At 42.4% G+C, this 137,447-nt stretch overlaps 4 protein-coding genes and 1 long non-coding RNA gene across 12 annotated transcripts in view; 4 read left to right on the top strand and 1 right to left on the bottom strand.

The window, feature by feature from the left end:
• Positions 1-17,736: 17,736 nt before the first annotated feature.
• Positions 17,737-84,973, bottom strand: kdm6a (lysine (K)-specific demethylase 6A). 5 transcript variants are annotated; one of them, XM_036004083.1, is made up of 30 exons: positions 84,469-84,973; positions 84,245-84,308; positions 81,584-81,692; positions 81,132-81,181; positions 76,239-76,297; positions 62,217-62,337; positions 54,831-54,885; positions 53,908-53,942; positions 49,946-50,039; positions 45,651-45,777; positions 42,103-42,201; positions 41,092-41,311; positions 39,430-39,570; positions 37,341-37,433; positions 37,177-37,254; positions 35,600-35,713; positions 34,651-35,037; positions 32,907-33,772; positions 28,986-29,115; positions 28,692-28,797; positions 26,696-26,901; positions 25,738-25,790; positions 25,150-25,224; positions 24,866-25,014; positions 23,237-23,351; positions 21,801-21,988; positions 20,779-20,920; positions 20,517-20,643; positions 18,850-19,020; positions 17,737-18,599 (listed from the first exon to the last, which is right to left on the bottom strand). In XM_036004083.1, exons 1-30 carry the CDS (start codon positions 84,639-84,641, stop codon positions 18,561-18,563), a joined length of 4,386 nt encoding a protein of 1,461 aa, XP_035859976.1. In that variant the 5' UTR covers positions 84,642-84,973; the 3' UTR covers positions 17,737-18,560. The 5 variants fall into 5 exon arrangements, with proteins under 5 accessions (XP_035859976.1, XP_031151450.1, XP_035859975.1 ...); XM_031295590.2 differs by having other exon boundaries at positions 17,737-18,734; positions 84,469-84,972; XM_036004082.1 differs by having other exon boundaries at positions 17,737-19,020.
• LOC116050822 lies at positions 22,089-63,568 on the top strand. The gene is made up of 3 exons (XR_004105177.1): positions 22,089-22,369; positions 48,028-48,030; positions 63,499-63,568. It is a non-coding gene; the product is annotated as an uncharacterized LOC116050822 (long non-coding RNA).
• Positions 84,974-87,379: 2,406 nt separating the features above from the next.
• fundc1 (FUN14 domain containing 1) lies at positions 87,380-95,339 on the top strand. The gene is made up of 5 exons (XM_031301014.2): positions 87,380-87,442; positions 89,925-90,081; positions 92,420-92,495; positions 94,114-94,242; positions 95,198-95,339. Exons 1-5 carry the CDS (start codon positions 87,424-87,426, stop codon positions 95,273-95,275), a joined length of 459 nt encoding a protein of 152 aa, XP_031156874.2. The 5' UTR covers positions 87,380-87,423; the 3' UTR covers positions 95,276-95,339.
• A 3,788-nt stretch (positions 95,340-99,127) lies between these two features.
• efhc2 (EF-hand domain (C-terminal) containing 2) lies at positions 99,128-121,385 on the top strand. Its single transcript, XM_031300825.2, has 15 exons — positions 99,128-99,295; positions 100,001-100,189; positions 101,583-101,733; positions 103,025-103,248; positions 105,451-105,702; positions 107,061-107,165; positions 108,539-108,677; positions 110,535-110,700; positions 111,397-111,524; positions 112,828-113,024; positions 113,217-113,350; positions 114,094-114,288; positions 117,415-117,507; positions 118,253-118,352; positions 121,011-121,385. The coding sequence occupies exons 1-15, from the start codon at positions 99,254-99,256 to the stop codon at positions 121,131-121,133; spliced, it is 2,238 nt and encodes a 745-aa protein (XP_031156685.1). The 5' UTR covers positions 99,128-99,253; the 3' UTR covers positions 121,134-121,385.
• A 6,861-nt stretch (positions 121,386-128,246) lies between these two features.
• The window catches only part of LOC116050743 (norrin cystine knot growth factor NDP), a 30,057-nt gene continuing 20,856 nt past the window's right edge, over positions 128,247-137,447 (top strand). Inside the window, exons 1-3 of one of the 4 annotated variants that reach the window (XM_031300977.2) lie at positions 128,247-128,821; positions 129,526-129,597; positions 129,891-129,948. The gene's annotated coding sequence lies outside the window, so the exon portion shown is untranslated. Of the gene's footprint in view, positions 128,856-129,525; positions 129,598-129,890; positions 129,949-130,283; positions 130,656-137,447 lie in introns of those variants that run through there. The other 3 variants (XM_031300966.2, XM_031300985.2, XM_031300996.2) reach the window with 3 other exon arrangements.

The raw sequence follows: 137,447 nt of genomic DNA on the forward strand, positions 1-137,447 counted from the left end.
GATTATCTATGGCGTCCCATATTATTCATGGCATTAAAATGTGACAAGAATGACTAAACGGCACCAATGTGGGCCGATTTGACCACTGTTTCAAATTAGCAACGTGAGCCATCACATGGGCGTTAGATTGACCTCTCTTCTGCTGATTGATGATTGTCGGAAGAGTCATGGTGACTCAAGCATAACACGGGAAAGAATTTAAAGATTTTGGACTTTTGCCCAGAGTGCCAGTTGGGTTGCTATCTGCATTTTGCATAGGCCTTCATTCAAAGTCTGCCTATGTGAGAGTCATTTCACAGCTCTCAGAAACATATTATTTGGTTGCCTTCAAGGAAGGGGTTGTTGTTTTCATGTGGACGTCAAAATCGAGCTGACAGTATTTGTGGACACTGCCACCATGTGGCTCCCCTCCAACCTGAGAGCTTTTTTACAACCAGCAATGAGCGGAGCAGGGTGGTCCCTGCTTCATTATTTCACTGTCAGCAAAGGACAAAGCTGAATAGCAATGGCCCATGAATAAATAAATCTTTCTATTACATTTTTGTGTATGTGTAGGAGCCAAAATCGTGATCGAAATTCAATTAAATGCACAGACCTATGGGATCTTGCAAAGAAAAAGCAAATACTGTAAATGTGAATATGTTCAAACTGAAATCAGACAGGCAGTGTGCAGCTTTGTCGTTCAGTTTCAATAATACATGCACACACAAAGTTACTTTTATTAAATATACATGTCTTACAGGATGGGCGCTGCAGAGCTGTAATGGAGAACAGGGACTGTACATATGCTGGTAATCCTTTTTCACAGAGAGTTTATATATTCATGGAAATGGATGCTCATTTATCTATGGAAAGTGTTTAGGAGCAGCGAATGTCACGGAGTCACATAGCTGTAACAAAAAAAGTAATCAGGTTTTTCATGTCATGCATCAAAATAATCTTGACCATTTACTGGCATCAATCTTTAGTCTAATTGCTGAATTATTATTCGATATTTCTTTGCTCTCAATTTCAGTTCTGTGAGAGTAAAATCAATTATCTTCATGTTGAGATAGTGTAACTAATATGTGGTATTAAGAAAAGTAGTCTGACTGGGAAAAACCACGACGACAACAAAATGAGTGACTAAATAATTCCCCCTGTACATATTTAAAGTATGAGTCAGCCTCATGTTTTAAAAGTTCATTTTAACAGGAAACCACATTTGCCAGCAGCATGATAAGGGACAATGGTAACGTCATGTCTGCCACAAACAAGTCCTCCAAACTCTCTAATACGACCCACACGATGCATCTTTAAACACGCCGTTAATGTTGTGAAACAGTTGCAAAATCTACTTGGTTAAAGAAAAAATCCAACGCAAAATGAACCTAGGGGTTAATTACACACGTGTACCGAGTCGACCGTTCTCTGGGATATGTTTTCATGCTAATCGAATGTGACCAGTTTGACTGCAAACCGCTAATTAGCTTATAACGCTAGTCGTCGGGGCACTGTAAAGTAAAAAGAAATCGCTATTTCTACACCACTAACAAGGCTCAAAATAGCACCACACTTTCACGGTAGCATAATGAGGGTCCCTTCATGTAAACCGAAGCATTGAGAACTTTGTAAGTGTACAGACAGTTTATTAAAAAGATAGATTATAAAGACAGTACCGTTCACGTATACAGGCAGGCGCCATCTTGGGAAAACAGTCGCGACCAGTCGAACGACGAACGCCATGCAACGTGAGTTGAACTGTCGCTTGAAATCTCCCATGGTCCGTGGTTTCCCAATGGGTCGATAGGAATTACGTTTGTGAAAGGTAATTACATGGAAATGTATGAATTATATCTGTTTATTAAACTATATGGGTGACGTTGCACGGTGTTCGTCATTCGACTGGTCGGACCGTTTTGTGACAGGTTCACAGTGTTTCAAGTCGGTCTTAAACAGTTTTTCTTGCTGTAATAATTCCTCCTGTTCATACTGATCATCAAGAGATCCCTTTATGTTGCATTTAAATGGAAGAGATGGTGGACAACATTACATGCACACAACGTAAAAGTCCAAAAACTGATGCCTTGTTACACCAAACTACCAAAGTAGACTCTGAACCACCTGGGCCGACAAGTCTGCTCTCACATCAAAACACTCTAAAAGAAGGTGATCCTTTATCAGGAGTACTTTAACTTTACTTTGTGTGTGTGTGTGTGTGTGTGTGTGTGTGTGTGTGTGTGAAATGCAGTGATGGAAGGAGTATTCAGATCCTTTACTTGAGTAAAAGTACTGTTAAAATACTCTGTTACAAGTACAAGCATATATTAAAAGTAAAATATATAAAAACATCTTAGAAAATTAATAAAATATAATAAAATAAAACATTGTATTTCATAAACTACACGTGTTTTGTGTGCAGTAATCTTAATGTGTAAAGTAACTACTAACTAAAGCTGTCACATGAATGTAGTGGAGTAAAAAGTACAATATTTCCCTCTGAAATGTAGCGGAGTAGAAGTAGAAAGTGGCATGAAAAAGAAAAGACTCAAGTAAAGTACAAGTACCTCGACATTTGTGCTAAAGTACAGTACTGGAGTAAATTACTACTTTCTTACTTAGTTGCATTCCACCACTGGTAAAAATCACAAAACGCTCATCAAGTTAACTCAATGCTTCCTGTGACTCACAGCTCCAAAACCCCAGGACTCATCCGAGAGGAATCCAGGGGACTTCTACCACATGATGGATTATTGTTGTCTGGTAGATGTTTGCGATTGGTCATGCTGTGCATCGCTGGATTGGGAAACCCTGGGTTGCTTGAACTAGTTGTTAACCACTGTTGTGACACAGCTTATGCGGGACCGCGGTTGTTAGGGTTAGGTGAAGCCAGGTAACTGAGAGAAATCCAGGGCATGTTGATCTTGAGTCGTAGTACAGGCCTCTGGTGAAAATGTGGATGCTTTCTGAAAACATATCGGGGAGCTAACTGCACGCTAATCTCGCTTTGCCAGACCCTCCTCCACACCGCTGCGGAGGAGGGTCTGGCTAATCCACACAGCATTCTGGGAAAGGAGAAAAACGTGCTCTGGTTTATTGGCATTTCTTTAACCCTCGTGTTGTCTTGTGTTGACCATCCAGGTCAAAAGTGAACTTGATTTTTTTGTGCTTTTTCCAGCGTTTTTGTCTCTTTTTTAAGCTTTTGACACTTTTTAAAACATTTTTGTCACTTTTTTTCAACATTTTATTTTTAAATTCATGGTCAATAACCCTAATTTATATGACATTATACCTAATTTTTTTGTTAAAAGAAGCAGAAATTATGAATTATTTTGACTAATAGTTCAAAGGATGTTGAGTGAATCACAGACTGGTTTGTGTCAAAGTTTAGTCACGATACTGTTTTAAAACCATTTAAACATGTTTATAAAATGGAATAAAACACCCAAAATACAATAAAAGTAACCATTCATTTTACGTGCAAAGATCGTTGTATGGAACCCATACAACGTACATCCATGCATCCATGTATTTTTGGCCATTTTGGTTAAAAAAAAAACATATTTCTGATATAAAAACTTTGAAAACGGGTCAAATTTGACTCGAGGAAAACACAAGGATTAAACCAATCACAATCGTCTTGGGCGGTGCTAAGTGCCGGACGAAGCCACGGTGCCTCTGCTAAATAGTCTCGGGAAGGAACTTGTTTTGGTGGAACATGTCTACGTTCAAAAGTAGTTTTAGTCGTGCAACAGAAAACTCAGATTGGACAGATAGTCTAGCTAGCTGTCTGGATTTATCCTGTCCTCTTGGACAATTTAGAAATCTGGTTTTAAACCTGCAAACTTCTACTTGTAACTGCTTTACATACTTGTATTTTCCTTTGCATCCCTGTTATCCTTATGTTTTATTGTCCTTCTATATTTCTTATGATTGTACTTACTCTGTTGTTGTTCTGTATTTGTGTTTGTAATCTGACTCGATCACAATGTAAATGAGGGTCGCCATCAATGATCTCTCGAGGATAAATAAAGGTTGAATGAATATATGAGGGTGCAGCAATCATCAAACAGGAAGCACTTGTGTGAAGACCACCCAATGGCAAGTGACATAGTTTTGACAAACTTGATATTAAGGACTATACATTCATTTTTTTAACAAAACAATCCTGCTATTTGTTAGCCTAATGTGCTTATGAAATGTTTGTCCATCAAAAATAGTATAACTTTGTATGTACAAACTATATATATTTGCTTGAGTATTTCCATTTTCTACATTCTTTTTGTCTCAGAGGGAAACCCTTTTTGCCCACTACAGTTATTTGATTGATTGAAATTGTTTTCGAACAGAACCGAAAAGGGTCATAGAGAAAATATGATATTACACTAAGGCAAGGAAATGCATTTATACACATACAAAGCAAATACAACATTGAATTCAACAATCAGAAAAACAAAATTTAAAAGACATAAAAAACATAGAGGTGTAGAAGTGAAAAACAAGGTCAAACAGAAGACTTTTACGTCTTGATTTAAAAATAAAAAGATACATAAATGACACGACATGGGTCACATGTCTGAAAAAGGAGTGGGTAGCAGTACGCACTTAAATGATTACAAATGAAGATTTTGAAACTCAAACGATATGAGCAGCCTATAACCTATTTGACGTGTTAGATTAAACTACACAGGAGCTTAGAATTAGCTCCACGTCAACAACCTGCAACATCAAAATACTGCTTACACACTGACGCATGATTACTAATAACCCAATGATATGATATATAACAGATAATTATAAAAAAAGATCATCAAAATAGATCATTCTTCTTTTACCTTTGATACTGTACTTGAATACATTTGTAAATGCAGGACTTTTAGCAGAGTGTGTGTGTGTGTGTGTGTGTGTGTGTGTGTGTGTGTGTGTGTGTGTGTGTGTGTGACACTGAAAGAGAGAGAGAGAGAGAGCGAGCGAGAGAGAGAGAGAGAGTGTGTGTGTGTTTGAGAGGTTGTGTGAATCAGTGCTTGCGGTTCTGGGTTACATGTGTTTGTCTAAAGGGGAGTTAGTCACAAGCCGAATAGTGGTGTGTGTTTGTGTGTGTTTGTGTGTCTATGTGTGTATGTGTGTGTGTGTGTGTGTGTGTGTGTGTGTGTGTGTGTGTGTGTGTGTGTGTGTGTGTGTGTGTGTGTGTGTGTGTGTGTGTGTGTGTGTGTGTGTTTGTGTGTGTGTATGTAGAGGTGTGTGTGTGTGTGTGTGTGTGTGTCTCACATAGACATCAGTTAGCATCCATCTCCTTCATAACTTCAGTGACATCTGCTGGCTCTTGTTTCTGTTTCTGTTGTCAGACTTCCTATCTTTTATAAGATCAATTTACTGCTTTTAAGGCACACACACACACACACACACACACACACACACACACACACATATATATATATATATATATATATATATATAGATAGATAGATAGATAAGTAAATCTGCAATTAGAAACAAATATGCAACGTCAGATAAATCTGGGGCGAAGAATATCTTCCAAACCTCCGTGCTTTTTGAAACCTTTTCCAGGCTTTTTAATGCCTAGAAATAGAGAGATGTCACGATACACTCAACTCACTATTTGATTCTCAATTTTAAGGTCACGACACGATTTTCTCACAATTTGATTAACAGGATGAGCTGCAGACAAATGCCTGAGAAATATTCCTTTATGTATTTAAACTGTGCAAAACAACACGTCTCCTCTTATCAAAAGTGCAACTGAAATTATATTTTATCTTAAATGACAAAAAAATTATAATTAGATTTTTAAGACAAATCCCACATCAAAATAACTAAATAAATAGAAAAAGCTGTAGGACATCTGAAGTCAAACAAGTTGAAATCTAATGTAGTTTAAAAATTCCATCGCGATTTAATGTTTTATCTCAACCGGTTGTAATTTTCACACATTTATATACATTTTTATCCGATTCATACATACATAACTTACATACCTAACTTTAAGTCCCAACGTTGAGTTTTAGCTGCTTAAAAACTCTCTGTATATATATACTCTCTTGTATATATATATATATATATATATATATATATATATATATATATATATATATAGGAGTACATCAACATAGGGCTGCATGATATGACCTAAAATCAAAATCACGATTAATTTACATTTTACCTCAATAACGATAAATGAACGATAATTAATCACGTTGTTCTAAATCGTCTTTTCTGTTCAGAGTTTTTTTGGGGAACAAGTTGCTCAGTTGACTCAGACTCGGTGTTTGAGTTATCCTCCGTTATGCTTTCCATGTGGCTGACTAGTCTGGGCGAAGTCACGTGACTACACACGCGGTACAATGTTTTTAAGGAGAAAGTAGGCCTAGCAACAGGAATAAATTATTAGAATGCTCGTCATGGGAATAATACGTCGATAACGGCTTCAGAATTTCGATGTTGATACATTTCCGATGAATCGTCCAGCCTTAGTCAGAGTCATTCTAAAATTCTGTGTTTCTGCTATAAATTACAGTTAACCAGTTACAGTACATGTCCAGTTACATTATACATTATATAGGAGTACATCAACACATTCTTGTGGCAAACTTAACCTCATAAAAACATCCATATGCATAAGGAAAAAGATTAATAGTCAGAATCAGCAAAGATGTATTGCCAGGTTGGCACTTACTGAGAATTTGCTTTGGTTGCAACATGACATCATGACTTTGCATAAACATACACGCCACTTATCTGTACGCATTTTGAGCTATCCGCGTGGATGTCTAAGCTGTATACAGCGGACGTAAACATACCGCGAGAAGAAAGCGACGGTTGAGTTTAGAAAACGTCACGCGCGGGTCTCCTGGGTGAAAGTCCTGTGTTTGACCCATCGACCACCCCAACCCCAACCCCAACCCCAACCAACCTCCCTACGTGGATTTTCATCCTTTTCATACTACTCACTACGGCATCAATTCACACGCAATGGCAAGGTAAAGTAAGTCAACGGAGGCCAAATGGCTTTGATAAACACGCTAAAAAGCGAGTATGCATCTTGATAACACGCCACAAATGGCATACAAATTGGCGTGTCATGCATACGTCATTTCATGAGATCAGTCTGTTGGTTTGGTGCATATATATATATATATATAAACATATTTAAACATTAATATGAAATAAACAAACAATACATACAGAAACAAATAACACATACTGTACATATAACTAAATAACATTAAGAAAGAGTCCAGCTGCATCCTACTTTTAGGAAATGTAAGCAGCGTCTCGTATGAAACACAGAAAGGCCTCAGCTTGCACCTTTATGTCTCCTCCTCCCTCTTTTCACTTTTGAAGGTAAAAAACACAGCCTGCCAAGTTCCTTTTTCTAAACCCTGAGCATTCAAAAGGGATCATGAATAAATGAAAGCTGTGTTTGGTTGGAGTGGTTGTCAATGCAGCCTCCTGCGGTTGTGATAATGAAATAACTGTCAAGCACAAAGCCTACAGGACCCGGTACAGATGAATGATCCCATACTTAGGACTCATTTTGCACAATGGATGTCATCCAGCGAGCACAATGAAACTCCATTATATATTTTCAGAAGTCTTTTAGAGAAAAGGTTCAGGTGATGGATTATTGTAAAATGAATCTGGCACCATGTATGACCAGAACGTCTCACTTTAGTGTTATTTTGAGCGTATTATTCATGCATTTCACAGCCGGTGACCAAGTGTTCATGTAAAAGGTTTTCACACCAACTCATTAGCCAAATTGTTTTGGTGCTTCTGCAGCTTTTTCCAGCAGAACAAACTTTTGATTGTTGTCAGTTAAAATGAAAACTGACTGACTGACTGACTTAACCCTTGTGCTGTCTGCCTGTCAACCATGCAACTTTTTAGTGTGTTTGGTCGTCTTTTTAGACACTTGTGGGCTTTTTCCCCGATGTTTTTGTAATTCTTTTTAAAACTTTTTTGTTGACGTTTTTTTCGACGTTCTTCCAATTTTGTTTGGGCCTTTTTCCAATGTTTTTTTTTTTTTTTTTTTTTTTTTTTGTAACTTTTCCTGACAGGTTTGAAGCTTTTTTCCAATTTTGTTGTCCCTTTTTTCAATGTTCTTTTATTTTAAAAAAAAAAAGGCCAAATGCTATAAAATTGACACCCAAATTCAATGAAAGTAGTGAACTGAGCATTTATTTTGCTTGTGAAGGAGCCATCCACGTTACTTTTGTTTTTTTTGCAAGAAAACCAAATTTCTGACATAGAAACTTTTTGAAAATGGGTCAAATTTGACCCAAGGACAACCGGAGGGTTAAAGGGCTGTCTCCGTTATGGCATTTAATTGTCATACAAACAATCGCGATTAACTATTGAATTGTCTTTTTCTGGGACATTTATCCCTTGTGTTGTCTTCCCTTCAACCTTGAAAAAAACACATTTCTTTCTGACATTTGTGACGCCTTTTTTCACAATTTGTTTTTGCTTTTTCCAACGTTTTAAATTTTTAAATTTTTCTTCTGCACATTTTCAGCACTTATTTCTACATCCAATATTTTCTGATATTAAACGGGCCAATGTGACCCGAAGTCAACACAAGGGTTAAGCCACACATTGGTGTAGTTGTGTTTGGCTTTGCTACTAGTCCTGAATCCATGTTGTTCATGTTAAATGGCTGCTCGTTGGCAAAGTAGTGTCAGTTAATCTCTGAATGGTTTGCACAGATTTAAACAGCTTGTTCTAGATTGTGTAGAATATTAGCTGTTAAAGTTATATTTGTGCACGTTGCAAAATAAGCTGTGTGCAGTCATTGAGGAAGTGGCTCAAGGAAATATCTCTGACCATAGAAGGTTAAGCTTGAGCCTTTAACAATAGTTTAAGCCTTTATGGCATAAGAGTCCATTGTGTACCAAACAGATAAGCAGAAAACACAGGAAAGGTAGTTAAAGTTACAGAACAGATGAGGAAGTTGCACCACAAGGTCCTGACCTTGGTGTGTGTGTGTGTGTGTGTGTGTGTGTGTGTGTGTGTGTGTGTGTGTGTGTGTGTGTGTGTGTGTGAAGATAACAGCAGTTTCTGTCTAGAAACTAGAGGACCCCCCCCAGTGAGGATAGGATAAAAGTTTGAGGGAGAGAATAGAGGAGCGTTCATAACTCGGAGGACAACTTGGTGGACCAGCTCTGACTTGATGTCTGATTGCGAAGGAAGCTTAGTCTCTCTTTTGTGAACCCACAATTGTTGTGTTGTACTCTTAAACTGAACTCTTCGTCTCAGATTGAGCCTTGCGTTTTGGGTAAACTTAAGTCCAATCAAAGAAGGCGTGGGAATTAATAAATTGGAGTCAGATTTGACAGGCCTTAGGGCTTCATTTTAGACAAAAATCCCTCTACAATTGACAATTGAATTACCGCCTTGCAGTTAATTTCCTCCGCTAAGCAGTCATGTTGCAGTTTACATCCATGTCTGTCCAGATTCATATACAGTTCTTGCCGATTGTTTACACACTGAAATCAAAGGTATTACACAATTGTCAAAACCTTACACTCAAGGAGCAAAACATTGGCCCAGATGTGCACAATGTCAGCCTCACACTTTTTTTTGCAAAACACGTAACACACTTGTATACATTAGACCCAGAAGTATATCATGATGTCACTTCCTTGCAACTCCAAAGCACTGACTCTCAAATTACCAGGGTTGTATTCAAGTCCACCTTTGTCAAGTCCAAGACCAGGACTAGTCGAGACCGAGTCCAAATGAGAGACCATCAACACCGAGACAGAAAAAAAAGAATCCTCTTCAAGACCACTCACTTACCTGTTCATAATGTATGATGGGAGAGACAGTATATCTCCTACTTTAAGATGATTATTTTGCTTTATTATTTGTAATAATCAAAAAGCAAGTGCAGAGTAACACATAGTATCACATTAGGCCAGATTATTTACTTTAAATATAACATGGAAATGTTCCCGTTCTTGAACGTATGACTTGTCCTGAAGAATCCAGAGTACAGAGAGCTCTCTGACATTGTGTCTGTGGCCTGAGTGAACCTGACTGATACCTGATGATTGAGGTATGTGATGCAGCCAGGTGTATACCAGGCGGCCAATCACAACGCCCGTTCTAGATGGAGTTTGAAGTAAACTAATACCTGTTGTCTGAACGAGCGCGCTTCATCAATGGTTTTGTTTTAAAGGAGGAAGTTACTTTAGAACAAAAGTACAAAGTGCAGGACTCAGTCGAGACCAGCTGGAATATTTGGCGAGTCCAGCGGCCGAGTCCGAGACAAGTCTGAGTCCAAATACCAACGAGTCCAACGGCCGAGTCAGAGACAAGTCTGAGTCCAAATACCAACGAGTCCAACGGCCGAGTCAGAGACAAGTCTGAGTCCAAATACCAGCGAGTCCAAGACGAGCCTGAGACAACAGAAAAGCACTACAGCCCTGCAAATTACCACACCTTTGAGCCAATCTGTGAAATTAAATGCAGCAGGTAAGTCTAGTATTTTCTGTACTGTATTTTCAGTTTTTGTTTTATAGATACTGGATACAGTATTTTATGCCTGACTGAGAACCAGGGGACGGCGCTGTAGTAACGACTTGTCAATCACAAGGTAGCCCCGCCCCTAAAGCATCCCCTGCTTCATCGTCTATTTTAAAATAAATGGGACCATAATTTACAAAATGAACATCATGCTGTATTGAAGAAGACTTGAAGCGATTGAGATCATAAACTCATTATGAAAATGTTTACTGAGCTAATAAATCAAGTGAGAAGTAGGCTCATTATGGGGCGCCAGTGTAGCCCAACTGGTAGAGCGTGCGCCCCACGTACAGAGGTTCAGTCCTTGCTGAGGCCCTTTGCTGCATGTCATTCCCCCCCCCCTCTCTCTCTCTCCTTTCACATCTTCAGCTGTTCTATATAACGAAGGCCTATAATGCCCTCACCCCCTGAGCATGCGCCCCATGTACAAAGGCTCACCGCGGCCCTTTGCTGCATGTCATTCCCTCTCTCTCTCCCCTTTGTCAAGTATTAAGCTGTCCTATCAAATAAAGGCCTAAAATGCCCCCCAAAAAGAAGTAGGCTCATTTTCTCATGGACTTCTATAAAAACCAGTGGAGACAGCGGAGTCGCCCCCTGCTGGATATTAGAGAGAATGCAGTTTTTCGGAGCTTCGGCATTGGCTTCACTTTTCAGACCCGGAAGTTGCCGCTTGGTCACAAACATAGACTGTATGAAAGAAAAACAGATATATATATATATATATACTCTTTAAAAAACACTTCCTAAAAGTATTTACAACTACAGAGGTCTGTGGCACAGAGGAATAAGACAGATGAGGGTTTGTTAGGAGGATTATTTCTTTGTTGGATTTGATCAAATACAGCTTAACGAATTCAAATATTAAAACAAAATGTAACAGCTTTGTGGAATAACTACAAATTTACAGTGTAATTAAGAGTTTTCTGCTTCATGTGAATACAAAGACACATTGTCATGTTTCCATCAACGTATTTTTATGCGCATTTTGAAGTATCGCATTAGAAAAACGGCAAAATTCGAAAAAAAAAACGTCCTCCAATTCGCAAAAAAAAACGTTTTTACGCTCGCTTGAGGTGGTTTTCGCCTTTTCCGAAAAAGAGTTAATGCGCCAAATGGGAGATGGAAACAGCTTTGCCGAATAAGTTGTAACTCACATGACTATAGTCCCGGTATCCATCGGACGGGGGAAGGATCCTGGGGAGGTACTGGTCCCATCCAGTGTGCTGTACACTTGTAGCACAAGGTGCGTAGTGGAGTTGCGGTGCGCTGTAGCCTGAGCCTCGGCCACGTCGGGTAAATTGACAAATTGGTTCAACAGCTTGAATCGTATGGCCGTACACACAGCGGTGAACGGTTGTCTTGCCGACACCAAATGTCTCTGCCACAACCCTGTATTCCGCACAGGTGGCCAACTGGTACAATGCTACCTCTCTCCGTTTAGCCGAAGAACTTCGCTTCTAGAGTCTTTGATTTAGGAAGCCGGTTTGCGATCTACAACCATGCGTAACGTCAACTTGTGACGAAACTACGCTTTGCGTAGTCTAGTTTATTCGCTCTAAACCAGTTGATGGAAACGCTTCGACTTTCGCATTTTCAACATTTTAAAAGTTCGTTTAAAATTCGCTTGACAATTAGATGGAAACATGACAAGTTGGATACTGAACAGACAGAAACCTGCTGACAGGTGTTTTGATGTGAACCAGCAATTTGGGACTGAGCACTTTCCTCCTGCTGGGTTGAGTGAGGGGCGAGATGCAGTAATAGCTTTAATGGAAAGCTCTCTTCACACATGCAGAGATAAATAAATCATAGTCATTTAAATACTTTTCTCTCAGCACAGCTTTTTTGTAGCACTTTTTAAAAAACAGTCACAAAGAGCTGTATGAGTAAGAAAGTAAAACGGCACCGACAAAGTAGCAAATGGCTTGAAGAATATTATGATGAAGTAATAGACTGATTAGTTAACAGAAAGGACTTCAGATATGTATTGAGTTTGAGCAGAGCTGTAAAAGAGGAAATTGATTTTCTGCGTCTGTTCTACAGTTGAAAGGCCTCAAAAGCGAATCCATGTCTGCAGACGAAATGCAGAAACAGTTTAGAAAAAAAGGGGAGGATAGTGTGTGTTAAGTTGTATGTTAAGAGGCAGCTTTATTTGAACAGCATTTTAGCAACAAGCAGGGGCGACTCCAGGAATGTTTTAAGCAGGGTGGCACGGGGGGGGGGGGGGGACCAATAATCAGTTAGGGGGGGCCAGGGGGGTTTGGGGGGGGATGTTTGTTTTCTTCCGGTTTTGTGGCAGCTGCCTGATAGAAACGTCATCAACACGTCCAATCGCCCTCTGTGAATTCTCCGGACAATGGGCACAAATCGGACGTTTAGGGGCGATGCCAGGATTTTTTTAAGGCATTTTTATCAGAATACAGCAACAGAACTGCTCAGAAATATAGGAAATATTGGATAGAATAGAACAACATAATGTAATTATGCTAAATAAAACATAACATTGCCACATGCCACAGACCTCTGTAGTTGTAAATATAACTAAGTATAATACTAAATTTAGTAAATAAAAGTCGCCACGTTGCGTGTTATCGCGAGAACGTGACGTACTATCGCGAGAACAACGTCACGCATGTAAAAAAAAAAAAAAAAAAGAAAAAGGTTGGGTTTAGGAAAAGAACATTGGGAAAGGCTTTAGTAACACAAAAAAGTGACAAAAACACGGAAAATAACGACAAAAACACGGAAGATAACGACAAAAACATGCTTAGGAAAACAATAAATGGTTGGGTTTAGGAAAGAAACATTGGGGAAGGCTTAAAAAAAAAAAAAAAAAAAAAAAGGCTGAAAATCACCACACGTGAGACGCAAACCCGGCTCTCCTGGGTGAAAGTCCAGTGTTTTACCCATCCACCACTCCAACCAACCTTATGTGGACCAACGTCCCTTTATACAACTCGCTATGTCGAAAATTCACTCGTAATGTAGATCAATGGCGGGCGAATTGCGTTGATAAACACACTAAAAAGCGATTATGCATCTTGATAACACGCCTAAATGGAATACGAATTGGCGTGTCATACATACGCCACTTCATGAGAACAGTCTGCACTGCCGCTGGGTCTAACGTTAGCGGACCCCCTGAAAAAGTCAAGAAATCACCAAAGTCATCAGGATACTATCCTCTGGGAAACAGAAATGTCTGTGCAAAGTTTCGTAGCAATCCATCCAACAGTTGTTGAAATTAATTCCTCCAGTTTTACATCAGAACATGGGGATGGTGTCAGACTGATTTGAGCATGGCAGAAGACTGTTACACACGGGCCACACAAAGTCATAATGTGCAAACAATCTGAGGAAGTCAGTAAAATCATTTGATTATCCATTGTTCAATGGGGCTCGTTGCATTTATTTTTATCCACTTATCTGTGGAGGAAGAAAACGCTTTCTGTTCCTCTTTTACAAACCGACATTTGGCAAAAGTTCCTCTTTTTCATCTCCCGTAAACCGTGGCATCATCGGGGCTTTTTTTTAGGGGGGCTGTAAAGAGAAAATGTGCAGCCTGCAGCATATCCATAACACTGTTTAATAACCACATCACATAACCTACAGTACTGATTACAGACAGAAACATCAGAACACTTTTGGATTCCTGGCAGCTACTTTGTTCTGAATCATTATTCCCCCCCCTCTATGCTAGCGGACTTCATTCAGATTAGAAAAGTTCCCCGCCAGAGACAGTCAACTGGATGCACCATATGGGCCTTTAATGAGGCAGTATGTCTTTGTTGACTGTGGCATGTTTGCAGTGGACTGTATATGGTGAAAATTTGCGGCACAATTTGCAGGATAACAGGCTACCGAGAAAGATGAGCCCAAAAAACGGCGAGCACCTAATGAGACTTCAGCTGTGCAGAAAAGACAAAGCTCCCATGAAAAAGCAGAAGGAATCAGATTGTTGCTCTTTGAATCTCACAGCGGCTGTCTGAATGCGAAACTATGTTCTTTTCCCAACAGTTTAACACTCACGGACGTCCAATTTAACACACTGAATCACTGTGTTACAGCTATTATTAACTCCTTCATACACTAACAGCGTGCTCAATCCCCCCAAGTGGCTGGAACATGTTTGGATAACGTATCTTTCATCTGCGGTCTGCCATCTGCATTGTTCTCACTTGCTCAGTAGCCCAGAACTGTTCTTCCATTTGCTCTTGGTTCAGATCCAAAAGAAGTACTTTGATTTTCTACGTTTTTGGGCCACATTCAAATACAAACTTGTATAGTTTGGTGTTAGTTTCAGTGTGTTTCTGCTTACCAATTGTACATTTAAAGCTATACTCTTGCCGATACGGTACCACGTTATCTCCATAACCAAGTGAAATAATTTAAGACTGAAGTACTCTATGTGAGAAACCGTTTGAATGGCGATCCTGGTGATCCGTTTGGCAAAGTTTGTTTTTTTTGGCAGCGCGTTGCAGACGAGAAGACCAACTGAGACGGACAAATGGCAGCCATGAACATGCCAATGCCTCTCTGTGTTCTTCACGCAGACGGAGAGTCGTACATGTGATAATGCAGATTCAACAATAAGAGTTGGCCCGATGGCACGGGGCAAGTAAGGGCGCTGACACACAGAGCCGATTATCGGCAGTCGGACAGTCTGGCGAGGTCAGTGACTCGAGTCTGTTCGGTGTGTTCGGTGTCGTCCGTCCGAGGAGCCGTCGGCCTTCATTTGGGCCGACCCAACATGCTCCGTCGGAGACAGGGCAGTCAGGACTCACCCGGAAATGGCGAGCGGATGAGCCTCTCAAAATCTGACGAAAATCTTTTAAACTGACCTTTGTTGATCTGAAATGAAGACAGATTCAGCAACTGCACGGCCTATTTCTCTCTTAAAATGTTTTCAGAAACACGTTTCGGTGAACTATTTTAGTACAATATGAGATCGTATTCTGAATGAGTCGCCATGACTCATTCAGAATACGAATGAGTCGTAAACATCGGCAAGTAAACATAACAACGCCCGTTGGGGCATCACTGTATCATTTTTTTTTTTAATGAGATGGTGATGGCGCAGTGGATATGACACATGCCTTTGGTGTGAGAGACCCTGGTTTGATTCCCACTGTGATACATCAACCAATGTGTCCGTGAGCAAGACACTTAACCCCTAGCTAGTTGCTCCAGAGGTGTGTGACCTCTGACATATATAGTAATTGTAAGTCGCTTTGGATAAAAGCGTCAGCTAAATGACATGTAAAGATTATTTTTGGGGGCTTTTCCCCTTTATTAGATAGTGACAGTGGATAGACAGGAAAGGTGGGGAGAGAGAGAGGGGATGACACGCAGCAAAAGGCCGCAGGTCGGACTCGAACCCGGGCTGCTGTAAAGGACTCAGCCTACATGGGGCGCGCATGCTCTACTGGGTGAGCTAAAGGCCGCCCCGCATCATCGTATAATCATTTGATTTAAATGTGCCGTTGGCCAATCAAGAATTGAGTTGGCGATAGATGCGTTTATATTTTTGAAGCTTTTTGACAGGTTTTTTTAAAAATGTTTTTTCAGGCTTTGACATTTTTTTTCTCCGAGGTTTGACTTTTTAAATTTTTGTATTATTTTTTGGGGTTTTTTTCCACCTTTATTTGACAAGACAGATAAGTGAGAAAGGGAAGAGAGAGAGAGAGAGAGAGAGAGAGAGAGAGAGAGAGAGGGGGGATGCATGTAGGAAATCGTCACAGGTCGGATTTGAACCCTGAACCTCTGCATCGAGGCATAAGCCTCTCAGTATATGTGCGCCTGCTCTACCCACTGAACCAACCTGGCCACGGTTTGACTTTTTAAAAAAAGTAATTCGGGCAAGTCGTTTTTTTATTTTCCCGACTCTGAGTGTTGAACTCTGTAATGGTACTCATCATCATTGTAAAGACAACCCCAACTGTAAAATGGCTAAAAAGTAAAGTCAAAGGTTTTTTTTTTGATCCAGTTGTGTTTCAAAAATCATCCGGGAAGCTCAAATGTCTGTGCCAAATGTGACTGACTCCTTCCTAAAAGGTTTCTAATCAGCCAACTTTAGTTTTGTAAAGCTTATTAATTATTGCTGCATCAGTTCGGCCCCAGGGTAAATCTCTTCTTTAAGGGGAGCTCACAGATTATCAGAAATATGTTCCTGACATTTCTGTCCCCTTTAAGGTATAATCTACACTTTTTGACGGCCAGAAATAAACCTATCCAAGGAGTAAAAGGTACATATATGTAGCTTCTTCTAAATGTTAAGGTGCAATATTGGGAGACAGTGTGTGTTAGGACAAATCCAAAAAGAAAAGTTAGGTCAAACATTCATTTTACTCTCAGATTTGAAGGTTTTACTGTTCCGTACTTATTTAAGGTAAAAGGAGGACGGCTTCACAACCCCTGGCTGTTCTGGGAGAGGATGTTGACGTGGTGGAGGACTACAAGTTGTTGATGAGGACTACAAGTACCCGGCATCCACGTCAACAACAGACCAAACTGGAAGACCAACACCGAGGCTGTAGTATATCTCTTCCAGTGTTGATATGTATTCACTGTTCCTGTGTAATAACTGGACAACCTGCTGCTGCACACAAGAGTTTTTTTTTAATTTGGGATGAATAAAGTATTCAGTATTCATCTATCTACAGTATCTTAGAAGATGAATGAAATACCTAACAGTTTAAGTCTCATCTTATACCAATATTCTATTTCCTGTTCACTTATCGTGTGCTGAGACTATTTTACCTGATCAACAAACTTGAGTCTATGCAAATCTACTCAGACAGAGCTGTAAAGTGAATGTTGTTTACTCGGTTGGTTCCTGTAAACTTGTAGAAAAGGTTGGACTTGGTGCAGTTATCCAGCGGCGTAAGCACCCATCACCTGGCTTTTATATAAATAAGAAGAAGCACAACAGAGCTGCAGATAGAAATAAACAGTTCTTGTTTATCGACTCATTAAAACATCCTTCAAACAATAAAACCCATTTCAAAAGGTCATGACGTTTGTAATTAGTTACTTTAGCCGCCCTTATGTGGGAGATAGATTTAGGATGTGGAGTGCAGGATTGTGGGGTTTTTTTTATGTTGAACGTCTGTTTGTCTTCTTTGTCTTCCAACATCTCGGGACCATGTTTGGATGTTTGTTTCTGTATATCTGATCAACCATGGAGGGAAAATCAACCAATCAAAAAGGTCTCTGTACAATGCTTACTGAGCAGTTTATTTATATAGAAAACGTATGAGGGGCCGTGCTTTAAAAATCACAAGGCTCCTTCAAATTTATTGGCAGGTACTCTGGAAAAAAAAAAAAAATTACAGCATTCCATCAACAAATATCTTCAAGCAATAAATATGCATTTTATAAATAGTGTAAATTTACATCAAAATAAAAAAAAAAAAAACCAAACAAATTAAACTTCACTCTTTTGTCTATGTGCAACCCTTTTCTTCTGTGACTTTCTTGGCTGTTTGTCGACAAATTATTTCCTCGCCAACAAAAAGTCATCAAATACTCCTCATAGTTCCAGCAAAATTAAATTAACTGATAAAAAAAAAGGGGGTGGGAGGGGGGAGAGATGTTGCAAAGAATGTGTCACTCAACTTTTCACATTACAAAACTGTACTTTTTTTTTTTATATATCTGGCTTTCCTGACCTAACATACAAAAAGATCGGCTATGCTAAAGACTTGTCTCGTGGGGGGAAGGGGGAGGGGGGGGCCCTCTCGTGTTCACAAACTCACAAACAGAATACAAAAAAAGAAAACTATCAAGTCAGTAGTCTTTGTGTGACCATGTTGCCAGTTTAAACATAATATGTACAAAACTTGAACTCATCATTTTTTTTATGTGGGATTTTTGTGTTATTTTCTAGTGAAGTCCAGCTGGGCCAGCAGTAGAACAGTCTGGTCATGATGACAGGCGGAGCTGCCCCCCCCCCTCTTACAGTCCACTGGGGCACACCACTCGGGGCAGGTTGCATAGACACACAGCTTTCACGCAGCTGCCTTATGGGATAGCTACAGAGTGCCGTTTTTGAGGGACTGCCGGCTTACTTCCTGAATATCAGAAAAGAACAAAAAAAGGTTTCCGGAGAGTCGCCCCCCCCCCCCCGATTTAAGTCCGTTGTGGTTTTTCTAACTGTCCTCGGTACAACAGAGTTACCGTCAAGAGGAGGAAGGCAGCGGACTGGCCTGCAGACAAGATACAGGGAAGAACACACTGAGCTCTCTGACATCATCACAGGTCTCCTCTGTGTTTAAACGGATCCGCTCGGGTCTGAACGGGACCGGTGCAGCCGTTACTTACGAGTGTGAACTGGTCATAAACGTGCATGAGGTCCTCGATCTTGTACTGCTCCAGCACCACAAAGTTGTCCAGGTTGGCGCTCCCGCGACGGGCGCAGTCCTGGCAGTGCACCACGTACGTCTTCCTGCTGTTGCTCTCCGTGGTTACAAACAGCAGGTCGAACACCTCCACCTGGACCAGAGGGCGGACGGGAAAAGGGTTCACGTGGCATTCACGCAACACAAACGAATGAATCAGCTTTATTTATAGAGCACCTCCCCGTGGTTATTTTGAACAGGGACAGATGCTACGACAGACAATTTGTGCAAAACATCTCCAATGTACGGCATCGCAGCATTTATAGCGACTGCTAATTTCCGATGCCAGTCCCTAGAAGGGCTTTTCAACGGTCATGAAAACAAACATTAAACATTGCCACATTAAAATACATACCGCACATAAAGATACAGGACATATCCATCTCTACCTTTCATCAGAGATGCTCAGTCTCTGAGCTAGAGTCCACATATTTTGCATTCAGTGCTCTTCTTTTGTTTGGGCCTTGCTGTCTGAAGTTTTTTTAAAGCCAAAGTTTCTGATAAACGGCACACGTGTCGACACGTTTGTTGTCTTCTCTCACGCGTGGCCGCGCACAGCAGATACGCGACGTGTTACGTGGGTAGGTTAAAGGTTACGCAGGGAGGGGAATAACATCATCAGACGTATACCCCACGTTTTAGGGTTCATGGAGAGTCATAAACCGATAGGGAGTCTGTGATATAAAAGGGGGCGAGGCCATTAATGGCGCTTACCTACTGCTAGTACCAGCTCTGCTCGGCTCTACTCGACCACGGTGCCCCGTCCTCCATTTTCCATTGTGGATTTAGTACCACTTCATATGTGAGGCGAGCGTGGCTGGTCGCCATAGCGACACCGCAGGAAACTGTTGTGGCCTAACGCGACACACACACAGAACGTCGAAGGTATCTTGTTTTTGATTCTCGGCATGTGGCAGCCAGAAGACAATTTTTTGTCGACCTCCTTAGAAATCCTTTCCATATTAATCTGAGTCTGTCAGCGGCAAAACGAGCACTTTTGTGAAGGTAAATACAAGCTGGACAATTGTCCTATTAACTTACATTGTAGCTTGTTTTGCCGCTGCCGACTGCAGTGATCTCGCTTAATACTGGACCAATGTCAAAGATTGTTGTTCCCATCAGTCACTTAGACACAAACACATAGGAACATAGGGTCCAGGTTGAAAAAAAACAGTGGTTACCCTTTAAGGGAAAGACTTTAAATCATTCTAAAAGAAACAGAGAGCCAAGGTTGCGTGAAACACGAGTTATATCATCTCTTGTCGTTTTGTTTGAAACCCTTGAGCAGCATTCTGAATGCGCTGTAGTTTCTCAATGGCTGCTTTTAGTAGGCCAGAATGAGGAGTGTAACAGGAGTCAACACGGCGAGAAACAAGAGCTTTTCAGCATCTTGCTGGCTCAGGAAAGGTCTCACCTTCGATATATCGCCCCAACTGATAAAGGGACGTTTTGGTCAACAAATTAAAACAGATCTTAAAACTGAGGACAGAATCTGAAAATTACACCAAGGTCTCTTGTTGTGGTCGTGTCTCGAGTGTCTACAAATGCAACAGAAAGGATGCAGGAGAGGTTTAGGATACGCGTGCTCACCTCACAGATGCTGCAGTAATGTGCCGGCTCGCTCTGGGTCCTCCCGTGCCACACCAGGTCTTTCCCAGCAGCCAGCAGCAGCTCCCGCTGCATCTGACACTGCTTCAGAGTCCGTAACAAACAGTACCTGACACACACAAACACACACAGGCTGGGTGAGTTCACAAAGTTATTAGCTGTTATGATTAGACAGATAGAGAGAGAGAGAGAGAGAGGGAGGCAGACAGACAGACAGAGACAGACAGACAGACAGAGTCCTCACTTGATCATCTCAAAGAGCCTGTGGTCCGACACTTTGATGTTCCTGGCCATGTTCCAGGAGAGGTGGATCATGGGAACGATGGATTTGACGCTCTGCAGTTTGTTCCACTCGTAGCGCTCCACCGCCAGCTTGTACTGATGTGCTGAGGACAGAAAACCCAGAGGTACTCTCCATTTACAGTGTACAGCGCTGTGTGTTTATCAGCAGCGGTGGAACAAGTATCCGGATCCTTTACTTCAGTAAAAGTACTAATACCACACTGTAAAAGTACTCGGTTACAAGTAAAGGTCCTGCATTGAAAAGATTACTTAAGTAAACTTATGGAAGTATCATCACAAAAATGTACTTAAAGTATTAAAAGTAAGAAGCTGCAAAGGATCCAAACAGTTGTGTGTTTAATGGTCTAATCATTTCAGCTGGACTTGTAGGCCCTTATATTGTTGGATAGTTTACTTTATAATAAAACATCAGATTTTATAAACTACATGTGTTTTGTGTGTAGAAATCTGAATGTGTAAAGTAACTAAAGCTGTCAGATGAATGTAATGGAGTAAAAAGTACAACATTTCTCTCTGAAATGTAGCGGAGTAGAAGTAGAAAATGGCATGAAAAAGAAAAAATTCAAGTGAAGTACAAGTACCTCGACATTTGGACTTAAGTAAAGTACTGGAGTAAATGTACTTAGTTACATTCCACCACTGGTGTTTGTCCAGCTGAGGTTTACAAAGCCTGCAGGCTCTTTGTCACATTCACACAGCCTCTTCTTCCTTATACAACCGTTATTTTGTATGTCTATATTTGCGTCTGCATTTAGTGTTTATTTCATATTAATGTTTAATATGTTTGTTCATGTATGCACCATTCACCAAGGTGAATTCCACATAAGTTGAACTTATTGTGGCAATAAACCCTTTTCTGATCCTGTACTGGCCTGCGCTGAAAAGCCATATCTGCTTCATCTCAGCATGAGCATCAGCATCCCTGAGCACAATCATAATGTCTAAATAATTGCCTTTTCTCACCTGTGAGGGGCCCGACATTCCACGCAATGTTGTTGCACCAGCCGATGGCCTGCACCCAGTGGATGGTGCCTGTGTTGAGCCACACCAGGTCCCCGGGACGCTGGATGAACCGGTAAACGGGCACGTTGGTCTCGTACAGGTCCTCCAGGTTGGGCCACCAGGAGCCCATCAGGAAATTGATGTTGTTCCTGTGAGAGGAGGCAAATAAATACAAATAAAAACAACTATCAACACCACACATAACAGGAAGGTATAGTTCTTCAGCAACAAGTTGCTGCTGGAGGAATTGTGGAGAAACCGACTCAAACGTTGTCCACACCTTTTGGTCCTGATATCTACTCAGCATTGGTCGATATTTTTAAGATAGAGATCCCTAAGGATCCATTGTTTGCTTTGTTGGGAGTCACCCCTGATGGTTTTGAACGAAGGGATGATATATACCTTCTGCAAATCCTTCTTGCTGCAGCCATTAAAGTGATGGTTCAGAGTAATTTCACCCTAGGCTGCTTTGCACTAGCCTCGTGAGACCGTCCTGATCTGGCGAGCTCCAGTTCTCCACTTGCAGATCAGTCTGGCATCTTGAGACAGAGAAAATTTGGAGCCGTTCGCCAAACGACTGACCAATCAGCGTTTGAAAGAAGAGAAAAAAAAAAAACGGCACTGGAGGCTTTACTCGGAGGAAAAGATGTTTTTGCTCTTCCCCAGACTGGTTTTGGCAAGAGTTTGATATATCGTTGATCTGATTGGTTGATTTGGCCCGTCTATCACCAACATAGGTGGTGATAGACAGATGGTTTATCCAATCAGCTAACCAGCATTTTCGCCCCTTCCCAAAAGTTCTCCAACGGAAAGTTCCCAGATGGATATGCCGAACAAATCCATCTGGCGGAGTCAGGTTATCCACCCCCCCCTTTTTCTTTTTGTTGGTCCGGTCAGATACTTAATTATCTTATCATGTATGTCTGTGCTGACTGTCTACGATAAATAAAAAATAAGTAAAAAAAAAAAAAAAGATATATATCAGTGGTAACAACAATGTTAATAGGGCTGCAGCTGACGAATATTTTCTCGATTAATCGATTAGTTGTTTGGTCTATAAAGTGTCAGAAAATGGTTTTAAAAAAAAAAAAAAAAATGTGGATGAGTGTTTCCCAAAACCCGAGGTGATAAGATATTCAGTTTCCTGTCACAGAGCAGAGAAGAAACTAAAATATATTTACATTTAACAAGCCGACAGAGAATTTGTACTTTTTTTTTCCCGTAAAGAATGACTCAAACCGATTTATCGGTTATCAAAATAGTTGGTATTTAGTTAATCAAATAATCTTTGCAGCTCTAGTATGGATTTTTTTCTGACCGATGGCCTACCCCTGCTAACCGATCATTAACCGTTAACCGGAATTATTATTAGCATTTTCACATCCCTAGTGACGTACGTTTCACAGAAGTCGTTGATGACGCCCCAGTATGTTTCCGGCACGGCGAACCACTCGCAGTCCCCGGGACCGATGTTGATGTTGACTGAACAGAAATTGTTGTTCTCTTGGTGACCTACAAAAAGGAAAAAAGGATGCGATTACTAACAGAGTGAGAGAAATAGCAGTCATCAGCAGTAGTCTCGCATTGCCAGACCTTCCTCCACAGCGCTGCGGAGGAGGGTCTGGCTAGTCCATACAACATTCCTGGATGGGAGAAAAACATGCTCTGGTTAAATTGGCATTTCTTTAAACCAGCTGGCGCGGTATTACACTCACACACTTACAACTCACCGTTGTGAAAAAAACAGAGCTGAGCCAGAAGGCAAAGCTCTTGATCTACCGGTCAGTTTTGGTTCCTACCCTCACCTATGGTCATGAAGGCTGGGTCATTCCCGAAAGAACAAGATCCAGGGTACAAGAGGCCAAAATGGGTTTCCTCAGGAGGGTGGCTGGCGTCTCCCTTAGAGATAGGGTGAGAAGCTCAGTCATCCGTGAGGAGCTCGGAGTAGAGCTGCTGCTCCTTTGCGTCAAAAGGAGCCAGTTGAGGTGGTTTGGGCATCTGGTAAGGATGCCCCCTGGACACCTCCCTAGAGAGGAGGCCTTGGGGAAGACCCAACTAGGTGGAGGGACGTCCAGCTGGGAGGAGGCCTCGGGGAAGACCCAGGACTAGGTGGAGGGATTATATCTCCACCCTGGCTAGGATTGGGCATCGAGAACCGATTCCTACTTGGAATCGTTCCAAAAATTTCGATTCCATTGAAATTGTTTCTTTATTGGAATCGTTTGGAGGATTTGGTTTCAAATCCCATCATCGGTTCCAAATTTAACATGTGCAAGTTTTGGTTTCCGTAGCAGCCCGGCGCTTGTTGTGTTGCAGCCTTGGAGCACAGTAAGCGGCGCTCTAGTCTGGCTTTGTTTTGCGCCCCTGAAAAAAACAGCAAACCACCACTGAATCAAAATAAAACTCTCCTCTTATTTGTGAAAATAAGCATGTGACCCGTTTCAACTCCACCCCTCAAAGAACCGGAATCGATAAGAACCGGAATCGAAAAGGAAGAATCGGAATTGGAATCAGAATTGTTAAAATCCAAACGATGCCCGATAACCCTGGCCTGGGAACGCCTTGGGATCCCCCAGTCGGAGCTGGTTAATGTGGCTCGGGAAAGAGAAGTTTAAAAAGGTCGCCTTCTGGAGCTGCTGCCCCCCCGCGACCCGACCCCAGATAAGCGGACAACGATGGGTGGATGCAACAACAAAAAAACTCAGATTGGACAGATAGTCTAGCTAGCTGTCTGGATTTACCCTGCAGAGATCTGAGGAGCAGTTAACCATAGTCCTCACAAATCCACCGGAGGTTAGAACGCCAACACAAAGAAAGAGGAAGGGGACGGACATCCGGCTGAAAATGAGGGACATCCGGCGGAATTTCCGGCGGCAACGGAGCAACCCCTGAAGTGAAACGTCGTTGATATATACTACAAAAGTAGCAACTAAGTGATTGTGGTCTGTCGCTGCGTCGATGCAGAATCGTCCAGGGACGCATCTCGGTGCATCGATGCAATGATTCGTTTTAAAAACCCCCCTAACCTGGTGTCCGGCTGCCTGGCACCTTCATGTAGAGCTGGACCGTGTTCATGCCCAGGATGGTGTGTCCTACGTGGCTGAGCAGGTTACCGGCCGACACCACGCGGGCAAACGCCGGCAGTTTGGCCAACTCCTGAAGCTGCTGTTTCCACCTGGAAAAAGGGGCAACGTTTACAGGTCAGTATGCGACAGATATCTCCCTTCCCTAAAACTAAAAAACAGCACCACGTAAAAGGAGAAGATGTGTGAAGGGAAATGTGGTCTAATACATTCCACAGTTTACTCACTTCTTTTCATCAGAGAGGTCGATGTTTGTGCCAAACTTGAGGTGTTTGAAAGACCCTTTCCTTCGCCGCATCGCACTAATAGAACATGAGTTTAATAAAGTTAGTAACAGAAAAAAAAACAGAATTTAAAGAGGGAGACAGTGTCACTACCAGATGTGAGTTGAGTGCAGATGTGAGTTGCGCATGCAAACAGTTCTAGATTAGGGGCTGAAGTAGCCTTAACGAGAGACTTCTGTAACGTCAATACAATAAAAATGGACCTACGTAACAGAGTTGGTTCACTGCTGGCTACAAGTTAGCAATCAAACACAACAAAGGCTGTCACTTGAATGGCGTTTTGAACCAACTTTAACAATCAAACAATCAGAGAGCTACAACGTTTTTGAAATATTGTCCATCTTCTGTTATTGTTTGTAATGAGAAAAGTTTATTATTTTATGGATTTCACAAATTTCAGCATGACACAACTTGCTTGCAGTCGGATCCGGATCCCTTGGCGTTACGCCGTTTCAATCTGAGCATGCGCAACTCACATCTGCACTCGACTCACATCGGGTAGTGACTGACAGAAAGGAAAAGAAAACTCACCTGTCTGAGGAACCTGCTTCTGCTTCCACCTCCTTCTTCTTCTCATTCTCCTCCTATTACAAATAAAAAAGCATTGAACGCATTAAGTGATCTAAACGTCCAGTCAGTACAGTTTTATTTTAATATTCACAACCATGATGGCTGGTCATATATTGATCAATGTTAACTGGTATATAAATGGATTGATGGATGAGAGTTTAAGGAAATTCATGCTGTCTCCTTTTTTCAGTGAAGATATATTATAGCTAAAAACCTGAAATGATGAATTGATTTTTATTTATGCTATACTTGTGGAAATGTAGTTTCAGTTTTCTTGAAGTTTTTATTAAGGTTCAGTTTACTTAAAATATTTTTCACTGCTTATTTTGTTTTAGTTTACTATAATAACCCTGGAGTTCAATCTTACAGCACCCAGTGTGTGTGTGTTTCTGTAGAGTGTGTGTGTGTGTGTGTGTGTGTGTCTGTGTGCGTGTGACGGTGAGTGTGTGTGTTTCTGTAGAGTGTGTGTATGTGTGTGTGTGTACGTGCGCATCTGTATGAATGTGTGCTCGTGTGAGTGTGTGTGTAGTGTGTGTGTGTGTCTGTGTGACGGTGTGTATGTGTGTGCGCGCGTGTGTGTGTGTGTGTGTGTGAGACAATGTGTGTGTGTATGAGAGCGTGTGTGTGTGTGTGTGACAGCGCGCACGTGTTTGTGTGTATGAGAGCATGCATGTGTGTGACAGCGTGCGTGTGTGTATGAGAGCATGCGTGTGTGTGTTTGTGTGTATGTAGGTGTGTGTGTGCCTGTGTGACAGTGTGTGTGTGTGTGTGTGTGTGTGTGTGTGTGTGTGTGTGTGTATGTATGAGAGCATGCATGTGTGTGACAGCGTGCGTGCGTGCGACAGCGTGCATGCATGTGTGCGTGTGACAGCGTGTGTGTGTGTTTGTGCGTGTGTGCCTGCGTTTCTCTCCCACTGACCCGCAGAGACTCCTGGAAGGACGAGGCCTGGTACTGGGCGTATTTGATGACGGTGGTGTGGGAGCGACTGCTCTCGCAGCGCCACATCTTCCTGCTGCCGCTGGGGTCCCAGTTCTCATCGGTGGGCTGAGCCAGCTGGGTCCGCACCTCCACCAGATGGTCCGGGTTGGCCTCCACCAACGTCTTCGTGGAGAACAGGCCCAGATCTGAGCGCCGACGAGCGGAAGACAGAGACGAGACCAAGGAGGAGGAGAGCGGTTAGAGGCAAGTTGAGTGTTACTTTCACACACAGAAAATACCTTCAGGAGGAAAAAAGAGATTTCATTTTTAATCATTTCCTTTCAATCCTTTCAAACAATCACAACAACGATGGAATCGAGACAAAACGATTAATTTTGCAGGTAAACTCTGATTTTGTCTTGTGTTTTGAAGGGGAATTCAAACGTTCAAACAGGAAAAGTATTAGGGGAAATGTCACTGTTGATTTGTTTAACTGTTTGTTTTTTAACTTCAATAAATGCAACATCTTTCCAAAAAGTAAGTAAGAGTAATTGGGTTAAATAATCGTGATTTCAACAATGACCAAAATAAATCGCGATGAGGATTATTTTCCCATAATCGAGCAGCCCTATCATGTATACAATATGTTCGCTTAGGCCTTTATTTGATAGGACAGCTGAAATAAATCCATCCATCCGTCCGTCCGTCCGTCCGTCGCAAAAAAACAAACGCCCTCTCTTTCAACTCTGCTTCTTGAGCCGTGTGTCGTCAATGCCACACATCAGTTTGAATTATGTTTTTATATATTTTTTTTTTTGTTTGCTTTCACGATCGCTTCCCACTGACACTGACAGGTTGTAACTGAAACAACAGGCTAAAGCAACGACAGTTTATGGAAAGCACAAGTGTAATTATGGTCAGATCTTGGTCCTGACTGATGGGGAAGTGATATTGATAAGTGTTGTGATTTACGCATCTACAGCATCGGCTATTGTTGCCAGCTTTCCTTCCTGCGTTTTGCCTGTAAAACTGTGTCTCTTCTCTTCTAATTATGTAGAATTATAGTTTGCTCTTCTTATGTAAAATATGCGGCTCTGGTAGAGGTTTGCGATTGGTCGTGCTGCGCAAACCCTGCCTCTTTTATGTGAACACGCGCGTCGCTGGATTGGGAAACCCTGGGTTGATTGAACTAGTTGTTAACCACTGTTGGGACACAGCTTATGCGGGACCACGGTTGTTAGGTTAGGTGAAGCTGGGTAACTGAAAGAAATCCAGGACATGTTGATCTTGAGTCGTAGTACAGGCCTCTGGTGAGCCACCCAGGCGCCCATGTTTTGTACAATTCTGACTGAGGGAGACTAAGATTAGAAACTACGACTAAGAGGGTTGTTTGTAGGCTGTGTGGTTCTGTGTTCATTTTTGTCTTATTGTATCTTTGGCTACATAACTTCTTAATCTGCCAGATGACAGAGTTACATAATAGGGCAGCGAGTCATGGTAACAGCAGAGCAGATGTTTGTAAATTGTTGGCAAAGCCAAACTAGTTTTCTCTTCAGCAGACACGTGCAGTAACCCTTTCCACGTGCAGGTGGTGCTGTTGTCATACGTGTCACACACACACACACACACACACACACACACACACACACGATGACAGAGACACACCCACAGAGCCACGTGAGACCGGAGAAGACAGAAAACATCCAGCGGCACATAACCACAGCTGCTGTCACCATCACATGTAACACTGAGTAACAATTGAATCAAACAGATTTAACAGATCCAATACGCATCTTGCACACTACTTTCTAATTTCTCTAGTGGATTAATCATTTTTTTAAATTCTTTTTCATGCTGAATGACACATCGACGAAATTGAAGATTTTTTTTTTTTTTTTTTTTTAACAGATATATCGACTCTTCAGTCGAGGACAGCCCTACTGTGATGCACTTCAGCTGAAGTGCATGTTGTTTTGCGTCAGTCAAAGCCTCGTACCTAGTTTGAGCGCGCCAGCCAGCCCTCGGATGACGGTGACCGGGTTGGAAGGGTTGGTGCAGAACTGGTGGAGGGGAGGGAAGAAGGCGTCCCTCTTGTTCTCTAGCTGCATGTCAGAGAGGAGACACGGGAGCAGTCAGGGAACGTGGACCGACCACACTTATCGGGAGAATCAACACATTAAGTACTGAAGTGTTTGTGTGTTGCTGTCGTAGCCAAGACACTGTTACTCTTAACATTGCACACAACAACATCATGAATACTTGTCCTTCTATGGCGTGTGGCTGCACTCACATAAATACTGGGTGTTGGGGGATTGAGTTTGTCCTTTGGCAGCGGAGGAGAGGGCGGGCGCGGGGGCCGTGGCGGGGGACACTTGTCCAGGAGGATGCTGCTCGTCGACAGGCCGTTCTTCCCCAGGTTCCTGCAGCCAGAGTGAAAGGGAAGAGATATCAGACAGTTAGACAGCTTAATGTCTGCAGCCAAAGAATCCGCAGTAGCTGTCAAAAGTATACTAGTATCGGAGGCTTTTCCGATGATGCTGGTATTGGAAAGTACTGGAGTCTATGCACCGATCCGATACCAAGTAATTAGGCCCCAAAGAAACTCTACTTGAAATATTTTTTTAATTTATTTTTCCGTTATGACTGACTCTGTAGCGTTCATTGTTTGCGTTTGTTGATGTTTCACAAAAAGTTTAACCTGAGCAACAACAAAGATAGAAATCATATCACATCCATACAGGGATAGTAGTATACAGCTGTTAATTTTTTTATATTTTTTATATATATAAAAACTAGGGCCGGGGCTTTAACGCGTTAATTAAGATTAATTAATTACGGGACTTTAACGCGTTAATTAAGATTAATTACGCAAAAAATAAATAACATAATTTTAACCACACTTATTTTTGCACCGCGGAACGTTTTTCAATGAATGAGTTTCGACGGACCGATTTTACTGGAGCACCAACTAGCGTTCTTGACTTCCGACAACAACAAACCACAGTGAACGTGAACGAAGAAGCTGACGAGACCGCTTTGCTTGGCCCCGTGGATGGGAAATTTTGTTTTAAAAAACGAAAGGATGGAAGCGTCGACAAGAGCATGGTTGTGTGCAAGCTATGCAACAAGGAATTTGCGTATCACCGCAGCACATCGAGCCTCAAATATCACCTCAACGCAAAACACATAGGAGTTAGCGTGGACGTTAGCCCGACTCCGAGTAAAGTTACAAGGACCCACACTCCACCAGATGACTGGTTTCAGGACCAGGGTAACTAATATTTATATGCAATTAAAATGCGATTAATTAATTACAAAGCCTCTAATTAATTAGATTAATTTTTTAAGGAGTAGTCGTGTTAAATAATCGCGATTTAAATTGTCGACCAAAATAATCGGGATGATTTTTTTTTTCCATAATCCAGCCACCCTACATTGAGATTGAGTGTGCCCACCGAAACGGCTCCTTCAAGAAGGATTCACCTTCAGTCAGTTTATCAGCTCAGGTCACTGACAATAAACAACTAGACATGTGCGACACAATGTGGTATGCAGAACAGGCCACTAAACAACGCAGAGCATCTGCAAGCAAAAAACTACAGTGCACAGTTGGGCCCATGAAACCTCACAACACTGATGGCCAGATGTACTAACGCTTTTGCAACGTGCGCGTAAAAGCACAGCGAGATATGTACAAACAGGCCGCACTGAGGTAAAAGCGCAGACTGCCTGTCGCGGGAACTGAAAATGGCAAATTGCGCTTTTCCGTGTGATGCATATGCATTCATGGGAGGGTGAAGGGGAAAGTGGGAGTTTCCCATAAAGAGATGGGAGGGGAAGCGTAAAGTGCGCCTAATTATGTATTCCGTGGTATGTACAAAAAACGGCCCGTGAAAGCGCGCCTCTATTTTGGGGTGAAAATTCTCCACCTCTTAAAAGCAGGTGTAAACCAGGACGCGGGTCTCCTCTCATATGCCTCCTGGTGAAATGGCAGCAGTAATCCGAGCAAGACGAAGACATAGGTCAAGGAGACGAGCTGAAAGGATTTTTGCCACAAGGATCACACTTTTTCAGTTGAGTGAACACAAAATCATTAAGTGTTACAGATTAAGCAGCCATGCAATATTACAGTTACTGGAAGAAATCAAAGATGACATTGAATCTGCGACTCAGCGTTCAAATTCCATTCCAGCAGTTGTTAAACTCCTCGCTACATTACAAATGTTGGCATCAGGATCATTTCAAACAGTCATAGCATCAGCAGTGGGAATATCGCAGTCTGCACTCAGCCGTATCATAGCACCAGTACTTAACGCTTTGCTACAGCGCAATTTACGGTATAGTGGTCGGAGAAAGGCGCCGATTACCCGATGAACTGCAGGTTTGGTAAATACGACGTAAGCTGAAGTATCACCACGTGCGCTTTCTGCGGGTTGGCCATGGCGCTGATAACGCTACGTTCGCAAACGTACGTACATCCGGCCCTGAATCCTGTGACGTCATTTCACTTCAACAGTGAGCATCAACACACCTAACAAAACACTTGCAATCAACTTTATAACTGCACGCCATTTGGACATTTGGTTCACAGAACTTGGAGAACCACTTTGAGACTGAGGTTAGCCTTTCCAGTTCCTCCAGCAGTTTGTCGACACTGTTGTGACAGTTTGTCGACAGTTACAACTAGGAGGCTGATGTGAACGGTTTTTTTCCTGACTTGGCTGCTCGTAATGATGGTCTGAATGATATGATGAGAGGGTCCTGCATGAGGACTGGCCTAAAACTACAGAGAAAGAGGCAAAAGTGACAAGAGCAAGTTTAGAGAATCTTACATATTTTAAATTAAATTACATGTCATTTAGCTGACGCTTTTATCCAAAGCGAGTTACAATTGATATATATGTTAGGGCTGCACAATATATCGTTTTTTTATCGTCACTGCAATATCAACAATCCACATCGCGAAAGGCTGCGACACAACGCGATAGACACAAAACTGATTTTTTGTTTTAGTTGAAAGAAAATATCAGTAGAAAACTGCACATTCAAATGTAATCTCATTCTTTTTTAGTGCTGCCTTTTATATTCAATTCAATGTTCAATTTGTTCAATAAAAGAATGTTAGAAATGATTTCCTTTCATTCGTTTTAAATTCAACAAGCAATGTGTTGTATTTTAGCAGAATACTGAAAGCAGCAGAACGGAGTATACTTTGATATCTGTTTATTTATATATAATATCGCAAGTAATATCGTTATCGCAATATTCAATAACGTTATCACGTATTTTCCTCACATCGCGCATCCCTAATATATGTCAGAGGCCGCACGCCTCTGGAGTAACTATGAGTTAGGTGTCTTGCTCAGGGACACATTGGTTGATGTATCGCAGTGGGAATCGAACCCAGGTCTCCCACACCAAAGACATGGGTCATATCCACTGCACCATCACCATCATGCCATCATCTCCCTATTGGATTCAAAATCCAGCAGCCGCACCCATACACATCTTCTGTACCAAACAAAGATTTTTTCTTTGTCTGTAGGATACGATGTGTAGGCCAGGACGTCTCTGCAACACCACAATACTTCATTCAGAATGGTTTGACACATATTTTATATTATATTATTAACCAATACTGCGCCCCCCTGCAATTTGCATATTGCACTAGTCCATATTGTGATTAATTGTGCAGCCCTAACTCGCACACGCACAAAAGAGTTGTTTAATACGATATGTGGTCGTAGTTTGTTGAGGGATAGTCTCGCATCGCCAGACCTTCCTCCACAGCGCTGCGGAGGAGGGTCTGGCTAGTCCTCACAGCAACCGGGATGGGAGAAAAACGTGCTCTGGTTTATTGGCATTTCTTTAAAACAATCACAATCATCTTGGGCGGTGCTAAGCTCCGGACGGAGCAACGGCGCCGCTGCAAAATAGTCTCATGAAGGAACTTGTTTTGGTGGAACATGTGTACGTTAAAAAGTAGTTTTAGTCGTGCGAGAGTAAACTCAGATTGGACAGATAGTCTAGCTAGCTGTCTGGATTTACCCTGCAGAGATCTGAGGAGCAGTTAACCATAGTCCTCAGAAATCCACCGGAGGTTAGAACGCCAACACAAAGATAGAGGAAGGTCACAGAAATCCGGCGGAATTTCCGTCGGCACCTGAACAATCACGGAAATGAATAGACTAGCTGAGGGGTGACTTCCTACCTGCATGCTTTGAGCACCTCACTGGAGCTGGGGTAGATGGAGACCGAGGACCAGGGTGCCAGACCAGCGGGGACGCCGTGTCTCTGAGCTCCTCCAGAAGGCTCCACCTTCAGTGGGCTCTGGGAGTCCTCGGGCCCCTTCCCGTTGACTGTGGGTCCCTGGCTGTTGGTGGTGGACGGGCTGTTAAGGCAGGAGAGGCTGTTGGCGGTGTGAGGGTGTGCTGAGCGCGGCGAGGGAGTAGCAGCGGCTAAAAGCGGCGAGGAGACCACCGGCTGCTCCGACGTTGGCTTGGCGGCACCGTGGAGACCCGGGTGGACGTTGTTGATTTTCTCCGAGGAAGGCCCTCCGTGGTTACTGGAGTTATTGTTATCGTCGTTACTGGTGGTACTGGCTTTTCCCTTTAGCAAGGCTGAGAGCTGAGGATTGTCCGAACTGAGCACGCCAGGGGCGGAAGAGCCGTCCGTCACCCGCGGCTGGACGTGATTAGTCAGTCCCTGCGCGGGGGCGGTGCTGGGACTTAGGGGCGTCCCTGCGGAATGCCTGACAGCGGCCTCCGGACCTGATGGAAAAGTGGCGGCGGCGCCGTTGCTGCCGGTGTTGCCCCCTGAAGGCGTGGCGTCTTTGGTGTGGACCCCTGAGGTAGTAGCGGCGTGGGGGGGCGAGGACAAGTGGTTGGGCGTGGTCTGGGGGGAGGTGGGGGACAGAGAGGAGGCTGAGGAGGAGACAGTGCAGGGCCCAGAGGAATGTCCGACCTGATTCAGAAGGCCAGAGGAAGAGAACGAGGTCTGAGGGGAGGAGGACGAGGAAGAGCAAGGGGGTTCTCCATTGGGACCTGCCAAATGTGAACCTGGACCTTTTTGAAGCCCCTGGACAGAGAGGAAGAGCAAAAATACACTATGAAAAAATACCGACAATAATAAAAGCAACTATATTACATTTCAACATCAAAAACAAATCACAAAGCAGCAACTTTAATAAGACATTTAGAAAAAAAGACACACGCACAAACAATGCTCACAAGAAATACATTAACCAAACAAGAAATACAGAAAACAAGAAAATACAAAGCACTAGGGGTGTCACCATTTCAGTTTTAAAACGAAAATCGATCGAAATAAGTTTGATTTCTACTATTGAAATCAAGAGCATGATCGGCGATTCCCCCAGTACTTTTTTCCCCTCTTCACCCGCCTACTTGCGCACGTCCAAAGAAAAAAACGACAGACACAGCTTAGCTTACCGGCTGGTAGCATGCAGCTAAAGACACAGGGTAACGTTTTAGATTAGCAGTAACCTGCAGCCTGACTATTTCAGACAACGTGGGAGATGACGGAAAAAAAAAAAATAGAACTAGAAAATCCTCCTGCTTCACTGAAGTCACCGTGTGGCAACATTTTGCCTTCCCCCGTGAGGGAGCTTTGGCAACAAACAACGAAGGTAAAGTATGTGGGCTCCGACGGGACTCCATGGTGCATTCATGTGCACCTTGTTAAACTAATAGTACATTCCGTTGTACCTCGTAAACTTGGAGAAACTCAAATTGTTGCAGAGTACTCTTCTGCTATCTAGTGGCTCTTACTGTGGCATTGCCGTTGTAAAAACAAAAATGGAATCGAATCGTGACCGTAAAATCCAAAGTCAAATCGAATCGTGGACTTGGAGAATCGTGACACACCTACAAAACCTCAATATATGAGACAGACAGAGAAAACCCTGGAAGACATTCAAGGAACCAGTGGGATACCTGAGTGGTAGTGTTGCGTTGCTGGCTCCTCCATGTCTCGTCTGCATGACTGGGACTACTAGTAGTGCTGCTGGTGCTTGGGTGATTGGCGGCTGTGCAGTTGTGAGGTAGAGAGTTCTGCTGCGTGTAAGGCACGTTTCCGTTGCTCGCGCCGCCACCTCCCAGTCCCAGCGTGTGATTTTTGTCCAGGTGTCCCAGCAGCCCGGCTGAAGGACTTGAAGAACAGGATCCGTTGGCTGTGGGCCGGGGGACACACGGGGCCCGGATGGCTGTGTGATTGAGGGGGGAGGCGCGGGAGAGGCCTGCATGGTGGTGAGAGGACTCAGCCAAAGGACCGTTGGGAAGGCTGGGCCGCGGCTGGCCACTCGCTGCTGCCTGCTGCCTCATCTGACACACAAACCAAACAGTAATGCTGACGCTGTGCAGTAGCAGGAGCTTTACAGACCAGATACAACATTCTGTGTAGTCATATATAGACTCAACAGTGACTGCCCACTTTTTGAACGGCTCTGGTTCCGGAAGTGATTTATCCTGTTCAATATCTCCATTGAGGTTTCAGAAAATGCTTATATAAAAAAGGGTTTTAAGCCTGGAACCAATCCAACCAGCTACGAGATGAATTGTGACCATAAAACATTGGATTGGGCGCAAGGTACAATAAATGTGTACGTAAACGATCACAGACTTCAATGCTAGCAGCTCAAAAGCCATCCGTGGGTGCGGTAAACATTTCCATGGTAACAGTGTGGTCCACCAATCAGAGACGTCGCTTTTATTGTGGCTTCTACAGGAGCATAAACCTTTTCACAACCGCACAGCTCGTCGTCAGTCTACCTCTGATGGTTTAGACATTATAGCTGATAATCAAAATCCTTATGGAGAAAATGAATGGGATTTCACTTTCGGAACCACACTGTTGAGCTCTATAATCCAAGTTGCATGTGTGTACCTGCTGCTGCTGTTGATGTTGCTGCATGAGGGAGAACTGGTTCTCCAGCTGCTCCAGCATCTGCACCTGGGGGGGCTTGAGGTTTGCTCGGTTGGTCCGCAAGTGATCCAGATGCTGCACATTGAACAGCAGGGTTGTATTCAGTTATTTAGGGGGTTAAGATGGATAAAAAGTGGTCTACTTTGATTCGGCTACAGCTCTGTGTCCGTCTATCTGCTCCGGTTTCACTCACCACTGAGTCTGACTTCATGTCCTGCCCCCAACACTATCTGACTCTCTGTTAATGGGTATTATGTTTAAAGATTCTCATTTATTACATAATTACTTAAAGCATTTAAACAAAGTTTTGTGTTGGAGTTTGTAACATTCCAAAAATCTTAATGTTGACTTAAAGATTTCCATTTTCACTGTAAATGCATATCGGTTCCAAATATCTGTTATCGGATTCATTAACTACTAATAAACGGCATCGGTCTTGAAAAAACTGTAACGTCGATCCCTAAGAGTTTCTGTGCAAAATTAGTTTCATCGCCACTGATTTCCTGAATCGATTCGATTCCGATTCACAAGGTCCCGATTCGATTTCTCATTTGATGGATTCAATATCTATTTAATAAGGGATATCTCAGTTACAATAGCCATTTTGCTTGAATATTTAGTTCTTTAGTGCAGAAGGTGTGATGCAGAGACTGTGTACCTAAAGCCATACATCTGTGAAAATGGCCACAACAGTTTATTTCCTCGCCAAAACTGAGCCTAACTTTGGAGCGTTATTTACCATGACATGGATTGCTTAGATCATGGTTTCATAGGACACCAATATCTTCAGTCTAGCTTAAAGACGGAGGCGCTTACCCCCAACCCATTCAAAAGGGGTGGAGAGTGTCATGGCACATCTAAAGCTGGAGAAACGTAAGTACGCTACAAGAGGCTGCCTTAACAAGTATTTTAAAGTGTGGTGGCCATTTGTACCCAAGCAGCAGTAGGTCTCTCTGACCGCCACCCCTTCCCTGTTTTATTTATGCATTTGTATTTCGTGTAATTGCTTTGATTACACTTGCTTTTTAGTATGACCTTTATACAATGTTGTGTATGTATGTTTCTATTCTGTGGTGTGTGCGAGATTCTGTTCTTTGGGAAGACACCACCGTGTTTGGATTTCTCTTTTTTGAAAATCTCAATAAAAATACTTGAATAATAATAATAATAATAATAAAGATGGAGCTTCTAAAAGATCAATGTCGGGATTTTATGAATCAATCGTTTTGAATCGGAAAGTCTATATTTTTAAACCCAGCCCTTAAAGCTATAGTGCGTAGTTTCTGTCGCCCCCATGAGGAATTCTAAGTAATGACAACAACACTGTCGGCGTGTCCACATGATACAAGCCTTCTGTGACCATGCATGTAACGGACGTTCATTGACATAAAAAAGTATCGCACTTAAAGGCATACTATGTAACTTTTCCCTCTTCGGTCCCCCTACAGGTTGTCTCATTGGAACTACAGTCGCACGAGCTGCCTTTAAGCTTCAACCAGTAATGTTACACATACTGTAAAAATATGACATTTTCCTACCTGAAGCTTCTGGGGCGTTAGGTACCAGCTGGGGATCTGCTGTTGATTGGAGCTGTTTGCCAACGTGTCTGCAACACCCTGGAAGTGAGACAAAACAATGTGGACCATGGCTCGAGCTCTTACTTGTCCCGCAGAGTAGTAAATGTCAATGTTCTAAGCTGTACCTTAGCTGGGCTGGCAGTGCGTTTCCTCTTGGCAGGACTGGCCTGTGGGTCTGTGTGATTGCTGGCCGACTGGCCTCCCTCCCCCTTACAGGCCTAGAAAGCCCGACACAGAGACACAACTTGTGAGGACACGCTGGACACACAATAAAAGCAAAGCTTCTTCCAAGTTCTCGTGTTCAAATAAACTACGGTTCCCAATGAGCCCTGATGTAGTGTTTCAAAAAGGAGACAAACAGCCATAAATCCAAACTTTTTTGCACAATGATACCAGCGGATCAACTTAATACAACAATTACATGCACAACAATTTGCGCATTTGAATATTGCATGCATGACAATACTCTGATTAAGAAATAGGGTTTGTTTGTTTATATCGCCTTAATACAATTGAAAGAGATTGATTAAGGCCATAATCAGAGTACTCATGCTGTGATTAAGATGGGAGATAATGCAATATTAGTTGCATTAGTGGAGGGTTGTTTGGACATGCAGAGTTGCAGACCACATGTTCTGGTCTCTCACGCGTTCGTTTACACATTCTCAAAACTCAGCGATGGGTTGCTACATCAAAAATGTTTACAGATCACATTAACTCAATCACAGCTGGAGCAATTAAATGAGCTAAAACGTGATTTTATTAAAAGCTACAGTTCCGCTACTCCCGTTTCTCTGTTTGGGTGATTGAGTGCAAATCAAGCAGGTGCTAATGATGGACATGATATTATTCGTAGCCAAAAGAGGATGATGCCAATGGTAGGATAAGAGGACTAAATAAAACGGATGTGTTGGTGGTGGGGGTCAGCCTTCAGATCTAATGTGCACGACAAGTTTTGCCTCGATTCCAAAGAACTTAAAACTATTTACGCCAGTTTCAATCAATTTTAAAAAGGAAAAGGTGAGATACGAGTGTCAAATACATGACACAAAATACATGCATTCATACTACTAAATAGCATTAAGCATGCATGTTGAGCTCTGCAGTTTGCCAAGTGCATTTGTAATGACTGCACAAGATTTGTGCATCTTGGCATTAAGGATACGAGCTGTGGGACGTAACGAGCTCCTTGTAGCGTTGCTTAATAATTTCACGTGACACAGAGAGGCACAAGGAAGGTCAACTACACTCTGGTAATTAGATTATTGTAATACGGGCCTCGCTCCAATTCCTTCAGACTGAATCCCCTTTTATCTCTCGGCCCAGAAGTCCACACTGGCCACGGATGCAAACCAGGATTTTGGAATCTAGGGATGCTAATTTAGAGGGTTTTTTTCTGACCGATAGCGGGCCCTCGTTAACTGATCATTAACCGTTAACCGACAAGCATGCAACTGAGTCCCAGTACACCCTTCGGCGAGGCTCGGACAAACTTTTCATGCTCCGGAGACAGCTGCGGACTTGTACCGCTCGCGCAGCCGCAATGTTCCGTGCAGTGCACGACCGACACAAGCCCACAGCGGCCCGTCCGGGGCGTACGTCTGAGCCGTTCTCCAACGCATCCACCTGCGAGGTTTGTCAGCCGAGCATCTGCCTGGTATACTCTGTGTGTAGGACGGCCGATTTAACCCGCCGGGCCTCATCGACGCAGCGGCACGCATCGTGTAGCTCTCCGCTGTGAGCGCCGTCAAGCAGAGCGCCACGAGCAGAAATTGGCTATAGTGAATGTTCAAATTTTTACCAGCCACTCAATAGATAGAGAACCATTGTTTTTTAGGCTGGTGAGTGAAGCAAATCTACCAGCCACTTGCATATTTTACCAGCATTTGGGTAGTAGATGGTGCTAATTTTGGACCCCGAATGCAATTGTGCAAAGTTAGCACAAGCAAGTTAACTAGGAGTAAAGAAATACATTGTTTAGCCTATTTTTTTCTTTTATCATGCAAAAACTTTCAACTTATTGTGTTAAAATCGGTCAAAATTGTCATTGTCGGTTTACGGCTAATCGGTTCATCATTGACATCCCAATTTGAAATATCAATATTGTCGCTCAAACGTCTGAAAGTATCAGAGCAAGGCCTTCAGCTTCAATAGTCCTCATAACTTTATTGTTCAAGTAAGAGACCACAGCCTCTTGGATAAAGTGGATCTCACCTGCTGTGCCTGTGCAGTGTTCAAGGCCCCCTGCCTGGATGTGAGCTCAGCAGGAATGGGGAGGCTCCACGCCTCCTCAATACTAGGAAGCATTTTACTCTTATTCTGCAGACTATCTGGCTGTAGGTTACACAACTGAGCCTAGGAGAAATTGTGTAAGACACAAACTTTAGTGCTGGACTTGGGTGTAACAAGAAAAGGCACTACAAAGACTACTGCTTACTTATAGGCGGTGTTTTGAGGTAAGCGTATACAGAAATAGAGCCGAAATGTTCAATGCCATGGAGGTATGCTTTACAATTACGAGTGAGAAAAAAATGTGTTTAACACACGAATATGAATCACTATTCATATCTCGGTGGTCGAAAATCAAAATGACAAAAGCACAATCTGCAATTTTTCTTTTTAAAAGCTGATTGCTTTGGCAATAGAGAGGCGAAGTCCCTCCCCTTCCAGTGGACCCCGTGGGACCTTATTTTGGAAAAAAATATGTATGAAAGTGAACAAATAGATTTTTGATCCTGTTTGAATTGAGCCATGGATTACACATATGATAACTGTCAATTTAGAAGATAATTTTGCAAGTGAAGAAAGCCTCAGTTTGGCGTAGTTTTGTGTGAAACCGCTCAGTGGACTACATCCCTCGGCTCACACAATTTAAGTCACCGTGCTTGCTGCTCAGCTTGCTCGCTAGCTGGCTACCAACTTAGCTGTGTTCCACTGTTGTTTTATCCAGCGTCTTTTTATCAGCCGGGAAGAGAGAGAACGATCAAGACGTCCGCTGCTCACGTGACTAACGTTACATCCAGGTACAAAATACACAGACATCGTAGCTTCAGAGAGACGTCGCCCAAGTTTTATGACAACCTGTGACTTTTTTCACTTGCTAAATGATATTTTAAATTGAAAAACATCGTATGTCTGTCCTTCCAGAAAAATGCTTTTTTTGTGATTGTTGCGGGCAAAAATCCTTGATTATGCGGCACGTTTTCTTAAAAAATGCGATGGAATATGCGGGATATTTATGCAATTTTATGCGATGAAATTGCGGGAACTTGCAAAAACTGCGGTTTCATCATGGCTTCATCGCGGGGTATGCAGCTTTTCGATGATGTTCACGTCGCGTAATTACGTCACTTCACAACATTCCCATGGCAACAGGGGAAAATGGCTGCTCTTGTGTGAAGTAAACGCAACATTTTTCAACTTTCTGCTAAGATATATGTGACTTTTTTGCAATGAAAATGCGGGGATTATGAAATCATGCAAGCCGCAATTTATGCGGTGAAAGTGCGGCGTATTTGAAAAACTGTGGCATAAATATGCAGACTTTGGATGATTATGCATTGAATTATGCGATCGCATAATCACGTTTTTCTGGAGGGACTGGTATGTGCAATTCATGGCTCAATTTAAAACGGGATAAAAGAAATATTTGTCTCTCCCCGATCACTACCGTACACATTTTCCATGAAATAAAGTCCCATGGCGGTCCACCGGATAGGGGAGGGACTTCGCCTCTCTATGCCTGCCAATAAACACAGCACTTCAATACACACACACACACACACACCAAAATATTGCCCAATGTTTAAAAAAAAAAGAAAAAAAAGGGGGGGGCTGGCTGATGGGTATTCCCAATCTGAATGCCAGAACGCCTACCTGCAGCAGCTTAATGCGTTGCGTGAGTGCAGCAGTGTTGAGGCAAGCCTTGCTGCGCGTAGCATTGATGTAGCACTTGATAGCGTCATGCGGCTGGCCGCAGGATTCGTAGAGGGTGCCCAGGTCCATCCAGGCGGCTGCGTGGCTGTGGTCCAGTTGAACAGCGCAGATGTAGGCCTGCAGTGCATCCATAGGCTGGTTCTGCTGCTGGTAGAGCACCCTGGAGGCAGAGGGGGGGGGGAATGAGTCTCTTGCAGGGATTTAACGATGCACTCAACTCGCGATTCGATACACAATAGAATTTTCTCAGGATAAAAAAAAGAAAAAAAAAAGAAAAAAAGATCTGCAGACAATTATTAATATAAACTGTGCAAAACAACAGATGTGTCCTCTTTTTAAAAGTGCAACTGAAATTGTATTTTATATTAAATAAAAAACAGAAATAATTTTTTTTTTAAACAAATCCCTCATCAAAATAACTAAATAAATAGAAAATAAATAAAATAAACTAAGAAGACATAGTGGCGCCAAGTCAAACAAGTGACATTTAAAGTAGATTATGTCCTAGGCTGTTTAAAAATTGCATTAAGATTAATTTTTTTGTCTCAACCAGTTGTCATCTTCACACCTTTATATTGATTTTTAACAGATTCAAGATGCATCGTGACATCCCTTGTCTCTCGCCATCTTCCAGGATTCATCTTTTTGAGCCATCCCAACTCTCAGAGGACATACCCCACCCTTCATACATCTATCTATAGATCCTTTCTCAATCTTCTACTGCTCGGTTATCCACCCGCTGCCTATGTCCTCCGTCGCTCGGCAGCTGCTGAATCTCCCCGAGGCGTTTTTAGAGCCACCGACGCCCTGAGCTCAAAGCAGCAACTGTTATAAACCAGCTATTTCTCCGTCTCTCCGAAACTTACAGATGATAACAGAAGTCAAGATCCTTGTAACCTTTTCGGTGCATCTCAGCATACTAATACTGTTCAGGACAAGTTCTATTCTTACCCTATGGAGCACCAGGTGTCAGCACTGGCCTCCGACTTATCAATGGACTGACGGTAAGAGATGAAGGCATCCTGCACCTTCCCAATACTGGAGTAGCACCTGGAGGGGAGCAGATGGACAAAGGAAAAGAAAAAGAAAAGGCATGAGAAATGAGACAAAAAGAGAAGTAAAACATCTGCCTACAAGTAAAGCACATAAACTATAAAACTACCTACATTTCGAAAAATGTCAGTCATCTATCAGGCTTTCATCTATAACCCCTCTTACACCCAATGACGGGCAGTACCCCATGTCAAGCTACTTGCATAAAACACTTGTGCCACATTATTGCGCAACACACCAGGCTGTTACAGCTACATTATTAAAGTGCTCACATTATGCTTTTTGGCTTTTTCCCTTTCCTTTATTGTGTTATATATCTTTTTTGTGCATGTTATAGGTTTAGAAAGTGAAAAAGCCCAAAGTCCACCCCAAAGGGACTTACCATCTCCAACAGAAAACACTGTTCACAAACTGCTCCAAACAGCTCTATTGTAGTCCAGCCTTTACTTCAGAGACAAACGTGGTCACTTTGGAACACATGTTATAATGCTCACCTAGCTGCTAGCATGGCACGCCCTCATGCTCTGCTTCTGACTGGCTAGTAGTCCTTACCTAGGTACTGTCAGGGCACGCCCTCATACTCTGCTTCTGACTGGTTAGTAGTCCTTACCTAGGTACTGTCAGGGCACGCCCTCATACTCTGCTTCTGACTGGCTAGTAGTCCTTACCTAGGTACTGTCAGGGCACGCCCTCATACTCTGCTTCTGACTGGTTAGTAGTCCTTACCTAGCTACTGAGCATGTGCGACTCCCAACAAAGATAGAACAGAAGTGAGAGGTCTCACTCTGTAGCTAAAACAGAGAGCTCAACACACAGGGTGAAAAGAGGAGCTGCAGCAATGTGCAGTACAACAAAAATCTGGTGTTTTTTTTTATATTAAACCATGTAAACTAACTAATGTATTCTGATATAACCTCTAAATACAATTATGAACCTGGAAATGAGCATAATATGAGCACTTTAAAGCTTTGTAAGCTGATTTTGTACGCCCACTCAAGCACTCAAATTTGCTGCAGAAATTGCTGCCCCACATTGCCAGATAATGCCACCAAAAATAATAGTGTGAAGGTTTGGAAGGCTATGACAAATTAGGAAGATTACAATTGTTGCAGGCCTGCTACATGAAAGCATGCATCTCTCGCAAGACAGCAACGTTATATTGCAGTTTATAAAAAAAAAAAACTTAAAATCACAATTAATTTAAATCACCATTACTCGTTGACTTTTGGAAAGATGTTGCATTTATTGAACTTAAAAAACAGTTAAACATTTCAACAAGTCAACAGGGAAAACACCTTGGACTGTCAAATTCCCCTACATAGATTTCCTGTTTTGAATTTCCCTTGTATAACACAAGACAAAATAAAGAGTTTACCTGCAAAACTTAATGTGCAAAATAATCGTTTTCTTGATTACTCTCATTTTACTGATCGTTAGGAGCTGAAATCAAAATTCGATTAATTGCACAGCCAGCCCTAGAATGTTTTTTTTAAATAATGTATTACCGCTTCAGCTGCTGTGCAAGGAATCAGGTGAGTTACAGGTTTAAGACTACAGCTTATTGACTACATCCCACAGTGAAGTGATGCAACGGTAAATTGGGTTTAATGAGCGGGAATGATGAGGAAAGGTGGACGTCTACGCAGATTAAAAGGGTGATTCTTGTACATCAATACATCTTGAAGGTCTTGTGCAGACTGCTTCTTGTAAAAATGGAATAACAGAATCACGCTGACATGGTTCCACGCAGACCACTGGGTTCACCATTTCTAACAAAAACAAATTCACCAAAATGACCAGCTCCCCTACACCCAACATCTCAGACCTGAACGATTAGTAGTAGCTGTGTTTCTCCTTCTTATCGGGTCTGCAGCCCTGCAAACTGTTGCCTGGTTGGTTTGTGTACAGCAACCATAGCAACGCCAAGAGCTGACCGTAAGCCGTAAAATGGCAAGAGGCCGTAAACTGCGGTAAAAACCCAGTTGGGACACATATTCCGAATCCGCTGTATACATGTCCAAAGAATGCCTCTAAAAACCGGATATTACCAGAATATCCCACGTCTTAATTGGAAAACGCTATATTCGGAAAAAGGCCTTATTCAGAATATCCAAACGGAATATGCTGTTCACATAACCTGTATCCAATTTGGAATATTATCATATCAGTGTGCATGTAAACATAGTCACCGACACCAATCCCCCTCTATATCCACACTTTATACTGCTGCCATCTGGCTGCAGAAACAGGACTCTGAGGTGTAGAAGGACTCGCTTTGTCACAAGTGTTGTTGCTTCTGCCAACAAACCATCTCGCTGACTTCGAATAGATCCGGTGTCGTTGTCATAAATGGTTGCTTCTGTGTCTATATACTAGGGCTGTGTATTGGCAAGAATCTGGCGATACGATACGTATCACGATACATGGGTCACGATTCAATATATGACAATATATTTCGATACTGTGCGTAAGGCGATATATTGGGATTGTTTTAAAGTATAATTTCAGAAAAACTTAAGACATGATGTGCACAAAAGTCAAAGAAGTTTACTTTAGGTAACCAGTTCAGTACACAGAAAATCAAACTGCCAGTTTGGGATTGTGGTTCACAGGTTCTTAGTGAGCTAATGTTTATATGCTAAAGTAGGCCAAAGTTCAGCCATAGCTACGTTGTTAGCTTCTAGCAAAAAGTCAGGCACTGCTAGGCACTGCTAGGCACTGCTAGGCACTGCTAGGCACTGCTAGGCAAGGACACTAGTGGTGCATCTCAGCATCGCCATCTAGCGGTAGGGGGTTTAAACACAACATAAACGTGAACCACTGTCTTACATCAATATTTTTGCACGTAAACTAAAAAAAAACTAAAAACTAAAAAAAACGTTATTGCGTTTTTGAAAATCAATATAGCATAGCTAAATAAAATATCGCGATACTCAATTGTATCGATTTTTTCTTACACCCCTACTATATACCTGTCTTTATGTTATCTGTAAATGTATTTGTCCGCGTATATTGCCATGTGCATGAAACAGACTGTGAATGGGACAATAAATATCTATCTGGACAGCGTTTCAACAGCCAGGATGTAGCCAAGCCTTGCTAACACATAAAAGCGACAGCATGGACCTCGAGGGGGGTTGTATGTTTGTCCGCTCCAACGCCTGTGTGCATTCAGCCTGCTTATCTGTCCCCAGGAGAAACCCAATTCCATAGCACAGAAACAAGAGAATTTGGTGAGAGACGCGGTTTGCCTCCATTGGGCCAACGGGGCATTAAACGTGACCAACAAAAAGCTCATGAAGCAGAGATTGTTATCATGGCGCGCTGGCAGATGGCTTCTAGGTAGAACAAACAGTCTAATCTTGACTCAGAAACAGCCCAGGCCCTGGCAGGTTAGAGGCTAGCCCTGCAAAACACACAACCACTCACACCCTTGTTTGTCTTACCTGCCGAGAAAGTACCAGGACTGGCCAGAGTTTGGGTCTGCTTCTAAAGACTTCTGCAGACACTGGATGGCATAGCTGTCCTTGGTGCCTTTATCCCCCAGCTGCTCCACCGTGTGATGCATCCAGCCTGGAAGAGCAGAGCAAAAGATCACGGGTGAGACTTCAACATTCAAACACCTCTAAACTAGAACAGCTGCCGTTGCTCTTGCTCCTAAGGTAGCACCGGGGTACTGAGTAGAAGCTAGTATGTGCAACAGCAGAATTAGAGCAGTGTGGAGTTGAATTATATAAAAACAGGTCGAGTCAAAAAGGCTAAGACCACCGTCTGATGTGCAAATGGAATGCTCTTACTTTTCACCATTGTTATTCTTTCTCCAAAGTATTTTCAACTTCTACATCCATGATTAACAGGAGTAACGTCAGACAATCTGCTTCCTGTTTACACCGGCACGCACATGCCCAGTGTGTGTGAAGATATGTGTAGTCTGACGTGTTAATATGGACAGAGATTAGTTCTGCTGCTGGAGCTAAAACTTGTGTGTGGACGGAGATTGTTTCTCTCTCAAAACGCCGCTTAAAAATGAAAAATTTGTAGTGTGGATGTAGCCTTATAAACCAAACAAATGGTGTGTCTTTCATCAGCTCTCTAACCAAAGAGGAAGGGAGGAAAGAGGCAGACAAAGAGGGGGAGGGGGTGTTCAAACACACACACTTCAAAAGCTCTCATATGAACCAACCTTTACAGACAGACAGACAGACAGACAGACACACACACACAGGAAGACCGACTTAAGCATTCACGCACCTCCCCTTTACACCTGTGGCAGGCTCCACAGGTCCCCATGACAACGTCAGCAGGCTAGACTGGGAATGGTTTTTACAACTGGGTGAGCAGGGGGGGGGGATATTTTCCCCACCATATTCGGAAACAGGTACCATAAGGCAAAACAGGTACTCTTTCAATAAAAAGACAATCGATCATCATCACCATCTCATGACAATAAACACAAAACTGTAGATTTACATCATTCCATTTTTTTATTTTATGTGAATACATAAAGCTCCAATTTTTGTCAACCAAGAACACTTAACTGTTGGTCTAAATGTCAGTCTTCTCTGGCACTTCTTCTGCAATATACATCATATAATCATACTTCCATGTATGCTGTGGAGGAAAATCAAGGCAGCTGAAAGTATTCCTTATAAAATAGTCCTCAAAAAAGATCAAGTCTTTTTATGACAGAGACAAAAGAGTCCCCTACAGTAAGTGAAGAGAGAAGAATTGCTGCATCACTGCCGTCCATAGTCTTAGGACACGTCCCTTAAACCCAAATGTACATATCCAACTCCACATGGGTAGCGCTAACATAAACTTATAGTGTGATTGTTACAGCAACACGAGGTCTGTGTCTCTATCGGACTTTGCTTTCAATTCATTTCATGTTTTAAAGAGAAATCTATGCCAGTACAGATATAACGCATAATGTTGCCGTTGCAAGCTGCCTCTGGAAACAGCTTTCGAGGTGATGTGGAGACAGATGAGCTAAACATACAGCCCTGTAGCTATGAAGGTAAATATGGTGCAAAATGGGAGAGCTTGTAGAATACAATGTGAGAACTTGCAGAACAAAAAATCTTAACTTGTATGTTAAAATTTGCACTTGTAAAAATTTAATTTGCACTTGTAAAAATAAAATTTGCACTTGTAAAAAATATTCACACACATGTGACGTGAATTTGAAGTCATACAAAGAAAAAAAACATGAGAGCTTGTAAAAAAAATCTGAACTTGTAAATTGAAATTTGCACTTGTAGAAAATGTTCACACACCTGTATTCTGAATGTGAAGTTACAGAAAAAATATTCACAAATGTGTATATTGATATTTACATGAACACAATGACAGCTGCAAACTTATAATGCAACATTTACTCGTATACTTTTTTTTTTTACTCTGGTTCATTTTCCATCACAACCACAACTCAGTGATTACAACCTCTCGAATCTGTCACTGCAACTTCACATATGTGCTCTCTCGCATCACAAAGTGGCGAATCTGCGCACCTCGACTTTCACAACACTCTTGACGATACATTTGGTGCAAAACTAATTTGTACCTGTGGACTTAGGCTGTGGAGCTCTGAGCTAACACAACGGGAAAAGCAGGGTTTCTATCGCCAGATGAGGGACAACTCTGTCTGGCTTATTTATGTAGCATGGAAACTTGGTGGAATAGCATGCTAGCGTTAGCTAACTAGCAGCCAGCCCGCTTCTAAATAAATACCTTTTAATTTAATTGTCTAAACATTTTTAACAGTCAAACTAAAACACTGGCGGTGAGCTCCACGGCCTGCAGCCACAGACGGACCGTCATCAGTGGGTAACAGGTGCCAAGTTTCGCATCCCTGCCGAGAATAATAATACATAAAATAAAATAATTAAAAGGTATTTATTTAGAAGCGGACTGGCTGCTAGTTAGCTAACGCTAGCATGCTATTCCACCAAGTTTCCATGCTACATAAATAAGCCAGACAGAGTTGTCCCTCATCTGGCGATAGAAACCCTGCTTTTCCCGTTGTGTTAGCTCAGAGCTCCACAGCCTAAGTCCACAGGTACAAATTAGTTTTGCACCAAATGTATCGTCAAGAGTGTTGTGAAAGTCGAGGTGCGCAGATTGGCCACTTTGTGATGCGAGAGAGCACATATGTGAAGTTGCAGTGACAGATTCGAGAGGTTGTAATCACTGAGTTGTGGTGGAAAATGAACCAGAGTAAAAAAAAAAAGTATACGAGTAAATGTTGCATTATAAGTTTGCAGCTGTCATTGTGTTCATGTAAATATCAATCTACACATTTGTGAATATTTTTTCTGTAACTTCACATTCAGAATACAGGTGTGTGAACATTTTCTACAAGTGCAAATTTCAATTTACAAGTTCAGATTTTTTTTACAAGCTCTCATGTTTTTTTCTTTGTATGACTTCAAATTCAGATCACATGTGTGTGAATATTTTTTACAAGTGCAAATTTTATTTTTACAAGTGCAAATTAAATTTTTACAAGTGCAAATTTTAACATACAAGTTCAGATTTTTTGTTCTGCAAGTTCTCACATTGTATTCTACAAGCTCTCCCTTTTTGCACCATATTTACCTTCATATGTAGCTCTCAGGGGACTTCGTGAACCAAGACGTAACCATTCTGTTTTTAGTTGCATTGTTTAATTCAAAATATCCCATCGTAGACGGATAACATGGACAAAGCTGATCGCATGATGTGTTGTGTTGTCTTCCTGTCGACCGTTGTCCTTCCAGGTCAAAATTCAGTTTTTGTCGCTTTTATTTGGTGCTTTTGACACTTTTTAAAAACATTTTTGTCATTTATTTTAACATTGTTTTTATGTCAAAGTTTAGTCAGGACACTGTTAAATGATACCATTTAAAAAAAAAAATTTCAAATGCTACTTAATTGAATATAACATCCAAAATGCAATGAAAGTAATGATTAATTTTATCTGCGAAGAACAGCCGTGCATCCATGTTATTTTTGGGCAATTTGGTTGAAATGAACCCATATTTCCGATATAAAAAACATTGAAAACGGGTCAAATTTGACCCAAGGACAACACAAGAGTTAATGTGTCTTTCCTGCCTACTGATCCATAACCAGATTCCTAGTGAACACGTCACACACTACCACTTTTGTCAAGCAAAGAAATCAATATATCATTTCACCTTGGCAAGTTAGTTTTTTCCGTAACACTGCAGTAAAACTTAATCAACTTGGAAGTGTGTAAAGAAAATGCTCTCCAATCATTCCAGTGTGACTACAGAGTGAAATTGATGTTTCTCTAGCATGACATTTATTAGCAAAATACATTTCCAAATCTAATCTTTCTAATCCTCACAAACACATCATTTTGTGTGCACGTGCCGTGCGTGTCTACACCCTGCGTGGGGGGAAGGGAAGAAGAGAAAACAATGCTCCGTTGCAGCGCACACACACACACACACACACACACACACACACACACACACACACACCACTTTGAAAAACAGGTAGAAAGTAGCAGAAAACTAATGCGTGTGATGTGGAAATAAATCTCATTCAACGTGAAGGCCAAAACGCACACAGCATGATGCAATCCCACTCCAAACAGCACCGAAGTAGCACGCATGATCACATCATTGCCGTACAAAGTAGTTCCCGATACAGCATGCCAAAACGGCACAGCAGATTTCTAGAGCCCACGTGAGGAGACGAGGGCGTTAGCCAATATGAGCAAAGGGACACTCACCAAGTTGTTGCAGTGTGGTCGCCTTCACCTGTGCAGGAAGATTTTCCGTCTGCAACAGACTTTCATACGCTTCTTTCGCCGCTCTGTGCTTCTTCTGCAGGCAGAGGGAGAGGGGGAGGAAGAGGGATGAAGAGAAAGAATGAGACAGAGAGGTTGTTGAAGCCAGACAGGAGGGTCAGTGTGTTTTTATGGTTCTATCTGGACAGACACAAAGAGTCTTAAGACCTCCTCACACTCGTAATGACTAGACACACACACGGGGGAGGGTCAGCGTGAAGAGGACAGGCCAGACTCAACACGTCTGGCATGTTTAAGTGTGTGTGTGTGTGTGTGTGTGTCTGCACTTAGGTGTATGCGTGTGTCCACTGCAGCGCACGCTTTGTGTTTTGGGGAAACCTGAGCCGGCTGGAAGGTGAGCGCACTGTTTGTTTTAACTCGACGACCTTTTTGACCCTGGGTCTGAACCCATACGTTGAGGTGCGCGTCTGCTCTCTTATCAGCTCACACAAACACACAGTCTTCCCGCCCCCATCTCCACAGACCCTGAAGCTCCAAATGTCCCTGAGTGTGTGTGAGGGTACACACACACACACACACACACACAGAGTCTGGTCCTGGACTCTTCCTGTCTGCACACAATAAAGACACCTCGGGGTAAACACTGACGCATGAGGCACATAAACGAGAGAGGTTCTTAGCGGTTGCTTCCTGCTTGGACTAATGATTGTCATCAAGCCAGGCCTGGGCCAGACGACAAACACTAGTCATGTTTCCATCTAATTGTCAAGCAAACTTTTAAAATGTCGCGAAAAAGAAAATGCGAAAGTCAAAGCGTTTCCATCAACTGGTTTAGAGCAAATAAACTAGTTTCGTCACAAGTTGACGTTACGCATGGTTGTAGATCGCAAACCGGCTTCCTAAATCAAAGACTCTAGAAGCGAAGTTCTTCGGCTAAACGGAGAGAGGTAGCATTGTACAAGTTGGCCACCTGTGCGGAATACAGGGTTGTGGCAGAGACATTTGGTGTCGGCAAGACAACCGTTCACCGCTGTGTGTACGCGGTGTGCACGGCCGTACGATTCAAGCTGTTGAACCAATTCGTCAATTTACCCGACGTGGCTGAGGCTCAGGCTACAGCGCACCGCAACTCCACTACGCACCTTAAGCCACAAGTGTATGGCGCGCTGGATGGGACCCGTATCCCGATCCTTCCCCCGTCCGATGGATACCGGGACTATAGTCATGTGAGTTACATGTTCGCTACGTCACAACTTATTCGGCAAAGCTGTTTCCATCTCCCACTTGGCGCGTTAACTCTTTGGTTACACTTTACTTGAAGGTATCTACATAAGAGTGACATGACACTGTCATGAACGTGCCATAAACATTACAAACAAGTCATAAACGTTTATGACATAACGCTTCTGTCAGTAAGTGTATTCATGCATTCATAGGGTTAGAGTTAGGGTTCATGTGTCGTGACTGTGTCATGACAGTGTCATGTCACATATGTAGATACCTTCAAGTAAAGTGTTACCAACTCTTTTTCGGAAAAAGGCAAAAACCACTTCAAGCGAGCGTAAAAACTTTGAGAATTTGAGGACGTCTTTTATTTTTTTTTATTTTGCCGTTTCCATCAACATTTCCTAATGTGAGAGTTCATAATGCGCATAAAAATGCGTTGATGGAAACATGACTACGTTTACATGAATAGAATATCTCGGTTTTTGCCCGTATTCCGAAAAAGACAATATTCCGAATAAGCTGATGACATGGCTAATGAAAGTGAATATTCCACTAATATTCCCGTTTACATGTAGCTGTGCAAAATAGGATATTTTTCAAAGTTTTCCACCAGTGGCGGACTTGTTTGACCGCGTGAACACGGCGTCCCGCTTTCATTCCTTCAACCAGCTTCTTGAAAAGTTCGAAAATGTGATGTTTGCTCATCTCCAAAAACCTGTTGATGTCCAAGTCTTCTTATAATGTTTAAAAGTAGCTGGATTTCTCCTTCTTTTCTTTCCGGCCATGCATCTCTACCGCAGCCCTGCAAGCTGTCGGCTGGTTGGTTTGTGTAACCAGCAACCATAGCAACGCACAGAGTGACCGGAAGCCGTAAACAGGCAAGAGGCTGTAAACTGCCACAAACGGTCATATTCAGTGGAATATTAGTGTGCATGTAAACATACTCAGTGATATGACTGAATATCTGTGTGACTCCTGTGATCAATTCAAGGCACTCATCATGAGTAAAGATTGACTGAAATAAAGACTCAGGTAAAGAGTTCAGCCTATAATTGTTTGTGAAATGCTGCTGCTGTTGCAGACTGACACTTTGCTGGATGTCACATTTTTACATATACAGAAGTAATGGGGAAGACTGTTTGCTGTGAGGCATTTTTTCATTTTGGGCCACTTTGGAGTGCATTATTCCCTTCAAATCATGGTCACACCAATGAGAATGGGAGGCTTTGTGTGAATAGTAGAGATGGGAGATATGGTCAAAATCTTCCATCCAGATACACTGTAGGTCATTTTGTATCTCGATAACGATATGTCACAATATAGCATGTTTTCTGGTAACTTAATAAATAAATAAATAAAATAAATAGTCTATACGAAATACCCACATGGCAAAGCCTATTTTACACTTTTTTGTACACTTTTTTTTCCCCCTGCGATATGTCGCAGCCTTCCGCGATATGTTGCAGCCTTCCGCGATCGCGTTATGCCGCAGCCTTCCGCAATCGCGTTATGCCGCAGCCTTCCGCAATCGCGTTATGCCGCAGCCTTCCGCAATCGCGTTATGCCGCAGCCTTCCGCAATCGCGTTATGCCGCAGCCTTCCGCAATCGCGTTATGCCGCAGCCTTCCGCAATCGCGTTATGCCGCAGCCTTCCGCAATCGCGTTATGCTGCAGCCTTCCACGATGTCATAGCCTTCCGCGTTATGCCGCAGCCTTCCACGATGTCATAGCCTTCCGCGTTATGCCGCAGCCTTCCGCGATATGTCATAGCCTTCCGCAATATGTCATAGCCTTCCGCGATATGCCGCCGCAGCCTTCCGCGATATGCCGCCGCAGCCTTCCGCGATATGCCGCCGCAGCCTTCCGCGATATGCCATAGCCTTCCGCGATATGCCATAGCCTTCCGCGATATGCCATAGCCTTCCGCGATATGCCATAGCCTTCCGCGATATGCCATAGCCTTCCGCGATATGTCATAGCCTTCCGCGATATGTCATAGCCTTCCGCGAACGCGATATGCTGCAGCCTTCCGCGATCGGGATTTGTCGCAGCCTTCCGCGATTTGTCGCAGCCTTCCGCGATCACCATATGTTGCGATATGTCTTCCGAGATATGTTTATTGCGCCAGTTGATATTACGATAACATTGAAAAAAACGATATATTGTGCAGCCCTTCTAAACAACATTTGTGTTCCAAGTGGACCTTTACACATTATTCTCCACCATTATTATGCAGGGAGCAGCCAGTCCTGTGCTGCATGTGCTATTGTATTCTGGGCTAATGGAGCTAAAAGGCTGGAGAAGCTTGTGACTGGAAGGTTGTCAGTTGGAGTCCAGTTTTGTTAATCACATTCAACTGAGCGGTAATGTGAAGTGTGATGTAAAAACAAAACAGCAATCTTCAAATGATATACAGATTTCCTGAGATATTTCAACGCCAACATTTAACCACAGGACTTTGATGTGTTTTAAAGATAGCATGAGGGAGCTAACAGAATAACACACTATTGCTCACTCAAAAGCAATAACAGCAAAACAGATTTTTTAAGCCTGGTCAGACTCAGAGAGCAGAAAAGGAATCAGGACCTTCAAGAGAAAATGGGAACAATGCTTGTTTTAACCTCCAGAGCCGTCTCTACACCAGCTTCTACAGCAACGTGTGTTACAACATCAAACTGCCCTACATTTTAAAACAGAAATGGTAATAGATTGCTTACCTGGATCTCATACAAATGAGCAATGTGGAACTGAACTGTGGGAACAAGCAGAGAAAATAGGAATGAGGATTTAATTTAGGTCAATCAATCTGTCGATTATTTTCTCGATTAATCAAGTGAAAAATGAAAAAGTGAAAAATGTCAAATGTGGATCAGTGTTTCCCAAAGGCCAAGATGACCTCCTCAAATGTCTGGTTTTGTCCACAACTCAAAGATATCCAGTTGTAAAACTAGAACATATTCACATTAAACAAGTTGGAATCAGAGATTTTTCATTAAAAAAATGACTCACACCAACTAATTGAATAGTTGGCGTCAAATGTAATAGTTGATTAAAGCATTGCAGCTCTAGTTTAATTTGTCATATAATCTGGGATATTACACACACACAGTCGCGTAGAGCAGTAGTGTGCACATCCCCACCGGTGAGGTGCAGGGCAAAAGGGGCTGGATACAAGTTAAAAGAATAAGGTGCCTGCACTCTGCTAATTCTCCCATACGTTTATTGTGCTGCAACGTTTCGACCCTGCTGGGTCTTCCTCAGGCAAAATCTTTGCAAAATTTTGCAGTCGCCCCCTGGACCTCAGTGGGCACAGATTGCAAGCAGTATGGGGCACAGATGGGAGGGGGGAGTAGGACAGTTTCCCCAGAGAGTACATGTAATCTGAAATCACAGCGTGTATGTGCAATGGGCTCACAAGCACTTCCAGTTCTCTCAATGTGCTGTCTCCTAGGCAACCCCAGTCTTGGGCAGAGTCAGCAGGGAAACGTTAGCAGAGGGGGAAAAATGGCTCTGTAGAAATATTCCTGTGCCTTTTCAATGCGTGCTGTCTACCACTGACAAGCTGGTCCATCAAATATAATATTGCATTACACCGCAGCGTAAGGCTGGTTTCCATGGTGATTATAACGACAGTACTTACTTTCAGCTTTGGACAAAGTGCAGAGATTGGAGTCGATCAAAGCCAGCTGAAAATGCTGCAGAGAAGAGGGGGGAAAAAGGCAATTTATTATGAACAGAAATACCTAAACTTTTACACAATCAACTGTCTGCATGTTCGTGTTGCTAAAGTGATGGCAGGGTAAAAAAAAACATCACCACCTAATCCCTACTGGTAATGATTGTCCGTAACGTTAAGCACTGCAAGCTTGTGGGAGAAATTCGTATTACTGAAAGATAGGGTGGGTTTAAAAAAAAAAAAAAAAGGATTTTCCGATTCAAATCGATCTTAATTTGAATGATCCAATATCGTTTCATAAAATCCTGAGATTAATCTTTTAGGTTCCTTTTTAAAGCCCCTGACACAGCAAACCGACGGCCGACCGTCGGCAGAAAAGGCAGTCGGACTGATCAGTCGGCTCCCCGAGGTCCAAAAAGTGCCTCAGAACACACTGAAGCGACGCCGACTTGAGCGTGTAATATGTCTCCATAACAGCAGGCGGCGCTAATCTGTATTGTTGCCCAAAAAAATGAAAACCGGCAGCTGATTGGACGAACGCGTCACGTGGGTCTGGTTTCTCCAGAAATTCAAAGCCAGAGTGTGTTGGCGGCTTGTTCAGAATACGATCTCATATTTTACTAACATAGTTCACCGAAACGTGTTTCTGAAAACATTTTAAGAGAGAAATAGACCATGCAGTTGACAATCGACAAAAGGTCAGTTTAATAGATTTTCGTCAGATTTTGAGCGGCTTAGTCACGCTCATCCCACTCGTCACTTCCGGGTTAGCACTCCGCCAATCAGATTGGTCATGGAGTCCGACTGCCCGCTCCTCCGACGCAACATGTTAGGTCGGCCAAAATGAAGGCCGACGGCTCCTCGGACGGACGACGGCAGGAAACACACCGAACAGACTTGAGTCACTGACCTCGCCAGACTGTCCAACGGCCGATTATGGGCTCTGTGTGTCACTGCCTTAAAGCTAGAGTGAAGATATTGGTATGACGTGATCCATGTCATAATAAATAACTCTCCAAAGTTAGGCAGAATTCTGGCAAACTGCCATGGCCATTTTCACAGTTGTATGGCTTTAAGTATATTGTCTCTACATCACAGCCTCAGCACTAAAGAAAGCACTTTTTTTTGGTCTCTAAGTAATTGCTTTGGGGTGAATTCTTAACAACATTAATACTTTTAATAATGCACCAGATTAGAGGGTCCCTTGTCTAATTTACAGCCATACTTCTGAAAATCTCTTTCATACCCATGCAAAATTGGTATGGTAACTGAAATATCCCTGATCGAATCAATATTGAATCGATTGATATCAGAAATCAAATCAGGACGTTGTGAATCGAAATAAAATCGATTCAGGAACTCGGTGGTGATACCCAGCCCTGCTGGAAGATCCACAGCACACCATGAACGCAACATGTGAGGACACCGATAGCTGAATGGGGCTGAACCCTCTTGTCTGTTGATCACTCCTCTTGCTCCAATCATCCCTCCTTCCTCAAGTTCAATCAGACGACACTGTGCTCAAAACGAGACTCTGATATCCAGCAGTTTTAATGGCACCCAATCCCTTCATGTGAACTAAAGACAGTTGCCGGGTAAGACAGATGTCTGCAGAGGCTTAGCCTCACTGCCAAGGCGTGGCACGCTACTAGCCACTATCTCGATCCTGGGTCATTGAACATATCAGCATATCAGAGTACTTCACACAGCTACAGATACACTCTCTGGGGCTCTTTCTTCTGGCCTTCTCTTGACTCCCTTAGGGCTGCCATACAACTCTATTACTTCCCTCTAAGCATGTGTTCACATGGTTGCAGTGGTATACATTTAGACTAGCATCAAAGTCTACTGGTGTATTTTGCATGTTTGTCGTAAGATACAGAGAAACAAGGGAAAGGGTTTTTTTGGGAAGTCAAGAGAAGGGCAGTTCTGCATTATATACCTGAGTTAGGTCGTGTGTGCCACTGACTTTAAAAAAATGTAGTTTTTATCTTCTGTTATTTGAAGTATTTAAGCACTATGTCACTTTACTGCTATGTGTCTTGATAAAGGTCTTTGTGACCATAACGTCGGCCGAACAAATAAACCAATGCAGAGGTGACAAGCGTGTGCAGGAGTTTTCTTTTTCTTTTTGAAGATTAATCTTCGGCGGGAATTAATGCCCTGCACCACAACGGAGACAAAGCAAGTGGTGTGCGTGTTGCTTGCTACTCATGTTGGTAAGCCACCATAAGTCTGACCGTAGGTTTCACTGGGTACCAGAAAGATACAGAGCAGATTTAGACACTCCCACCAGCAGCTGAAAGGCACCCGAGTGGATAGAGGGAATAACACTAAAATTCCAAGCTTGGTGCCATATCATGTTAAGCGCTGAAGGCACCCATAGGTGGCTTCAAGGTGACAGGTTATGTTGCACTTACTCAATGAAAAGCTGCACCGTGAACCAATGCAGTCACATGCGGCTTCATGCATTTAAAAGAGGCACCGGCAGTGTCCCTTATCTGGGTCAGTAAAAAAAGCTCACAGCTCTTGAACATTAGCACCTCCTGAAAACAGGAACTGCACACAAGCATCTAGCATGTGGTTAGAGAACAGACTATACGGCTGGTGCTGCCCTACTCCACCGGTCAACTGTGGTGGATTTCTTAGAAAAAGGAAGAAAGAAAGAAAGAAAAAAAATAGAAATGCTGGAACCGCAAAGCCAAATACCAGCATCTGCCATTTAGACTGGGGCGCAAGAGCTTCACACACTGACACGTGCACACACACACACACACAGAGACACCTTGCTTAGAATAAACTCCTTTTAACGCAGAGCTATGAGCCACAAAACATCAAGACGTCATCATCACAGCCAGATGCCTAAATGTCAGAGACTGCACTCAAACACACACAAATTTGTTACCTAGATCCCTGGCACATCACTCTCCTCCTGGAACCCCACTGCATTCTCCTGCAGATCTCTCCCTCCGTCTCTGCTATCCTTCCCTTTCCTTCTCTTTCACACTTGCTCTGCCACCGGGCAGATAATGCAGCAGGATTGTCAGCTTGGTATTCTCTCTCTCTCTCTCTCTCTCTCTCTCTCTCTCTCTCTCTCTCTCTCTCTCTCTCTCTCTCTCTCTCTCTCTCTCTCTCTCTCTCTCTCTCTCTCTCTCTCTCTCTCTCTCTCTCTCTCTCTCTCTCTCTCTCTCTCTCTCTCTCTCTCTCTCTCTCTCTCTCTCTCTCTCTCTCTCCTGGTGTCACTGATTACTATTCAGCAGACGGCTGCAGTGGAGAGTGCAAAGAGATGACACACAATACCTCAAAGCTGGAACAGGCAGTACCCCCCCCCCCCCCCCCCAGCTCCCTCCCTCCATCTCACCTCCTTTCTCAGCTCAAAGCTCTTCTCTATGGCTACACGGCAGCCAACTCATCACTTTAACCATGTACAGCGCACAAAACACACTCTCGCAATCTCGTTTCCCTCTCTCTCATTGGCTAAATCAGCAGCCACTGATGGAATGTGATTATCGTGGGTAAAGGAGAGAAGTTAGGTGTGATTATAGGGCTCGGCACTATATGGATATTATATCGACATTACAATATCGCCTCAATATCGACATTGATGCGTTTGGACAAAAATATTGTGATATTTGATTTCCTACATACACCTACGTGTGATTATATGTAAAACTGCAGTTACTGGCGCCTAATGAGGTTACAATGCATTCTCAGAAACTCTCTTGGTGCTACGGCTGCAACCAACAGTTATTTTCGTTATCGATTTAATCGGTCGATTATTTTCTCGATTAATTGATTAAGTGTTTGGTCTATAAAAAGACGGAAAACGGTGAAAAATGTGGATCAGTGTTTCCCAAAAAGCCCCAGATGACCTCCTCAAATGTCTTGTTTACAACTCAAAGATATTCAGTTTACTGTCACAGAGGAGAGAAGACACTAGAAAATATTCACATTTAACAAGCTGTAAAAAAAAAAAAAAAAAAATACTCAAACCAATTATCCGATCAAGAAAATAGTTGGCGATTATCTAAATGTTGACAACTAACCGATCAGTCGATTCATTTTTGCAGCTCTACTTGCTCCCTCTCAATCTCTTCCTCTATCCAATGTGCACCGAGGGAAAGGGGGATGAAAGAAGAGGAAGCCCCGTGAAACACGCGCCCTTCATAAAAACATGTCTCTTTATTCCCTTCCTCCGGACACTCATCTGCTGCAGCAAACTGCCTTTTCTAACAAATTTCCTGTTTTCCCCTTTCTACTTCCCTCCTCTCATTTCTCCCTCTGCTACCTTTATTCAATCTCTGCTCCTGTAAGCGCACACCCACCCCTCCCTGTGGATAACTGGGGCAGGCATGTGTGTGCTGATTCTGCCTATGTATGCGTGGTGTCTGTCTGTGCTGATTGTGTGTGTGTGTGTGTGTGTGTGTGTGTGTGTGTGTGTGGACTCTGCCTGTATGTGTGTGCAATTCTGCCTGTGTGTTTGTGTTGTGTCTGTCTGTGCTGATTGTGTGTGTGTGTGTGTGTGTGTGTGTGTTGATGAAATGAGCCAGGACTTAGAGGGAGAGGCAGAGAGTGCGGACGTGCAGCACGTGCAGCCCCTTTCAGCTCAATGCTGGACCACCACAAGCATCACCACACACAGACTTACACACAGTGCATCGTCTCCTAGACACTACACACTCTTTGAATTTTAATTGTGAAAGGGTAGACAAACTATCACGAAAGCGTGCGATCCACTATAACAGCTTTGCAATAAACACTACCTTTGAGAATCTTAATGTTCAGTTTGCCTGTTGTCAAACTGTGTCAGAGGTGGCGATTCAATCGCGAATATTACATTATAATAACATATGTCTCTTAATCAGAAAAGGGATAATCCCATTGACCACACAGCCACGAAGATTAAAAACGCAAAACAATGCTCTGCAAGGCTCAACATTATGCATTTAAATGCTTTGATAAAACCAAGGCTGCACAATATATCGTCTTTCTATCGTCTTTGTGATATCAACTTTCGCAATAACCACATCGCGAAAGACACTCCGAGGTTAGTTGAAAGAAAACAGCAGTAGAAAACTGCACTTTATAATGCAACTAACAATGTCCAATTTGTTCAATATAAGAAAGTTGGGAATGATTTGCTTTCATTGGTTTTAAATTCAACAAACAGTTGGTTGCATTTTAGCAGAATACGGAAAGCAGCAGAACCGAGTTCACTTTAATATCCGTTTATGTATCGCAAGTGATGTCGTTATTGTGACATTCAACAACCTCGTCGCTAGGGCTGAACGATACATTGAATTTTCATCGTCATCGCGATATGAACTAGCGCGATGAACACATCGCAACAGACAGCCTGACACGATGAATAAGGGACAACAGGTTACACACTGAGACGACGCAAAGCGTAATACGTCTCCATACCAGCAGGCGGCGCTGCTCTGTATTGTGTCCATTAACAGTCTGATTATTTCACAGAAAATGAAAACCGGCAGCTGATTGGACGAACGCGCCACGTGGTTCTTTTTTCTCCGGAAATTCACAGCCAGACTGTCATGGCGTCTCGTTCAGAATACGATCTCATATTTTACTAAAATAGTTCACCGAAACGTGTTTCTGAAAACATTTTAAGCGAGAAATAGGCCGTGCAGTTGCTGAATCTGTCTTCATTTCAGATCAACAAAGGTCAGTTTAAAAGATTTTCGTCGAACGTTAATTTCTTATAGTTATAATGCCTCATTTATGTGTAATTTGTTCAATAAAAGCATGTCAAAAATTATCTATTTGATTTCTTTATTCAGTGGGAATAGGCTATTCAATGTTTAGGTTCGCAAAGAACCTATTAAAGCACTAAGACATGGGAACAGTATAGCTAACATTCACATTTGAATATTTATCGCAAGTCATATCGTCATCGCAATATTAAACAATGTTATCGCACATCGCAGCTTTTCCTCACATCGTGCAGCCCTACTCGTCGCGTATTTTCCTAATATCTTGCATCCCTAGTCAAAAAGGTGGCGATTCAATCGCGAATATTGAATTATAATAACATATTTCCCTAAATCACAAAAGGGATTATTCCATTCACCACACAGCTTTGAAGTCTGAACGCAAACCAATGCCCTGCAAGGTTCAACAGTGTGCGTTCAAATGTTGTTTTTTTAAAAACTCCTGTGACAGAATGTCTGCAGTAGGACAAAGCCCAGGATCAGATGGCAGTCTGTCCCGAAAGGGAACCAGGACTCTCAGACAACAATAGATCCATAGGCTCCGTTCAGAAAGCCCTTCGTTACTGCCGGGACGTCAATGGTGACATGCACAGGTGTCGGCAGAGAGTAGACAGGGTTTAGCTCAGACAGACGGGACGGATCACATGACCCGCCCGCCTTTGTTAATCTGAGGACTAGGGAGGTCAAGTCTGTTTCGGCAGGAAGGAGGCTTCTATGACTACACATCAGGTGTACAATACAGACCGGAATGGATGGAACATGAGTCCACTGTGCCGGGTTCAACGCTAAGGTTTTTTTTCACCTGTCCAGTCAGACAAGAAAGAAAAAAAGAACAAAAAGAAAAAAATTCTAGCTGCCCGGAAAAAAAGTTTGAAAAATAACCCCGTCCGTTTGGTACAGAGCCTCGCAAAAATCCCACTATAAATCATTTTAATTCCTTTAAATTTTAATATTTTTCAATGAAAATGACAATAATGATACAAAAATGATCATTCCCTCCAAAATCGTGGATCATTTCCAGGGTTGTCCCCCGCCGTTATAAGGTTTAGGTGCAGCACCCGAGACGTTTTGGGCAGCACCGAAGCCGAATGAACGCAACGGAAAGACTTTCCTCAGATCCAATGACTGTAGTTGGACTTCTTTAGCGTTAAGTTTTGTCGTTGAGCTTGCTATGTATGATCTGCTCCAGCTTTTCCAACGTTTTAGACACAGATATGGTGATAATAACGGGCCAAAACGTGAAAAAGAAATGCAAAACTACCACAAAGTGCCACAAACCGACTACAAAGAGACGCCAAATGACCACAGAGACCCAAAACAGCCCCAAAGGAAACAAAATGACCAAAAAGAGACACAACAAGGCTACAAAGAGATACAAAATGTACGGGGAAATTGCATGTTTTTTTTTTTTAAATTGAAAAACTTAACATTTTCTTGAGGATGGATGCCTAAAACGACAAATACGCGCACCTAAGTCTTCCCTAAACCGTGAATCATATCGCATTGACAATATCAGCCAAAATAATCACCATTAGATATTTTTTTTTGTCATATGGTGCAGCCATACGACTACCGGTATTACACAATTTGAGAAAAACTTCAGTCGTTTTCGATTTACCTTTAGGCTTGACTCGTAGTCTGTGTTGGCTTTAAACATGAGTCCCAGTCTCAGGTGAATCTCTTTACTTCTCGAGAAGCCGGGGTCGATGTAAAGCACCTCCTGGAACGCCTTGATTGCCCTGGGAAAAAAAGCCACAGAAACAGAGTAGGTTTAGTAAAACATTTGAAATGTGGACAAATATTTAGGCCCACGCTAATGGCAAGACAAATAAAATAATAATAATAGAAAATAGAAAATAATCCGGCTGCTTAAGCCCAGTTCAGACCAAAGATTCACGACTAGACGAAACCGTTTTAGAACGTCGAGGGGAAAAGTTGCAGCGGTCTGAACCGGCCCGTCTCAGCTCGACTCAAACCAGCTGATGGTGTCGCTGTGACTCAGCTGGTCGAGTCTCCAGAAGCTGGTTTTACAACGTAAGAGACGTCTCCTGTTTCAACAGCCAATAGAGAAGTCAGCTGGTGGAGTCGGCTATAAACTATAGAAATAAAATTATCCATAATCCATTTTATTTTGTGTTACAAACAGCTGGTTGAAATGGCAGAGATTTAGACGGAGCCTCAACGGGAGAGAGAGAGACTGAAGAGAGAGAGCGCCCAGCGGCGTTAGAACAAAGCCGTGAATCAGAGATAAAACATGTTTTCGCCGATTCATCACTAGAAATGCAACTGTAGCAAGCATCTCAATATCACTAACGTTATCCACATTCATATTTACACGAAACAAATGATATATCCAGCTACAAAAAGCCTAAAAGTCGGAAGTTAGGACGGAAGTACAAAGAGTTGTTGCTATGGAGATGATACGCCGTCTCGTCTCATTGGCGTGAACTGGCAGCTTTCAGAACGCTGCAGACCGGCTCGATGCAGGTTTCATCTCGTCTCGTCGCCAATCTTTGGTCTGAACTGGGCTTTACGGTCAGATCATGGCCAGTCGCCACATTCTTCTAGCACCAGATAAGCTGACTTTTAATCAGCTGGAATCAGTGGTTGTTCCACAAACATTCTTCAGAGCTGGGCAATGACAAACTCAAACATTACAATATGACTCAATACTTCAACAATGATAATGTGGTGATAATTTAGGTATGACTGTGACTAGCTTCTTTTTTTAAGATATATAAAAATAAAACATACAAAATGCAACCAAAAAGCATTAGAGACAGAGGGAAATCTCATTTTGAAACCATGATGGGACGTGGTTTGAGATAGCCTCGTGAGACCGTCCTGATCTGGCGAGCTCCAGTTCTCCACTCCCAGATCAGTCTGGCATCTTGAGACAGAGAAAATTTGGAGCCGTTCGCCAAAAGACCGACCAATCAACGTTGGTTTTGAGGCGGGTTTAGGTGTGACGCTGACGCAACGAGAAGCGACTGTTCAGTCTCAACAGCATGGCGGCTTTCACGGATGAGATGAGCGTAGCTATCGCGCAAGTTTTATCCGAATTAGAAAAGTATTCCTACATTGAAAGAAGAGCAAAAAAACGGCACTGGAGGCTTTTCTCAGAGGAAAAGAGGTTTTTGCTCTTCTCCCGACTGGTTTCGGCAAGAGTTTGATATATCAACTGGCTCCGCTAGTCGTGAAGAAAATTAGCCTCGTGAGACCGTCCTGATCTCGCGAGCTATCTGGCGGAGTCAGGTTGGTGATAGACAGATGGTTTATCCAATCAGCTAACCAGTATTTTCGCCCCTTCCCAAAACTTCTCCAACGGAAAGTTCCCAGATGGATATGCCGAGCAAATGCGAAGCAATCCATCTGGCGGAGTCAGGTTAGGTTTGAGATGCGTTCTAGCCAGATGTTAACAAGGTGCAAATGCATCCATCTCCCAAAGCTGCAGCTGAAGTGACGCAGAAATTACACTTAATTGGCTGTCTCCAGGCTGTCACATTACAGCGACAGGAAGCAGCTTCTTCAGAAGTTTTGTTAGTTCATGGATATCTACCTAAACTGTTGGTTCTAACTTCTAAGTCTTGCATTGCCAAACCACAGTGCCGAGTCTGCGCTGGAGAATGGTCCGACTGCCCAAGTTTTCCCAACAACATTTAGGGCAAAAAAAGCACTCTGGGTTGTTCTTATCGTCTGGGGCGGCACTAAGCCCCAGATGCACCAACGGTACTTTTGCAAAAGAGTGGGGCTGCCCCCTCTTAATGTCGATTTATGCTTCTGCATTAAATCGATGGGGTGGGTACGCAAGTAGGTACGCGGAGAAACGGACCCTACGCCGGACCCTGACACAGGGACGTACATCGCTCGGCCGTGGCTTGGTAGCGTTGCATTTCCCCTTACTAATTTCCTGGTTCTCCTTCTCCATAAACATGAAATCAAGGAGAGAGTTAACTTTTCCTGCTACAGATTTCCGACAGTGGTCAGAAAACACAGGGGAGACACTTTGTTCCTCTCACTATGACTCTAGAGTCATTACTCGCTCTGAAACTAATCACTGTCACTCTCACTCGCTCTACCACACACTCCCGCCAACGCACGCACACACACACACACACACACACACACACACACACGCCGGCCCTGCTATTCTCTTAAAGAGATCCACACACACACACACAAACACACACACACACTCTCTCTTCAGGCCACTTACGTAGGCTACGGGAAAGCTCTGCATAGAGCTTCCGCAGAACCATAAATCACGCTTTAGTCGATTAGTCGACTAATCGGTCCTTTTGGTCTTAGTCGCCTGAGATGTCTTTAGTCGATTAGTAATTTTTTTTTAAATGTTTTTTTCATACTGAATGACTTACTTCCAAGAAATGATGAGCACATCTCTGGTAAACACAATATTTAAAGTGGTTCCTTTGTACAATTCTTTGTGTTTCTTCAATCCACTGATTAGTCTATCAAAGTCATTTGAGTGTTAGTCGACTAAGAATTTCTTTAGTCGAGGACAGATGGCGGAGAAAGCAGAACGGGAGAAGAATGCCTGACATCAGACACACTGTACATCCAATAAGGCAGACTAGTTGTAAATTAACTGCTAAACCTCACAAGCAATTCTTATTCTGGTGTTGTTTGCCATTACCAGACAGCTTCAAGTGCATTACCAACAACCTCTGAGCTGGTGTAGGGCCAACCCAGATTAGTACGCAACACAGACCCAATCTGATTCAAGATAGATGTGGTTAAATGCATGCAAAAGTATATTATATCACAAGTTAAATCGGGCCTATAGATGCTTGCATCCAGAAATGAATCATCATTTCGGTAGAACAACCAAATACGTTTAGAAAAATGTATCAGAGAAGTGTACTGCAGCCTTTATGATCAGGGCAGCTGCCTACATCTCGTGAAAACTTTGGATTGTAGTTTACTTTTCTTAGACTGTTAATATCTAACACTACCACATACTTTTAATTGGGAAGTGTAAGAATTTGCACTAGGGAGCCTTTGACCTCACACCTGGTATGGTGTGATCTGTATCTGTATTTGGATAATGACATGTGATCACGGGCCTTTGCATTTAGACCTGGTATTAAACAGTGTTGCCGGTATCATAATTCTGCTTGCGTTACAGTTTAATTTCAATATGCAAATTAGGTAGGCAGAGCCGGCTGACGTGCCAACAACCATGGTCCCAGGTAGAAGGGAAATGACGCTGCTGTATAGGCACTACAGCTGTAACTGGACATGTACTGTAACTGGTTAACTGTAACTTATAGCGGAAACACTGAATTTTCGAATGACTGACTAGGGCTGGACGATTCCTCGGAAATGTATCGACATCAAAATTCTGAAGCCGTTATCGATGTATTATTCCCATGACGAGCATTCCGATAATTTATTCCTGTTGATAGGCCTACTTTCTCCTTAAAAACATTGTAACACGTGTGTAGTCACGTGACTTCGCCCGGACCAGTCAGCCGCATGGAAAGCATAACGGAGTTAGAGTTGGGCGATATGGAAAGAAAAAAATAAAAAATAAAATAAAAAATAAAAAATATTGCGCCGATATTGTTGGGTTGACTGTTGGTGCTTACAAAAAATATATTTACACAATGTGATTTTTGATAAATAATCATCATTAATGTGGATATAATGAATAAGTGGGTAATCACGACATTACGATATCCAAAATCTAAGACAATATCCAGTCTCATATCACAATATCGATATAATATCGATATATTGCCCAGCCTTAGTCTGAGTCAACTGAGCAACTTGTTCCCTAAAAAAAAAAACTGAACAGAAAAGACGATTTAGAACAACGTGATTAATTATCGTTCATTTATCGTTATCGAGGTAAAATGTGCAATTAATCGTGATTTTGAGTTTAGGTCATAATGTGCAGCCCTAAATTCGACAACCAAAGAAAAAACGCTGAAAGCTTCTGTGTTTTTGGTTCCGTCTCATTTTGCCACGCTTTTGTCTGAGCTGCCCATAAGTCCACTGCTCGCCTGAAATGTTTATAATTGATCCACGGACAAAAAAAAAGTGAAGACGAATGTCCAAACCTGGATTTAAAGCAAACTGAATTTCAAGTAGATTTCCAGACTCTGCGCTTTCGCTGCTAGCTTACCAGTCAGAATGGACAATTTCACAGTTCTGAATCCATGAGGTCTTAAATCCGGGCTTTCCAGACACTAAGCTTATAACCTCATAAGTGCTATGAGGTGCTTAAAAGTTTAACTGGAAGATTCAACGTCCTGTTCCCTAACGACCAGCTGTCAGTTATTTACACTCTGCGACGGAAGAGATAGATGTTAACTACACAATGCGAAGTTTTCAGCTAGACTGCTTAGAAATTGATTCGCTTCTGTACAGAAACACAACAAAGCACAAATCTTTTTTTCAAACATCATAATCATGCAACAGGGTTTCTTTTTCAAAACCACCGTATGGCCCATCATAAATACTACAGTCACCAGCAAACAAAGAGCTGCAAAGATGAATTGATTGTCAGCTATTACATCAACCTATCGATTGGTTTGTGTCATTTTTTATGAAAAAGAAAAGAAAGAAATTCTCTGATTCCAGCTTCTTAAATGTGAGTATTTTCTAGTTTCTTCTAGGTCTGCACGATATTTTGTTTCATCGTCTACATCGCAATGTGCGCATGCGAGATAGTCAAATCGCAGGACGTTGCGATGTTGACGCTACAACTTCTTTGCTGCTTGATAAAAAAAAAAAGGTAAACTTTCACCGTTCTCCTTTTCCATGATTGTTACCGGGCGACCCTTCCCCTTTTAGACAGGTGGCCATGTAACGTAACGTTACTCCGGAGGGGGTGGGGGGGTGTGTTATGGGAAGTGAGGCTCTCCCGTGTGTAGAAAAGTACCGTAAGTGACACAGTGATGCACATGCTTTTCCATGGGTAGTGAAGCTACAGTAGTCAGTGTTTTATGTTCGCTGCAAAGACAAACTAAATCACCTGATTAATGCAACGTAATCACGACATCTCCCGGCCATTTTTCACCCCAGAAAGCTGCTACCAGCCAGGCTAAAGCTAACATAGTTAGCCTAAAGAAACAAGGCGTCTGTCCCAACTAACGTTATGGTTCAGAGCTGCGACGCTGGAAACGTAACACTAATCTACAACAGCAGTCTGTTTCTGATATAACGTCATTTACACTGATTGAAGTGCTCTTGGATACACAGTTTGTTGCACGAGTGTGACATGCAGGCTCTGCATGCACAGGAAACCAACAACCATGATCAATTTATCAAACAACCAAAGCAGGCCCCGCTAGTCGACCACAACCTGAAATTTAGAGGAAGCAACATGCATGCATTATTAATATCATTCACTTTAGCCTGGATTGATATTATATGAATACAATGGTGCCATGTCAGTCAACCAGTGTATTTCTTCCTAATGTCCCTCTCCAAAATCACTTCAGAAGAGTAGTCACAGCGCTTACTTGCTTTGGTTTTTGTAAAGCATTAAAGTTCAACAAAGACTGGTTCACATAAGAAAATTTCCTTTTTCATTTTTATTTTCTTTGTAGATGCACTCCCCTACAAAATCACCCCAGTAGTTGAGAGTGATTTAGTATTTCTAAATAGGGCTATTTATGTCCTCTTGTAAGAATTAGTCTTTTTTTCATATCGCAGGGGAAAAAAATATCGCAATGTAAGTTTTTTCCAATATCGTGCAGGCCTAGTTTCTTCACTCCTCCGTGACAGTGAACTAAATATTATATAATAACTGAGTTGTGGACAAAACAAGACATTGGAGGACGTCATCTTGGCCTTTGGGCAACACTGACATTTTATAGACCGAACAACTAATCCATTAATCTAGAAAGTAATCAACAGATTAACCGTTTATAAAAAAAAATTTAAAAAATAATAGGGCGCCCATATATCAGTCCTTCCAGAAAAAAGAAGAGTTTTTTAGTGACTGTTGCGGGCAAAAATCCTTGATTATGCGGCACGTTTTCTTAAAAAATGCGATGGAATATGCGGGATATTTATGACATTTTATGCAATGAAATTGAAATGATGATGAAACTTGCAAAAACTGCGGTTTCATCATGGCTTCATCGCGGGGTTTGCAGCTTTTCAATGATCTTCACGTCGCGTAATTACATTACTTAACGTTCCCATGGCAACAGGGGAAAATGGCTGCTCTTGTGTGAAGTAATCGCAACATATGTGACTTTTTTGCAATCAAAATGCGAGGATTATGAAATCATGCAAGCCCTGCATATTTTTTCGCGGAAATCGACAATTTATGCAGCGAAAGTGCGGCGTATTTGAGAAATGTGGCCTCCGCATAAATATGCAGACTTTGGCTGAAGAAAAGCTTGACGTTGACATTTCAGCAAAAGACTGAATTTGTTATGTATTGGTTAAAATACAAACTCCAGTGTCTGCAGAGTTTCTCTGGTCCACGGGCTCAAGGCTGACTTCACACAAGTGCAGCGCTTGGTCTGCTGTCGTGTTAGCAATAAACTGGTCTCTTAACAATGTTGAAACAAACGGGTCTACAGAGACGAGAGCAGATTAATACAAAAACAAACACGAGTTTCCAATTGAACCCACTCACTGTGTAGCTATGACAACAATGGCAATTGCATGTCAGCATGAAGCCTTTCTCCTGTATGAAGCGACAGGGCACTGAGCTCGCCGCTGACTGGATGCCTCCCTCACACACACACTCTCTCTCTCTCTCTCACACACACACACACACACACACACACACACACACACACACACACACACACACCCCCTGAACTCATTGCCCCCATTTCCTCCTCCCCGTCTCCCTGTGCCTCCTCCTCGTTCATCTGGTCCCTCCCTCTCTCCCTCCCTCCCTTCCCTCTGTGCTCTGAGTTCACCCTCTCCTCCCTCTCGGGCAGAATCCAAAGTGAATGCTTGGAAAGCACAGCTCTTCTACAGAATAGGTTGTGACACACAGCGTAAGGCAGACTCCAGCCATAAGATAAGCAAAAGGACTACTCTCTCCTTTAGAAAAGGAGATCTGACAGCAAAACCACTGCACATTTTTCCAAATAGTTCAAGCAGATAACACAATTTGGCTCCATTATAGGGGTGCCATTTGGTGTACTATATGAGATTCCATGGCATAAAATGTTCAAACTTGTTGTACTTTCAAATTTGCGTGCTATTTCTAAGCTAATGTTCTCTTGTTGCAAAGCTTGTTTCGGTTGGATTTTTACCATGGAACAAACTTTGGAACTGTTAATGTTTAATACAATCTAGGGATGCCAATTTAGATTTTTTTTTCCTGACCGATCATTACCTGTCAGACAACGGAGTCCTGGTTCACCCGTGCAGGACGCTCAGACGTACTTTCCGTGTTGTGTCCACTCACAAATGCAGACTTTTACCAGTCGTGCAGCCACAGTGTTTTGTCATGGACACATGCAGCCACTTTCCTGGAATCGCTTGCGCAACTGGTAGATGTCCTCAGCGATTCCGCGACTGGTAGATGTCCTCAGCTCTCTGCGGAGCATATGTGCGAGCCTGTCTCCTGTTTGTCACCTGTGTGTCTGCCTGGCATACCGTGTGTAGGCGGCCGATGTGACCCGCCAGTCCTTATCGATATAGTGGCATGTGTCACGTGTCACGTAGCTCTCCAGTGTGAGCACCGTCCAGCAGAGAGCCACGAACTTAGCAGGAAAAAAAAGAGCAGCTTTAAAAGCAACTTGCTCGTACAAAGTCGGCACTAGCAAGCTAACAGGCAGTTAGGAAATAGATTGTATAGCCTATTTTCCTTTTACAATGCAAAACGCATTTCATAACTTTGATTTGTTAATTTGTTTTTAACTGTTTAACTGATCCGTCAATATTCTTATTGTTGGTTTACGGTTAATCGTTAACATCCCCAATACTACCACAAGCTCGTACGGACAGGCTGGATAGTTGGGCCAGTGATTCTCCGGGTGAGCACCACTCCAGCATTTGACAGCTCAGCATTCCTCTGGGCCTTGGCCTTGGCCTCAGGGTGACGTAATCCCTCCTCGCAAACCCAACATGACACCCTCCCTTCCCCCATTGACACATTCCCCAGGCCTCAGAGATGGAGACATACAAGCTTGGCAGGGAAACAACACTGCAGGCTTTCAAAGTCATGGGTGAGGTAGGGGGGGCAGCCGTGGGCAAAACAGACGAGAAAGGTCACCGCAAACCAATAGAGGCAGAGGTACCGGGCTCGGTTTAAGCGGCTTGGTTCAGAACCTGTTTAAACCGCGAGCTGGTTACACCTGCCATTGAAACAGCAGACAGCTGTACTGAAAAAATGAAATGGTCAGCGTTGCCTAAAAATGAGCAGACTGCACCCAATCCCAAGCTGTAAAATAGAGTTCAAGCTACAGTTCCCAAAAGCGCAATTGTCGGCTCAAATCCATGTGAGACAAACCCAAGTAGTAATCGAATACAATATTCAGCCCTGGTGTGACAATTCAACAAGTCAGTAATCAGCTGGACATTAAGGACGTTCGTTTGAGCGTCTGGCTCTGCCGAGGTGGAGGACTGAAATGTTGGCACCTCACTTTTTACAAGCGTGATGTAATGGAAGAAACTAGTGAAGATCATCAAGCCTCTTGGAGCCATTAGTGGTGCGAGAAAAAAGGCTGTGAGTGATTCTGTCAGAGGCAGTGATGCTCTGCTCCCTTTGGGACAGAGAGAGAAGGGGCTCATTGCACACGATGTAGTCCCAAAATGGCCCCTAAAATCTGTATGAGTAAAACCAGACGTTTGGCAGCACAATCCCCTCGAGAAACGGAGCCACAGTGGGTTGAAGGGGTCCACCTGGGTCTCCAGTGAGGAGGCACAGGACACCCCAACGATAAAAATGCTGGATGTTTCTCGAGAATTCTTTTACGAACTATCTCCACAAACACATTCCCACCAGTTGCTTGCTTGAGCCGTTGCTAATGGACACATCAACTGGGAGGTTCCTTGCAGCTTAAGAGCAGAAACCCAGGTCGTGCGAATTTCCGTTCCACACTCACGGAGCCGTAACTACCCTCCGCTGCCCCGCTCAATATTGCTCCACGCTCAACTTTAAAAATCTCTGTGCTCAATCCAAAATACTCCCGTTCGTGCTCACTGCTCGCTGGCGCTCCGATTCTCTGATTAGAAGGACGTTAAATTAAACAGCATGGCTTTAAATCTTAAAAAAAGACTTGGCTTATACTAAGAAAATAGACCGTAAGATGTTCTGTTGTATGAGCTTACTAAAGCAGAAAAATCAGGAGAAGACGGATAATGCTGGGTCAGCAGCTACAGTTTGACATATCGGAGATTTGAGGACACTTCGTTAGTGCAACGCTCACCATAAGATCTGCCCTTATCGAAACGGAAACAAACAAATCGTATCTCCCTGCTGCAGATTGGCATTCAATTGTCATGTAATAATGAATGTCAAAGCATCTCACTTCTTCCCACAACACCCCCCACACTTCACTTCATGGTCTACCACTACGAATACGTAAATTCTCAAGTAGTAAAAAAGACAGAATAACACTGCATCTTTACTGACACGTCATAATGATTACCCAAATTTGAACAAGAATTCAAAGAATGAAACAAGCTCTGGAGACAGCCCTTCAGTTAGCGTCCGTAGCAACTCAAACTCAGCCAGGACAAACCCCAGTGGCCCAGTGGGTCGAACTTTTGTAACGGCAGCATTGGAAAAGTTTGCTGATCCGGCAGGCATACTGCAAACTCAGAAGGGCTGAAAAAGTTGACACCAGCCCCCCCCAGGAAGAAAATAAAGGGAAAACAACATTTTCCCGGTGCTAAAACGATACTTTTAAAACGGCGACATTAACGAACGGCTTGTGTATTGCTAAGGCCACAGGGTCAAAATTAAATGATTTATTAAAAATGGAATAACAATAACTTATTTCACCCGTAAATTCCTGTTAAACTACAAAACAACCACTGGATGGGAAAAGGGTATTTTACAACAACTTTGAATGCAGCCACAGTCTGGTGTTAGAATCCTCTCCAGTGAAATACAGTCACACTTTTACACCGGAGCTTAATTTGGAGACCTTGAATGGAGTCCTGTATGGGGCTCCAGTGGGGGACTCCATAGTTCTGCTGGGGGACTTCAACGCGCACGTGGGAAATGATGGAGACACATGGAGAGGCGTGATTGGGAGGAACGGCCTCCCTGATCTAAACCAGAGTGGTTGTTTGTTGTTGGACTTCTGTGCTAGTCATGGATTGTCTATAACGAACACCATGTTCGAACATAGGGATGCTCATAAGTGTACTTGGTACCAGAGCACCCTAGGCCAAAGGTCAATGATCGATTTTATAATCGTTTCATCTGATCTGAGGCCGTATGTTTTGGACACTCGGGTGAAGAGAGGGGCAGAGCTGTCAACTGATCACCATCTGGTGGTGAGTTGGGTCAGAGGGTGTGGGAAGACTCTGGGAAGACTCTGGACAGACCTGGTAAGCCCAAACGGGTAGTGCGGATAAATTGGGAACGTCTGGAGGAGGCCCCTGTCCGACAGACTTTCAACTCACACCTCCGGCGGAGCTTTTCGTGCATCCCTGTGGAGGCTGGGGGCATTGAACCCGAGTGGACAATGTTCAAAGTTTCCATTGCTGAAGCTGCGGCGGGGAGCTGTGGTCTTAGGGTCTTAGGTGCCTCAAGGGGCGGTAACCCACGAACACCGTGGTGGACACCGGTGGTCAGGGAAGCCGTCCGACTGAAGAAGGAATCTTTCCGGGATATGTTATCCCAGGGGACTCTGGAGGCAGTTGCAAGGTACCGAAGGGCCCGAAGGGCTGCAGCCTCTGCCGTGAAAGAGGCAAAGCAGCGGGTGTGGGAAAAGTTCGGAGAAGACATGGAGAAGGACTTTCGGTCGGCACCAAGGTGCTTCTGGAAAACCGTTCGCCACCTCAGGAGGGGGAAGCGGGGAACCATCCAAGCTGTGTACAGTAAGGATGGGACGCTGTTGACCTCAACTGAGGAGGTAATAGGGCGGTGGAAGGAGCACTTTGAGGAACTCCTAAATCCGACTAATATGCCCTCTATGGTAGAGGCAGAGCTGGAGGATGATGGGGAGGATTGTCGTCAATTTCCCTGGTGGAAGTTGCTGAGGTAGTTAAACAACTCCACAGTGGCAAAGCCCCAGGGATTGATGAGATCCGTCCAGAAATGCTTAAAGCTCTGGGTGTGGAGGGGTTGTCTTGGTTGACACGCCTCTTCAACATTGCGTGGAAGTCGGGGACGGTGCCTAAGGAGTGGCAGACCGGCGTGGTGGTTCCCCTTTTCAAAAAGGGGGACCAGAGGGTGTGTGCCAATTACAGGGGTATCACACTTCTCAGCCTCCCCGGTAAAGTCTACTCCAAGGTGCTGGAAAGGAGGGTTCGGTCGATAGTCGAACCTCAGGTTGAAGAGGAACAATACGGATTCCGTCCTGGTCGTGGAACAACGGACCAGATCTTTACTCTCGCAAGGATCCTGGAGGGAGCCTGGGAGTATGGCCAACCGGTCTACATGTGCTTTGTGGATCTGGAGAAGGCGTATGACCAGGTCCCCCGGGAGATACTGTGGGAGGTGCTGCGGGAGTATGGGGTGAGGGGGTCCCTTCTCAGGGCCATCCAATCTCTGTACGACCAAAGCGAGAGCTGTGTCCGGATTCTCGGCAGTAAGTCGGACTCGTTTCAGGTGAGAGTTGGCCTCCGCCAGGGCTGCGCTTTGTCACCAATCCTGTTTGTAGTATTTATGGACAGGATATCGAGGCGTAGTCGGGGTGGAGAGGGGTTGCAGTTTGGTGAGCTGGGGATCTCATCACTGCTTTTTGCGGATGATGTGGTCCTGATGGCATCGTCGGCCTGTGACCTTCAGCACTCACTGGATCGGTTCGCAGCCGAGTGTGAAGCAGCTGGGATGAGGATCAGCACCTCTAAATCTGAGGCCATGGTTCTAAGCAGGAAACCGATGGAGTGCCTTCTCCAGGTAGGGAATGAGTCTTTACCCCAAGTGAAGGAGTTCAAGTACCTTGGGGTATTGTTCGCGAGTGAGGGGACAATGGAGCGCGAGATTGGTCGGAGAATCGGCGCAGCGGGTGCGGTATTACACTCAATTTATCCCACCATTATGACGAAAAGAGAGCTGAGCCAGAAGGCAAAGCTCTCAATCTACCGGTCAGTTTTCGTTCCTACCCTCACCTATGGTCATGAAGGCTGGGTCATGACCGAAAGAACGAGATCCAGGGTACAAGCGGCCGAAATGGGTTTCCTCAGGAGGGTGGCTGGCGTCTCCCTTAGAGATAGGGTGAGAAGCTCAGTCATCCGTGAGGAGCTCGGAGTAGAGCCGCTGCTCCTTCGCGTCAAAAGGAGCCAGTTGAGGTGGTTCGGGCATCTGGTAAGGATGCCCCCTGGGCGCCTCCCTAGGGAGGTGTTCCAGCCACGTCCAGCTGGGAGGAGGCCTCGGGGAAGACCCAGGACTAGGTGGAGGGATTATATCTCCAACCTGGCCTGGGAACGCCTCGGAATCCCCCAGTCGGAGCTGGTTAATGTGGCTCGGGAAAGGGAAGTTTGGGGTCCCCTGCTGGAGCTGCTACCCCCGCGACCCGTTACCGGATAAGCGGAAGAAGATGGATGGATGGACTTTTACACCGTTTAACTGTCAGCATTTTAACCGTGTTTACTCCAGCTGCTAGCTAACGGTAGGCTAACGTTAGCTGCTGTCGAGTGTAGTGTTAACTAACTAGCGTCCTGTGCGGCGATGTTTCAGTTCCCTCCAACATCCGTTTTCGGAGCATCAGAGAGAAGTGCAGGCATTTCAGTGGAACCGAACTCCGCGTTGCTATTCGGTCCGGTAGATAACGGTCGTTAAGGCACCGGTGCCGTATTAGCTCCAGGTCTCGGACCCCCCACCCCCCCAAATAAAAACTCTTCGGATCTACACGATTCACGTGGATGACATTTTCCCATTCAAAACGGCGATTTTCGCCGACTAGTTTGCAGATATGGGCAGGGAGTCTGGGCGGACCAGGGTTAGGGCAGTTAGTGAAGGGGTTAGTGGTCTGGCACACACACTACCCTGGTTCAACAACTTGGTTCTTGCTCTCCCTGTGGCTCTCTTTTTCAAAGACAATCTTTTGAATTTTTTTCTTCACGTCACTCTTTTTTTCCAGTTTCAAACTTATTTTCTGTTACTGTTAAGGGGTTGGAGGGGAGGGGGCAAGGAGAGCGTGATTTACATTTGATCTGCAGAGAACTTCTGGACCCACAGCCGGCTGCTCCGAAGCCTGGCATCACTACACAGCTAGCATACGGTCTTCCATGAGTTCACCTGGAACTCGCAGACAGCAAGTATGTGCGGGTCTTCCTGTTTACAGTGTTTGTGCTGAGCTAGGCTAAACACATACTGGAGCTTTCTCACCCTACTCGAGGTCAGAACGCAAACGTGCATTTGCCAAAATGTCAGAGCATTACTTGAGGATGGACTGAAGCTTCGACTGACCACCACGTTTTCAAAAATCGACAAGCCCATAATCCATAATCATTATAAAAAATTGGCTGACGCCATGCATGCAATGAAATAGTTCTTTTCTTTTAAAGCACTTACCACTGAAATGCGTTGTAATGGAAGTATACCATGCCAAGGCCATATAAAAAGGCAGCATTCTGAAAAAAAAGTGATGGAAAAATTGTTACAAACAGCAGCATAAAATGTCCTCAGCACATTGTAATGATTACTGCCCACAACTTGCTAAGAAGCTAAAAGTTAGCAGTTATAACGTGGATGGTGTCATGGCATTTTCATATACAGTTTGACATATCTCTGTACCAATTAAGGGCTATACCCAGAATTATTTATCCATTCATTCATAACTTCTACAATACTGTAATACTGTATACCAAGTTGTACATTAATGCAAGTGCCAGAGGGACAAGGAGGGTCTGAAAATCTGAAATATAAAAAAGTAAATCAATATGTGGCGACCAACGTTGATATAGGGGCAGGCCGGCCAAAAATAAATCAACGTATGGGAAACACTGATCCCCTTCTTAGTTGAGGGACCAGTTAGAGCCCTATTTTGGTCAACCTCACCAGTCCAGCCCTGGCCAATAAAAGCCCCGTGATTGGGCTCCAAACTCGGGCTATTCTACATCACGACTGCCGCCCGGTCTGCCACCACGCCACACCATTATCGGGCAGAGGGTAGAACCTCGCACCCTCACTTCACAGTGGAGATCTGTAATCCCGAGGAGCCCAGAGCTGTCAGGTCTGATCACTATCCAACTCTCAGCACCTCCGTTTAATTGGCTTTCCATACAGCGAAACATCAAACCAAACGGGCCTATTCATCCACAGCGAGAGCATGGAGAAGAGAGGCCGGACCCCATCGTATCGCAGCTTATTTGACAATTTAACGCTGAGCAGGAACTGTAGGCAACCTAAAGTGAGGCAAATATTTCTGCAAATAGGTCTAAGACATTGTTACATCCCAAATATAGGATCCCAAACTCATGAAAGTTCTATGAAGTTAAGCTCGTTTAAATGTCAAATGCTATACTATAGCTAAGCTAAGCAAAGGCGATGTCAGGATTTAAACAGGATCGAGGTCAGGGTAAAACACGGTCAGTGTTTAATTGATCAGCCTCAAAAAGACCAGCCTCAATTAAATAATAGTTTGGACGATATGACAAAAACGGAAAATGAATTTATCACAATACATATGCCATTAGAGAGGGACACTATTGTGGATAACTTCACCGTGGAGTGGTAGAAACATATAGAGCCCCCGAAGGGTCACAGTAGGATTTTTATCCGGAACTATTTCTCCGTTTCCTCCCATTAAGTTTTGCGTTCCTCCGATCCATCTCAACGGTCAGCGTGTTCATCCAGTCCAGTTATAATAAACGCTATGTAGATAGTACAGAACGGAGAGGTGTGACACTTCTAAAGGTGTGACGCACTTATTGCTCAACATTAGGGCTGAACGATTTTTGAAAATAATCTAATTGCGATTTTTTCCCCAAATATTGCGATTTGATTATTTTTTAAGCTCTTTGTCTTCTGTATTATTCAACAAAGACAAACAATAAATCATTTTATAGTATGAACAACACACAATTACACACTAGACAGTTAAAAAAGTAAAAATATAGTATATATACACACACACACACACACACACACACACACCCACCAGTGTATTTTTTTACAGTGCACAGAGAGGAGCTGCCTCCAGCCCCTCCCCCTCGTGAAGTTGCGTGCTGCCGTGTGCACTTGCTCAGAGAGGCTATCGTTACGTTAGCTAGTTGCTGGTGTTCTTGCCGTGGGATTAACTGTACTAATAAAACCGTTGAAACACCGCGGCCACGCTGCTGTGAAAGCTCCCCGAACGTCATTTATCAGAGTCTGGTTGTTACCCCTCTCAGTGGCAGCTCCTCCACTCATATCTTTATAACGGAGCTAACCGTTAACCGGAGCTAACCGCTAATCAGAGCTAGCTAATAGTTGCCAACCGAGCCTTGAGTTCTGCGTGCCTGTATCCATTAACTGCACGTATGGACTCGAACCAGAATAAAACCCTTCATTTTATTAAAATGGCTGTAAACGTTTTAAACTACAACTCAGAGTTGTTTGAATGACAGAAATCAGCTCAAGGTACAGTGTAGCGTTAGCGTGCTAGTTGATGCTTTCTCTGTGGAGTGCAGACTGATTTGCTCTCGCGAGTCATGTGACCAAATCACAGCCTTTGCGATTAGGAAATCACGTTTTAACATATAGCGATATTATCGCAAATGCAATTAATCGTTCAGCCCTACTCAACATTACTCCTTTTAAAAAAAAAAAATAAAAAAAAATAAAGGCTGAGCTCCGACAGTGTACAGGCACTGGCAGCGAGCGCAGCTGTGGCTGCTCTGCATGGCTGTGCTGGGTGAAGCTGTGACTGAGGATGTGGTTATTGCTCGGACAACGGCAGCAGTTGTGGTTGAATCTGTGATGATACGGATATGGCTCAGTGGCAGTACTGTGACTGCTCTTTACCGCTCCGGTTGCCTATAGCCAAGGAAGTATCGTTAAGTCGCACAGGATTGGAACCTGCGGTGCTTCTATCAGGTATGACAGATGTGTTACCAATGCACCACAGCAGTTCAGCAACTGAGCAGCTGCAAAACAGCACTCGGCATGCACAGCCATGTCAACAACCATAGCACCGCCATGGTTACAGCCACAATCACAGCGACAGTAACAAAGCTATTTCATGTCAGGGAATGAATGCAAAAGTATTCTGGGGTAATGCATTTTAAGAAAACAATTCCCACTCTACCCTTTTGGGGGCTCCCAAAAGTATCAAGGCAGCCGCATCAACGTATGATGGCCGACCCTCGTTAACTGATTATTAACCGACAAGCAGGCAACAGAGTGCCAGTCCACCCGTCCAGGAGGCTGGGACATACTTTCTGCGGCCCGTAGACAGCTGCGGACTTGTACTGGTCGACAGCCTCAATGTCCCGTGCATTGTCGTGGAAACACGCAGCCGCTTTCCTGGAACCGCTTGCGCGACCGACACAAGTCCACAGCGTGTAGCTCTGAGTCTTTCTCCACTGCAACCACTGAGAGGTTGTCAGCTGTGTGTCTGGACGTATATACTCCTGGCATACTCTGTGTAGGACGGCTGATTTAAAAGGAACACGCCGACTTATTGGGACTTTAGCTTATTTACCGTATCCCCCAGAATTAGAGAAGTCCATACATACCCTTCTCATCTCCGTGCGTGTCCTAACTCTTAGCTTAGCACAGATCCTGGAGGTAACTGGCTCCATCTAGCCTACTGCTCCCAATAAGTGACATAACGCCAACATGTTCCTATTTACATGTTGTGATTTGTATAGTCACAGCGTGTACAAATAACAAGGTCACATGAGACACAGCCATCTTCTAACCGTATATAAACTGGGAACTATATTCTCAGAAGGCGAAGCACTGCTACTTGGGCGGAGTGATTTGCTCTGGTGTTGTTGCTGGGGTGTGGAACAACAAAACAAGACATTTAAAAGACATCAGCTTGGACTTTGAGAATCTCGGATGGACATTTTTTCTGACATTTTATCTACCTATTAACTGATTAATCAAGAAAATAATCGTCAGATTAAATCGATAATTAAATTAATCGTTAGTTGCAGCCCTACACAGAACAGTATAGTACCCCCACGTGTACTATAGACACCAAATGCATACAACAGGTTGACAACCGGCCCAGTCTCGATGTGTGCACAGCACTCTTTCCATCCCAAATCAACACGTTTCAAGTCCACATGGTCTTGGCAATACAGAAGTATTAGGACAGTGGTATGTTTTCAATTTCCTGTCTCTGTACATCAGCTCATTTGGAAATGAAATTAAACAACTATGACATTACAGTGCCAAGTTGCAGCTTTAAGAGTGTCTGGGAATGTTCACATTAGGTAAACAGTGCATTAAAAGTGACTCAGCTTGGGCGCCCGGATAGCTCAGTTGGTAGAGCAGGCGCCCATATATAGAGGTTTTCTCCTCGACGCAGCGGGCCCGGGTTCGACTCCGGCGCTTTGCTGCATGTCATTAACCCTCTCTCATGTCTTCTGCTGTCATATCAAAATAAAGGCTGAAAATGTCCGAAAAATAATCTTAACATTTTTTAAAAAATAAATAAAAAGTGACTCAGCTTCAGGGCACTGTAGCAGAAAGATGATCCTTAACTTGTCATTTTCATGGCCGTGTTCCTAATTTAAACATGCGGTTCACTTGATGAAGACGAGTAGGGTTGGGTACCGTTTGGATTTTTACGATCCCGATGCCGAACCGGTACTTTTAAAAAACAATTCCGACTCCTAAACCGATTCTTGAAAAACTGAAAAATGACATCAAAGAAAGGCTCTTTTATAGAGTTTTTTTTGTATTGAAAATTATTTAAATTTAACAATACATTAACGTTTTAAAGTACTTAAATATATAATAAGAAAGAGAAAGTGTGATATTTTTACGTCCGTTTTCGGAGCGACGGGGGGAAAATATTTCAGTCGACACATTAAGTGGAACCGAAATGAGGAACCGAAATGTGCGTTCTAATCCGGTCCTGATTCCTACCGGTTGCGTAGGAACCGGTTCCATAGTGGAACCGGGTTTCGGTACCCAACCCTAAAGACGAGACTTAAAGCAAAAAGCAATGAGTAAAGACGGCTGCAGGCCTGACAGAGCATCACCGCGGAGGATACCAAGTATGGGTTTTTGACGTTGACTATTGACTATTAAATTAAATGAGATGAGCTTATTTAAGTTCCTGGTTACACCTAAAACTAGGTACAATATGTATAGAGAGACGTGTCATCGTCAAGGTATGTTCTGACGGCTCTGACTACAATGGTCTGGGTTTGAATGAGGACCATGTGGAACAAACAGCAGACTACACAAACAGCGGTTTAAAAAAAAAAAAGGTTAGAAAGAGTAGTGGCTCCCCAGCAAACTCACCTTCCAGTAGTCCGACTGTAAACTGAAGTACCTCTGGTATGCAGATAATGCTGAGAAAACGGTGCGATGTAACAAAGGATGTGATACAGAAAGAGGGAGAGACACAGGAGGAGATAATAAACCATTAGCGACAATGTTAAATGCTCAAGATATTCAACTCAGCTGCACTTTAACACTTCCTAGCAGTTACGTTTTCCAGACAAGCACAAAATGTCTAATCAGAATAATCCTTTGTCAGCAGCTTTTAGCAGTGTTGAACACAATAATGACAACAACATCGCAAATTACTCCTTTAAAAAAAAAAAACTAGCTATCAATTATTTGGTCCATTTTTCATTTGGATGCTGTGAAGTGGTTGCTATTCTCTCTGGGGTCAGAAAACAATCAATTGAGGCTGAGATACAGATCGGGAGGGACGAGAGGAGGTAGTATTTACACACTGAGACTCTCACCTTTTGGATAGTCCTCCAGCAGGAGGTTGAAGTGGCCCAGCTGACAGAAAATGTCAGGGTCCACTTTCCCCTCTGCTTTCAGGATGAGGGCATCATAGCAGCGAACAGCCTGAATGAAAGAGCCAGAACAATATAGAGTTAAAGGGATGCTCCACAGCTGCCAGGAAGAATACAGAGTTAGATGGTTGAAAGATCCTATGCATATTAAACAAAAAATGTGTAAATTGCTTGACCTTAAGGCTGCTCAGGTTTATAAGAGGTGATGATCAGACACAGCTGACTGATATTCTACCAAAAGTTGAGCTTTTCCAAGCCTCCCAGGGCTGTTTTTGCATAGTACCAGATGAATGTCCATAAATGGAACTTGTCAGTCAGTATTTTAACGGCTAAACAAATTACCCTTGCTAGCCCATACGGTGGGGGTGTGTGTGTGTGTGTGTGTGTGTGTGTGAGTGAGTGAGAGAGCGAGAGAAAGAGTCAAACAATTATGTTGGATGCAATATGGCATAACTTAAGGCTGTCGTGCCGCACGGGATGGAAAAAAAAATATCAGGGAAGATAGTAATGGTAGACCTTGCCTTAAAAAAAAAAAAAAAAACACACACACAACTGCGATTAAACCATAACATTAACATTAATCCCTGACAAAGTTGTCAATGCAGAACTGCGAGAGTACACAATTCAAGAGTGTGCAAGACCTCTGTCACACGCACGACTACGTGGATTTGAAAAGAAATGATCTAAATAAATAAAAAAATCTATGCATTAAATGAAGATTGAATTTCAACTAGTAGCTTGGTGTAACATTTATAGAACTGCCACACCGTTTGGGAGTTTCAAAGTCAAACTAACTTGTTCGTAGACCACGTTATGACTCGTCTTTGCTGAAAGAATCGAGATCAAATCATGCTGTGATTAAACCGTACCTCAAGCTTCTCGTGAGGAAAAGCCTCCATGTTCACATTCACAGAAGGAATCATTCACAAATATGCCATTGCCTCACACTTCCATGTCATACAACAAAATAAAAAAACGTGCATTATTGCACACATTTTGAAGTGCTGGCATAATGCCACAGAGGTTAGCTGAGGCCCAGCAGAGGCAGTGTGATTCAGCAAACAAAACACACTTACATGCATCCTTCAGTTGTGAAAACTATATTGGGATGGCGCTAAAATTATGACTAAAACTGTGAGATTATTGACTCTGCATCAGTTTAAAAAATACTCTCCCTTCCCCCACAATTTTAAAATTGTAAAGTCCAGAGAGAGGATGTAAAGGGAACTTGGTATCAATATGGATTCATACCTCCGCAGAGTTACCAAATTAGTTAACGTGACACAGCTTTACACATGTGGTTGTTACCACAAAGAAAGATCCCTCAATAAGATCCTATAAGTGTAATGTTATGATGTGGATAGGACTGTCTGTGCTGGCCAGGTATCCGCAGAGTATGAAGGACAGCAACAGAAAATTGCAATAACGCAGTGCACGGCTGAGCCTACTATGAAAGTACACCCTAACAAAACAATGTAATCAGCCAATCCATCCAACAAGAAACCCTGGAGACCACATGTTGAAGACACAGCTCAAACACAGGCGAGTTAACGGTGGTAACATGGACTGCGTGAGCAGGGTTGCTAGGTATGCACCAAGCACAATGCAGTTAGTTAGCCTCTAGCTTCCGCTTTATAAATCGATCATCTTTGTTACAAACACTGACCGCCTTCTCCGTGATATGTTTTTTTTTGTTGCGAATGGTGATTAGCCTAGCCACTGCTGCTAGTTATTTTCTTCCTATCCCCGCCATCTTGGGCTAAGTCAAGCAGCCATTATTTTTGCAAACCTAAAGTACCACAATGTGTTTGTTTCTCCCTCGGTAGTGTCAGCTAAGTGGCGCCGTAGTCGCGTGTGAAGAGGGGAGAAAACTGTTGGGCAGTTAGCCGCTACATGCTAACTGTTACCAGAGCGAGCTGACGCACAACCCACACTCTAGCTAGTTGCCGTTATCGAGAATGGGACCGAGGGTTTAGTGGGATAGCAATATTTCTGTCAACTTTGTTCTTTCCTCTCGTTAAGGAAGTGTACATGTAACGTTACCCTCTTCTGGGGCTCACTGTCATACTTTCACAAGTCACGTATCACAGTTAACAAGCTGTTAGAATCCCTCTCTAGCTTAGACTTTACAGCAAACTAGCTAACCGTTAACAGCAGTTGCAACGTTCACGTCAACGTGTTTCTTTACACATGCACGTAGGACCATTGTGTTGATCTATGCTATGAGACACACGTTTCCACCAGTCGATACGTAATGCTATATCACGTAGCATGGCACCTAATCTCTCAACAACCCATGACACCACGGATTTTAGCAGGGTAGAGATCCATATCGTCCTGTTATTTTTACTATTTGGGCCCGGTTGATAGTGTTAAGCATTACAGAAATGTACAGGAGCCGTTTTAATCTGTGCTTTAGCAGTGTTAAGTGCAATCATCACTTTCATAATTGAATGCTGCGTTTACGGCCAGCCGCTGATTCAGCTTCAAAGTTGGGGGAATTTGAGGCTCGTGTATGTCGCGGCGTTGGGAGGTCTGTACCACTTATTTCAGGTGGGATATGCACTAATCAGAAGAGACGGTTGTTCCTATTCTGTGGCATACCTTTAACAGCAAGGCCTTCGTTCTGGCGCCATCTTCTTGAAGCCTGTGAAATCCAAACAGTGAACTGCAAATAGAGGACAGACAACACACAGGCGGTTCCGTATTACTTCGGGGGGGGGTGGGTGGGGGGGGGCAATCATATTTGTTGTTTCAAACTGCGTAAACAAAAATACATATTGCAGAAAAGAAGCGAGTGAGCGTATTCACACAGCGGGTCATCTAACCTGTCAGTTCCGACCAAGCTATCTTTTTCTTGCGCTGTTAGCTTCGGAAAGTCCTCTTCGATATCAGTCGCTGTTCCCGACGCCATTTTCTCCTCGTCATTACCAGCAGCAACGCCGAGGCTCCGGGCAGCAGCAGATGCAGCGGCGGTGAGCGACACTCCGCACGATTTCATGGAAAAGAAATGGTAAAATCGACGGGACCGAGTAACTCCGGCAAAATGCAGTAACAACGAAAAGTGTTGCACACCTATCCAGGACTAAAACGGGGCGTCGCGTAATTCTTGCCAAATCCTCAAGGAAATGATCCCTTCAAGTTACCTTCCACACTCCTCATTGTACATCAAAACACAGCGTGTATTCCAGTGCCAATGTATGCATGAAGTTGATGTAATGTTGGGTTTTAGGAGTGAGTGTTACTTGGTAATATCGCAAACTTCCCCAACCATCGGCTCAAAGTTGTTGTAATTGTGTCACATAGGCAAACGCACGCCGCCACCGTCGGCACGCCCTCTGTCCACCCTGACCAATCAGTGGTCGGGGTGTGCGGTCACGTGGCCTTCTCCAGTAGATGTGTTGCGAGCACGCGGACGAACACGCGCGCGCACACATCAAATGGGCTTAAAAGACCTACCTTAAGGCCTGCGATTGGTTCCTCGCGCTATATTATGATTACGTAACTGTATTTTAAAGCACGCTATTGGTCAAAATAGCTGTCATGTTTGTCTATGGGGGGTGGCTGTCAAGGATGTTTGTGGTGGCTAGACACAGACAGACAGACAGCTAGATAGACAGACAGACAGAGAGATATATAGACAGACAGACAGACAGATATATAGACAGACAGATATTGACAGACAGCTAGATAGACAGACAGCTAGACAGATAGCTAGACAGACAGGCAGATAGACAGACAGACAGACACACAGACAGCTAGATAGACAGACAGCTAGACAGATAGCTAGCTAGACAGACAGGCAGATAGACAGACAGACAGACACACAGACAGCTAGATAGACAGACAGACAGTTAGATTGACAGACAGACAGCTAGACAGACAGACAGACAGTATTTTGTTTAGCTCCCTCTCCCACTGTACACGAACCAGTTACTCTATACATTATTAGGCCTTATATTATCAAATAGTTCAGCACACTGTCTGTTACATTTTCTGATGATAGTTCCAAACAAGAAGCTAAGTCATAGCCTACTTGTGGCATTTACTTAAAAATGAATGTGAATCTTTGTGTCTAGGTAACTGAAGTTTAATTACCTGAGTAATTGAACATAATCAGCCAGCAAACTCCACTAACAATCTCTCAATATAATGTCAATATATATGACTGCTCTGGTTTAGACAGCAGCCATTGAAAAATACACCACCAAACAACAACATTGCCCCAGACATCTACATCAACACAATGTATGTTGGGAAGGAAGTAAAATGGACAACAACATGTATATTTAAGATTCTGTAAGGGGAAAAATGTACTAGCAACAGTTAATTTGCTTTTGTTAAGGGGTTACCAATTCTTTCAACCACCTCAGAATTCCTTTTTTTTTTTTCCAAACTTACAATCAGAAGTAGGCTACACATACTGTATGCTGTGATAAAAGTAGACATTTCTGTCAGGTAGGATGTATGTATTAGAACAGGCAATACAGTGTAAATGTGCTACAGGCTACTCTGTTGTATCATTTGATATATCGTGTTTTTCATAGCCTTTCCCACTTAGAATGACGATAAAAGTTGATTGGAATTCATGCAATCATTAATTTCTTCTTCTAATGATAATGCCCATTTCCTCACTTAAGTGGGAAAACCTTTGGCTGTCCAGTGTCCATAGATAGATAGATAGATAGATAGATAGATAGATAATTAGATAGATAGATAGATAGATAGATAGATAGATAGATAGATAGATAGATAGATAGATAGATAGATAGATAATTAGATAAATAGATAGATAGATAGATAGATAGATAGATAGATAGATAGATAGATAGATAGATAGATAATTAGATAGATAGATAGATAGATAGATAGATAGATAGATAATTAGATAGATAGATAGATAATTAGATAAATAGATAGATAGATAGATAATTAGATAGATAGACAGATAGATAGATAGACAGATAGATAGATAGATAGATAGATAGATAGATAGATAATTAGATAGATAGATAATTAGATAGATAATTAGATAGATAGATAGATAGATAGATAATTAGATAAATAGATAGATAGATAGATAGATAATTAGATAGATAGATAATTAGATAGATAGACAGATAGATAGATAGACAGATAGACAGACAGATAGATAGATAGATAGACAGACAGATAGATAATTAGATAGACAGACGGTCAGACAGATATATATATAATTAGACAGACAGACAGACAGATAGATAGATAGATAGACAGACAGACAGACAGACAGACAGACAGATAGACAGACAGATAGATAATTAGACAGACAGACAGATAGATAATTAGACAGACAGACAGACAGATAGATAAATAGACAGACAGACAGATAGATACATAATTAGATAGACAGACGGTCAGACAGACAGACAGACAGATATATAGGCCTATATATATAATTAGATAGATAGATAGACAGACAGACAGATAATTAGATAGATAGACAGACAGACAGACAGACAGATGGATGGATAGATAGACTTTTAGAATATATAGGCTAATATAAGCCTATTTTATGCATTTACATTTGTTTGTTAGAAGTATTAGTAGATGTTTGTTCTTGTTTTATTTTTTTAATAAATAATAATAATACCCATGCTTACACTTTGTGTTCTTATTATAATTATTATTATTATTATTATGGCTCATGTCTCGGTTTCTTTTACTTAGGCTGTCAAAATTATTCAAATGACGCCGGACGTGGAGCAGGCATCTGAGGACAGACCAGCCCAGCTCACTGCAAAATGGCGAACCGCGACAAGGGTAAGTAGGCCTATAAACTAATTACATTTCTGTCTGAACCGAGACACCAGCTATTCTGAGCATTTAATACACACGAGGCGCGTTTTTAAACTTTTATGTCACCTGTGTGTATCTTTAAAACCGCCGATACCCCGATGTCTTAAGACGTAGCGTTTAAAGCTAACTTTTGAACTGTCGCTTAGCTTTACGTGTGCGTTGCTAACGTAATGTTTGTTACCAAGTTACGGCAGTATAGCGTTCGAAATGTGTTAAGTCTTTAACAACTAGACCTGTGGTAGACGGATTAACTTAATATTTATTCTTTTTTAACAGTCTGTGTTTTTAGCCAGTCACTACTGCATGGCATCCCTTCTTTATGGAAGCCCATCTCTGCCAATGTGATGAAAAAAAAAAATAAGAGCCTGTATGTCATTATAAGGAGAAACTTTCTCAAAATAATGAACTAGCTAGCTAGTATCTCAAAATAATGAGAAAGTATCTCAAAATAATCAAGGCAATGTTCACACTTTTTTTTGTCTCTTTTTTTTAAGCTGCCAGCGTCTGTTTTACATTATAAACCTATGAAGTAAACGTGTTTTCAAAAAAGTCCTGAGCACTTTTTTTAAACGCCACCACCAACGTTTTTCTGTGCAGCTCAGAGCGTATTTTTTTTAAAGAAAAAAGTTCAACTTTTCTGAAAAAGACGCCCTAGAGCAAGCACTTTTTTTTGACAGCTGACCAATGAGACCTGTCATGTCCATAACAACAAGAAAAATGGAGAAGGTGCAGGTAGATAGTAGGTGTCACTACCCAATGTGAGTCGAGTGCCGAGTCGCACATGCGTCTCTTTGCGACAAGTAGCCTACAAGATGCTAATGGAGTTTTCAGCTAACATTAGCAATAAAGTAGCCTACTAGATGCTAATGGCGTTTTGAGCTAACGTTAGCAATCAAACAATCATAGATAGCTATGATGAAATGATTTCCATCTTCTGTTATTGTATGTAAAGAGAAAAGTTTATTATTTTACAGATTTCACAAATTTCAGTATGACATATTATGCCGTAAACCGTTTAAATCTGAGCATGCTCGACTCACATCGGGCAGTGACAGTAGGCAAGGGGGTAAGCTTCGCTTCAGAACTCTAACCTCCTATGGCGCCATGTTGATGCTACCAAACGATCACCCGCCGTTAGCATTCCATTCATTTTGGCGTCACTTTGACAGCGAATAACTTTACATCTGAAGCGTTTAAAAACTCTATTTGTCCATTGTTTATTTCTAAAGAAACACGACAATGTATAAAAGGCTCCATTACCTTGTATCTCACGTTATGGCTCCGTAGCAGACGTTTTTGTAAAAATAAGCTAACAACTGTGTCATAACCACGAGACTTACTGTCGCATAGTAGAGGAATTACCGTATAGTACAGGAGAAGCTCGCAGGCAGTTTGGACTTACATTAGCTGTTTAAGTGTAATTACTAATGTTAACTATCATTTTAGTGATCAATAATTAGCCTGTGTCTATGTTATCTCCTTACATATACCTACGCTCTCCGTCTCTGCTAGATTGGGAATGATTGACATTTCTCTTGGCACAGCTACCAGAAGACTTCCAACTTTCAGACAGGTTGCTCACGTCACATCTACGTCATCTCTCTCAGTTGGAGGCTGCTCAGTAACGCTCAGCCATCACCGGAAAAGATCTTCTAATATCCTTCACTGGTCTCCGTCCAGAGACACGGGATCTGGTGGTCCATTATATATACTGTCTATGATAGTAGGGCTGCACGAAATGAGGAAAATATGCGTTAACGTTGTAAATACTGCGATAACGATATTACTTGCGATAAATAAACAGATGTTCAGTATTTTGCTAAAATACAACAAATTGCTTGTTGAATTTAAAACATGAAAGAAAATAGTTTCCAACATTCTTTCATTGAACAAATTTAACATAGAATTGAATATAAAAGGCACCACTAAAAAAAACCCAATGATAGTTAAATTTTAGTGTGCGGTTTTCTGCTGATATTTTCTTTCAACTAACACAAAATCTCTGAGTGTCTTCTGCGATGTGTCGCAGCCTTTTGCGATGTGTTTTTGTCGCGCCAGTTGATATCGCAATGATGATTAAAAAAAACAATATATTGTGCAGCCCTAATAGATATAGCCTAGACGTGCTAGTGTCGGAGCACAGCGAGTAATATATGACCAAGTGCTCCCTGTAGCACTCGGTGTACCGCTCCACATAGCACTCTTGGATACTGTAACAAAAGACTCTCTCGGCTCCTTTTTGCAACCAAAACGTACTATGTCATTATTTTGAGAAAGTTTTTCGTTATTTTGACACTTTAAGTCATTATTTTGACATTTTAAGTCATTATTTTGAGAACGTTTCTTATGTTAGTGACTTACAGGATCTTTATTCCTCACGTTGGCAGAAATGGGCTTCCATACTATGTTGCTAATGTATGCTGACGGTTTTTATTTTTCCATGTAGAGGAGATTGTAGATGAGATTTACGACAAGGTCGTGGACCTGACAGAATATGCCAAACGTCAGCGATGGTGGAACCGCCTTTTCGGAAAAAACTCCGGCCCTTTAGCGGAGAAATACTCCGTGGCAACACAGCTAGCCATAGGGGGAGTGAGTGGATGGTAAATATTCTCATTGGTAATGCATTGTCCTGCCTTCAGGTGCTTTTCGTTGAGTTAGTTTTCTATGGTCTTTATATTATTTAATATAACAAAAAACATTTGTTTTATGTATATCATAACTGTACTTCCTGTCTGAATGGATGCCTTGGGCTACTATAAAGTACCCTATCAACATAATGCTGATGTTTAACTGAAACTTAGTAAGACAAATCCCCTTTTTTTATCAGTTAAGAAAACAAATTCCATGCTTTCTAACCTTCAATTTAATAATTGTGCAGTTGGGGTATCCTACCAAACAATTTCTTAGGTATACTTGAAAGTTTTGGGCCTATTCATTGTCATGCAAACCTTCTGTTTCTTTATTTTCTGTTTCTTTATTTATAAAGGACAACACACATTAATCAACATTTCTGTAAATGTGCCAGTGTTAGCCAGCCGGCTAATTTTCAACTGTAGTCCTTTGGCTAGATGATTTTAGACCAGAGCAGCAGGAAGCAGCAAGATATTAGTGCATGTTAATCTACACAGACAGAAGTCAACAAGACATTAGTACAGATTAAACTACACAGACAGAAGTCAACGAGACATTAGTACAGATTAAACTACACAGAAGTCAACGAGACATTAGTACAGCTTAAACTACACAGACAGAAGTCAACGAGACATTAGTACAGATTAAACTACACAGAAGTCAACGAGACATTAGTACAGCTTAAACTACACAGACAGAAGTCAACGAGACAGTACAGATTAAACTACACAGACAGAAGTCAACGAGACATTAGTACAGATTAAACTACACAGACAGAAGTCAACAAGACATTAGTACAGATTAAACTACACAGACAGAAGTCAACGACACATTAGACAGATTAAACTACACAGAAGTCAACGACACATTAGACAGATTAAACTACACAGAAGTCAACGACACATTAGACAGATAGCTAAAACAACAGAAAAGATTTCTCAGTTTGCCATGCAGAGCCACAGGAAGCATCAAAACCCCAGCACAGCTACTCATCAAACAGTATCCACCTTCAGTATAAGAAGCCACGCAAACATCAGAACACAAAGTAACATAGACCTAACCCATCTTCTAACACCGCTCAACCATGCAAAGCCGTAACAGCAGTAATGAAATGATGATACTAGGCTACATCACTTGTTAGGTATGCGTTAATATAGCACTGATTGATAAGATGGTAAAATATTTAAAATACAATTTTAATTTTTCATACATCCCCAAAAACCTTACAGTTGTCATTTTAAAATACGATAAACCTTTAACTATCCCAAGTGAAATGGCTGTGCAGCAGTTACAATACAAAGTGGGAAGAGTGCAAATATAAAGAGTGCAAATATAAAAGTCTAAGATAACAACAAGGTGCAAATCCAAAAGATATACCATGCCAACATCAGGTTATCAGTATGGATTCTAAAAATATCAGAATCAGAGTTACACCTATGTGGAATTTGCCTTGGTAACTGGTACATACATACACAAACAAACTATTAATATTAAGTAAGTTTAATATAATATTAAATACAAGTAAGAAAGAAATAGCTGTTTTAGCTTAAGAAAAACGAGGCCGAATGGGTTGAGTGCAGAACGCAAAACATAAACCGGTTAACCCTTGTGTTGCCTTCCCGTAGACCACGCAACTTTTTTGTTTTTTTCTGGGTCAAAATTTTAAATGAAATTTGTTTTTTTTCAACATGTTGTTGTTCTTTTGACACTTGTCACTTTCCCCAATGTTTTTGTCAATTTTTAAAAAAAAAATTTAATTGTTTTTTTTGTTTTTTTTCAGGTTTTTTGGCACTATTTGACATTTTTGTCAATTTCTTTCAGCGATTATTTTTTTTATATATATATAAATATTCTCCCCCCCCCTCGCGATTTTGAAGCTCTTTCCAACATTTTTGTCACTTTTTTTCAATGTTCTTTTGTCATTTTTTTTTTTTCTTTTCAAATGCTATAAAATTAAATAAAACGCCCAAAATCAATAAAAGTAGTGAACTGATCATTTATTATACATGTGAAGAGTAATGGTTGTATGGAACCATCCACGTTAGTTTCTTTGACAATTTGGTGGAAAGAAACCCAAATTTCTGATATGGAAACTTTTTTTAATATGGGTCAAATTTGACCCGAGGACAACAGGAGGGTTAACAATAGGGATCAGTATAGATGCGGTTGCATATGGATGTAGGCACAGTATCAAGGTATAGGTAGTGTAAGAGTACATATGGTTAATACAGAATGTCTATTTAAAGGCTGTTGAAGTCAGTATTTATGCTAGATTAACTGTCGTGCTTTGTCTTGATTTAATGTTAGGTGTGCAGGATATCTCTTCCAGAAGGTTGGGAAAGTTGCTGCTACATCTGTAGGCGGCGGTCTTCTGTTGTTGCAGGTATTCTTACACCACGAGGCATAAACCCGTACGGGCTAAAGGTCCTCGCACAATGAGTCCGAAATTTTCGAATTCGTTTTTTTCGTATCTGTCTTTCTAAAAATTTAACCTGACTCCACCAGATGGATTGCTTCGCATTTTCTCGGCATATCCATCTGGGAACTTTCCGTTGAAGAACTTTTGGGAAGGGGCGAAAATCCTGGTTAGCTGATTGGATAAACCATCTGTCTATCACCACCTATGTTGGTGATAGACGGGCCAAATCAACCAATCACAGCAACGATATATCAAACTCTTGCCGAAACCAATTGTGAGAAGAGCAAGAACATCTTTTCCTCCGAGAAAAGCCTCCAGTGCCGTTTTTTGCTCTTCTTGCAATGAAGGAAAACTTTCTAATTCGGATAAAACTTGCGCGACAGTTGCGCTCATCTCATCCGTGGAAGCCGCCATGTTGTTTAGACTGAACAGTCGCTTCTGGTTGCGTCACACCTAAACCCGCCTCAAAACTTGATTGGTCGGTCGTTTGGCGAACGGCTCCAAATTTTCTCTGTCTCAAGATGCCAGACTGATCTGCGAGTGGAAAACTGGAGCTTGCGAGATCAGGACGAGGTCTCACGAGGCTACTAAAAATTCGTCACGCACAGAAACCTTGCACACTGAGTAGGGTTGCAATATGGACTAATGCAATATAATTTAATATATTAAAATATCTGTTAAAGGCAAAATATTTGTCAAACCATTCTGAATAAAGTATTGTGGTGCTGCAGAGACGTCCCGGGCCTACATATCCCATCCTACAGACTACAGGAAAACATCTTTGTTTGGTACAGATCCTCACAAAAAATCCCTCATTTTATTTTCTTTCAATGTTAATAATTTTCAATTAAGATAAATAAAGATTCCAGTATCGTGAATCATATCGCAGTCGCAATATCAGTCAAAATAATCACAGATATTTTCCTCATATCGTGCAGCCCTAACACTGAGTCCCATGCGTATTAATTAATCCGTTGCGAACATTTTTGCAAAAACAACACAAAATGCGACACTGCTGTCGCTCTGCCTCTCTCTCCTTCTCCCACACTTCGTCCCTCGCTTCTCTCTGTTGACAGAAGCGTTTTCCTCGCTAGGCTGTCCTCTGCCTGCGTCGTGTTGCGTTTGACACCGCGGCTACCTGAAAGAGTTGCGCTGCCCTCTCTCTCTGTCTCTCTCTCTCTCTCTCCATCACTACACTGTTGCTCTCCTTTTTCTGTCTGTGGTCTCATATTCCCCTCTTCCATTCTCCTCGTCATCCTCCTGGATATTACCGTCGGACCTGTTGACAGAAGACTCTCCGAGTTATGAAATGATAACATTGCACTCTGCCAGCGTCTTTCTGTTCTGCATTTCTGAATAGGCTCATGCCTCCTTCTCAAAACGCATCAAAATGCTTGCTTTTTTTTTTTTTTATGACGGACGTAATTTTCGGAGGCAAGTGTGTAAACACGATTGACACAACGTGAGGTTGTGTTTATTTTCAGTGTGCAAGGACCTTAAGCTTGTCAACAGAATAAAAAAATTAAAAAAATGATGGTGAACCTTCCTTATCTATGTTTAACTTGCTTGACTCTTTCTCCAGATAGCTAACAATAGTGGCTATATCCAAGTGGACTGGAAGAGAGTAGAGAAGGATGTCAACAAAGCTAAGAAGCAATTAAAGAAGGGCACCAATCAAGCAGGCCCAGAGATAAACACATTTTTTGAAAAGGTAAGATTTTTGTGTGTTTTTGTTTTCATTTTCACACAGAGGGCAATCAGAACTTCGCTGTCTGGATTTACCCTGCAGAGATCTGAGGAGCAGTTAACCATAGTCCTCAGAAATCTACCAGAGTTTAGAACGCCAACACAAAGAAAGAGGAAGGGGACGGACATCGGTGAAAAGACATGCATCCGGCGGAAATTCTTGCGGCACCGGAGCAATCCCAGAAGTGGAACGTCGAGGATAGTATTGACACAAATTACAGTCAAAATTGGAAAAATCAATCTTAACAATCAAACAATTATGTTTCTAACTTACTCCGTGCGGCTAGTAGGGTTGGGTACTGAAACCCGGTTCCACTATTGAACCGGTTCCTACCCAACCAGTAGGAATCGGACCGGATTAGAACGCAAATTTCGGTTCCACTTAACGTGTCGACTGAAATGTTTTCCCTCTGTCGCTCCGAAACGGACAAAACCTTCAAAAAAAAGGTGACAAACTTCAACAACAGCGACAAAAATTTAGAAAAAAAGCGACAAAACTTGGAGGAAAAAAAAAAAAAGACTACAGCCTTGTAACTGAAAAACATTTTGCAAAAAATGTCCCGTGCCCCCTGCAGTCCTCCAAAGTACCCCTAGGGGGACACGTACCCCCATTTGAGAAACACTCAGTTACAGAATCAGTAAGAGAGTCAAGAGGTTTTTCATCCATCCTGTACCTTTTTTTTTAATTCAGCTTTGAATTCTTGCTGACAAGATTTTAACATTTCACCTCGTTTCCTTTGTGTGACTCAGGTTTGTTCCTGTTTTTTTTTTTGAAAATGTGGTACATAAAATGAAAGGAAAAATGATTAACTTGAAAGGTTAATTCAGCTGCGTTGCATTTCCGTGTGAATGAGTGTCAGTCCGGAAGTGATTGTAACTTTACTTTATGTACTGCCTGTGTATTTCTGTGTCTTTTTCAGTCTCAAGTGTTTGTGAAGAAGAACATCGTTGTCACAAGTGGTTTCATCGGAGGGTTCCTGCTCGGCCTGGCGTCTTAGGGTCTGCCAAATATGAAAAACGCTCTGTATTCTTTTGATGTCGTGGGGAAAAAAAAAAAAAAAAGCTATAGGGAAACATGAAAAATCATTGCTGGAGGGGCTTTCAAGTGTTTTGACAGCAGGCGACATACTTCAAATTGGCTTATAGCGACGTGTTTCTACGGTAGAAATAGAAAGAGAGTAGAACGGACATTCCCAGTCAAATCAACATAGCGGGATGGTCAGAGCAACACATAACATGTACACATAAGTACAGCTGCGGAAAGTTACGGACTCACTAAGGTGAGGTTTTGCGACAGTTGTGTGTGGAAGCATGGAGAGGCGACTTTTGTCTACTGTGTCCACATCAACAGTTGCCATGTTTCTCCTGAACTAGTCAAATGACCCAAGCAGCTCAATGTCCGTTCTACTCTTATTCTATTTCTATGGTTTCTACATTCGCTGCACATTGTTTAGTCTACTTTATTCTGCACACGTTACAAGCACTGTCGATATAATGTGGGACGTCCTGGATATAACCCAGAATGACCCTCTTAAAATACTCCACTTTTCCAGGCCAAACATGCAAAAATTATTATTTTTTTAAAAAGCGTAAAGGCCATCAGAAAGTTTTTATTTATTTATTTTTTACCAAACTGTCATTGTACCGCAATCAATGAATGCATCGTTAATCGCTGCCTCGTCGCGCACAATTAAGCCAAGCATTTTAAATTTGCCTCAAAAGGCAGGCGGTGCCCACCAGCAGTGGAATGTAACTAAGTACATTTACTTCAGTACTGTACTTAAGTACAAATGTTGAGGTACTTTTACTTTACTGGAGTCTTTTCTTTTTCATGCCACTGTCTACTTCTACTCCGCTACATTTCAGAAAGAAATATTGTACTTTTTACTCCACTACATTCATCTGATAGTTACTAGTTACTTTACACATTAAGATTTCTGCACACAAAACACATGTAGTTTATAAAATCTGATGTTTTATTATAAAGTAAACTAGCCAACAATATAACGGCCTACAAGTCCAGCTGAGATAATTAGACCATTAAACACACAAGTAACATATTCAATACTGGACTTAACTTGTAACCGAGTACTTTTACAATGTGGTATTAGTACTTTTACTGAAGTAAAGGATCTGAATACTTCTTCCACCGCTGGTGCCCACACTATTCCATCAGTACCACTGATATATTCTTTTAATTCCAGACATCGTAATCAATCATCTTCAGGGTTAAAGTGCTGATGTATATGAGGTTGAGAAGCCTTTTTTAAGTGGTGCGACATGTTAGATGGGTTACGTCAGCCTCCCCCTCATCTCTATTTTTGAATATATTTTGTGTAGCAATAAATCAATGCAATGAAAGCTGTGGTTTGTCTACAATGTAAGTTTGATCAACAAATAAAAATAACAATCATTGACTTGTTTCTCATTTATTTTATGACAATGTATGTACAATGGTACACAATACAATTTCTTTTCACTCTTGATCTTTTTAGAGGCATTACATGTTATGTGTTTATTATCTAAGCTTGGTTTTTCTTTGACTTAGAGCACATACATCGGAACTCGAGACCCAAGGCCTTCGCAGGTTTTAAAACGCCACGCATATCAACTTAGGTTCTAGGGTTGGGTACCAAAACCCGGTTCCACTATTGAACCGGTTCCTACACAACCGGTAGGAATCAGACCAGATTAGAACGCAAATTTCGGTTCCTCATTTCGGTTCCACTTAATGTGTCGACTGAAATATTTTCCCTCTGTTGCTCCGAAACGGACGTAAAAATGTCCCACTTTCTCTGTAGTCTGCCGTTAGCTAGCTACCCTAAATGTAGGCTACTTTTAAAATGCCATGTTTTTCCTCTGGGCTCACCAAAACGGACATAAAAGCATATTAACCATTCACTGCACGTGATCGCTAGTAGTAAACATATTACATCTTTGATGTAATTTTTCAGTTTTTCAAGATTCTGTTTAGGAATCGATGTCGTTTTAAAAGTAGCGGTTCAGCATCGGAATCATAAAAATCCAAACGATACCCAACCCTATTAGGTTCACAATAAATTTAATTTTGTTGTGCGCCAAACGCAAAAATACAGGAAACCGTTTTTCAATCTGCAATTACTTGACACTCAGAGGAGAATTTGGCAGATTTGCCGACTTTGAGACTCAGAAATCCCCTCCAGAAGCAGATAGTTTTCATTAGCTCAGGAACATGTGTACATGCTAATTAGCTAGTTAGCTCAGGAACATGTGTACATGCTAGTTAGCTAGTTAGCTCAGGAACATGTGTACATGCTAGTTAGCTAGTTAGCTCAGGAACATGTGTACATGCTAGTTAGCTAGTTAGCTCAGAAACATGTGTACATGCTAGTTAGGTAGTTAGCTCAGGAACATGTGTACATGCTAGTTAGCTAGTTAGCTCAGGAACGTGTACATCAACTCGTTTCAGGCTGTGAAACGAGTTGATGTGAGTCGGCTGTGTGGTAGCTTATACTTTTAAAAATGTAATCTATGTTTTCAGTGGTGTAGTCTAATGTATTGTAGTGGGTATACTGTACTATATATATAGGCCAGAATCTGCCTTAGGGGGAGGGGCCATATCATAGTGGGGGGTCTGGATGTCCTCCCCCAGGGAAGTTTTGAGCATCAACGATACAATACACTTTTATGCACCAATTTACAGTGGAAATACCTTTGTTTAGCCTATGCGAAGAAGAAAATAACAGATGACAATTCAAAATATATCAGAAATATAATGGAAAGTATGTTGTTGCGTGTCATTGGGCATTTTTAAGTGGATCTATGGAAATCCTGGAGCTTTCTTAGTGGGTATACTGTATGTTTTGCTTGATTTGCTAAACTATGATGGATAAGGAACTTTTTTTCTGACTTTTGTATAGTTTTATGTCAACAAAAGTCGGAAAAAGTGACAAAAGTGTTGGGGGGGGGGGGGAAGCAACAAAAATTACAAAAAATGCGATTAACGGCAAAAAAATAAAAATAAAAACATGCAGCAATACAGTGAAAGATATTTGACTTTTCCCAATAAAAGCATGTCTGGCCCTTCATGTGATTTTCTTTGTCTTTTTGTCTTTGGCCCTTAGTGAAAATGAGTTGGACACCGCTGACTTAGAGTGTACCACATGTTTCTGTGCCCCTCATTAAAGAATAAATGAAAGTATACCTGCATCCTGAGTTTGGGGTAAAAAGGTCAGAGTTTGTGGGGGGACCTGTAGCTGCGGTCCTTTGCTGCATGTCCCCCAAAAATTATCTTTAAAAAAAATTGTCAGAATTTGTGAAGAGGCACTTAAAACGTGACTTTGGACGCATGATTTAATTTATATCTTTACGTCTTTGGTGCCCATGAATAGCACAGGTGTGCAGTTTACATTTTGAATTCACATTTTGAAGTAAAATTCTTTTGGGTTTTAGATTAAAACCTTCTTTTTCATATTTTGCACACTTTCTCATTTTTTCTCCAAACTCCATACATCCATAATCCATAAACAAATTCAACAAGTCACTCAATTTCATTTTGACGTAAATTATCTTTAAAAAAAATAAAAATAAAAAAATTGTCAGAATTTGTGAAGAGGCACTTAAAACGTGACTTTGGACACATGATTTAATTTATATCTATACGTCTTTGGTGCCCATGAATAGCACAGGTGTGCAGTTGACATTTTGAATTCACATTTTGTAAAGTAAAATTCTTTGGGTTTTAGATTAAAACCTTTTCATATTTTGCACACTTTCTCATTTTTTCTCCAAACTCCATACATCCATAATCCAACAAGTCACTCAATTATATTTTGACGTAACGATACGCCCCCCCCTCCCCTTCCCCTCCCCTCCGTTACGAACGTTGCTAAGAGACGCACCCAAACATAACGCTTCCGTGGAAACCAATAACCGTTGAAAATGTTTAGCAGCTAAATGAAAAGAAATAACATCGACTTGTTTTAAATATTACATCCATGGCGTTACCATTTCTACCCGGGAATTCTCCTAATAAACAAGTAAGATTACTACATATGGTTTATTTCACACAAATGTTTGGTCAGGTCAGCTTCGGTAACGTTAGGTTTAACGTTACAGTTACTGTAGGCAGCATGCTAGCTCCTGAGCTAACTAGCTAAATGTACACGTATTTAGCTATTTAACGAGCTGTGTATACCACAGTAAACCCATGTTTTTCACAGAAATTTATAATTCTATCAAGGTTGACAATTGAGTAGAGACACTTGTTTCCAGTGGTGGAATGCAGTACTGTAATTAAGTACAAATGTTGTGGTACTTGTACTTTACTTGAGTCTTTTCTTTTCATGTCACTTTCTACTTCTACTCCGCTACATTTCAGAGAGAAATATTGTACTTTTTACGCGGTATATACGGTGTTTTATTATAAATTAAACTACCCAACAATATAATGGCCTACAAGTCCAGCTGAAACGATTAGACCATTAAACACTTAGTTGATTGACAACTGTTTGACTGTCAGTCTCTAAAATGGGAGTTTTTTTCTGCATTAAGTATTTTTACTTTTAATACTTTAAGTACATTTTCCTGATGATACTTACAGACTTTAACTTAAGTTACATTTTCAATACAGGACTTTTACTTGTAACAGAGTATTTTTAGAGTGTTGTATTAGTACTTTTACTTAAGTAAAGGATCTGAATACTTCTTCCACCACTGTTTTTTCCCTCCTTTCTGTACTACAGCTGGGGAAGGAGAAATTCCACAAATCCCAACATTTTGACTATTCCAATGGCATCCCTATGCTGGTGGGCTGTGAGAAGCCAGGCATTGGAGGAGAGCTGCTAGGCGGCCAGAAGATTAAACCAAAGTATTCTGTCTACCCCAAGGGCCGGGGCAGTGCTCTGCCATCATGGCTAGCCTTCGACAAACAGGTGAATTCAGTAGTTTTACCTCCCCGGCTATAAACACATATTTTTGTCCATAGAAGTTGATTAAAAAATAGTAAAAGGGCGTGGGACCAGAACTTTTTTTTAAACTTGTTCCTACATCTTTTTGAACATGGAAATCCTTATTTGAATCAGTTACTGGAATTTTGAAAGATATGTTTACTGAGGATTTTGTTTGTGTTTTGTCTTCAAATGTACACATTTTCCTGAGCTAACTAGCTAACTAGCATGTACACATGTTCATGAGCTAACTAGCATGTACACATGTTCCTGAGCTAACTAGCTAACTAGCATGTACACATGTTCCTGAGCTAACTAGCTAACTAGCATGTACACATGTTCCTGAGCTAACTAGCTAACTAGCATGTACACATGTTCAAGAGCTAACTAGCTAACTAGCATGTACACATGTTCCTGAGCTAACTAGCTAACTAGCATGTACACATGTTCCTGAGCTAACTAGCTAACTAGCATGTACACATGTTCCTGAGCTAACTAGCTAACTAGCATGTACACATGTTCATGAGCTAACTAGCTAACTAGCATGTACACATGTTCCTATTTATCCTTGTTAACATGTTCGACAACAAAAAAACTAAATTGACTAAACTATTAGTTGCATGGATAACTGTTTATATGGATGTCTAATTTAAACAAATTCCAACTGATATTTAGCAGTGGCTTAAGTTTAAAGCATGTTGTGTTTTAGTTTTTTTTTACCAATGATTTCATAGCATTTATATTTGCAAAAATGAACCTAGGGGTTAATTACACATGTTCCGAGTCGACCGTTCTCTGGGATATGTTTTCATGCTATTCGAATGTGACCAGTTTGACTGCAAACCGCTAATTAGCTTATAACGCTAGTCGTCAGGGCAGAGGGTAAAGTAAAAAGAAATCGCAATTTCTATACCACTAACAAGGCTCAAAATAGCACCACACTTCAACAGTAGCATAATGAGGGTCCCTTCATGTAAACCGAAGCATTGAGAACTTTATAAGTGTACAGACAGTTTATTAAAAAAGATAGTTTAGAAAGACAGTACCATTCACGTATACAGGCAGGCGCCATCTTGAGAAAACAGTCCCGACCAGTCGAACGACGAACGCCATGCAACCAGTAACCAGTAACCAGTAGCATAGCTCAAGCACGGCATTCATCATTCGCGATTGGTAATTTGTGTTTCCTTTGGGGTTGTTTTGTGTCTCTTTGCGGTAGTTTTGCGTCACTTTTTCACATCATTCTGGACCTTTATTATCACCATATCTGTGTCTAAAACGTTGGAAAAGCTAGAGCAAAGAATAAATAAATGTAGATGTGCAAAATATTTTTTCTGTAATGAATCTCATTCTCAAAATGCTCTTTTTGCCCCTCCAGGCTCTGTGTTTTGAAGCATACTGTCAGGAAGCTGTGCCTGAGGCCCGAGACGAGACGTACCGTATCAGGAAGTTTAACATCTACTTCTACCTGGAAGATGACACCATACAGGTGGTGGAGCCGGAGTACAAGAACAGTGGCATCCCTCAAGGTGTGTGTGTGATACATCACGTGAAAAGTCTATTGATTGTAATGAATGTAGCTCACATGCAGTGTTGGAAGAAGTATTCATTTACTTAAGTAAAAGTACTAATACCAAGCTGTAAAAACAAATACTCTGTTACAAGTAAAAGTCCTGCATGGAAAATGTTACTTAAGTAAAAGTATGTGAGTAATCAGATGCAAATAACTTAAAGTATTTAAAGTAAAAGTACTCAGTGCAGTTGTGTGTTTAATGGTCTAATCATCAGTTATATTGTTGGCTAGTTTCATTTATAATAAAACATCAGATCTGACATCATGTGGACGCACCAACAGTTTTGTTGTCATTACTTAGAATTCGTCATGGGGGCGACAGAAACTACGCACTATAGCTTTAATCCTTCATTATACGCCTACTGTCCTGTAAGGTAGCTGCTATGGGAGCCATCCACAGATACCTAATAACATGAATCCAACATATTATTAGCAAAGAGGAATCTGCATATTTGTAAAAGACAACAACAAACTCAACAACATTCATTATACGCTTACTGGCCTGTAAGGTAGCCGCTATGGGAGCCATCCACAGATACAGGTAAGCTTGTGGATTCACTGTGCCTTCCACATGTATGTTTGACATTAAAACATGATGATATATGAATAATGTAAACAGAAGCTTAGTATTGTAGGGCACCATACAAAGGTATGTGTAAAGGCTTTAAGCCGCCCACATGTTAATGTAGGCCAACTTTATTATGCAACTCAATTTTATACAATATAAAGACCCCTAACTCTTTCAGGTTAGGGGTCCTTGGCCTAAATCACCAGAGGCCTCACGATACGATATCATCACGATACTTACGTCACGATACGATATTATTGCGATATTTAAACATATTGCAATATTGTGCGATATATTGCAATTTATTACTTTTTTTCCAACTTCAAATTGTTCCCAGTTTCAAATGATGTCCCCGAAAGGAAACTTTGTCAACATCTGTTTTATCTCAAGAGATAAAGTTCTGTTTGTTCACCTCACTTCAATTGTATTGCTGCAGAATGGGATTGTCAAGCAGACAAACTGACCAACACATATATAATAATAGATCAATACTTGGCATCTGTGTATTGATACAGTACAGCCACGGAAAATATCGCGATACTATGCTGTGTCGACTTTGTCCCCCACCCCTACTAAACGATCAATTACCCGAAGTAAGCAGACTTCACATCTGACATATGGTGATAAGTATTTTAATACGTGTCCCTTACCATTGCTGTGTTGTTGTTTCTCGTGGCAGGAACATTTATTCGCCGCCAGCGTGTCCCACTGCCTCCCCCAAATGATGACCAGTTCTACAACATTTTCCATTTCAACCTAGACCAACAGATGGTGCTGTACTCACGCACATTCACTGTGACCAACTGTGACACTTTTACCAGGAACTTTTTCTCAAAACTCGGGGTGCGCCTGAACAACCCAGCTGCCGTACCTGCTGACCCCTACAGCAACCTCCGTCAACAGGTAGGTATCGGGGGTCCTGACTCTTTTTTTTTTTTTTTTTTTTTTTTTCTTCAGGTTTTTTGTTGTCTTTAAACATTCTCTTAAATATAACAATGACAGAATCAAGTTTTGATTTCGCATTAAAATTGAAAAGCTAAAAATATCTCTAAAAACAAGAAAAAGTTTCAGCCTTTTCCAAATAATGACTGATTGATGGTTTTTTTTCTGATCAGGGATACATCTACAACTTTTTTCACCGTAAATCAATCTATGAGTTAAAAAAAAAAAGAGTTATTTATTAACCCTCTGAGGATAAAAGACGCACCGGCGAGTCCAAGCGATGTTTGACAACACTCCTACTCAAAAAGAGACATTACGAAATGTCATTTTAGACATTTATTTACAATTTCATTTATATATTACGCTACTTTTGTGAACCCAAGACTTTAGTAAACTTATTTCAAACACCAAAACAATTGAGTTTAGGTAGGTAAGAGATTTGAGAAATATTTCAGCTTTAGGGCCAAATTATCTCTTCACAAATTGTGGGCCTCACTATACAGAAAGCTGAGTTTGTTCTGAACATTTTGATATGAAACACACAGGGATCAGTTATATGCAATAAACCTTAAAAGGAGAATTTAAGAAGATATCTAGAAATGTCCTTAGACCTCAGAGGGTTAATGCTTTAGTCTATACAATATTAATGCTAATGACATATTCCCTTTGCTGTAAATCAAATGGTTGATTACTAATTTACTTTATTAAACACCCAAAAAATACTGACATACATGTATGTTATTCAAACTTATGTTTTAAAGCTGTCTATTTTGTCCGAGGAAACTGTACAAAACCCCACAAATATTTAGTTTATTTTAGTTTAAGGATGTAAAACAGAATTGTGGATCCTCAAATTGGAGGAAGCAAATATTTGTGTTTTTTGTTTTGTTTTTTTAGGGGGGAGATTTATTCATGTGTTCTTGTTTTTTTGTGGATTACATTTAATCAATTAATTGCTTCAACATTGCTGCTCTGTTTAATGTTACTGATGCCCAATTAAGATCACTGATACGTACCCCTTGAACAATTTAATTTCCATAACAATTGCACAAGCTGTGCTTGAAACCCCACATTAAATATCTGTAACTAGATACATCTTGAACCAGGAAACAATACATACTTTGTTTGACCAAATCTTTTATATTGTGTGGAAGTTTGGGGAAATATATATAATAAAAGTATCGGGACTAATCGTGTTTTTGAATTCGCAATTGTTTGAAATTTAACAATGTCCATACAGGACATTGTTAAATTGAAAACTGCACAACTTATGTTTAAAGTTAAACAATGTTTACCAGATAACTATAGGAACACTGTTTAAGGATAGAGAAGGGGGGGGGTGTTATTTAAGAGGTACATTTATGTTTTTATATAATATTTCTTTATTCTGTTATAATATATTATTTTGTAAAGTAGGGGCAGGACTTTATAAGCATTATGCGTCTTTGTTCTCCTTCTGGAACTCATCCTTTTTTTGTTCTTTGATGGAATCGGATTGATTTGTATATGATTGTGTTTTATCTTTGTGTTTTATTTGGTGTTTTTTTTAAGTATGTTGTACTCATAAGGGACATGGGAATTTTTTTTTTTTTCTGGTGCGCACGAGAAGCCAATCTGAGTAGCAGTCAGAACGGCTGCCAAGGAAGAGGTATTCGTCTTCCTTAAAAACGCAACGAAATGTTCCCGATAGTGTCTTTAACAAACTTATAGATGATAAGGCAACTGTTAACTGATTTCATGCTGTGAATGTGAAATATCAACTTCAGCCACATGATGTTAGCAGTACTTTGTTAGCATCATTTTGCCAGCCTTAGATTGGTTTCTTGTGAGCATGAGAAACTTTTGTGTGCGCACCAGAAAGTATCTTGTGAGCACCAGAAAAAAAAAATAAAAGTCATGTCAAGTCCCTTTAAGGCCGTTTTATGCTTCTGCGTCAAATCAACAGCGTACCCCCGCAGACCCTTCTGCGTCTACGCCGGGCCCTACACCGTAGCCTGACGTGCACCTCTCGAAAAATGTAACTACACGTCGCAGCGAAAGTATCTTGTGAGCACCAGAAAAAAAAAAAGTCATGTCATGTCCCCTTAGGGGCTCCATAATGAAATATTTCTTAAGCATGTATGACAATATGTATCGATTCTTCTTCTCTCCCACCTCGTCCAGATTGAGAAAAGCATGACGCCACTCCGGCCGTATGAGAGGCGCGACACGCTGAAGCAGTTCCTGGACCACGAAGGCAAAGTCCTGCGCTTCAAGTGCTTCTGGGACGACTCGGAGAGCGTGTTCGGGGACCTCCGGGAACTCGTACTGCACTACTTTCTCGCTGATGACACCATAGAGATCCTGGAGATCATCCCCCCAAACTCTGGGAGGGATACTGCGGCCAAATTCCTACACCGCAGCAAACTACCCAAGGTGAGGCACCGCGGTAGGATCTGTTCAACAAGTGTGTCCCTTGGCCATGGGAGTGCAGAGAGCAGGGTTCAAAATTAACATTTTTGTCCACCAGCCAAATGGCTATAGTGAATGTTCAAATTTTACCAGCCACTCAATAGATTACCATTGTTGTTTTTTTGGCTTGCGAGTGAAGCAAATCTTCCAGCCACTTGCATATTATTTTAATTATAAAAGAAACAAGAGAGTAATTAGGAAAAACACACAGGTTATGGAAATCCCTGAATACTTGGGGAATATAGTGTGGAACGTGCTAGACTGGAAATGTCAGAACATTTGATAAATTCTCAGGGGTGGCGAGGAACATTTAGGGAGAACACGAATGTGTCAGAATGTGTTTCACAGCTTGTCTCGCATGTCGTGCCTTCAATTTCCACGTCCATTTGCACATTTTGACATAAAGATGGTCATTCCAAAACTAGAGGCATGCAGCAGCAGTGCCTCTCCTTCTGGTTGGGTGACTTCTTTGCCTCTTCCTCCCACCATCCCTCCCTCATTCAGTCTGACAGCACGGCTGTAGCATCCAGTCTCCCTCAAGCATTTTGGCTTTCTCCTCCAGTTACTGACGGAAACCTAATTCATCTTGAAAGACAGCCAGGCCTCCATCGTGTGTGTGTGTGTGTGTGTGTGTGTGTGTGTGTGTGTGTGTGTGTGTGTGTGTGTGTGTGTGTGTGTGTGTGTGTGTGTGTGTGTGTGTGTGTGTATAGATAGTGATTTGGTTAGTTGTGATGCCTTTATTTATATTATTTATTAAATGTCAGTCCTAAAGGTTGACTGGCATCCACCATCCAATGGGAAATCACCACGTCCTCAAAGACGGACCACTTCTGAACTGTCTCTTTATTCTATTAAGAGATGGATTTTATTGTCCCGAAGAAAATTTGTCTCGGACAAACAAACAATATCTGCTGTTTAAAGAATTCAACCCAACATAGTGCATACATACATACATACACACATAAAGTACACGGACACGGACTGTTGCATCACTCTGCATGGACATGCTCATGTTGCATGCAGAGACAAACAAATTTGCACACTGCCCGTTGGACAACACATCATAATAGTCGTCATAATATGTGCAGTAAGGGTAAGCTGCCTTATCAACATACAATCCTGGTAAAAGGAAAGTAAAAATGTACATTTGTGTGTTTAGTCTGTTTAGTTTGTTAGTCTGCCTCTAACTCTTTCTCTCTATTCATCTATCTTTTGGTCTCTCTATCGCTCTCTCTCTTTTTCCAGATGTGTGCAGGATTTTGCTCAGTTGTGTGAAGATCTTGTGTAATGTTTGTTTTTGTGTGTTTGTTATTTCTCCGTAGCATTCAGTCCGAATGAAGCAGCCCGGACAGCTCACGGACCGCACAGTGCTCAATGTGTTTGACTCTTCCAAACAGGGGAAACGCTACATACTGGACAGCCTCAAAGTATGTCCTGTGTCAGCCACAAAAACAATTGAAATAAACTAAATGCTATTTGAGGGGTCACAAAGTGACCCAGAGGCTCAAGTACCGACAGTCGGCATACAAAAAAATGACAGATGACAGATTAAGTTAAAATTCAGTTCCAATTCCAATTTAGTTGATATCAACTTTAATGCTACAGCATACAGTTATATTTTAGATCAGGGGTCTTCAACGTTTTTAGGACAAGGAAAGGACCCCTCAGCTGAAAAGGATATATATATAAAATTAAGCTGCATATTAAATTATAGGCTGTATATAATGTATAGGCTGGCCTAGAGCCTTCAGATATACCTTTTTATGGTGCATACAATACTAAGCTATTAAAATACTAACTGTTGACATATTCATATGTTTCATATGTTAAATGTGGAACAGTGAATCCTTAAGCTTAACTGCATCTGTGGCTGGCTACCGTACCTACAGGCCAGTAAGCCTAGCGTCAATGTTGTGTAAATTTATAAAAGATGTATCTTTACAAATAATATGTTGGTTTATTATAACAATAATTTGGTGGCTCCCCTGCAGCAACTCTGAGGGCCCCCTAGGGGTCCCAGACCCCCTGTTGAAGATCTCTCTTTCAGACAATAGTGTGCTTTAAACTGAGAACCATGAATCAGTGAAGTAGTTTTTCTGAGTTTGCTGTGGAAGAACTTTAGCCATTAAAGTGTATAGGGCGAGCTTGTACCTAAAGACCATTCTGACTGAAATTAAACAGGGAATTTTGACTCCACCAGGTTCATTAACATGAATGCAGTCTAAACGTATCCATAAACCATATAACTAGGCCTGTAACAAATAATTATTACATAATTGTCTAATCGCATTTTTAGTTTTTTACATAATCGCCGTTTCTTTGTTTAACCGCTGACCTAATCGCTAACATTAGCTACGGTCCTAAGGGGTATGAATGTTGATGGTACAGTAATTGTCAATTTTAATGTTTATTTAATAAAATAATACAATGTTTTATGATAATAAGGCGCGGTTTACTTTATAGGCTACATTATCTGGGTCACAAAACAGGGATATAACCAAAAGATGTATCCTGGGATTCATTCACAACTGAAAGAGACAAATGATATTGTTAATCGCAATTATTCCTTAGACAACTAACTGTACAGTAACATTTGGAATTGTTACAGCTCTACATATAACTTACTCATGTACGTTAACCGCTGAATTCAAAAAGTTCAAACAAGTTTTAGATGTGGTTTTTCCACTGATCTTATTCTCCCCCTCTTCTTCTCATCCCTCTCTCTCTCTGTCTCTCTCTCTCTCTCTCTCTCTCTCTCTCTCTCTCTCTCTCTCTCTCTCTCTCTCTCTCTCTCTTGCAGACAGGAGCAGTCAATGAGGATTTTTATAAGGACTGTGACCTGACTATAGGACGGGAGGTGAGTGTGTGGGGCAGGAGGCTGATCATCGCTGACTGTGACGACTTCACCAAAGACTACTACCGCTCCAAATACGGCATAGGTAACCACATACAATTGTTTCTTTTTTATCTGTATTGCTTTCAGACGTGTGTACTGCTTCTTCAGACTAGGCAGCTTTATAACAATTTACAGGGTATATCTTTTTGTTATGTTTTTATGTCTTACAAACTAAATTATTAATCAAAGGAAGAATAGATGTATTTACACTAACATGTTTTATATGTGTAACAAAAACCTGATCTTATGTAACTAAATAAATTAAATAATATGTACATTCACACTGGCGTCTCCTTTGCTAATGACTAATGAATTATCTTTTATCTGTAATCGGTTGCTCATGCCTGCAATGCATTCATCTCAACACTTAGGGGCAGTGAAAGCAAGCACCAGCAAGAGCTGTTGCCTTCCTGCAATACTGATTCCTGAGACTAATGGCAGACTTTTTGTCAGAGGATGAAGTACAACTAAAATTTGCCAATTTTTTCTGTAACAACTGAATGAGCTTACTCAGGTCGCTTTCACACCCGTTGTTCAGTAGACTCGGTGCAATCCGGGGCTGAAGTTACAAATTGTTGCATTTCTTTATTTGGTTTCGATTTGCGTTCACACTGCATTTTGTCAGACGCACCAAACATTGTAAACAAATGCCACGCTGTCAAAGCGGCCACTGGTCTGTTGGACCGAAAATCCGAGTAAAACTTGTGTTCGAAACCGTTCCCTCATTCACTCACTCACTCACTCACTCACTCACTATTCCCTATATAGTGTTTATTACATAGTGAACTATATAAGGAACGGCCAAACGAGATTTTGGACTCTAAATATTGTTTGTCAGTAGATGCGCCGGTTATTTGTGTGACGGAGGCGGGCGCGTCCAGCATCATGTGAACAAACTGAAACATATTACTTATATATACTTCCCTGAAACAAACCGAGCACTCAGGAGAATAGTAAAAGGTTGTATATATTATATATGTTGCTTGTTACATTTCCACTGTTTGGAAACCAAAGCCCGCCTCATTTTTCTTTTCAGTTTTTGCGGATGCTTCTGCTTCTTCTTCTCCTCCGGGAAAACACGACCGCGTTGCATTGTGGTATACAGGAGTAAAATGTAGGGACCATCGTATGTACACTCAAATTAGCTGTGGGGAAACGCCAGAGCAGGGGGAATGAGAGGGTGAAACGTCAGAGCAGGGGGGAATGAGAGGGGGAAACGCCAGAGCAGGGGGAATGAGAGGGGGAAACGCCAGAGCAGGGAGAATGAGAAGGGGAAACGCCAGAGCAGGGGGAATGAGAGGGGGAAACGCCAGAGCAGAGGGGGAATGAGAGGGGGAAACGCCAGAGCAGAGGGGGAAACGCCAGAGCAGGGGGAATGAGAGGGGGAAACGCCAGAGCAGAGGGGGAATGAGAGGGGGAAACGCCAGAGCAGAGGGGGAAACGCCAGAGCAGAGGGGGAAACGCCAGAGCAGAGGGGGAATGAGAGGGGGAAACGCCAGAGCAGAGGGGGAAACGCCAGAGCAGGGGGAATGAGAGGGGGAAACATAGCAGAAGATATTTGTTTTTAAACCAAAATGTAGCAGTGTAAATGTAGCTTAAGTCTTCCACAAAGCAAGGGAAAACACTGCGAGATGAGAAACCCAAGCTGGTCCTGGATGTATCTGCCACCCTGGGCTGCTTTTAGGGGCTCCCTTCATTAGTCACAGCAGTAAAGCAGGCGGAGCCCCCAGTGATGGAGGGTCCCGTCTGACTCTGAGAGGTCAGAGGTCAGACCCGGGCTGCTGTGCTCCTGCATGGATGGATTACCTGCTGCCCTCTGATCATTTTTGCTCTCCTACTGGGTTTTTCCTTTCTTCTTTTTAAGTGTTTTGTCTTCACTTTCTCCTTCCTTTCCACGCAGAGGACTTCACCCCAGTGCAGTACAAAGCTCCCCCGGCCCCAAAGCCCCCGAGGCCCATGCCCCCCTACAACGGCTTTGGCTCCGAGGAGGACTCGCTGAGCTCCTGCCAGGGCCTGCTGCCCAAGCCCCCGCAGAAAGATTTCTACAAGTTTATGGAGAAAGACAGGTTGGTTGAGTTGTAGTCACCAGTATAGCCAGTATAGCCGGTAGATATTCTCTGCATTCAGTGGTGGAATGTAACTCAGACATTTACTCCAGTACTGTACTTAAGTACAAATGTTGAGGTACTTGTACTTTACTTGAGTCTTTTCTTTTCATGCCACTTTCTACTTCTACTCCGCTACATCTCAGAGAGACATATTGTACTTTTTACTCCACTACATTAATCTGACAGTTTTAGTTACTAGTTACTTGACAAATTAAGATTTTTTTTTTTCAGCTGAAATGATTAGACCATTAAACACAATACTGTATTGATCGTTTCCAGTTCCTAAAACGTGAGGATTTTCCTGCATTGAGTACTTTGACTTTTAATACTTTAAGTACATTTTTCCTGATAATACTAACATACTTTTACTTAAGTAACATTTTCCATGCAGGACATTTACTTGTAATGGAGTATTTTTACAGTGTGGTATTAGTACTTTTACTCAAGTAAAGGATCTAAATACTTCTTCCACCGCTGGTAGTCAGTAGTCGGTAGACAGTCACAATCAAATTACACGTGTGTGTGTGTCTGTGTGTGTGTGTGTGTGTGTGTGTGTGTGTGTGTGTGTGTGTGTGTGTGTGTGTGTGTGTGTGTGTGTTAGTATCAGCCCCTGACTCTACTGTGTGTATGTCCCCCTAAATGTGGCCTCGACAGAAATGTGCTGAAGTTCTCTGCCAAGATGGTGACCGACGATCCAGTTGACAGCGAGCGCATGTTCATCATCTCCTTCTACCTCTGCGATGACTCCATCAGTGTGTATGAACGTTCTCAAAGGAACTCAGGTAAAAAAAAAACCTTTGGACCATATCTGCAGCACAACTGCTCCTAGGACTTTGAGATGCAAATCTATGACTCTCGTGGTAAACATTAGGTTTCTCAGACCGTTTCCATTTCCAGAATCTTTTGAAAACAGATGACATTTAGTTCATAGGCCATACTTTTTTTTTTTCATGGAAGGAGATATTCCGATCACTGTAAATCAGTATCTGACAGTATTTATTTTTATTTGTATTATGTCACAGGTCCAAAGACTGTTCAGCATGGCTCCAAAATGAGATATCCAACCATTGAAATATGATGTGAAACAAAACAATATGAGTAGTTAGAAAGATTAAACATATTGCCAACATGAAATCAAAAAAATAAAGGCCAGTGCTTTTAAACTGTGGCCCAGGAACCAAGTTACTTGTCAAGTTGTTTTTCAGTGAAATTGAAAAAAATGAGTAATATTTCATAGAGATGTTCCATGTACCATTTTTTGCTTCCCGATACCGATACCTGAACTTGCGAATCGGCCGATAAAGAGTACCATTCTGATACCAGAGTGTTAAAAATACACATATATTATTAAGTTTTAACAGCTGTATACAGTATTACTAACCCTGTATGGATGTGATATGATTGTCATCATTGTTGTTTAAGTCTTTGCCACAGAACTGCCTTTTATTATCCAGTATGACAGTGAGTCATAATGGAAAAACAACATAAATAAACTACTTTAACCCTCTAAGGGCATTTCTAGATATCTTCTTGAATTTTCCTTTTAAGGGTATCTGCATATAACTGTTTCCCTGTGTGTTTTATATCAAAATGTTCAGAACAAACTCCGCTGTCTGTATAGTGACACCCAAAAGTATTCCAGAGCAATGAGTGAAGAGCTAATTTGTCCCTAAAGCTGAAATAATTCTCAAATCTCTTGTGAAAACATACCCACACTCAATTGTTTTGGTGCTTGAAATGAGTTTACTGAAGTCTTCGGTTCACAAACGTAGCGCAATATATGAATAAAATAGTAAATAAATGTCTAAAATAAAAATTTCGTAAAATCTCTTTTTGAGTAGGAGTGTTGTCAAACATCGCTTGGACTCGTCTGTGCGTCTTTTGTCCTCAGAGGGTTAAAGTACATTTTCTTCGGGGGCTAAATTACGTGGTATCGGATCGGTGCATTAACTCCAGTACTCGCCGATACCGATACCGATACCGATACCAACATTTTAGGCGGTATCAGTTAGGATACGGGTATCAGTATCGGAACATCTCTAATGTTTCAACATCATCCTTCCCTCTCTCTCTCTCTCCCACCAGGCGTGCTCGGTGGTAAGTTTCTGGAGCGCAGCCTTATAAAGAAGCCAGGCCAGCAGCTGTTTAAGAGCGAGTTGTCTGAGTACTTTACAGCTCAGGATATGTACGTCGGAGCGACCATCTGCATCAACAATTGGAACTTCCAACTTCTGGATGCCGATGAATACACCTTGAACTACATGGAGCAACATGCTGAGGAGGTAGGGAGGGAACTGACTGTTTGTTTATTGTGGCTCTCTAAGCTTTATACATCGAAGGTTTTGGAATCGCAGGCAGTGGTGGTCTTTGGAGCTCTTTGCTAGAGCTAACGTGATTACACAGCCTTCGTTCTTTGGTGTTACTTAATGCTGTACGAGATTAAAGATTGCTTGTTTGTGTGTGATTGTCCAAAGTTCCCCAAAGCCAACGTGGGAAATATCCTCAGTAAACTACGGTCCATTCAGGAGGAGAAACAGAGTGAGATCAGGAAGTTTCTGACTCTCAGTGACCCCAGCAACACTGGCTTCATCCCCTATGAGTCGTTCAGGTACAGTAATATACATATACAGTATAATACAGAAAAAATAGGTATTGTTCAATCTGTCCAGATGCAATAATATGTACTGAATTGGAGGATATGAGTCTACTTAGTTGGAGCAATTTCGAGCAAATTTTTCAATTCACCATCAATTTTCATAACACTGCCTATATTCGACATCTACACAGTTTCACAATTTCTCACCTAAAACATTCTCAGGAGTGAATTTAATGATGAATAGCAGACGAAAAATTGTAAATATATATATATATATATATATATATTGGTTGTTAGCTGTTTGTGTTTGCCTACAACTTCTGCTTCAGTGCCGAAATGAATGCTGGGAGTGCTGGGGCTGGGAAGGATACAAAATTAGGACCCTCCGAATTCTGTAAAGGGAAGGCCAAACTGCATTTGTGGACCGCATTTGAAGGGAGCCTTCGAAATTAAATGAAATGGGACAGTCTCTGTTGCGCCGCAATCGGCCTACAAATCCAGCCTCTGAAGGCTGCAGCCCCTGAATTGGGACATAGGTAGATTCACCCGCCAATGGCAAAATTCACCTCCATTTGGCGCGTGGTTGGCTGTTAATTTCAGGCCCTTGGTGGCAGGAAGCTTAGAGAATGACATACTTGATAATATACAAATACTATCCAGTAATTAATGTCCAGTTCAAAGGATTAGGATTGTGAGATGTGTTTAACGTCTAACGTTTAACGTGATGTCTGTGCGTGTGCCTGTGTGCACCACAGGGGCCTGCTGACCGGCCTGGACTGCGGTCTGTCGGAGCACGAGGTGCTCATGCTGGGCCGATGTTTCTCTGAGCGCACGCAGCCAGAGGTGGACGTGGGCCTGATGCTGGCTGTTGCCCAGGACTTCCTCAAGAAGAAGCACTTTGAAGAGCTCCCTGCAATGGCCAGAGACTTCACATACCGTAACCAACAGAAGTAGGCGGTCACATACACATATACACAAGCCACACCCACACACAGATGTTAGCCGAAGACAAAATACTGTTGCAGCAGAAATGCACACAAACACACACATAGGTAGCGTCACAACAAGACATCAATCGTGCAGTCAGTGGCCCCATATCCCAGAGCGACGATTAGTTCCAGCAGTGTGAGAGTGGAGCATTGGAACCAGATGGACCCTGTATCGCATGTAGCTCTGCAGGCCAGAGGACACACGCACGCACACACGCACGCACGCACGCACACACACACACACACACACACTAGGGCTACACAATATATAGTTTTTTTTATCGTTATCACGATATCAACTGTCGCAGTAAACACATCATAAAAGGCTGCAACATATCGCAAAAGACGGAGAGTTTTTGTTTTGTTTGTTAGTTGAAAGAAAATATCAGTAGAAAACTGCACTTTAAAACTGTCGCTTTTTTAGTGGTGCCTTTTACATTTAATTCAATGTTAAATTTGTTGAGTTAAAGAATGTTAGAAATTATTTACTTTCATTTGTTTTAAATTCAACAAGCAATTTGTTGTATTTTAGCCTATTACTGAAAGCAGCAGAACTGAGAACACTTTAATATCTATTTATTATTCTCATATGGCGCAGCCCTAACACACACACACACACACACACACACACACACACACACACACACACACACACACACACACACACACTCTTGGTCTCCTTTGCTGTGTCTCAAATTGCGCCTTTCGCCATCTTTGCTACGGAACGGAAACTATGGGGACCCCCCCCCCCACAACGTATTTCTTAACACGTGAAAGTGGCTGCATGGAAGCTGCAGTGCTTACGGCAAAACACGAACTATACAAATGTAATGTATACATGTGCTTTTTTAGATTAGTACGACTATACTGCCGTCAGTTAGAGAGAAAACAAGCCGACACTAGGTGGCTGTAATGCTCTGCCCGGCTGCAATTTACCATTAAACAGAAGAAGAGTAATTTCCAGTCAGTGCATAACGGCCGTGCGCGATTTGAGACATCCCTTCCCTGCACTGCACTGCACAAGTGTACACAGTGTACTACATTTAAGTGCACTCATGAAAAGTATCCGTGTTGAGTAGGGCTGGGTATCATTCAAAATTGTTCGATACCAATACTGTATTACCAATTTTGTAAAAATCCATTTTAACAAAAAGAAATGAGAACATTACACATTACAGCACACATCTTATCATTTATGTTTCAGCTCCTACTACGTGAGCCCCGTCTCTGTGTAACGTAGAGTTTTTCCTGCGTGTCTCTGCGACGTGTAATGTAAGACAGCCAATCACAGACATTATTAGATCTTGGTAGAAGCATGCTGCACGCCTGTTGGCTCACTGACTCTGAGGAGATTTAGTCCTTAGGTATTGAAATTCGGTTTTGAATGACGAGGCATCTTTCGATACTCGTTACTTAACAGGAAATTCAGTCGGTGCCCTAAAAAGTATTGAATTCCAGGACCCAGCCTTAGAATTGAGACACACTACTTGTGTCTGTCTCCCTAGCCGTTGCATTTCTTCTCTTTTTGGGCATAAAATCACATTTGTAATGCCTGTACACTACATAGAACCAGCCCTCCACATGTAGTAGACCTTTAAAATGGGTTGGGTTAGAGCGATGGAGGGTCAACAGAGCCACGGGGTTAAGCTGACTTGTCTGTGTCTGTGGCTGTGTTGACACTCAGTTAGCGTCGGATTGTTCATCAACATCTCTGTAATGAAGACGGTATGACGAGAATGGCATCGACTGTGGACAACAACTGTGGTCTGGGAGGACAAGCATCCTCTGTTTCGCACGCACACACTCTCACACACACACACACACACACACACACACACACACACACACACACAGGTTTGTTTCACTATCTTTGTGGGGACCCATCATTGACATAATGCATTCCCTAGCCCCTTACTCTAACCTTAACCAACACAACTAAATGCCTAACCTTAACCCTTACCCTCACCCTAACCATAACCTAATTCTAACCCTAATCCTAAAACCAAGTCTTAACCCTCAAACAGTCCTTTAAACTCGTGGGGTCCAGCATTTTGGCCCCATAAAGCTGTCGGGACCCCACAAGTATACTGGACTCCCGGTTTTTGGACCCCACGAATATAGTTAAACAAGTCTACACACACACACACACACACACACACACACAGACACACACACACACACTGTCTTCTTACAAATTCCGATTGAGACATTTTTCTATTAATAATATATGATTATAAGAGTGGTTGTTTAAACCAATCACAATGGTCTTTGGCGGCGCTAAGCTCCAGAAGCAGCGACGGTGGCTCTGCTAAATAGTCTCAGGAAGGAACTTGTTTTGGTGGAACATTTGCACCCCGCAAAAGAAAACGCCACATACAATATTAAATGAAGTTAACTGTTGACACAATACAGTAACGTGAGCTATTTAAATTAGCTGATACATGGTTATACCTCATTATCTCTTACCAGTGTATCTCTGTGTGTACTTGGTCCACAGCAATCCCACCAATCAGTCCCAAAACGTCCCAGTTAGAGAGGAAATGCCCTAAACATATTCTTTGTAAATCTTTACAATCATTCCCCAAAAGAACCAAGCAGACCTGCCTTGTTGCACGATTCACATATCCTTCAAAACTTGACATTATCAGCGTGTAGCTTTCTAGCTCGAAGGTTGTTGTTGTTTCCCGTAGTGAAGGGATTTTGAGAAAAGCAACACACAGAGAGAGGAAGGAGAGGGGGCAAAGCTGATGTCAGGCTGTATCCTGGAAATGAACTTCCTTTGATCCAGACTATAAGAGTGGTAGCTTTTTAAAATATCAACCAAGTCCAACTATTGTGCTGCTGATGGTATTTTTGCTCTGATCTTATGTGTTCAACTCGTCAGCACTGACTAATGATGACATCCTGCTCAGTGGTAATAAAAATATCCTAAAGCGGGGATTGTTTTCAGTTTAGGGCAGATTCTAGCCTCTAAGGACCATGTGTATTTTCTTTGAGCTTTATTCAAATAACCCATAAATAGGCAGGTGGCCAGATGTGTTTTTTTTCATTAGATACCCATGTCTCTGCTTTTCTTTGTGTCTCCAGGACCGGCCGTCTCTCCATCAAAGAGACAAGGACCATCTGTAAGGCCTTCAAGCTCCCCCTGCCTGAGACACTGCTCGGAGGTCTACTCAGCGTGTAAGAGCCCACTAATCACCGCACAGTTCAGGGTAGAACAGTTCAAGGTCCTGAATGGAAGGAATGATTTTGAATGATTCATTTCCACTCATTGTCAAGTATAGCCCTAGTGCTTTGCCAAGAAAAAAATCGAAAATCACATGTATCATGATATTTTTTGTGACAATTTTAGAATCAATTCTTTTCCCTAGAATCAGGATTTTTGTTTTTTTATGCCAAAGATTGACGGCGACTACATCATATCTGTTTCCAGCAAAACAGAGTGAAAGCAGAAAAGCAGAAAAATTCTTTACAGATGAAATAAATGTCAGACTGACTGACTGACTGACTGACTGACTGACTGACATGTGATGTTCATTCTTCTTAGAAAACAGTTTTTTTAGAAATGGCTCATGACATACTGTCTCTAGAAGTGTATTATTTAACTTTTGATTTTGCTAAAGAAGGAAAAGAAAAAAGCAATACTCAATACTATCGAATCGCAATACTTCTAGAATCACGATAAATGAAAATCGCAACACAAATCCAATTGGCGCCCATGTATCGTGAAAGAATCGAATCGGGACAAAAGCATATCGTCCCAGCCCAACTCTGAACCAGCATTTAGACCCAACACCACTAAAAAATGACGCATTGGAAGGAAAGCAAAATAGCTTCATTTTAATCAAGCAGAATAATCATTTTTGTTATTCTAATTTCTAAATAATATGCACCTGTTTCTAATCTGGATGCATGTCCGCTGTAGGTTTGCAGATGGGGACGAGATCGACTACCACGCCTTCCTGGCTGGCATTAACTGGGTAGAGCACCATGCTCCCCCAGTGATGCCCGAAGACACCTTAAAGGTACGAGAGAGCAACCACAGTAAAACGTGTCAAACAAAAGGCAGCAGAAAAGTAGGGGAGAGAAAAGAAAAGATTAGAAGTGAATCAGAAAAGCACAGTAAGTCATTTCCCAGTGCGTGCACAGATGTTTTAATAGTTGTAATTGAAAATGAATCTACATTTTACCCCTACCTGGTATGACTCATAGGATAAGTGAGCCAAAAGCAGAATCAAGTGAGTGGGAAGGAACGGTCAAATGGACAGGAGGACAGTTTATTGTGCACAGAAAATGACATGAAAGAGAAAGCGACACACACACCCTCTCTCTCTCTCTCTCTTTCTCTCTCACACACACACACACACACACAAACACACACACACACGTTTGTTTCACTATCTTTGTGGGGACCCGTCATTGACATAATGCATTCCCTAGCCCCTTACCCTAACCTTAACCATCACAACTAAATGCCTAACCTTAACCCTTACCCTCACCCTAACCATAACCTAATTCTAACCCTAATCCTACAACCAAGTCTTAACCCTCAAACAGACCTTTGACCTTGTGGGGTCCAGCATTTTTGGCCCCACAAGGCTGTGCAGACCCCACAAGTATACTGTATTCCCCTGTTTTTAGACCCCACAAATGTAGTAAAACAAGCGCACAGACACAGACACACACACACACACACACACACACACACACTCTCACACACACACACAGAGGTGGTCAAAAAGGAAGGAAATAGCTCCTCTGTTCTTCTCTCGTGCGTTTTTATCTTTCAAATGTAATGCTAATTTAGCATGCTTTACCACAGCCGAGTCTAAGCAGAAACAGGTGAGCAGCAGAGATATAAACCTTGGCATGACAACAAAGGGAGGCTTGCATGCACAGAATGAGAGTAGACTTAATCTGTGAATGTGTGTATGCCGACGCAGTGCTTTCTTTAATTCTGTTTTCCTCTGGCACGGTTTCCAGCTGCTCTTTTCTCAGCCCAAAGTAGTTGCTTCTTCTCTGCTCAACTCTGCCCCCCTTAAAAAGCTCCAAGGTGAACCCCCGAAAAAACTGAAACTGAAAATGGCCACTGAACCTTGTGCGTCTTTGGAGGTGTCACAAGTTTTGCGTCTCACAGTGAGGCGGACACAACAGGAATGTCATGTTGACCCACCCAGATTGACTGGGCCTGTGATGGTCTCTGATGGGCCTTTTTGGGCTTTGCTGCAATCCGTATGCAGTTTATTATTGCCAGTTTTCCTATTACCTCTATTATTTTCTTTCTATTTATTATATTTAACAATCTTGGGACCAATTCAAAAAAAGTCTCCTTTAAAGAAATAGCTAAATTGCATTTGATCAGAATCAGAAAATGATTACACTTAAATAACACTTAAAAGAATTTGCCTTGGTGGATGGTGCAAACATCCAGATATTAAAAGGAAATAAACAATACGTGTAAACGAAATAACATAAATAAAGAAATACGTACAATATAACGGTTTTAACAATAAACTACAACTGCAAGCAGTCTTGACGGGGTCCAAGCCTTCCTGGCGCGAGTCGCCCCCGACGACCCGTGGAGTCCGCGAAAAGCAGAACCCAAAGCGTGGCAGCAGCAAGGCAAGCATCAGAAAAAATCGCGGGGCTTGAGCTGCAAGGTCTGCAGTAAATTGCAATTGCAAATTTCCTTTTTACATTCATTGAGTTACAGTCCAACACGTCTACCTTGATTATTGCGCCCCCTAAGGGCCGATCTTTTCAGGAAGTTTCAGGCAGATTGGGTAAAAACGCTAGGAGGAGTTCAAAAAAGTAGGTTTTGCACATTTCGTGATTGTGCAAAATAACATTCTCCGCAGAAATGGGCGTGGCCTATGTCATGTGATTCAGCTTGATTCAACAAACATGTGGATGTAAGTTTTTTTTAAATGTGCGATGTGTAACGTGGGAGTTATAGGGCAAAACGCGTTTAATGTCATTATAGTGCCACCTAGTGGTCCACATGTGTACCTTTTGGTTTGTGAGTTGTATGAGTTAGTGTCCATCTACCCTAAAAAATTGAAGTTGCTCACATTAGTTTAAGAGGCGAATCCAAACTAAATTTCACCTCCCCAGCATGTCTGGCTGCAGGCACTTTTGGCTATGGTAAAATAAGAAAAAGCATAATCTTAGTGATTACAATAGGGTTCCCAGCCCCCTCGGACTTGGACCCCTAAAAAAGAAGTCTGTGGCAGTGTGGATCCCAAGCCTTGTTAATGGGGCCGACTGCAGTCGGGAAGAAGCATTTTTTGAGGCGTCAGGTTTTGGTCTTGATGGACCGCAGCCTCTCGCCCTCTTCCTGTCCTCTAATGTTAAAAAAAGTTCTTTTGTGTTGTCCATATAAGGTTTAATCAGTCTAATGGAGGTTAAGAACAACCCTCATTTTTAAAGCAGTGTTATTTACATAGCACATTTGTTACACACTGACAAGGTGCTTTTTAAGCAAGTTTTATGAAGGACATAAAACAGAGTAAGACAAATATAGCTAAAATAAAGCAGAGATCTATCACAGAGAAGCAATAACAAAGGAGAGCAACAAATACTAAATATCTAAAGTAGAGACTAAAATAATAGAATTATTGTCAACACTGAACCTGTAGCCAGAGTTGTGCAGTGACTTGTGTATTCCTGTCGTCTGTCTCCAGTTCAATGTGAATGCGAGGTCTGACGGCGGTGGGGCTACGGTGAAGCACGTCAACTACTCTTCCCTTCTGAGGGACGTTTTCAACATTACCTCCAACAACGCTGACCCAACAACTGCCACGTAGACACAAAGTCGGAGTTGAAATTCACCTCACACACACACACATGCTTTTTCCTCAATTAAAGAACATGGAACGTCAGCTAACCAACGTCTGTGTTTTCATGTGTGTCGTGACGGAGATGTGTAAAACTACAGGTGGGTGGGTAGTCTGTGAAATGAAAGTTTGTTTTCTTTTATGTGAATAATTTGGCGGTAATGAACTGCTCAAGCGTAAACTAACGCAATCCAGTTAACTGGAAAGTTAATGCTTTGGGGGGGTGGAAGTTATGAAAACACAGATGCTTTTTGATGTGCTTGTGTGTGTGTGTGTGTGTGTGTTTGTGTGTGTGTGTGTGTGTGTGTTCTTGTTTTACTATATTCGTGGGGTCCAAAAACCGGGGAATACAGTATACTTGTGGGGTCTGCACAGCCTTGTGGGGCCCAAAATGCTGGGCTGTTTGAGGGTTAAGACTTGGTTTTAGGATTAGAGTTAGAATTAGGTTATGGTTAGGGTGAGGGTAAGGGTTAAGGTTAGGCATTTAGTTGTGATGGTTAAGGTTAGGGTAAGGGGCTAGGGAATGCATTATGTCAATGACGGGTCCCCACAAAGATAGTGAAACAAACGTGTGTGTGTGTGTGTGTGTGTGTGTGTGTGTGTGTGTGTGTTTACATGAGTGGATGTGAATCCCTCCGAGACAGGGTGAAAGACACAAGGCGTTAGAGCAGAACCATATTTCAGCTCTGGGGCAGCATGTGCTCACACACATTATGATTACAGCGTATTACACTGTATCCTCCAACACTGTGCAGAGTTGATGGGGGCGGGGGAATTGTCCTTGAAATAAATGATGTGTGCTTAAACGTTGACTGTACGTTGGCTATATCTACCGACAAGACTAGGTCTGCAACCATAACGATTACTTTCATTGTCGATTATTTTCACGATTAATTGTTTGGTCTATAAGATGTCAGCAAATTGTGAAAAAATGTGGATCAGTGTTTCCCAAAAGCCCAATGTCAAATGTCATGTTTAGTCCACAACTCAGAGATATTCAGTTTACTGTCACAGAGGAGAGAAGAAACTAGAAAATATTCACATTTCAGAGGCCAGAATCAGATCATTTTTACCTTTTTTTTTCAAGAAGAAATGGCTCAAACCGATTAATTGATTGATTAATTGTTCAATCTGTGCAGCTCTAAACAAGATGGAATCCAATAGGTCTGGAAACCACAGATAAAGATTAGCTGTAATGAGTCCAAAAGCCAGGAAGTGTGTTCAGGCCACAAAAACCTTTTTATCGTCAGGGCTAAATCTCACATGTTGAGTTAGAAAAGTGAAAAGGAAAGAGTTATTTATTATTGCAGTATCAGTGGTTTATGGTTGATGACAGTTCTGGGATTTATTCTCTCTTATCAATAGGATGAAAACATACAGAGAGGTTAGAAGGAGTGAGCTATTCAGAGGGCTAATTTACAAGGAACTAGACCCTGATAATTTTTGGCCGTCTGTGTGTGCGTGTGTGTGTTAGACTATAAAAAGGCACAGGTTGTTCAGGTTGAGGCGCCACTGTAATCAGAGCCTGTGTTGCAAATTCTAGTAAGGGGATGAGTCAAACATTATGTAATCAACCACCCAATCCCCCTCTATGTTACCAACACGCACACACACACACACACACACACACACACACACGTCCTGCCTGACCCCCTTCACACCGAGCACAGAAACAGTGCATTACATCACCGCGGGCATTATCGGGTCCTCTCTGTCTGCTTTCACACATACTAAAATATTAGCTTTCCCAGTCACCTGCCGCCAAAACACAAAGGGTGACGTCGATGCGGTCGGCTTTGGCAGGGAGCTTCCTGAGTGCCTACTTGGCCGTCTTTTTTTTTTTTGGCCTTGGGAAGCACGCTGTGAGAGAGGGTGGACAGCGAGGGAGAAACTTCGACACCCCGCCTCCCTCCTCTCATCAGTCTCTCCGTCTCTTTGCACCCACGCATTCCATTTTCTGCCCTGTCATGCTCTGTGGCACAGCAACAGCAAACTGAATGAGTTGCATCCTCATCATTGGTCTCAGAATATTCCGGTTGCAACGTATTGTGTACAGAGCATCCTTTAGGGTTACACAAATAGTATGTTTGTTTTTCACATGTAGTGTCAATTAAAGGATAAGACTGGTCATAAAATCTAATAATAAGACCAACACTAACCTGTGGTTTTCAGCAGCAGTGCAATGAGGTGTTTTTTAATAGTTTTTGGACAACAATGGAGCCCTTTGGCACAGAGGTAATACTTGGTTTTGGTCTTTTGATTGGATTTGTTGACATGAAGAATATCACCAGCCTCATCCTTTAATATTTATTTCTTTATTAAATATAAGATACAGCAGTGTCAGGGTGGTTGAGTGGCTTATACCATGGGATTGTCACATTCCAGTGAATATGTTTAAAGAAGACCTTCATACTTGTATTTTGTGTCTCTACTCGAACATGTGTACATACTTTAATGTTCAAAAAACACTTATTTTTTTCTCATACTGCCCATGACTGCTGCACCTGCATTCACCCTCTGTCTGAGACACTCTGCTGGAGCGCCTGTCTCTTTAAGACCCCCCCCCCCTCCTCCCGAAAAAGCACAGCCTGCTCTGATTGGTCAGCGTTTCCATATCTCCAGAGTCTCCGCATCTTTTATTCTGCTGCTGCTATCTCTGTACAGTCCGTTGCAGACGGAGACTGGCTACAAGTATATAGCGAGACTTTATATCGTCAAAAATCACCATTAAGGGCTTCTAAACCAAAAATTACTCAACTGGACATGTTCAGGCAGGAATGTGATCTGAAATTCGGGAGAAATTAACAACATCGGCAGCCAAGATTACAGCTTTCCCAGCGTTGGCGTGTAGCTAGGCCTACATGTAGCTAGCAGTGGATTGTAATGGAGTATATAGCAGCACTTTCTACCGTCAAAAATCACTAAAGAAAGGCTTCTAAACCAAAAACTACAAAACCAAACATGTTCCATCAGGAATGTGGTCCAAAATTTGGGGGAAAGTAACAACATCTGCAGCCAAAATTACAGCTTTCCCTGGCGTTAGCATGTAGGTACATGTGGCAGGATATGTAACCTGAACACGACAGTAGCATGCCTGCCTGGAGAAGATGACCATAAATGAAAAACCAGCTCGGTATGATGTAATACGGAGCCAAGAGTGGAAAAAAACTGTTGAAACCTGAGCGTTCAGAACAATGAAATCTGAGGTTTTGGCTCACAGCGATTTCTTTTAGATACGTTTACCTCATTTTGTGAAGCTTTGGCCACGTTTAACACGACCATCCAACATTGCAATATTATAAACATGACAGGAAATACAGAAAAGCATAACAGGTCTCCTGTCAGAAAGAATATTCTAAAGAGAGAGACACAGGCAGGGAAAGACCTTGAATGATTGTAATGCAGCATGTTGATGTGAATGTACATAGTTTATGTAGATATTATGTAGATAGTTTCATTGCTTTTATTGGATTTTTTTGATAGTGGTCTACATGCTGTATACGTTGCCATTCGGCATCTATCCACGTGCAAGAAATAATTTGTCGCCGCTCAACCATCACGTTGACTAACCTTTGCACCAAACGCAGGGATAAATACTGTCATGAATCACCGTCCCCGATGATGTCTCGTCTCAGCACGCCATGTTTTGTCGATGTGGTTTTGAGTGACTGCTTTCTGCCGTCTTCTCTGGCTCCAGTCAGAGAAGCAGAACATGGAGGCTCGTTGTAAAGAATCTAGCTCTCTTGTTTTGTTCTCGCTCCGCTTTACTGCTGCTCTGCTCAGGACCACTGCACTGTAAAAAAACGATATACAGGAAGGTCATAAATGTCTCTCGGGTTAAGAGGATCTAAGTGCGCACATGCAAGTGTGCGTTCATGCATGCGTATGTTTGTGTGAACGCATGCGAGGGTTAATGCAAGTCTGATGGAGTCATAGCTAATCTATGAAGTCTAAACAGATATCTGAGAACAAGAGGGGGGAAGTTTCTGTTTACTGGCTGCGTGCCTTTCTTTTCTCAGGACAACAAATCCTAAACCTGGAAGCACACAGACACACACACACACACACACACACACACACACACACACATCACAGAGCACCTGCGTTCAGATGTTTTTCTCAGAACTGTTCCCCCTGAGCAGAAATTTTTGGCCCTACAGTTCACTCTGAATAACCTTCTGTCAGTGGATATCTCAATGTAAGTTTCATGTTAAAATTGATCTGCTTCAGTATGTTTATACACAACTTAAAACCCCAGTATATATATATATATATATATATATATATATAAACATTTCTTTCCATTCAAAACTGAAAGGTTTGATGAATAATTTAGCAGACTTAAGAGTCTACAGCCATGTCATCAGCTCTGTAGATTTGCACTAAACACAATGTACAATGTGAATAATGGGAATGTCATTAGTTTTGCAGGTATAGAGACAGAGCGCATTGCGTCAAACTCTGAAAGCCACGCCCATGGGAGGGAAAAAATATCAGCGCCACATTATGCAATTAAGGGCTGAAACGCTAACAAAGTGCCTGTAGCTAGCTAAAAACATCAGATTTAAGCATGTCAAAGGATTATTTTAGCAACTTATGTCAATCCAGAGAGGACAAGTTAGCTGTTAGTAATGTCACAGCATAAACCACACCCTGGGGAAACTTGATTTCTCTGTTATGTCAAGGGATTACAGAGCTTGGTTTTGCTCATGCATTTGAAACCAGAATAGCTAAAAGCTTAGCCGCCCGACTGAAGGTTAGGGTTAGAAGCCTACCAGGCGTCCCTCGGCTCGGCGCGTCCTCAGCTACGACGCCGACTAGCCCGCTCCTCGGCCTTCGTCAGTCGGGGCGGTGTCAAAACAGCGTTGACACTCAGTTCACAGTTCATTTGTTAACATTCAAAGACACGGACATAACATTAACACAAACTTGGTGGGGGAGATATCAGGACAAATCAGAAACTCATCCTCTCTCTGCGGACTCTCGTCTCTCAGACTCTGTTCCACAGCAACATGTCCTTCGCCAGTCTTCTTCATTTCTACTTTATTTGCTCTATGACTTAAGTAGGCCACACCCACCTCAGCTGGCGGCCAATAGACTAACCTGAGGATTATGACGTGACAGTCGCTAGCTAAAAAAAAAAAAAATCAGATTTAGGCATGTCAAAGGATTATTTTAGCAACCTATGTCTACCAGAGAGGACAAGTTAGCTGTTAGTAAGCTAATGTTAGCATTGTGTTAGCAGGGCACATGCGAACGTAATGCCGCATAGCTTTCTGATTCATCCACATTCCACTATAACACAAGTTGCATCGTGTCAAAATCGCTTTATCTTAAATTACAGAAATATAGTTAGCATAAAACTGACATTTGGATATTTGACCTGAATGCTAAATACGTGCTGCACACGTAACGTTGGGCATCACGTTATGTTAGTGTCAGGAACCCTCTTCCTGTTCTTGAAGATACTCTGATTTGGCCAAATTGCCAAACTCGAGGCTTCAATAGTGCGCAAACCAATGGGTGACGTCACTGCTGCTACGTCCATTATTTTAACAGTCTGTGGTGTCTATTTGCCTCTTGGCGTCTTACCAGAAAGAAGTCAGTCAGTTGGAGCCCATCAATGTCTCAGGAGGGCTGTAGAAAAGATGGAGCAGCCTGCTAAGTGTTCTCCGTCTGGGACAAAGTGAAGGCCCTCTGTAACGGCGCTTCTATAGAGATGAAGAGTGTTTAGCAGACTGTTTTTGGCCGCTCTCCCTCATTCCAGTGATTCCTCAGTGCCTATGGGCATTGGCACAGAGAGAGGGGGTGGAGGGAGAGATGGCTAAGGCTTAGACCCCGCTCTGCAGGGTCAGCCACTGCCCCGGGTGCACATGGGGAAACACTTAGCTTCTCTCTTATTATTCCATATCTCCCTCTATCTCTGTCTCACTTTCTCTCTTGTATTCCTTTCTTTCTCCACAAACCCCACCACCCAGGGCTGCTGTTCTCATTGCCCATGCAATATCATGCACATGACTATGCGTATTTGTGTGTTAAGATCGTTAAGCTACACTGTGGTCTGCACTCACTGTGTCCTCAGCGCCGTCTTTGATATCGTTGTGTTTTATTCCTGTACTAGACATTGTCCCCTGGTTCTGAGCACTTGTACTGGCTTACCGTGTTTCCCCCTGAACTCCACAACCAGAACCTGGTACACTCATCAAACATCAGTTGTCTTTGGCAGCTGCTGTGACATTACCTGGTCAAGAAAAGAGTTATAAACGTTATTCTACATCGGCTGTAAATTACAACCACTTTCTTTGTGAGGTTTTGGGCTCCCATTGGAGACCATTTTTGATGCAAACACGCCTGTTTTTCTGTTGCACACCGGTCCACATAAATCTCCCAAAATTATAGTCTCCCCCCACCTTTTTCTTGTAGCTTAAAATAAGACTGGAAAGCAATCAAATAAATGAAGGCTGAATCTGTCTGTGCACCACCACCACCAGTCAGTCCACAGCTTTGTGCCCCTCACAGATAATACGAACCGGCTTGAAATAGGCTTTCCCGCACTGAATTTAAGAACAGAGAGCTTTAGTTGGAAACTGACAGAGAGAGATATTTAACTCTTTGGTTAGGGGACCAGAGTTTTACTGTTGTATCAGCCTAAATTCTTGTACAACGAAGCATAGACAAACATGGCTAGGGTTAGGGTTAGGGTTAGGGAGACCATGCCCATAGGCCAGAAAATGTGTGACTGAACTGCGACGTGACCCTGCCCTGCTAATCCTCTTCTGATGAGGAGATGACTCACGTCACGTCAGGTCCAGTCACATCTCAGTTGTTGGCGCTCTTGGGGACAGCATGTCGGACCGCCTACAGCCAAGGTGGGACGTGATCGAGACAGGGACAACTGCCACGTCACTCTCTGTATAGTCACTGGCTGTTGACTCGCAGATGTAACAAGGGTGCAACCTGACCTGCGGCCTAATCACTAGTGTGAACAGCCATAGGGTATGTTCCAAAGAATGCTTACTGGGCGGTGACACATCACTAAGATGGACTTGTAGCCGGGTTGTAATTTGGATAAATAGTGGAGGAAGTAAAAGGGTCAAGCCGTCACATTACTTTCCATTTACTCGACTGTCGCTACAGAAAGTGAAAGCTCTTCTACAAGTTGTCAGCAAGCTGCTTTTGCGGCGATATGTCTCAGTGAATCCCCTCCTTTTGCTCAGTATATCTTCTGTTGTCTCCTGGCGGGTTTTTGTTCCCACCCCGCTCTCTGCCTCTCACCCCACCCTCTTCTCCTCCGCATATGGGATTCACATTTGGCTTCGCCGGGCCGTTTTCTTAATGTGATGTTATGATACATTATCTGAAGCCATTTACTTCCTGTCACGACCTCTCATGTGGACACAAGCTGAGTAAGCCAAGGACAGGCGGTGGTATTCTGTCCAGGTGAGTTATGGCCGTTTAATTTGACACTGTTCGCAGTGGTGATCATTTACAAGGCCTGAAAGTGTAATCAAAACACAAACTGTGCTTAACGTGGCTCTCTCGCTCTCTTTCTCTCCAGGAGCCTGTTGGTGGTGTATAGGTTTTCACCCTCTCCTGCTGCCGGCTGTAAATCGCCTCTGTCGAAGGTGTGCGTGTGCATGTGTGAGGGGGAACAGAAGGTGAGAGATTTGGGGGTCAGCCGAGGTCTTTCAGGTAATTGTGCTTCTTAAACTTTTGACCCACTAAGCCCTACTTAGTGTGGTGCTTGCTCCCCTTATTTCCCCTGAGAGTTTTGACTCTGCATACCAAGACGTGTGTGTGTGTGTGTGTGTGTGTGTGTGTGTGTGTGTGTGTGTGTGTGTGTGTTTGAGATACAATGAGTATCTGAACATGTGCTGGTAGCCTCACACAGCTCATGTTATTCTTTTTCACCTATTTTGGCATTGCATTCAGTGTTTTGCCCACACTTTTTGACCACCCTTTTCTCATTTAATCAGGCTTTAAAATGTTTTATTATTTTGTCATGTTGCGCTCCCCCCCCTGTCTGTCCGTGTGAGGCATGTTGAAAAAATGCATCCTCAGTACTTCGGGCACGAGATGATGTGACTTATTTGTCTGCGTTCTTCTTTCCCTCTCGATTCTTTGTACACTCCAATCAGAGGATTATATTAGTATGACCTATCAGTCAGGTTTTTGATATCACACTGTTCATTTTGGTAACTTAAACTGGCTTAAAAACACCAAAACTGCTAACATTCCAGAAATGATGAGATGTTAGCAACTGATGTAATATATCGCTTGTTTCGTCTCGGAGTAACAGTGATGCCTTCCCTCATTATGAGCTTTCCATTCATCATGTTTTGTCTCCTTTTCCTATCTTCAGGGTGGCTGTCTTCATGTTGAGCCATGTGAGAATGATGGATGAGGTCGCTACTCTGCGCCAGGCTCCACTGCTGTATGTTTTCATCGTTTTTTTCCCCAAACATACAGGCACAGCACCGACATATAATTGTTTACAGATGAAGACAAATAATCCAAAATGACTCGTGCTAACAGTTGACCCTCTGGGTCCTGTATATTTTTTTTTTTTATATGTGATGAATGCATTTGCTTTTTTTCTCTCTCAGATTCATATATATCGTGTGTGAGAAACTTTTTTATGACGAGTGAAGTCGAACATGCTCTGCGCCGTTTGTTTTTCTTTCGATGACATATCCAAGCGTACATTTAACTTTTTTTACTTGGCAGGTGGAGGACAATCTCAGGTTTAAGGCACAGATGCTCCGATCAGGAGCAGATTTCTGAGGTGAGTTATTTAACTCCTCTTCTTCCCCCCTCGCTTCCTCCCCCTAAAACACCACCCCACCTGCACACACACACTCCCCACCCCGACCCCCCCACCCGCCATGTCAGGGTTGGAGAAAGCGCGTGAAAAGGAAGGCCGCGGGGGCCAGTTGTTTTTAAATAAACTAAATCTGCTAACAGTTTTATAACCCTGACCTCGTAAAACTGGCTGCAGCTTTTGGTCAGCTCTCTGCTGATGGGGCCGAGCAGAGCCGTCCAGCCTTGGAATTCCCATTTGCCGCTGTGGAGCGTGTCGGTGCGTCAGCTGGTGTGTGTTGTGTGTGTGTGTGTGTGTGTGTGAGAGAGAGGGGAAGGGCGTATGATATACGATTGCTGTGTCACGATCCACATGTGACGACCGTCCTCACAGGCAGAGCATCCAGGCTGCTCCCTCTTTCTGGTGATTTCCCTGTTCAGGAAAAAGTGAGAGAGTGTGTGACTGTGGGACAGAAGAGAGAGAGAGAGAGAGAGAGAGAGAGGAGGTGAGAGGGAGGGAGGAGAGAATAGCGCTCAGACAATCTGCGTGTGTGTGAGAGAGAGAGAGGTGGGAACCGGGGGAGAGAGGAGCTGGCTGGGAAACAATAGTTGAACAACAAATCCAGTGTTGCGTACAGGATCTCAACCTCTCTCTGGATACCTCTGCTGTCTTTCTGCCGCTGGGCGCTGAAGGTAAGACCGCCAGCCTGGGAGTCACACCTCAGAATCAGCGCACTCTCTTTTCTTCTTTAAAACCCAATATGCTGAAGATATATTCTATTCTCTGGCTTCTTTTGTTGACAGCCCGTAGAATATTTCAGCGTAAACTACTACTGGCTGGATGTGAGATAATGTTGCATGTTCTTTTATGCGTTTTTTTTTTTTTTTTACGTCGCTGTACGTGCATGATACATGGCCACGCTCGCACAGAGTTTGAGTTAAACTTCTGCTCCCCCCTTTTTTCTTTGCTGCACATCCCCTTCACTCAGGTGCACATTCCTCTTTTATTGCAGGTATTTGCTGCCCCGCATGCGTCCAAGAACACCGCAAGTGGTTGTGATTAGGAAAACAGTGTGACATGACGTGTAATAGGAGGAAACATGTTTGTGTTGGCGCTGGTGGATTTGCTAATCAGGCACTGACAGCGAGGGCTGGAAGGATAGTGGAGCTCGCAGAGCTTCTAGGGAGTGAGTGTGTGTGTGTGTGTGTCTGTGTGTGTGTGTGTGTGTGTGTGTGCCGGAGCGTGAGGTTAATAGCTGTGTGAATATCTTTGGATATGCACGGATATGTGTTTTACAGGTGCGTGCGTTTATGTCCGTGAGTGTATGATTGACTTGGCGTGTTCTGTTGGGGCCCTGAGGCTGCTGGCTTATGCTCGAAGGAGATGATGACAGATATAATGGACTCTGTGGTAGGTAGGAGGAGGAGGAGGAGGAGGAGGAGGAGGAGACGAGCTACCACTTCCATCTAACTGAGAAGGAGAGGCGTGCGTGTGTGAGCGAGAGAGAGGGAGAAGGTGTTTAAATGTGAGATGTGGCTACAAAAGACCGGGGGATAATAAGAGAGAGGGAGGGGAAAAACATCGGAGAGAGAGAGAGACAGGAACGGTGAACCCTTTCGGAGGACACGCAGTGCCAGAGGAAGGACACAATAAATAGGAGAAACAGAATGAAACTGAGATGTGTAAGAGTGGGGAGAGAAGAGGAGAAAGAGGGCTGGAGGAGGTGAGAGTGACAGGGAGTCTGACACAAAAGGAAGAAAAAACCAGAGGAAGAGATGGAGACTGTGTGATGCAGACATCCCTCTCCACTTCCAGTGACACCAGATGAGAAACAGTTTGTACAGTCAGAAACCGTCTGCGTTTCTTTTGTGTGTTTTTCTTCAGTCTGCATCCTCGCCTCAAAACCAAAAGTTCACCTCTGAACTGTTTGGAGAAGAAGAAAGAAGAAAAAAAAAAGGCGAGGAAGAGGAGTGGGAGGTGTGTTTGAAACATCGCACATTCAGCCAGGTGCAGATAAACAGCAGAGCAGTGCACGGTCGGTTTTGTGTCTGCGCTCTCATGTTTCATATTCTCACACATGCAAACACACACACACACGCACACACTGGGGCCCATTGTGAGTGTATTTATTTGGACAGTGTTGAAGCTTCGATAGGCAGTTCACAATGTCTCACCGCCGCAGGAATGTGCTTCTGACAAATGGATGCTCTGTACGAACCGCAGGCCATCGAGAAGATCCGTAAACGCCGCCCTGCCAGACAAGCATGTGACAGATCTGCGCTGCCCGGAGAAACCTGGTCCAGCGTGATAAAACAAACACGCCTACGACTCCTTCGCACGCTCGCTCTTTTTTTTTTTTTCGAGAGAGAGAGCGAGCCTTGGGCTTGACGTTGAATGGAGGATTGATCTGGTTCCATGCACTGGTTTTAGCCTGCAGCTCTGATGAGGATGGAGAGAACAGAGGAGGAGGAGGCCGACTTAGGATTCGAGGCGCATGTGTGTTGACGCAGCACGATGAGGGGTTCTGTTTAACGCCCCGCTGAACATTAGTCAGAACGAAATAGAAATCGGAGAATATTCATACGTATATGTCATCTCCGTCTCCGTCTCTCTCTCTCCGCTGTTTCTGAGATGCCGAAATTGTAAAGCTAACACAAGCTTAGCTCCGGCTCACGTTGCTGCCTGTCATTGGCTGTACACGGCTCTCAAATCCACACTGTTTGTCTTATCTTTACTGGGGGGGATATATTTAGTGAGGAGCTTAGCTTTTAGGAGGTTGGCGCGTGGGGAGGGTAAGAGCGAGAGAGAAAGAGTGTGAGAGAGAGAGAGAGAGAGAGAGAGAGAGACAAAAGAGTAGGTTTGTGTGTGTGTTTCAGGAGCTGGCGTCAGTAGACAGTGGAAGAGCTTGGCACTCTGCATGCCAAACTGTGTGTGTGTGTGTGTGTGTGTGTGTGTGTGTGTGTTGGTCTGTCCCCCCTCCTCACTCTAGTCAGGAATCTGCCCTTTAGTTTATTAAAAGCTGGTGAAACAATGGAGGGAGGTGAGTTGGGGGGGGGGGGGTGAAACTCTAGAGCAAATCCAAAAAGCAGTGTGATGATTAGAGCTGTCCCCTCTTAGTCGATTAGTCGACTAATCCGTCGTTTTGGTGTCAGTCGACTAAGATCTCATTAGACGATTTGTCATTTGAATGACTTATTCCCAGGGCCAAGATTCAGAGCGGTGCTTTTGCCTGATTCTTTGTTTTAGAGATGTGTCGATGAAGTCGCATTAGTGTCAGTCGACAAAGAATTTCCTTAGTCGAGGACAAACGTAGTGATGATGCAGTTAGAAAGAAGAAGAGAAGGAGGGGTAGAGATAGGGAAAGGTATTCATGTTCCTTCGAAAAATTCCCACTCTACCTGTCATTTCTGCCTAATTCCCCACCCCTCCTCCTCTGGTGTGCTTTGATGCACCTGTTTTCTGCGCGTGGCGGTGGCGGTGGCTCTATAACTGCCCCTTTTGCCACCGTAACAACTGTGTACTCAGCTGCCGGCCGGCCGAGGTGATAAAGCGGAGGATCCCTCTGAAGAGCCGTCCCCTCGGCTCAGGCCCGTGTGCCATCACTCACCAACATCCCAGCAATGTTTTCAAGTCTCAGAGCTGCAGCACAACGGCATGTATCTGCACGTGTGTGTGTGTGAGAACAGAAACCCATAAGTAAGGTGGGCAGGGGATATTTATACACGCCCCCCTACTGCTAAGAACAAAGCGCGGTGACGTGGACTGAGAAATTCTGCTCTACACAACATATGGCGCGACCAGTTGGGAGGCTACATGGTGTCACGTCTCTAAACAGATTTTGAGATTATGTCATTGTTTTCACTTTTACCTCTTGAAGAAAATATCTTCGTTATGACTTTTCTTTTGCACCTCAAGTCTTTGGTGCATTGCTTCGGTGTATCAGTGTATTTTCATTGCTAAGGAGAGAAGCCATTAGAGCTACTAGCAGGGTTTTCCCTTCCATTTAAAGGCTTTAGGTGCAGCACCCGAGCCGTTTTTTGGGCACCACCTAAGTAGAACAAATGTAAAATCAATGTGAGCATCAAAAGTGACTGAAAGACTTTTCTCAGATCTAATGATTGTAGTTGGACTTCTTTAACAAGTTCTGTCTTTAAGCTTTTTGAGTGTTATTCATTTATTATCTGCTCTAGCTTTTCCAAATTTTTAAACATATATATATATATATATATATAATAATAATAATAATAATAATGATCCAAAATTATGTGTAATTGCATTTTCTTTTGTTGAAAAACCGGTAACACTTCATAATAACCATCATTAATAGATGGTAAATCGATAGTTAATTAATCTTTAGTTTATTGTCATTTAAGTGTCAGCAAACAGTCATTTTACTGTTAACAAACAATGAAATTATAATTAATAATGTTTACTAATTATTAGTAGTGCTGTTAATTAACAGTTTATTGTTACACACATTATATCCCTCATATACTATATTAGGTATCTGGTAATGGTTAAAAAATGTTTGTAAACCTTTAAGAAACCATTTTTAAACATCTATAAACATTACATAGATAGATGGACCACATATTCCCAACACTTTGTTAAGGGTTACTAGTTGCTTTGTAAACCGTCTATAAACAGTGTCTGGATGGTTATTATAAAGTTGCAACAGATGACTATAATACCTTGTTAAGTAGTTAAAAAATACTTTGTAAACCATCTATAAACATTATCTGGATGGCTATTGTAAAGTTGCAACTGATGTTTTTCATAGTTAGTTATTGGTTAGTATACATATATATACACACACATATATATATATATATATATATATATATATATATATAGTCCAAAAGTCCAAAAAGGGGAAGTCTCCAAATTACTTGTTCTGTCTGAAAATCCTAAATTACTTAAACATTTACTGTTCACAACTATTGGCAATTAATGTCACGTTGATGAGTGTGTGTGTGTGTGTGTGTGTGTGTGTGTGTATGTGCGTGCGCATGCGTGTGTGTCTGTCTGTGTCTGTGTGTGTGCGTGTGTGTGTGTGTGTGTGTGTGTGTGTGTGTGTGTGTGTGTGTGTGTGTGCGTGTCAGTGAGGCATATTTCCCACCGTTGCCTCTAAAAGAGACATCACAATATCTGCACTCCTTAAGCTTGGAATCACATAATCACATCTCATAACTCATAAGTCCAAGCTCAAAGCGGAGGGATGTGAGGAGGGATTGTGTTGTGGTTGTGTGGTTTGGCTCCCCCAGATATTCCTAACCCAGGCTGGATCTGTTTGCAGGTACCGGGCCCTTCTCAAACGATCTGCCCCTTGGCCATGTTGCTAAAGCTGTACCTACAAAAAATGAAGCGGAATTTACCAAATTAAATTTGCCCTACGACATATGATATGTATTTTAATAAGCAGTAAATACAGATGTGGAGATAGGTCTCCGTACGTATGTGTGTAGTTCCATGAAATGCATGCTGTTTAATAATTCTGTCTGCCCGTGGGCCTCCAGCAATGGCTCTCTAATTAGTTTTTAAATAGCAGGAATTCCACATTGGTCAGTTGAAGAAGATAATTTAGTTGTTTTGGGTTGTTGTGTGCCGTTATGTGCTGTCGAGCTTTGGGTTTCTCTACATGCTGAAGCTGTGTTTGTACTAAGAGCGATACTGTGCAATTAAAGAGTTTGGAGGTTGTTTTTTTTTTTTAAGCCTTTCCAAAATGAAAAACACAATAGCAAAAGTGTAACACTCTGTTTATCTTCTCTAACATCAGATGCAATCGTTAGCATGTCCAGCTAACTAGCTTACTGTCTTCAGTGGTGCCATGCCATTGGTCCGACGACGCAATAGTCCAAAATCACAATAGTTTTGAAAACTTCCCATTGGACCAAAATCCCCTGAAATCCCATAGTCCGACTGTCCGTTATCCTGAAAACAAAAGCCCACTTGTCTTTCTTTAACTTAGTTCACACACGAGCTGTTAAAGTTAAATATCAGCCGATATGGAAAGTCTTACGTTATGATTTATACATTATCTGGAACCTTATGGAATATGTTTATGGAGTCTACGGGCCTTCGGGCATTTGCACTTGCATTTGTTTTCAAGTTAACGGGCCACCGGACTTATGGGCTTCTGGGCTTTTGTCAAACTATCGGGGTTGCAGTATAATGGGCCAATTCAAAATCCAACACGGCTGCTCTGTGCATCAACAGTAGTGAAAGCTGTAGTAACATACAGTTATTAGCACTTCGGTCTTATTTGTGTCTCACTAAATCAGTCGTACACACAGTCTTGTCCAACGTCTATCTGTGGATATGTTGTTACGCCGTTTGTATTCTCTAAAAAACAGCCTAATCTACTGGTATTGCTAACAATGGCTAACCTGGCTACAGCTAACCCTACAAATCCAACTTGTAAATGGAACGCATTCAACTTGGGTGTTACGTCATTCCCAGCACTATTTGTCTTTCATGGCACTTCTGCACCCCTCTCCCCCCCCTGCTGATAATAAAGGCTCCACGTCTGCTAGATGCACTACACACATGGGAAGGTTGTGATAGCTAATTTCTCGACTGTGCACAACTGAGCTCCTCTCTCCCCTCCTGTCTCGCTGGACCAACATATCTCTTTACCCACTTAAAGCAGCAACAGTGGAGCCACTGTTTCCACTCCACTGGGCTCCGAATGTGGACGGGTGTCACTGATGTCAGGGCGGACGCTTTGGGATGAAAGAAATAGGAACCTGGACTTGAGCCATTTAGGTTTAATGTACCCAAAGTGTTAACAATCACTCCGTTTTCATGTCCCAGACCGCACACTATTCCTCATACTCAAATGTATCTGAATGTGTTTTGACGGAGATAACATGGCTTTGCTTTCCAAAAAGAAATTCCTCAACTCGTCAAATGGAAAATCTGACTTTCTCTGTAGAGTCTTGCTGGATGGAGCCTGGCCTTGCAGATGTTTTTTTCTACAATAGTCATCAAGTGAAGTTGTTTACTTTAATCGAGCTGAAATTTCATGGCTAATTTGGAATGAATGGCTTGTTGTGTTTTATGGAGCTGTGCTGCCAACAAAGCTGCTTTTTTGGAAGGAGAACAGCGAAAGCCCAAGGTGACACATCGATCCAACACTCCTCCCAAACATAATCACTGTAGATCAGACCTTAGGGTTGCAACAGAGGGGCGCAAATGCTTGATCTGTCTCGGGGATAAAGGAGGAAGATAGAGTGCACTTTGAAATGCAACACAAATGGGATTTGTTTTTGTATTTATATCAGAGAGAAAGGCTCGGTTTTGAGCGGATGATGTGGTCGATTCCAGACGATAGATCCAGGAAAGACACAGACAGTAACGGTTTCGGGTTTGACGGTCATTATACTTGGATGAGATTTGGGGAGGGTTGGGGGTGTTTGTGAACACCCAGGGCTCTATAAATCTGAGTCCAGGGCAGGTGTGGGTGAGCTGGGGGAGAGGAGGCC

This window comes from Sander lucioperca, chromosome 8, assembly GCF_008315115.2.
Source record: "Sander lucioperca isolate FBNREF2018 chromosome 8, SLUC_FBN_1.2, whole genome shotgun sequence".
Lineage (NCBI taxonomy): Eukaryota > Metazoa > Chordata > Actinopteri > Perciformes > Percidae > Sander > Sander lucioperca.

What these genes read in the sequence shown, in the direction of transcription:
- efhc2 (XM_031300825.2), top strand. Translation starts at nt 99,254, where the DNA reads ATGGCGTTACCATTTCTACCCGGGAATTCTCCTAATAAACAA. An exon ending in GGAATTCTCCTAATAAACAA is followed by an intron (nt 99,296 to 100,000) that starts GTAAGATTACTA and finishes TCTGTACTACAG; the next exon opens with CTGGGGAAGGAGAAATTCCA. An exon ending in TGCCCGAAGACACCTTAAAG is followed by an intron (nt 118,353 to 121,010) that starts GTACGAGAGAGC and finishes GTCTGTCTCCAG; the next exon opens with TTCAATGTGAATGCGAGGTC.
- kdm6a (XM_036004082.1), bottom strand. Translation starts at nt 84,641, where the DNA reads ATGAAATCGTGCGGAGTGTCGCTCACCGCCGCTGCATCTGCTGCTGCC. An exon ending in GACCACACTGCAACAACTTG is followed by an intron (nt 45,778 to 49,945) that starts GTGAGTGTCCCT and finishes CTGCTCTTCCAG; the next exon opens with GCTGGATGCATCACACGGTG. An exon ending in TCCTGGTACTTTCTCGGCAG is followed by an intron (nt 42,202 to 45,650) that starts GTAAGACAAACA and finishes GCTCCCCTCCAG; the next exon opens with GTGCTACTCCAGTATTGGGA.
- fundc1 (XM_031301014.2), top strand. An exon ending in ATAGGGGGAGTGAGTGGATG is followed by an intron (nt 90,082 to 92,419) that starts GTAAATATTCTC and finishes ATTTAATGTTAG; the next exon opens with GTGTGCAGGATATCTCTTCC. An exon ending in GCGGTCTTCTGTTGTTGCAG is followed by an intron (nt 92,496 to 94,113) that starts GTATTCTTACAC and finishes CTCTTTCTCCAG; the next exon opens with ATAGCTAACAATAGTGGCTA.